This window comes from Chrysemys picta, chromosome 1 (assembly GCF_011386835.1).
Source record: "Chrysemys picta bellii isolate R12L10 chromosome 1, ASM1138683v2, whole genome shotgun sequence".
Taxonomy (NCBI): Eukaryota; Metazoa; Chordata; order Testudines; family Emydidae; genus Chrysemys; species Chrysemys picta.
In genome coordinates this window covers 85,133,830-85,278,008 of record NC_088791.1, presented here as the reverse complement: position 1 = coordinate 85,278,008, position 144,179 = coordinate 85,133,830, and the positions used below count along the sequence as shown (strand labels likewise).

The 144,179-nt window shown below is 41.6% G+C and overlaps 1 protein-coding gene and 1 long non-coding RNA gene across 2 annotated transcripts; one reads left to right on the top strand and one right to left on the bottom strand.

The window, feature by feature from the left end:
• Positions 1–27,371: 27,371 nt before the first annotated feature.
• Positions 27,372–29,647, top strand: LOC135974145 (uncharacterized). Its single transcript, XM_065560876.1, has 2 exons — positions 27,372–28,083; positions 29,078–29,647. Exons 1-2 carry the CDS (start codon positions 27,507–27,509, stop codon positions 29,551–29,553), a joined length of 1,053 nt encoding a protein of 350 aa, XP_065416948.1. The 5' UTR covers positions 27,372–27,506; the 3' UTR covers positions 29,554–29,647.
• Positions 29,648–35,729: 6,082 nt separating this feature from the next.
• On the bottom strand, positions 35,730–121,791 carry LOC135983810 (uncharacterized). The gene is made up of 3 exons (XR_010601628.1): positions 121,650–121,791; positions 85,682–85,778; positions 35,730–36,172 (listed from the first exon to the last, which is right to left on the bottom strand). It is a non-coding gene; the product is annotated as an uncharacterized LOC135983810 (long non-coding RNA).
• Between the last annotated feature and the right edge of the window lie 22,388 nt (positions 121,792–144,179).

Genomic DNA, 144,179 nt, shown 5'->3' with positions numbered 1-144,179 from the left:
TACAGGTCCAATCCTTCAGTGAACCTTGCTAAATTCTTGGCCTCCATGATATCTGGTGGTGCCGAGTTTCAGAGTCTAATTACACATTTTGAGAAAAAGTATTTCCTTTTATCCATTTTGAATTTGCCACCTTCCAATTTTAATGAAGGTCTCCTTGGTCTTGTGTTATGAGGCAGGGAGAACAGAAGCTCCTGGTCCACTTTTTCTACCATTTGTTATTTTATATGCATTTACCATTTCCTGTTTTTGTCTCTTTTCTAAAATAAACACTCCTAGTCCTTTAAATCTCTCTTTAAATGACTATTCCATGCCAATCCTTTTCTGAACCCCCTCTAATTCTGTCAGAGCCTCGTTGAGATAGGGTGACCAATATTGCCCACAGTACTGCAAATGAGGGCTTACCATTGATTTACTATGGCATTATAATATATTCTGTTTTATTCCCCATCCCATTCCTTATGCAGTCTCACATCTTGTTTGCTTTTTACACTGCAGCTGCATATTCAGGTGACCTCTTCATTGAGCTGTCCACAACGACACCCAGGTCATTTTCCTGAGGAAAAGAGATGGTGATACGTGAAAGCTGACCTCTCTCTCTCGCGCTCTCCATATGATACTGCACAGGTGCTGACAGTGGAGGTACCTGAGCTATCACTGCTTGTTTAGACACCAGGGATCTCTGGATACTGTAGGACAGGCATGCAAATACTCTCAACTGAAGAGTGATTGAAGAGACCAAGACTGGGACTGTTTAGTTTATAGAGGAGATGAATAAGAGGCGACAAAACAGGTATAAAAAATAATGCAAGATACAGAGAAGGGTAAACAGGAGTGCCTGATTTACCTTTCGTCATAGGAAAATGAGGGATCATATAATGAAATAGAAAGGCAACTCATTTAAAATTATTAAAAATAAATATTTTTGTTATACAATGCCACAGGGTATCACTGAAGCCAGAAGCTTAACAAGATTTGTTTAAAAAAATATTTTTATGGCTTATCAGAACATCCATAGTTACTTTCGATTGGATTTCAAAAAATTAGAAAGAATATCATGTCTCATGCTTCAAGATATAAGCCAACCACTAATTGCTTTAGGTTAGGAAGAACCTTCCCAGATGGGCAGATATTCTGTAATGGTTCAATAAAAAGTTACTTGTACGTTCCTATGCATAATCTAGTACTGGCCCATGTCAAAGACAGGATACTGACCAAGATGGACAAGTGGTCTGATGGAATATGGTAATTCCTATCTGCACTGTAAGGGCTCTTGATTTCGGAATACATTCTGTCCGAAAACCTTAAAATGAGTAAACTCACAAGGTCAGTGGCAAAGCCCATTCTTCTTGAACAGATGTTTGGAGAGGTCTAAGGTGGCTGTGTTGGGGAGTTTCTTTCACGGATGGAGGGATGTGACAATCTGGGCTGGTAATATTTTCTTTGGCAGCTGCTGTTTTATGTTGCACTGTTTTTGTTTTATATTCCTAGGGATTGTATTTTTAATTGAACACAGGGGCCTGAGATCCTGAAATAGGCATTTTTTTGTTGAGTTGTTTGGTTTTTGAAACTGAAATAAACAAATTAAAAGCCTCATATTTAGATCTTCTCAATTGTGCTGACCTTTTTAAAATCTTGAAACATATGAATGAGCTTCCTGTGATAAACAACAGATTTCTTCTCCTCTCAGGGAACAAAAATGACTAATAATTTAACAATATATTGATATCACACATTTTGATAAGAGGGTACATTTTGTAGCAGTAGAGAAAATCTAAACTCTGAAATGTTTAATATATCTGGTAAGTTTGTAGAAAATTAAATCCTTCAGAACCATCACTAACTCAAATTCCTTTAAGTTTCCAACTTATTTTACTGTAAAATAATCACATACATTTTTTTAAATTTCAGAGTAAGGTAAACCTTTATGAATGTACTCAGCTTTACATATGTGAACAGACTCAGTTGCAAAAAGCTAAGCAAAGTCTGCAAAGCTAAGCTGAGAAGTTTGCACAATTAGGGCCTAAGTTTGCTCTATCCCACGATGCATTATTCAAGATTGTATGTCTTTCTGAACACACACACAATAACTTCCTCCACTATTATTGGAATTCTGGTATCCATTTGAACCCATTTAAAAAAAATTAAGTTGATATAAAAAAATAAGTAAAGTCATTTGAGTTTACATCAACCAAAATTGAATTTCCAGACATACCAACACAACATGAGCGACTAACTGGAGAGGGCCAGCTAGAGTTTACTGTTTCTATCTCTTCTCTACTCCAATCCAGATTACAAATATAAATACAAGGGTCTCTGATGGCAGAGTTTCTATGCAGATTTTTCTTTTCAGGGGCCTTTTAGAAAGTTAAGCTTTTTCCTCTCTTTAAGGAAATTCCTTAAATTTCTTTAAATAAGAAAACCCACAGGAATTTTTTTTTAATAATATATTAGTTACTCCCTAATTCCTTTTAAAATACTTTGCTCCAAAGGGTGATCTATCATATGCATCTTCCTATACCCCCGATTTCCACCAGAATAAAAATAAACAAAGTTAGGCAGGAGAAGGCTCTGAACTCCAGAATCACAAGCTCTAGTATCTTCAATTGAATACAAAAGGGGCACAAAGGAAAGAGGTTCTCTTAACTGAATACTGGAAGCCACTGGAAGAAAATAATGAATCCAGCCAGCAATATTTCCCCAATCTCAGAATCCACCATCAGTATTAATGTAACCATAAAAAAAGTACAGAACCAGGTCAACAGTCCAAAATAAGGTATTTAGTTTTATCTGTTCATCATATCATTAATCTGATTTAAGCAAACAAAAATTGTATACAGCCACAGGTCTTTCCAAGGGCTTTCAATTGCCACTTGGGATGTGTGGGGATGCTCAAATGAGCCTGTAAGTACAGACAGCTTTTTTTCTATTATAATAGCCTTCATATTCCCTTCATCATCAGTTCATTTAATACATCTGCAATTAGCTTGCTGCCCAAATCTAACATGGAGAGTAATAAAACTGCTGATAGACTGTACATACAATTTGTAGAGAGAAACATGAAGAGGGCCAGGCCCCAAGTGCCCTCTGATTATGGTTATACAGCAATGTCACGGCCATAATTTATATTTTTGTCACGTTGCTGCATAAACCCGTTTGTGCTGCATAAATGCACAGAAATTCTGCTGTCTTTCACATCTGAGCTTCCCCACCTGCCATTTTGCTTTCCTGTTTTTTTGTCCCTGTCTGTTCCTTTGTTCTGTGGTTTCACCATCAGTGGGAGTTCTGTGGTTTTCAGTGCCTGCCAACAGAAAAAGGAGCTACAGTATTTGTGGACTATACAATATTTCTCAGCCATTTAGCAGAATTGCAACTGATTTCAAGATACAACCCTTAATACTATATGACCTTTACTCTCATTTCAAACATGAAACATGTTTTAAGTTATATTACTGCAGACATTCAAATAAAAAAACATGACTTACATTATGAAGTGACTGAACTTGTGATTTAAAACAACATCACTAATTCTGATACTGAGTATGTAACATGTAATCCGGTAAAGACCAGTGAAGTTAGTATTCAGGTCTATCCCTTTAAACTACACATGATCTCTAATCAGAGTTGAATATGGCAAAGCTATTCACACTATGCATTCTCAGTTTAAAATGACTTAATTTATATTCAGTTTTATATTCAAAACACTTTTCTTTATCTGACCTATACCAGCATAGTTCAAGTACTTATTCAAAGTTTTATTTGCATCACTATTCTGTAGAATTAATTTAAATATACTGTGTTAAGAAACAGTGGTTTTATTTAGTTAGTTACTATTTTAGATTGACAAATCTAAATTTTGTCATTCCAGCACTAAATATGTATGACATCCACTGTGCAAACAGGATTTTTAATGGAATGTTACTTACATAGCATTCAGTAGAATACATTTTCCATAGTGCCTATTGTACTATACATACCTAACCATTATCTTTTGACCAACAGCAATTGCTTATTTAAGACAAAGGAATGATTCCAACAAAGAACTACTGCAAAATGTTGATACTAGAAAAGCAAACAGTGCTATCCCGGTACTCTGCAAATACATGAAGACACGAGATCTCTTTAGTACTAATATTCACATCATTAGAATTGTTATCATTACCTATCTGAGGCTTTTCATCAAAACATTTGCTCTTTATGGCAGAATCACTGATATTCTTTCTATTGGATTTCTGAATCAGCACCATTTGCTGATTCCCTTTATGTTCTCACATTTTTAAAATACTTAAAGAGGTAGAACTTATCTTTAGAGCTGGTCGGGAATTGTTAGACAAAACATTTTTTTGTCAAAATGCCGATTTGTTGAAATTGAGTCTTTTCACAGGGAAGGGTCAATTTCAGCAAAACTTTCATTGGGAACATTTCTCTGGTCAAAAGGGAATGGGGGTGGAGAGAGAAAGCATGTGAGCAGGGCTGGCCCTAGACCAAATGGCACCCCTCCCCCCCATTTGTTAAAAACGTTTGTGTACCTTATTTTTTATTGCATTTGTTGCCTGTTTCATGACTCTAATGCACAATTTGCATGCATGATTTATTCCTGTCATATAAGATGATAAATTTGCATGCTAGGATGTGTAAATGGTATTTATTCATGCCATGTATAAGAAAATAAAAAACATAGTTTCCTCTTAGGTTATAGAAATTTTTTAATTTTAAGAATAACTGAAATGTACTAACATCAAGAAATTGAATTGTGCATGTACACTGCGTGGACCAATATTAAATGGTGTTACAGTAGTCAACAGCCTTAGAATGTTAACCCTAGTCCTTTAGTTCAAAAGGTCGATTTTCTCGCCTTTGCCCTTGCAAACTGAAGCACAACATCAGAGAGATCCAAAGACTGGCCAATGGCATTTTCAAGTGATAAAATAGCAAGCGAAGTCAGTCTCTAGTTGACCATCGTTAATCAAAGATACGTTTTAATGAGCCTGAACTTTGAAAAGCTGCACTCACCACTCGCGACTGTGACCGGCAGCATAAGCAGAATCCTCAAAGCTATCCAGGAATTAGGAAAAATGTCCTTCAGCTCTACATAATGAACGAATTGCAGGTTTTGGAGGGGAGTGTGCTTCTCGTGTGGCAAAATGTGACAGATGTTGTCCAACTCAACATAGAGGTCTTTAGCATTGATGTCCAAACATTCCCCATGTGTCAGCGTCCAGTGAAGGTCCATACAATTGTTCAAGAGTATTTTTCTGTTTGCAAGCAGCTTACCAAGGTCTTACCACCCTCCCCCACCCAGGTCTTTTCATGATGCTTCATTTGTCCAAACCTTTCTTCAATGGACACTCAAGCAGTGTCAACGAGTGAGGAAAAAACCTCCCTTTTGAATTTTTCTTCTGAGTCTCCCATCACCTCATCTCTACCCTGGTAACCAGACGGTCTCTTCTTCTGATGAATACAAGTTTCTTTGAAGGCAGGCTCAACTCCTAGGTTTTCCACCATTTCTTTGGCAGCAGTATGGCATCTTCAAATCCATTGTCTCTGTAGGCCACAACTAAATCAAGGCAGCTTCTCAAAGTAGTAGTGATCATGATGTTCATCGACTGAGTTTGTAATGCCTTGGTTATGTTTACTTGAAACAGGATATCATGCCAAACCACAATTGAGACCAGAAATTTTAAGTCAGTAATCTGGTTTGCCAGGCTTTGCGCTTCGTGTCAGATTCCAGCCTCGGCTTTACTCAACTGCGCCAGTTCCATCAGGGCTTCGCAAATTTCAGTCACTTAGGACCTCACTGGTCTTACACTGTCAATGTAGCTCTCCCAGCCAGTGTCACTTAATGGCCTCACAGTCAGATTTGTAACATTGTCCGTTATCCTTTGAATAACTCCAAAAAGGGATGCTGCATCTGACACAACCAGGTTGAGGGAATGGCAGCCACAAGGCATGAAGAAAACTCTTGGATTCAGTGCTAGGATCCTTGCCTGGATGCCACTGTTTCTTTCCTTCATGTTCACGCTGTTGTAGCCTTGGCCATGGCAGTTCTGAAGCTTTATTTTATTCTCATTCCAAACGTTCATAAATCGTTCTTTTAGGCCTTTTCCAGTAGAGTCATCCACAGACCAGAAACACAAAGTGTTCCTTTACTTGGATACAGCCATCCTCGTAGTCAACAAATCTTATGTAAATGACATATTTTCATTGTACTAATGTTGGGAGTGCAGCCCCTTATTATGACATAGTATTTTGCTTTGCCGAGCCGCATCAAGCGCCTTCCTTGCCCTAAGGTCAATCAATTTGTTTTGAACTGTTTTGCTGCAGTAATGGTCCATAGCTTCTTTATGAACTACTCAATGTAGGTGCTCACACATGACCTTGTCGTATTTTCCAAGGAGCTCTACCAAAACGAGGAAATTACCGTTATGTTCACTAAACAACTTATACGATGAGCCCTGGAAAGCCAAATTATTCTTTGCAAGCAAGAGGGTAACTGAGATCAAATGCTCGAGCATGTGCCTCCAGTATTGGATTTCTACATTAATAATGAGCTAGTTTCTTTTGTCTTTGCATTTATTCAGCTTGAACCTGGACTCAACCTCCCTCCATTTGGAGTAGGCCGTAAAATGTCTGAGTGACTTCATGTTGCTTCAGAGCATCGGCTACGTTATGCCACTAATTGTACCTGGAAAGTGTAAGCAACGATTTGGCATTCTTGTCAAATATTTTGTAACAAAAACAGAACACTGTGTCAGTTGATTTTGAGTAAACTAGCCAACGTCGATTCAGTTTCTCACCATTCTCGAGCACTCTTTTGCAGTGTGACTTTGAGAAGTGTTGCTTTCTGCTCATTTACTGGAAATGTCATATCTTCAATTTTGCCCAGCCCTTCAAAATTGTATGATCAATATTGGCAGAGTTTAGGATTGCCAGTCATAAAGCAGGATCTGATGTCCCGATTTGTGGTGTGCAATTTTTCTCACTGCTGTTTCTGTCACCATGAATGGCTGATTCTTCTTTATCATTTCTCTCCTTTTCATGTAAACCAGATTTTTCTTTGTCATTACTCTCCTTTTCATGCAAGCCACATTCTTCTTTATCATCACTCTCGTTTGTGTCACCAGGAAAACTGGACGATTCTCCATCACTTTCCTCAGATTTCTATTCCTTATCTTCAGGTAAATCTGCTAATTCCTTAGTCATAGGATTTCCATCGTTTACACTTCACTCCTCAATTTCTTCTGCACTGGGACGATCGCTACTGCCTAAAGTCTGGACAATGTTGTTCTGCTTCAAATATTTTCCCATCAAATTTGCCTTGCTGCAAACTAGATTGCAATTCAGCTTTTTGCTTCCTATACTGAGCTCCTGAAAGCTTCTTCAGGGGCATCTTTTATTTTCTATGGGGAAAAACAGACAGTACTGGGGAGAGCAAAAGTCAATGTTCCGCAGTCTTAGAAAGTCATCAAACATTATGTGTTAATCATGGCAAAAGTAGTAACAGTATTTCTTGTATATTGTTGTGTAGATAGGGGTTTGATAGATATCTCTGGCTTCTCATTAAATATGCCCTTTATTAATCACTACTTACACTGTTCATGTCTTAAAACACAAGTAAACTTTCATAATTACACAATAAAACAAGGTACACAATATTGCAGATGGGCTCTCACTTCAGTTCATTCTGATATCTCACTGACTGACTGGCGACATCCTGCCCCTTATGTACCCATGAGGGCATGGTTGACAACATTCTAGGAAGTTCAAGGAAAATGTAGTTCTCAAAAATTCTGGAAGGTTCCAGGAGATTCTACAAAGATCCAGAACATTCAAGGAGGTTGTTGAAAAATGAATCCATATACGGAATATCTGAAATTGACTAAGTCTGCACAGAGCTCTCTATTCTTCCACACACACGTGTGCACAGCATTCCATTCTTCCACACATGTGCACCGCAATCTATTCCTCTTCATGGGCACAGCACTGAAAGCTAAGTTAATACTTAAAAGATGGCAGTTTGGGGGCATTTCCACGCCTTCCCTCAAAATATGATTTGCACAGGGCCCTACACACAAGTCAATGACAACACTCCTATTGACTTCAAAATGCCCATTGTCAAAAAGAGAAGGCAGAATCTGCTTCGCATTTCCACTGTAAATTCAAGGTGGAATTCATTATGTCAAGCAGCCTTATTCCAAACAGAACGGCACTGACAAAATTTAAAGTATTTATGAATTTTAAACTGTTTTTTTTCAAAGCATGTTTATAAGTGTTATACATTGATAAAAGTTCAAAATATGAATTTTAGATGATATTTTTATAGTGTTGCTCTCTACCTTTTATTAATTTTGTAGTGGTTTTTTGATACTTTTTCCTAAGCTCTTTCTCCCTGTTCTGTGCGTCTCTCCCCGCATCTGTGTGCATCTGCTGTGTCTCTCTCACTTGCTCTCCCCTCCTGCTGTGTACATTCCCTATTTCCCCCTCACTCCCACATGCATGGTTATCTTTCTCTCTTCCTCCCCCCTTCGCCCCCGTGGTGTGTACCTACTGTTTCACTCTCTCCTGTGAGATGTGCATCCACTGTGTGCATCCACTGCTTCTCCATTCATGCTGTGCACATGCACCATTTATCTGCAGCCCCGACAGGCATCTACCACCACCCTCCTTGTCTGCCTCTGTTTTCCCTCATGTCCTTTTCTTCCCATCCTCTTCAGTCCCCCTGTCCTCTGGCCCTTAGCACTGCTTACCCTCACTTTCCCTTCTACCTTCCCCAGCTTTATGTCTCTTTCCTCGCTCATCTGTGTCATTCTCCTTTCCTCAATCCCTTTTCCATTGTCTCTTCCCCCACTCCAATCTGGCTTCGGGGCCAAAATAAAATATTTTGCTCGTATGCCAGAATCATCATATGGGTCAGTTTCACGGTTATCTCAGACCCATGCCACAGCCAGTGACAGCCTCCTTAATTTTCACAATACTCCCTGCAATATATGCAGAAAAAGGCTCCCCAGTACACTGTACTTTCCTTTATTTCCATCTCCCCATGCTGCCACTCCTCTCTGGGTATATCTGAGTAAACCACACTGGTCACCGTCTTGTATGCCCCATCTGGTCCTTATTCACAGCAAAGAAGGGTCTGTTACAGATCTCACCTGGCAAGCTAACGCTTGAACTCAAGCTGCAGAGACTCATGCTTTCTGCTCTGGATGTCCCCAGCTCAATCCCAAATGGCAGCCAACACGGTGGCCATCACTTCTGCAGCCCCCTGGGCCTCCAGCTGCCAAACTGCTGGTGCCAAGTAAACCTCAATCACCTGACTCAGCCGCTATTGCTGCTCCTAGCTAGGGTGACCAGATCACAGGGATGAAATATCGGGACGCAGGGGGGAAGACGGGGGGGGGGCGGGGGGGCGGAGCAAAAAAAAAGCAGTTTCGCGGGGGCGGGGGGCATTAGCAGGCCCCAGCCGCGCCGGCTGCACGTGCTGCCCACCCCAGGGCAAAAGCTGGCCCCGATGCAGAGGGGGCTGGGGATAAAGAGGGCGGGGGGGGGACACACCAATAAGAAGCGCTGGGAAGCAAAGAAGTCCGGGGCTGGCCGCGGGGGTGGCGGTGCATGTGAGCCGGGGACCCCGGGGGCAGCGCGGCACGGGCGTGCAGGGGGCCGGGGCTGGCACAGCCGAGCCACAGCAGCGGCTGGTCTCCTGAGGGGCTCCCCGGGGCTCCAGGCTGGGCAACGGGCAGGAGCCAGGGCTTTTCCCAGCCCCACAGAGCCTCCCGCCCCCCAGCCCGCCGTGGGCACATGCGGCGCGTCCCGCCGCCGGCAGGGAGCCCCGCGCCTCTCCTGCTCGGCTGTGCTCCAGCGGCTCCTTCCCGGTGGGGCGAGCCGCTGGAGCGCAGCCGAGCAGGAGAGGCGCGGGGCTCCCTGGCAGCGGCGGGGAAGTTTATGGGTTATGGGGACCCCAGCTGGCCCCTCGCCCCTGTCCACCGGCCTCCCCGCCTGGGACAAGTCTCATCCCTTCGCCGCGTGTCTCCGGTGGCCCACGCCCCCAGTCCGCGCTGCCCACCCGGGCCAGAGCCAGCCCCGGCTGCTGCCTGCATGCAGCCCGGGCCATGCCCAGCTGGCCCCCGGCAGCCGCGGCAACTTTCCCTTTCCCTCCCACGCTCCTGGCAGATGTCCGACCCTCCTCACTCCATTCCCCCTCCACACATCCCTCCTCCTAACCTCCTCCTTGCATGGAGGGATCCAATGGGAGAAGGAGGGGGCGGAGTCGGGGTGGGGGGGGCGTGAGCGCCGGAGGGGAGGGCAAAATTGCTTTTTTGTCCAGTGTCCCGACCGAACATCGGTCGGGGCGCGGGACAAAGAAGGAAATATCGGGACAGTCACGATAAAATCGGGACGTCTGGTCACCCTACTCCTAGCAAAGGACAGGTGGGAGGGTCCCTGCAGGCTCCAGACATCTCTGGAGATCCACAGTAGGAGGAAAGAGAGTTGAAGGGGCCACCAGCTCTCTGGGGAGGCAACAGTTCTGCCCACTCTGCTGGATCTCTTATTCCCCTCCTTCTCAAACGGGCTGATGATTCTGGTGACTGAGCCTAGTGTGTCATCCTCCCCCTGGGTGGTGCTTTACTCAGGCCAGAATGATGGACCTTCTGCTCCCCTTCTATTCCAGTATCACTATATTTGAAATGTTATGTGCATCGTTTGACAGGCAAAGGTGTCATCCCTAAGACTGTCTTTGGTTGCAGCACTCCTCCATACTTGAGTCAGCTCCCAGTTTACACAAACAGCAGAAGCAATACATTTACACCAGGAACAAGGGGAAAAATGCCACCAAAGATGGCCTTTAGAAGGCGCAGACATGTTATGGACACAGACAGTAATCCCTACCTCTTGAGTTTTCTGTTCTATTTTTCAGATTACCATCTATCTAAACAGATCAGAGATCTCACCATTCAGAATTGCTATAATATTCCAATTTGCCACTTCCTGCCTTAAACTCTTGTGTAGTGTGGCTGTGTACTGCTAAATAGTTGCTGCATTCCACACCAGATTTGGCTTCATTTCAGTCATAAATGAAGTGATTCCATATGCAGTGTCCCAAGTACTCTGTAGCAAGCCTGACCTAACATCTGCAGCCAGGCCCCTTGGTTTTGTGGCACTTTGGTGGAGCAGATTGGAAATTCTGCTGCAGTTTCAGCTAAAGTTTATTGAATAAAATGTAACCCTTCTGCCAGGTGGAGCCAGCAGCAACAAGGGCCGGGTTCAGTATCTAGGGGTTCCTTTTCAACAATACAACACAAAACCGGCTCAAGCCCCCACCCAGTGACCTGGGACAATTACACACGACCCCCTGGTCACCTCTAAGAGGCAATTCTTCCCCGCTCGCAAGCAAAGTATGAGTGTAGCAAAGAAACTTTTAATAAAAGGAGGGAAGTAACCCGGCATTAAATTGGGAAAACACCACAAACAGGGTTCAAAAACATAAACGGTGAGCAAAAGACCCACCCCTAAGTAAGTTGTGTAGTGTCCTTTTTCCTCAGGTTCTTAAGTCCAGCAAGCAAAAGTCCCTGTAACGTGCCTGGCCCTTCTCTGCACCCCACTCACAGTTGTTGTCCTTGATCAGGGCAGACCCAGAGTTCAGAGGTGCATCTGCAGAGTTCACCTCCCACATGGGTGGAGGTAAGGAGGGACCTTTCTCGCTCTGCTGCCCAGGCACTCGCTCGCCACTCATCTTTGCCGGCTGCCCTGTCTTCAGGTCTCCCCACTTAACACAGCTCTCAGTGATTTCAATTGTTAGTGGGGGAGTCTCACTGCTGGTGCACACTGGGCAGTCTCTTGTATCAGAGACACTGTCCCAAAGCAAGTCTAATGCTTAGACCTAGGCATCAGTGATTTCAGCTCTGTGTTGTGGAACAAGACTCTCAATTGAGCCTTAATCAGCCCTGTTTAAGCAGGGGAGAGAGGAAGGGTCAAATGGTCAGGGCCCACACCACCAGGTACAAGTATCTGTCCCCACCCTCTCTCAACTCACTGGGCTTTGGAACCCTTGTCCCCTGCCTAACGAGTGCCATTTAGCTGAGTGGTGAGTCCCTCAATCAAAGTATGCCAAGCACAGTTCTGCTGCCCTTGATTCACACAAGGATAACAACCCTCTATTACTCCTGCCCCAATAACAAAGGGACTGGGGATCCAACACCAGCTAAAAGTGATCATTTGGGCAAGCAGTCCCATCATGCTCAGCACCTAGGCAGGGTGGGTGTGCCCATGCAAATGAGATCAGCTCCTGAAGTCCTCTTCCACTGATCATCACTAGATGTCAGCAGAAAGCTCATTCAGACCCTGCTTACAAAAATATAAAAATTAATGATACAATTGTAGCGCATTCCTTGATATTACATTTAATGTATTTTCCTTCCCCCACACATAGCACTTTTTGTATTTAAAATGTATAATTGCACTTTACGTATATTTTCTATTCAATGTGAATTTTGTTTTAAAAATATAATCAACAATGTCATGGAGACAGTTGGAAATTTTGGCAGCTGGATAGGGGAAAGTTAAGGGATTTGGTTCCTGAAAATTAGGATTTAGGATTGTGGCATAAGCATTGTTACTACATGTTTCTGTTAAAATGATCAGCAGTAAAATGGATAACATTGCCACTTAAATTGTCATCATTAAGTTTAGGAGTTAGCACTCCACTGAGCTGATGGGGTGGTCAAACCCCTTCAAAGTTCTTCTTTTAGGCTGTCTACAATCTCAGGAAGATGTCACTGCATCAATTAACACTTGGTTCATGTTGGAAAATTTCCTTTGCAAATGTAAGGATTAGAAACATAAAAAAAAAAAAAATTCCATTACACAATTCTTTGCCACTGAGTGAATTCTGCAGCCATGAATCACAGACGACATAGATCCCTGCCTATGTATTTATAAGGGGCTTTGGGATCTTTCAAATGAAAGGTGTCATACAGACATAAGAGAACAGCTAGAAAAGATATAAGTAAATGTGTGATGTTCTTTAGCTTCGAAACATACCTCCAATATTTTTGTTACGTGAAATAGAAACCTCCATTTGTACTTGAAAGAAAAAGCCACCATGGTAACACAACTAAACTTAAGGAACATTATCTTGGGCATCTAAAATTAGGTCAAAGACATTTTTTGAATTTCCTATCTCCTTTGCCAAATAAGACCTTCATACAGGAATAAATTTCTAAGCCCCAGCTGAATAAGCTGCTCACAGGAGAGCATTCTAACAAAAATGACTGAGGCTCAGGATATGAATGTAAAATTGATTGCTTGACCTGCTCTGTAACACAGTTCATATCATGCATATGCACCTGAGAAGCTATTATGATCGGCACATCTTCTATCTGAATGACTGCTATCCTCGCTATAATAACTTTACCAGTTAAATCACCATCTGTGTCTTAGACTTTCTAATGTTTATGTCTCCCCTCTCTGCCCTACAAAAAGAATAAAACCATTTTCCTCTATTGTAGGAGAGGAAGTGTCCCTACACTTTGCAGGAGAGCGGAGCTAAATTATCCATCTTAACCATCTTTGGGAAATCAAGTTATACAGAGACAGATTGTAGAGTATGGGTGCAAAATGAAATCTGCAGGCCTGCTTCCTCTATAAAAGACTAGGGAACCTGGGGAAGGATTAACTGATTTTTCCCCATCTGGAGGAACTACTTAAATGATAATGCAACAGGCAATAATGAAGGGAAGAAAGACAGATCCCTGATATGTGGTAATGGAAATAGCATCACATCTCTAAGCTACTGGTTAGGTCCCTAGTCAATGAAGCCCACAGAAGTTAAATGGGGCTCTCTCCTTGTTGAGCCTCTGTGTTCAGTTCCTCTTCATTATAAAAAAAAATATGGAGGTAGATTGTGGCTTGCTTTCTGCAAGTACACAAAGGCAGAGAGGGCAGAGGGCACAAACATCCCTACACAAGGCCAATCACAATCTCATTCCTTACATTGTTGTTACACAATAACCACCGGTACACAATTACCAGTGGTGATTACCAGCAACAGCAATGAGAGATATCCCAAAAGTGGTGTTGCATGGTCAGAGTCAGGACAGTTAGCATTATCACGCCATCCATCAGGAAAGCAAGGAGGCAAAAGAATTGTATAATCACATCCCCAATCTGTATAAGTGCCCTGTCAGTCCCCATTTCCCTCTTGACAGTGAGCTTCCAAAGATGCATGCAGAGAGAAAGACAGAGCAAAGAAAGCTCACACTAGGAACAGCTCCTTACATCAGAGTTGAGGTGGGCAGAACGCAGGATGAACAGAGAGGAGACTACCACTAACAGAATTACTGGTGAGTAATGTTTCCCAAACAATGGCAGAGTATTCAGGTCAGTCAGTGGATGTCTTGAAGAAACAGGTTTGCCTCATGGAAAAGCCTAGTAATCACTGACCACGAAATCAAACTCCAACAATAGAGCAGCATTTCACCAGCTCAAGGTAGGCTCCTCCAGCCTGGTCACAAGCTGTGTGGATACAAGTGCATATCCATTTAACAATGGGACCCTTCACTGCTGTTTCACCTGTATTGCATCCACTTCTTCTTTCAAATGCCAACAGAAGAACAGTGAAAGCACAGGCATGACTACAGTTGGATCTTAAGGTCTCTGACCAGGCCAGAAAAGAGAGGGTAGCTATGTGAATGGCTGAGACTCATCCAGAATGAGCATAAATTTGGCAGTCATCCATGAGGTGTCTGACAGTTTGCACCATGCCACAGTTCCAGTTCTGTGATTCCCTCACTTTCTGTCTATGGAGTAAGTATGTGATTCTTCCATGTCAGGTGCGGATACCCCCATTTAGAGCTGTCCATATGCCCTGCCGGGAGCAAAGCTGGCAATTGCACAGTTGGGTCATCGATTAGATTTTTGTTTGGTGCATCGGCAGCCACCCAGGCTTCAGACCATCTTCTGTGAACATCCTTGTCTTCCACAAGGAGGGCTATGGCATGAGACCAGAAGGGTTTTCTTAATTTTAGTCAGTGGTGAGGGTCATGAAACAAGACAAATAATGGCTTTGCTTGCCTAAACTCTTGAGCATGACATAAATAAAGCTTCAAATACATTTTATGTTCAAAAGGTGAAACTTTTTATCCCAAAAGGATATTGGATTAAAGCAAATACTAGGCAGAATAAGGGCTGAAAGAAATGAAACTTGAATTACGATGGCAGGCAAAAAGTCAACTTCTCAGAGAAAAACTGAAGGTAGAAGGAAAATAAACCAAAAACTCAGTTTTTCAATCCTACCAGAGATAATTGCAAAGAGGAAGGCAATTATTTTAAGAAGAGCAGCTGTAAAGTGCTCTCACCAAGGGGCTCAAAGAGAGGTGCAAAATGGACCTGAAAAATCAAGGACAGACTCCACTGTGGGATCATCACATGGATAGCAGGCCTCTCCAATAGAAATTAATAAAGCGCCTATTGACATAAGGATGGGGGCCAATCCTGAATGGGTCTTTCACCTGCAGAACTGCCAGGGGAGAGTACATTGAGCATGCAGACTTTAAAAACCCTTATGAAATCCTGGAAAGAGAAAGCTCAAAACATTCTGGAGGGATTGTTCTAGGACAGCCAATGTTTCTGGTGACACATCATCTTCTCATCTTCTAAATGAAAGAACATGTGTGCAAAAAGCAATGGTTTCCTGCTGATAACCAGACAATAGGCCACCTCAGCTGAAAAACATTCTGTTATAGGAAGCAGTTCTATTTAGCTTTCAGGCAGTCAATTTCAAAAGTCAGAGCTGATTGTGTAACACAGGGCCCTGGGACTGAAGGTCCTCTGTCACTGGAAGTGCCCAGAGAGGGGTAACTTGCAGAGTAATCAACTCATAATAAACAAGGAAACAGGGCTACCAAAGAGCCAGCAAGGTAACCACTGCTCTGGCCTGCCTGACCTTCTCCAATAACTTGTGGTGGAAGGCAGTATCTCAGGTCCTTGTTACAGGTAAAGGAGAGCTTTAGTCTCGTGGGTTAGGAAACAAAATAAAGTGAGCTTTTCTAATGCAGCAATGACAATACGTGGTGCAAGTAAAATTATCTTGAGGATCTAGAGTTTGATGCTCCATCCCCCAGGAACAACTTTTTCTGGCATACCCGATATGTAAGCATATTACCCCTCCTTTCTAAATATAGAGCGGGGGTGGGGGGAGTATGGGGTGGGCTTCCACCAAAGGGCCCAGAAGCATCCCTTGTCAGAGGAAAATGAGCACTAGGAGCCACACTAGTGGTTCACATAAGCCACCAACATTTGACTGTTGCAATAGGAAGCTGTAGGAGGGTTAAGCAGCAAGGCAGGCAGACATACTGACCACGTAGTAGGTCTCCAGCCAGGTAGAAGAGCCCACTCGCTGGAGCAAAAAGGGCTGATGTACAGCCTTTTGGTATTGGACCTCCTGAGAGGCCTGGATTCTTGGTAGCTCCTGGGGGCTGAAGACTCTTGACTGAATGTTCTACTAGCATTCAGTTGCAGACAGATCTAGTTGTTCTGCCTTCTACACTTTTCTTCCATGTAGTCCCTTACTCTAGTTTCAGACTTCTTAGTCATCTTCTTTTCTTTCTCCTGTTGTTTGTCTGTTCTTTCTCCATTGCTATCTTCTGTCATTTCCCGAGGAAGAGGGGGAGAGCTAAAAGAAAAAAAGGGGAAAAAAAGAAGGGACACAGAGCAGGACTGTGGTGATAGCCCCAGGCTTGTAAGCAGGAGACAGCAAAAGAACTGGAGGAAAAAGGGAAACTGAGTGGGGCTTATATAGATGGGGCAGTATCTCACAATTCCTTTGCTTCCTTGTTTCTAAGCAGATGGTGCTATAGCTCTGTCCTGACTGCCAGTCATAGGATGAGAGAAAAGCAGTGCATGGCAATTCAAACTTCATGTTTTAAAGAGAGAGAGATCCAACACATGAGCACATGGAACCAACCCTGACAATTAAAAAAAAAAAATCAAACTACCAGTAAAAAAACAAAACAAAATGCAAAAAAACTTCACATTCAACTCCTGAACAAGCTTTCTACATATTTGTTGTTTTTGTATACATTGAATTTCAGTCATGGCTTATTATCTTGTGAACACAATCATAATATTGCGTAATCTATTACCAGATTCTATTTGATCAGAGCCACTGGTTGGCATGAGCTCAAAGCGAAAAACTGAATTTTGACTACTTAAAATTTCAAAAAGAAACAGGTGGTCACTGACTTATTGTTATGTTTTGCTTGTTTATATCAGTAAAGACAAAATTTGGTGTTTTACAGAAAGAAATGAACTAAAATGGAAGGTTACTACTACGTAAGGTACATATATTTTTTTCTATACAAAACCAGCTTTTCAAATCAGATACCTGATCATAAATACAAAAAACGAAATCTTTAAGCCTGCAAGTTAAACTTGAAAAAGCAGGAACAATCAGAGTTAAAGCTGCAATTGCATCTTCAATCAAATTCACTTTCTGGACATTCTGCAGCATATAAAGGTATCTGTTCTCAACTCCCTGACATACCTAAGCAACACAGAGTGAGGTAAGGTCACAGTGGGAGCATTCATACTAAACTGCTAAGTATTACCTATCTCATAGAACTGGAAGGGACCCTGAAAGGTCACTGAGTCCAGCCCACTGCCTTCACTAGCAGGACCAAGTACTGATTTTGCCCCAGATCCCTAAGTGGCCCCCTCAAGGATTGAACCCACAACCCTGGGTTTAGCAGGCCTTGTGCTTTCTTAACTGAGTTTCCTATTGACATTTTATCAAGTCTAAGCATGCTGTAGACCCAAACGTATGTATAAAACCATTAGGGAATAAGTTATGTCAATTAGTATTTACAATCTATTAGCTGGGGATCTATGAAGTGGGAACAAAAATAATAAATAATTACTTAAAACTAATGTGTGTCATGCTATTCAAAATTACGTGTTGAGACTGTTAACGTTGCACAATTTAGCAGATCCAGAAAAGCAAAAGTTAAAGTTACACATACTATCTTAACTCTGTTCCCTCTTGCATATGCATACTTTTAATCAATTTACTTCTTAAATATATTACACAATTTCTTCTACAAGTTAGATATGTGCATCTAGAATACTGTAATTTTTTTCTCTTTGTTGAATGCTTATAGCAATTTTGTTACCATAATAGCCCACTGTATCTTACTGACCTAGAGACAAAACCTCAGAGCCTATAGCACCTGCAGCTCCTATTACTGTAACTGAAACACAGTTTGGTTTGGTATGTGCCCATTTGTTTGTAGTTCCTTGTTACTATTATTGGCAATTTCTTAATTACCTATTTCTCCTTGTGTTTCTAAAATTTACTATGGAAGGGGTCACCCTCTCATTTCTGTATGAGCCAAGTCTGGCTACGACTATCACTTGGTAAATTGGGAAGCACCTATTTGGTAAGTCAGGCTCTACTGGTTTATTTTCTAAAAGACCAGTGCTTGTGAGTAAGGTATCTATGCGGTGATTTGAATCAAATTTCATTTTGGTGGGAAAGATCCCTCAAGGGTAATCAAAAGGCTATTATGACACCTGAAACCAGCCCATTTTACTCCCAAACAGTTGGCGGTGTGTGCATGTGATCTGCAGGCACACAATTTTCAAAGGAGTTGAAAGTGACTGGTAGAGGTATATAACATGACAAAGTTCCTCCTCTGCCTTGGTGGGTTCTGCGCTTTCTGGCAGATTTGCTCGCCTCAGAGGTTCATGGCAGTCATCATTTTGGCTCCTTTTGTTAGTGGCACAAACCTGCCATTCACTTAGCTACCCTCATCACTGGCCAGCATGGGGAAGAGGAGGAGAATAATCACCGCAGTCTCTGCTGGCTCACCTAATGGGTTGGGGGACAGGCCAGAGACCTTCCCCTCTGGTGAGACCCACAGTCCAGGTCAACTCTTCTTATATCAAATAGGGAGTTGGGAGGGATGGAGGGGATCTGGATCCGCCCTCTACTCCGGGTTCCAGTCCAGGGCCCTGTGGATTGCAGCTGTGTACAGTGTCTCCTGTAACATCTGCGTGACAGCTACAACTCCCTGGGCTACTTCCCCATGGCCTCCTCCCAATACCTTCTTTATCCTCACCACAGGACCTTCCTCCTGATGTCTGATAACGCTTGTACTTCTCAGTCTTCCAGCAGTATGCCTCTCACTCCCAGCTCCTCGCACGCACCTCACTAACTGAAGTGGGGTCCTTTTAAAACTAGGTGCCCTGATTAGCCTGCCTGTCCTAATTGATTCTAGTAGCTTCTTAATTGGCTCCAGGTGTCCTAATTAGCCTGTCTTAATTGGTTCCAACAACTTCCTGATTGTTCTGGAACAGACCATTATCCTACTCAGGGAAAAGGGACCTGCTTAATCTGGGGCTAATATCTACCTTCGATCACTCTCCTGTAGCCATCTGGCCTGACCCTGTCACAAACACCTCAAGTGGAAAGCAAAGAGCATTAACCACAAGCTGTCACTTTTTCAATCCAAATGACAAATGTTCACTTAATTTTTTTATTTTTTAAATCTAGGAAAAGACAAGGAACCCTTCCCATAAGCAATTCCATTTCTCCTTTTGGTCCATATTTCTTTTTCATCTCCTTCCAAAATTGTATTTCTATTTAAGAGCAGAGAGATCCTCAGTGTTTTCCTACTGAGCCATGGCAGATGGTGCCCTCAGACCTGATGTCCCCAAGATCCTTTTCCTTTAGTTGCCATGGCTCTTCAAAGTAGGCAACATGAATACCAGCACTTTGAGGACTGGATGCAGCCTTGAGTCTTCGCTATAGATACCGAAAGCATTTCAAGGGAAGGATGGTGAACGCTAGATTCCTTGATTGACCTTAATTGGCTATCAGGAGCCCTACAGTGTGATTCCCTTGATGACCAACAGCAGCCAGTGATATGGCTCCTGGAGTGAATCATATCTCAAAGGTACTAGCATATTGTGGCTTAGCAGGAAACTGCAAGTCCAACTGTATATGAGAAACAGGAAGAAGACAATGTACAAGACCTTAATATACAAGTTAAGGTCCTGCCATTTACATTAAGTAAACATTTGACTGGCTAGAATGGGGTCATCTAGAAAGCTATATACTATATACCCTATGCACGCACACACACTATTTTATATATACATATATATTTATTATAGATGCTGTGCATATATATATATAGTATTATATCTGTGTGTGCAATTTATATGACTATATATATGAAATACATGTACACCACATGCAGTCTGAATTTGTTTAACTGCAGATCCATGTACTAAATTGCATTTATTATGAACTTTTGTCCACCTGCACTATTCTTAATAAGCCATCTTCACTTGGACTACGTCTAACATACCAAACTAATGAGCAGCTTTAAACATATACCTTAAAGAAAAACAAACAGACAGAAAACTAAAAGAAAAACAAAAAACAAATCCTACTAGAAAATATTTTTCTTTCTTCTGTAGCCTTTTGATTAATTCGGGTGCAAATTGCACAAGTCACTCACCACAGGTTCTTTACTCATTATGTAAATTCATTATGTGTATAATGAGATTGGTGAGTCACATACACAGAGACATGGGGATTTTATTTAGTTCCATATAAACAAGTACAGGTATAATTGCAATCACAGAAAAATAAATAGAAATATAGATACAGAAATAAATATAGCAAAGCAACCAACAGCAAAGTAACCCCCACAGAATTGTGCATACTCACTATTCTATGGAGACATTAAAGTGAAGATAGAAAAAGAGTAAGTGGAGGGAGCACTATAAGACAGCGTGACGATCCAATTTTCACCATTCTGTCATCCCAATGTCTCCAACTAGGGGATAGTCTGACCATCTTTTATAACCTTATTGTTTATATATCCCTCCATATCTGGGACCATATTTGATTTGGTCTCAGCCCTTTGCTCATGTTTGTTATTCCATGTGGCCATAATTAGGGTTCTTGCTGTTATCATAAGCTATTTGTGTCACCACGTTTCCAAATGTTTTGATACATGAATAAAGTTTTGCTTCATGGTTAAAATATGAAAAAGCCTAAACCTCCATTATTTCAAGTATAAACTGTTCTTTTGCAGTTTACTTGTGTATCACAAAATACATATTGCTATTATAACATTTGGTCAAGCACTCCTGCTAACTACTTAGGCCTTACGCTAACTACCAAGTCCTACAGGCCTCAGAATTATTGGAAGGCCTATTCATATATTAATACATGTTTTATATTTGCCTACTTGTACTATAGTACTAAGAGCTCATTTCCCCTTCTTTAAGCATTCTAGGATATAAATTGTAGTTAATTTTAGATATAAACCTTCCAAGATCAGGCTGCAGTCAAAGGTCAACATTCCCAAATGTAAAAACCCACCCTAAAACTTCATGGCTTGGAAGCCAAGATCAGCAATGTTCATTCCAGGTTTAAATTTTGTTATCTCACAATATGAGCTAAATACAGTTAGAAGAAATTCTCACCACTAGGGTTGCCAACCTTCAAGGATTGGCCTGGATTCTCCAGGAATTAAAGTTTAATCTTTAAAGATGATGTCATGTGATGAAATCTCCAGGAATACATCCAACCAAAATTGGCAACCCTACTCACCATTGCTTTTCCCAGAAGGGAAAAAGCATTTAATTTAGCCTTGATAGAGCATGAAGGACCAGACCTGAAACTGGTTATATGATGTATAGAAAAGAACAAATATACATTCACATGTTCATATTGTTGTAAACAAGCCTATTACCTCTTTGGTGATGTGGGCATCCCCATGTTTATGCAACTAAGAACATGAGTAGTTTCCACTGAATTTAGACATGAGCTTCTGCGTATTAAGTGCTTTGCTGGACTAAGGCCTATTAAACATGGAAGTATTACATACTGCAAAGCAGAATAAGCCCATTCTTGACTCAGAATTTAAAGGGCAACTCTCAGTCTGTTCTGGATATCCTTAGACAAACTGTCTCAGCTCATTAGCTCAGGGTTATATGTCCTGACAGGTCTTTGGAGACTCTATTTCAAGGCCCAGGACATCACTGTGTGCCAGGTTGGGCTAATAGGCCTTTGTCCTAGGGTTACCATACGTCCTCTTTTTCCCGGACATGTCCGGCTTTTCGGCAGTCAAACCCCCGTCCGGGGGGAATTGCCAAAAAGCCGAACATGTCCGGGAAAATGGCGGCTCTGCTCCTCCCCGACTCTTTGGCTCTGTTTAAGAGCCGGGCTGCCTGAATGCTACCGGCTTCGGGCAGCCCCGTGTTTCCAGACCCTGCGCCGCCGGAGCCCGGGAGGGGAAGTGCCCGGCTGGGGGCGCAGGGTCTGGAGGCACCGGGGCTGCCCGAAGCCGGTAGCGCTCGGGCAGCCCGGCTCTTAAACAGAGCCAAAGAGTCGGGGAGGAGCAGAGCCGCGGGGGCTGGAGCCTCCAGCCGCCGCGGCTCTGTTTAAGAGCCGGGCTGCCCGAGCGCTACCGGCTTCGGGCAGCCCCGGTGCCTCCAGACCCTGCGCCCCCAGCCCGGCACTTCCCCTCCTGGGCTCCGGCGGCGCAGGTTCTCGAGGCACGGGGCTGCCCGAAGCCGGTAGCTCTTGGGCAGCCCGGCTCTTAAACAGAGCCTCCAGTGGCTGGGGCTGTGTGTAACTGACACTGTGTCAGTTACACAGAGCCCCGGGGGCTGGAGGCTTTTCTCCTCTTTGGCTCTGTGTAACTGACACTGTGTCAGTTACACACAGCCCCAGCCACTGGAGGCTCTGTTTACGAGCCGGGCTGCCCGAGAGCTACCGGCTTCGGGCAGCCCCCTTCCCTCCAGACCCTGCGCCGCCGGAGCCCGGGAGGGGAAGTGCCGGGCTGGGGGCGCAGGGTCTGGAGGCACCGGGGCTGCCCGAAGCCGGTAGCGCTCGGGCAGCCCCGCTCTTAAACAGAGCCTAAGAGGAGCAGAGCCTCCAGCTGCGGGAGCTCTGCTCCTCTTCGGCTCTGTGTAACTTATACAGTGTAAGTTACGCAGAGCCGCCAGAGCCCCGGAGGGGAAGTGCCCAGCTGGGGGCACAGGGTCCAGAGGCATAGGGGCTGCCCAAAGCCCGAGCGCTACCGGCTTCACGGTTTGCTGGGCAGCCTCCAGACCCTGCGCCCCCGGCTGGGCGCTTCCCCTCCCGGGCTCCAGCTGCGCTGGGGAAGCGCCGGCTGGGGGCGCAGGGTCTGGGGGCTGCCCGGGAAACCGTGAAGCTGGTAGCACTGGGGCAGCCCTTTCCCCCTGGCTGGGAGTGGGAGGGAGGAGGGGGCGGAGTTAGGGTGGGGAAGGGGCGGAGTTGGGGCGGGGTTAGGGGTGGGGAAATGGGCGGGGCCATGGCCCGTGGAGGGTCCTCTTTTTTTATTTATGAGATATGGTAACCCTACTTTGTCCTCTCTAATGACTCCCAATATTTCTTTAGTGATACATCTCTCAGGTTAACTAGCCAAACTTTTATGGACAGTGTATCCCCAAAACATCAGTATACATTTTTCATATATGCCCCAATTCAGCAAAGCATTTAAGTATTAAACTGAGGCAACAAAAATTACTTGAATGTGTAGAAGTTTAATACAAAATTATAGATCTGCTATCTAGCTCTAGCTGTCAATTGTAAATTCCACCCCCATCTCTGATGAATATTTATACCAGCTACTTTGGAACAACGAATACACTTCGTACCTAATTCACAATCAAATGAAAAATAATGTCTAAAGCTAAGAGTCACAATACATACCAGACAATAATAATTCACAAATTTTCTTTAACAAAAGGGCAGAAGTAATTCCAACCATAATTTAAACAAACGGAAAAACAAACAAACAAACAAAACAAACCTGTTTAGTTCGTACCCGACACTCTGAGGGAAAGAGGATTGAAAGAATTTGCATTTTAACCAATTTATTTTGCAATAAATATCTGAAATGTAGGTATGTCTCTCTATTAGTGATTAAATTCTATTAGGAGAAATTCTTCTCTACTGGCATTTTGGATAAAATTTTAGCACAGTCTCCAGTCTGTCTAATTGCTATGTACTGTAGGCAGCTTGCCTCAAAGCACACAACATATGGCATCCTCAAAGGATTAGATATCATTTTTTCTTTAAAATGTGCAAGTCAGTTGGTCATTGTTGCCCCTCTGTGGAATTATCCAAACAGCTGCTCCCATCCAACTTAGAGGTAAGGAAATCTTTTGTCTTTTTTTTTTTAATTTCACTGGCATACTTCTGTCATATAATGAGCACCAGTGTTAGGATTATGATGCATTTTAATGCTGAATATTTGATCTACAGTGTAAACAAATAACATTGTGTTGAAGTATGAGACCTTCTGCAAAAAGAACCCTTTTTATTACAGCACACATACTCATGTATTTTAAAGTACCAGAAAACATTATTTTATCTAACATCTACATTTAAATGAAAAGTGATTAATGTTCATGTTCACTGCTGTAATATCACAAACGTGTGATATCTCAACTCTTTTTGATATTGCACATAATGTTAATATAGCACTTCTATGACTTTTTACTCTTTCATAGTGAATAGAATTTTTTATCTTTTAAACTCATTTTTCTTTTACTTATCAAATAATGATTTTTCTAAAATGTACTTTTAGTTTATGACTGGAAAGCAGACATGTCTAATGATACTTTGTTCGTTCTATATAAAGCAAGGTCATGAATTTCATAGTTTTCCAAGTTCTTATCTTCCACGGTTCATAGATCCCATCTCTCTTTGATCATCAGGGTATCTCCCCAAATTGAACCTGTTTTCTTCTACCTTCTCTCTCAAACCACCAAATTTTTCATTCTGGATCAGAAGATTAATGAAATAATGACTAACGTGAAGAAAGAACACAGTGAACTACACAATGATAAATGAGTAAATAAACAAATCTCACCAAGTAATGAAGAAATGGAAATGTGAAAGAGATAATCAAAACATGATTATGCACCATGAGTGCCGTATGTGAACATCACATGCTTCTACAGATAATGAAAAAAGATTCTTTGCACCCAAAGGAATTTTTTTTGAATGTGGAAGTTTTTGCACAGATCATTCTGGCTTTAACAAGTCAGATGCCTGAGTTTTATGCATTTCCTCAACATGTTGCTACCTTTCCATTTTCAATCACACTAGTCCATATTTATTCATAAATAAAACACCAACTTTAATTAATTTGACTTAAAATCCATGATGGGAGAACATTTGCTGAAATAAGCTTCTAGTAAATGTGTCAAGAATTTCCAGATCCAAAAGATGACAAGTGTTTTTTTATAGCACAATGACTACCCTTTTATTACAATTTACTATTCAAAAATAATTTTCATATATAGAGTAAAAATCCCTGTTAAGAACCCAGCTGGTTCACAGAAGGCCACGGTTTCAAAATCTATCAGTTCCATGACACATTACTCTGATCACAGAAAAATCAGTTTTCTTCATATAAGATTAAGTGAAGCCTGATTCTCTTCTGTATAATATTTATTATCTGATAATACCAATAAAATGTGCTTGGTGCTATAGTAAACATAAATAAGGAGACAGTCCCTGCTTTTAGTAGTCTAAGGCTTGTCTACACAAGAAAATTATACCAGTATAATTAAAGTGGTACAACCCTCCATGTGGACACAGTAATATCAGTATACAGGTAATGGTACACCTATTCTTATATGGAAGAAGAAATAAACTATGCCAGTGTAAGGCACCTTTATACTGATATAACTGCATTTGCACAGGACTTTTACCAGTTCTATTATTATTATGGTTAAAAAAAAAAGCACCCCCTTAGCTGAGATATTTATAGCGGCAAAACTTTTAAGTGTAGACCAGGCCTGAAAAACACAGACTGACAAAACAAAGACGGAATGCCTGATCCAAAGGAGTCAGTTGGAGTCTTTCTGTTGACTTCAAAGGGCTTTGGATCAGGCTCTCTGAGAGACCGAGCAACGATGTTGATTTTGTTTGGTTTTTAATGACATTGCTTCCTTGCTGTCTCTCTCTCCTCAGATATAACGATAGGGACAGAAAGGACAACAAATGAAGGTATATGTAAATTCTCAGCTGCTGTAAATTGTCATTGCTTCAGGAGCTCCACTGACTTCAATAGAGCTATGACAATTTACACCAGCTAAAGACGTTCCCTGTCAGGTTCAGGTCCTGGCCAGAACTCAGGGGCACATAAGAACAAAACAAAAAAACAAAAACCATTGTGCTACAATACCCCATCCTCCTTGCCTATAATAATTGAGATCTTGTGCCCCCCATGAATGAGACAGGATTTTTTCCAAAGATATTCTATTTATCGTTTACCATGACACACACACTATGAAAAATATTTCTGTTTAATTTTCTCTTAAACATTTACGGTCACCTGGAATTGCTAGTTTCTAAGAGTACCAGCTTCTTGCAACTCTGATCTACTGTTTTCAGAGAATAGATATTAATCCCTACCAAGTCATGAAACAGACACTTCTCCATTATTTGAAATTTCAGTAGCTGCAAAAAGATAGTGGGCTGTGTGCAAGTATGTGCACAGATGTTCTGTGGTGGACAGATGAGGGGCTCTGTATCCTTTCCATCATGGCCAATCATATGGCCTGAGAAATCTGTTTTAGAATTACCAATGACATGACCTTCAGTATCACCCTCTTATGATACAGGCAGCTCAATCACCAAGGCTACAGAAAATTGCTGTCATTTCACACTTTCCCGCTGATGGAAGCTGAGAGCTGGTGAAGGGCCCCCAGCATATACAAGAAGGAAATTTCCTTTCTAAAAAAATCACACTTGAGACTCTTAGACAAGAAGTTTATCATTGTTTACACACCCACACATTATTTGCATTTAAGATATAATCCTGGGGAAAGACTGAACATGTTTGAAGAGCTTTTAAAATTTCAGTCACTTTAGCTATCTATTAGAGCATGCGCATGTTTAGTCACATGAAAAATGTGCAAGTCTCGGTGCATTATGAGGCAGAGCACTGAAGACCAAGTACTTCAAACACCTAAGAAGTGCAGAAGTATGAAGACAGGAAAGGGGAATGAGGAAGAGCAAGAAGTGCAGCTGATGGAATTACAAGATGTGCAGAGACCAAGGCCTGGTCTACACTAGGCGTTTATGTCGAAGTTAGCGCCGTTAAATCGAATTAACCCTGCACCCGTCCACACTGCGATGCTATTTAGTTCGACATAGAGGTCTCTTTAATTCGACTTCTGTACTCCTCCCCGACGAGGGGAGTAGCGCTAAATTCGACATGGCCATGTCGAATTAGGCTAGGTGTGGATGGAAATCGACGCTAATAGCTCCGGGAGCTATCCCACAGTGCACCACTCTGTTGACGCTCTGGACAGCAGTGCGAGCTCGGATGCTCTGACCAGCCACACAGGAAAAGCCCCGGGAAAATTTGAATTTGAATTCCTTTTCCTGTCTGGCCAGTTTGAATCTCATTTCCTGTCTGGACATCGTGGCGAGCACAGCAGCACTGGCAACGATGCAGAGCTCTCCAGCAGTGATGGCCGTGCAGTCTGGGAATAGAAAGAGAGCCCCAGCATGGACTGATCGTGAAGTCTTGGATCTCATCGCTGTGTGGGGCGATGAGTCCGTGCTTTCCGAGCTGCGATCCAAAAGAAGGAATGCAAAGATCTACGAGAAGATCTCTAAAGACATGGCAGAGAGAGGATACAGCCGGGATGCAACGCAGTGCCGCGTGAAAATCAAGGAGCTGAGACAAGGCTACCAGAAGACCAAAGAGGCAAACGGACGCTCCGGATCCCATCCCCAGACATCCCGTTTCTACGAGGCACTGCATTCCATCCTCGGTGCTGCCGCCACCACTACCCCACCAGTGACCGTGGACTCTGAGGATGGGATACTGTCCACGGCCGGTTCCTCAGACATGTTAGGGGACGGGGAAGATGAGGAAGGAGATGAGGAGGGCGAGGCAGTTGGCAGCTCTCACAACGCTGATTTCCCCGACAGCCAGGATCTCTTCATCACCCTTACAGAGATCCCCTACGAAGCGTCCCCAGCCATTACCCCGGACACAGAATCTGGTGAAGGATCAGCCAGTAAGTGTTGTAAACATCTAAACATTTATTTTTAACAAAACAGGAATATTAACAATTAAAAGAATGGGTTGTTCATGATTAGTGTGCCCTAGGCGCTTAACGGTTTAGTAAGGGGCAGTGCAAGTTTTGAAAAGAAATCTAGCAATGTCCGGTTTTCAGTGATTGTCCTGCACAAGCCGCTCTACTGTGTATTCCCTGCTACTGCAGCTACAGTAAAATGCGGTCTATATGTGCGGGGATAGAGCAGTAATCCTCCTGGGACATCTCGATGAAGCTCTCCTGGAGGTAACTTGAAAGCCGTTGCATGAGGTTCTTGGGGAGAGCGGCCTTATTGGGTCCTCCGAAGTACGACACGTTGCCGCGCCACGAGATTATCAGGTACTCGGGGATCATTGCTCTGCACAGCAGGGCGGCATACGGCCCTGGTCTTTGGAGGCTTTCCCGGAGCATTCTCTCTTTGTCGCTCTCGGAGATCCTCATCAGGGTGATGTCGGCCATGGTGACCTGCTTTTAATTAGGTAGGGGAATGTTAGTGTTGGGACTGCTTTCCCGTTCCTTTACAGAACTGTCACCGCTGGTTTGCAGCCACGCGGTGGAGGCGGGAGAGGGGCAGCCGAAAGGGATCATTCCCGGGGACAGCCGCGAGGGGGTGGGACAGGGGCAGAGTTCCCGCTTGCCGGATTGCTGGCAGCAGGGACTGACATTGATTTAAATGTGAAATGAGGCCAGTGGTAATATAAAAGTTTTAAACTGCCACAAGTGTACGGCTTACCATGTCTGCCTGCAACAGAAATTCCGTTGTGCTGCCTCGCTTCTCAAATGTGCTGTTCAAGACCCCAGGCACAGAATGCGAAGGCCGAGAATTCGACCTTGTGCTGAGTGCGCATGTGAAAGGTGCTGTGCATGGTCTTGTTCACAGAGAAAGACTATGTTCTTTGTTCACAACTACATTTATCTTTCAGAGGAATTCACTCCCTTTTTCCCATTTCCACAGCCCCGTCTGCGACTGTCTCACAACCTAGCCTGGAATCACACTCCCAGAGGCTAGCGCGGATTAGGCGTAGGAAGAAGAGGACACGGGAGGACATGTTCTCTGAGCTTATGGCCTCTTCCCAAGCCCAGGCAGCACAGCAGACCCAGTGGCGGGAGAACTTGACCCGAATGCACCAAGCCAACATGGATCGGGAGGAGAGGTGGCGGCAGGAAGACCAGCAGGCGACTCAAACGCTGCTTGGACTACTGAGGGAGCAAACGGACACGCTCCGGCGCCTTGTGGATGTTCTGCAGGAACGGAGGCAGGAGGACAGAGCCCCGCTGCAGTCCATCTCTAACCGCCCTCCCCCGCCACCAAGTCCCATACCCACCTCACCCAAAGTGCAAAGAAGGAGAGGCGGCAGAGTCCCTGCTAACTCTCACTCCACCCCTGCAGAGAGCTCTAGTAGCAGAAGGCTCTCATTTCCCAAAATTTGAAAAGTTCTTTCCTTCCCGCCTGACACAAGCCCACGTCCAAGTTTCACCTCCCAATGCCATGTGTAGTTGATAATAAAAAATTCGTTTCTGTTAACTACTGTTTCAATCATGTTCTTTTGGAGGAGGAGGGGAAAGGGGGTTGGAAATTGGACAGGACAGTCTCCTTTGGCAGGGTACATAGTCGGGGGCAGGCACAGCAGCAGGGCACATACACAGTGCAGTGATGCAGTGACTAGTTGCCCCGGTTAGTCTGGGAGGTTGTTTTGATGTAATGTTGGGGGGGGTGGGTTGCTCTGTGACTTTGTGGCGGGGGAGGGCAGTTACAGATCTTAAGCGCCGGTCCTTAGACAGGATCACAGAGCCACACAGCATGGGATCTGTAACCGTCCTCCCCCTGCCACAAAGTCAAATAGACCTCCCATACACACAGTCCCGATCAGGAGGGGTGACAGGCTCCGTTGAAACAAGCATCCCACCGCAGCGGAGCCTGTCAATCCTTGAGTTTAGAAGCTGCATTCGCATCACAACACTAGACCCGCCCCGCACCACAGTCTGCGTCCCAGTTTTAAAAAATTCCCGCTAAAACAGTATTAAAGAAAACGGTGTGCTTTAACAAAGTAGAACTATTTTTATTTCGACACGTGTGTTGGAGGGGGGGTGAAGGGGGTATGTAACTGGATAGGATAGTCAACATTACCTGGGTAAAGAAACGGGGGCAGGTTTAGCTTCTCAGTACACAAACTATAAAATCACAGGTTACCCTGCTCACTCAGGAACTTTGCTTTCAAAGCCTCCCGGATGCACAGCGCTTCCCGCTGGTCTCTTCTAATCGCCCGGCTGTCTGGCTGTGAGTAATCACCAGCCAGGCTATTTTCCTCAACCTCCCACCCCGCCATAAAGGTCTCCCCCTTGCTCTCACAGAGATTGTGGAGCACACAGCAAGCTGCTATAACAATGGGGATATTGGTTTCGCTGAGATCACAGCGAGTCAGTAAGCTTCTCCATCTCCCCTTGAGACGGCCAAAAGCACACTCCACCACCATTCTGCACTTGCTCAGCCGGTAGTTGAAGAGTTCTTTTTCAGTGTCCAGGGCGCCAGTATAGGGCTTCATGAGCCAGGGCATTAGCGGGTAGGCTGGGTCCCCGAGGATGACTATAGGCATCTCCACATCCCCAACAGTTATTTTGTGGTCCGGGAAGTAAATACCTTGTTGCAGCCGTCTAAACAGACCAGAGTTCCTGAAAACACGAGCGTCATGAACCTTGCCCGGCCATCCCACGTAGATGTTGGTAAAACGTCCCCTGTGGTCCACCAGTGCTTGCAGCACCATGGAAAAGTATCCCTTTCGGTTAATGTACTGGGTGGCCTGGTGGTCCGGTGCCAGGATAGGGATGTGAGTTCCATCTATGGCCCCACCGCAGTTTGGGAATCCCATCGCTGCGAAGCCATCTATGATCGCCTCCACGTTTCCCAGGGTCACTACCTTTGGCAGCAGTACATCAACGATTGCCTTCGCTACTTGCATCACAACAACCCCCACGGTAGATTTGCCCACCCCAAACTGGTTCGCGACTGACCGGTAGCTGTCTGGCGTTGCAAGCTTCCACAGGGCTATGGCCACTCGCTTCTGTACACTCAGTGCAGCTCGCAACCGGGTGTCACTGCGCTTCAGGGCAGGGGACAGCAACTCACAAAGTTCCAGGAAAGTTCCCTTCCGCATGCGAAAGTTTCGCAGCCACTGGGATTCATCCCAGACCTGCAGCACTATGCGGTCCCACCACTCAGTGCTTGTCTCCCGTGCCCAGAATCGCCGTTCCACGGCATCAACATGACCCATTGCCACTGTGATGTCCTCGGCGCTGGGTCGCCTGCTTTCTGACAGGTCTGTGCTACTCTCAGACTTCAGGACATCACCGCGGTGCCGTAGCCTCCTTGCCTGACTTTTCTGCATCTGCCTCAGGGAAACCTTTATGATAAGCTGCGAGACGTTGAGAGCGGCCACAACTGCAGCGATGGTCGCAGCGGGCTCCATGCTCGGAGTACAGTGGCGTCCGCGCTGTCAATGACTGGAAAAGCGCGCGAACTGTTTTCCCGCCGGCGCTTTCAGGGAGGGAGGGCGGGAGTGATGGACGGATGACGACAGTTTCCCAAAAGCACCCTCGACTCATTTTGTTACCCAGAAGGCATTGCCGGCTACACCCAGAATTCCAATGGGCAGAGGGGACTGCGGGAACTGTGGGATAGCTGACCACAGTGCACCGCTTCGAATGTCGACGCTATCACCGTTAGTGTGGACGCACAAAGTCGAATTACTGTCCTTAGTGTGGACACACACGTTCGACTTTGCAATATCGATTACAAAAATTCGATGCAAGTAAAATCGAACTACTCTCGTAGTGTAGACAAGGCCTAAGTGTGTTTGCTGTGACTAAGTCACAGATGTGTTTCCTGATGAGAACCTGAATGTGTTTCCTCTTATGAACATAAATGCTACAAACAATGACATCTTTACGATAGAAGTAACTGTTCTTTTTCCGGCATATCACTTCATAGCATGCAGCTTATCACTAATAATGAAAGAAATTTTGTATGAAATAAGTTTCTTGTGTATTTATCTCCCCTTAGTTTCACCATATGCCTACCCCCACAACATCTTTGTATGATATTTTGCAAGAGTGGTGCTTGCTGCTGCACCACCCTCAATGACTCTGTTACTGGCTGAGTCACCCATTGTGGAGGGTCACCAGGCTGCTGCATTGGAACCAAACCACGGGATTTCACGAGCTGCTACGTTCTCTTGATCTAGGAAGTGACTGATCCTTGCTCCTGATCACTCAGGTACACTCCCTAGGTGCAAACCCTGGTTCTGAAACCCCTGTTTGCAGCCGGGACCCATGGTCTGCCCACTTACACCCTGGAACCAATGCTTCAGACCTCTCAAGGCCCCAGTTGCATATGCACACTCTTTCAAGAGCTCCACCCCTCATGGGCACTCTGATTTACTGTTTAACCCTTCAGGCACCAGATGGCAGTTGAAGCAAATAACACACAGGCTTTGCAGAGAAACTTCTTAAAAACTTTACTCTCTTAGAGAGCACAAGAGAGGTACAGATCTATGGAAAATCAACAAAAATCTCAATGCAAATCCCTCCCTCCAGTGTCCTCACCACTCCTGGGAGCCTTTTGGGTTTTGGTCAATATCCTTCAGGGGCCAGGTCCCTCCTGCCCCAACTCCTCCTGTTCAGTCTTCTACTTCTGGCAGTGGAAAGGCCTCCTTACTCAGAAGGCTTGTCTCTTTTTAAAAGCACCTTGTCTGCAAGTCAGCCGGAGAAAAAGTACAGCTCTTCCAGCCATATGCTTGTGCCAAGGGAAAAGGATTCCAGCACACACACACACATCCTCTTCCTTCCTAAACAAGTTTTTGTGACGAGATAGCCCATTCAAAGGCAGAAACTCCAATTTTCAAGCAGGTGAGAGCCAGTCACTGCTAAATGACTCCCTAATAGCTTTGTCACACCTTTCCAGACATAGGCTGTTCACTACATGCCAAGACCCTGCTAGTAAATGGCCAATCAAACAATATTCCACAAAACACAAATGAATTCAAAAGTTGACACTGACAGATTCTCAAAACTGTCACAGACTTATCTGAAAGCCATTCACTCTATTCAGTGGCAAAAAATCATAGCTAAGGCTACATCTACACTACGGGGGGGGTCGATTTAAGATACGCAAATTCAGCTACGCGAATAGCGTAGCTGAATTCGACGTATCGCAGCCGACTTACCCTGCTGTAGGGATGGCGGCAAAATCGACCTCTGCGGCTTCTCGTCGATGGCACTTACTCCCACCTCCGCTGGTGGAGTAAGAGCGTAGATTCGGGAATCGATTGTCGCGTCCCATCCCGAGAGGTCGATTTCTACCCGCCGATTCAGGCGGGTAGTGTAGACCCAGCCTAAGACAGAGTTACACTTACGAACTGAGTGTACTTATCATAAGCAAGTTTACTTTTAAAACTCCTTAAACCACAAAGGAAATGTATGGATAAAATTCTGATACAATCCTTAATTCTGCCCCTATATCTCTGCTCTGTGAAACAGAGACCATTATCCATTGTCACCTGGAACTTAATTCTCCTCTGTTGAGACATGAATCACTTATGATGATATAACCCACATCTTTCAGTCTATATTAGTTAAGGGGTTATATTTGCTACTTATTGGGAGGGTATCAGGCAGATCCTTGTAACCATGGGATTCAAGCCATATGCTAGAAAGGGCTGCTGGTTGTGATGATCTGAAGGGACAAAAGACCTGGGGATGGCCTAGCTGCATCTCACCCCTCTGAGACTACAACACATGATATGGGAGCTTGACCTGAGGTGTGTGGAGAAGGGGGCAGTACATGACTTCTGTGTACTGTCTAAGAGGCACAAAAGCTGCTGGACAGGTCAATCCTCATGTTGGCTCCCCTTCTCTTCCATGGACTGCAGTGTAAAACTAGTACCCCTTGCTCCAATGTATGGGGTACTGTTATCAAAATATTTTGAATAGGTGGATCTGCAGACTAACTGAAGAGTAAGGTCTTTGGTCCCTAGTGAGAGGGTACATAAGGTAGATTCCATGGGCTTTTAAGACTGCTGGATTAGGCTGAACACAGTAAATTAGTACACTGGATGAAAAAGAGTTCTGTATCTGGACAATTACATGTGAAGGGTCTGATGTGCTACGTTATAGTCCCTGGTCATTAGGATAAAGAATAGAAGGGGAGGTGACTGAGTCTCTGGCCTGTATATTGTGATATGTATGATTCACTGTGTAACATGCCAGTGGTGGTCTGTGACCTATATTGGTAGACAGGGCCAGCTCCAGGCACCAGCTTGCCAAGCAGGTGATTGGGGCGGCCACTCCGGAGAGGGGCGGCACGTCCGGCAATTCGGCGGACGGTCCCTCACTCCCACTTGGAGCGAAGGACCTCCCGCCGAATTGCCGCCGCAGATCGCGATCGCGGCTTTTTTTTTTTTTTTTTTAAGTGGCAAAAACCCTGGAGCCGGCCCTGTTGGTAGAGCACAGTAGAGTATACTGCTAAGATTAAATAGAGTTGGCAGAGTAATAGGTCTTTGATCTATTGATAGAAGCAGGCAGGTATACAAGGACAGAGTGAAAGCTGGTATTTGTCAAATATAAGTTTGCCAAATTCCCAAGGCCAGATCATCATCCTGGAGTAAATAGGTATACCTCATTTGAAATCAATGGAGCTTTGCTGCTTTATATCAGCTGAGAAGCTAACCCCTAGAGTTAAGGAAGTGGTTTTAGACTATAAAATTCTATTAGCATTGTTTTAAAGGGCAATATATTTTTACCTTAACACTGTCTTAGCTAAGTTTTATGTCTGGACTTTTTTTTTAGTTTTTATTATAGCAGAAATAATGTACTTTCCCCACTGCTCAGATAACTGAATGGCTGAATGGATTTTCCTTGTAATCTTAGTAACTCCTGGATTTTATAGGAGAGCTGATGATACTTACAAATTTAATTGGTGGAGTTTGTAACTATTGCAAAACCTCAAAGAGAGGGGGTAACATGTTTGTATCCAATGTGAGCAGAAACAAACTTCCTGTAAACTTTGCTGAGATAACTTGCAAAGTTTGTGACTGCCATGAGTCTCATATTTCAGGAGTCACAATTATTAATACTTATACAGAGCCAGCGCTACTCATAGCAATTACCAGCTGTGTAATTACCTGTTCAGAACCTAAGCCCCACTAGTAAGAATAATTGAAGAGGCCCTACTGACCTTAAAGTGATCATACAGACAACCACTACTCACACAATGTCAAGAATTCTTGATGAGAAATGGTTCATTGCAGTTCCATTGCAAAATGTAACTGCAAAAATGGCACAGAGGGAATTCTACATTTATTGTCTCTTAAATGTTTCTACATTAACTATTCACTGAAAAGATGGTATTTAAAAAAAAAAAAAAGTGCCAGCACTTCAAACTCAACCCAGGATCTAAAAGGGAAGTGGAATTCTTTCCTCCTCAGACAGGATCGACAGTAATAAAGGATTCATAGGCCCTCAGTTATACATATCTAACCCCATTGTCTTCAAATTGTGCCCCACTATAGCTATGTAACCACAGAGTCCCCAATGGATTTACATGGGTGTAACTATTTGTAACTTTGTAAACAAGTCTGTTAAATGATGTACAAAAAACAAAATCCAACTCACTTCCTTTATTGTTGGTTCTGAAGGCCTAATAGGTATAAAATGTGGTGGGAAATAATTTTGGTAAATAAGGTCGGTATAATTCTGAATTCACAAAAGGAATACATTTTCTAGGCAAGAAAGTGCTTTTGTCCCCATCACATTTTAGAGCTGAATTGCACTTTAAACCTAAATAGATTATGAACATTTTCTGTAAATGAACAGATGATGACCTGTCATTCATGCTTCCACTCAAAGGAAATTTGAACCAAGTTGACTGCTGTGCTTTGATAATGCACTGATGCCAAAGGCTGCACATAAGAAAGCACAGTCGGAGCAGGGATGCAGAGACATCTTTGGTAGTGGGTGAAATGATTTAGCAGCTCTGTTGCCCTTTCAAGCCAAAAACCTAAAACAAAATAAATAATAATCATAATTAATAATAATTGAAAACAGGCAGAAAGAAAACCAAAGTCTCAAATAATACAGGAGTGATCCGAATTCATTTCTGATATCATTCCATCACCTTCAGTGGGGTTACACCAGGATAAATTTGGCCCAACAGACCTATGACAATGCAAACAAACACTGACAAGGATTAGAGTATAAACCAAGTCTGACGTTTTTATATGAAGTTGTTTTTGAGTTATGAGTGAATAAAAAACCTAGAATAGTTTTTCAAAAGTGATAAACCATCACAATTTTAAAGTCTCATTACTCCAACACATTGTCCCAGTATCTTTAAACTAAGAACTCTTTGCAGAAGGGAGCTTCCCAAGCCCTGAAAGCGATGAAAGTAGGAGACTATCAAAATCAGGGTATATTGAAAACAGTTGTACAGATTTAATTGTGGGTCACTATTTTGACTCTATAATATACAATAGCACTAATCCCACCTTTGGGCAGTACAGAATATAGAATAGCTATATTAGAAAAGGATTTGCCATTTATTAGTCACTTAATTGGGCAAAGTTAAACAAGTTACACTAGGACTATTAAGACACCCTCAACAGAAGCACTAACTTGACACAGTGGCCCATATACAAAATGTTTTTTTTTCTTTAGGATACCATTACATAGATTCGTTTAATATGCATATAAACTACATTAGAATTAGGCAACTAAGCACCTCTCACATGTTCAGCTGATCCTATTAACATTTATCTCCCAAAAGGAAATCACTTCATTATATAACATGGAAATCTGTGAAGGGTCTATTAAAAATGTATATTGTTTTGAGACTATGACAAATGGTAGGTCCAATAATATGCTACACAAGAAAAATGGAGCTCCAATTATGAAGAACTTCAAGCACTGTGATGTCATAAGTTAAAACTGTGGATTCTTTGAAAGTCTTTTGATAAAAGAGTGCTTTGTAGCAGTCTTCAAAAAAGGAGAGAACTATAGAATAAAAGCTAAACCAGCAACTCTGAGGCTTGGTCTACACTGCCACCCTGAGCAACATGGATATACTGACCTCACCCCTGGTGTAGACAGCACTATGTCAACAGGAGGGCTTCTCCGGTCGACATGGCTACCACCTCTTGAGTAGCAACTAGCGTCTTCACTAAGCACTGCAGTGCTGTAAGTGTAAACAGGCTCTGAAGACAGTAAGAGGAACTAACAGAACTGTGAAGTATGGCATTTTTATACCTCTGATCTGATTCTGTGAAAATGTTTATTCTAAATAAACTGAACTTATACAAAACAAACAAGGAGACAGGCTCCAACTTCCTTACGCTAAAAACATGAAAATAGCAATAGATATCAACCATTAGTATAGTCCAGCAGTTCTCAAACTGTGGGTCGGACCCCAAGTGGGTCGAGATTCCGTTTAAATGGGGTCGCCAGGGAAGGCATTAGACTTGCTGGGGCCCAGGGCCGAAGCCTGAGCCCCACCACCTTGGGCTTCAGCCCCCACACCAGTGTTCATGTAGTAATTTTTGTTGTCAGAAGAGGGTCGCGGTGCAATGAAGTTTGAAAATCCCTGGTGTAGCCATTCAAAGAAGAGAAAACGTAAGAGTGAAGAACTTTCTGTTGCTTGAGTACAGCACATACCTGCTCAGAATTTCACAGTCATTCCAAGTGCATATCTACATGGTAACCACTTGGTGTGATTGCAACTCAGGTAGACATACCCAAGCAAGCTTTGATCTAGCTAGCTTGGGTCCTGCAGCAGTGAAGCTGCAGTAGTGCGGGTTCAGCACAGGCTGTACAAGACCACTCTGAACCCTGGGTAGTTAGTCACATGGCTAGCACATGCTGAAACCTGAGCTGCCACAGCTTCATTGCTCTAATTAAACTAGTTTAATTAGCTAGCGCAGTAGGTTTCCCCAATCTGCAATCACACCCTCTATGATTGAAGTGTAGACATACCCGACATTGGGAGCCTGACATACCCCCATTGTGAAAGAGTATAGTGTAGAAGCACTAGGTGTTGTATTACCATTCAAGTAATTGAAAGAACCATTTTTTTGGGGGGGCGACAGTTTGAACAAGAGGAGATTCAAGGAACTTGGCTTATTTAGCCTAACAAAATGAAGGCTGAGAGAGATAGGATTGTCTCTATAAATACACCAGAGGGATAAATACCAGGGAGGAGGAGGAGGAGTTATTTAAGTTAAGGGCCACTGTTGGTACAAGAACAAATGATATAAACTGGCCATTAACAAGTTTAGGCTTGAAATGATATGAAAGTTTCAAACCATCAGAGGAGTGAAGTTCTGGAACAGCCTTCCAAGGGGAGCAGTGGGGGCAAAATAACTTAATTGGTTTCAAGGTTGAGGTTGACACATTTATGGAGGAGATGGTATGAAGAGATTGCCTACGATAGCATGTGGCCCATCTGCAACTGCTAGTAGCAAATATCCCCAGAGGCTGGAGATTGACACTAGATGGGAAGGGTTGTGAGTTACTGGTGAATTATTTCCCAGGTATCTGGCTGGTGGGTTTTGCCATCATGATCAGGGTCTAACTGATCACCAGATTTGGGTCAGGAAGGAATTTTCCCCCAGATCAGAGTGGGAGAAACCCTGTTTTTTTTTTTTGTTTTTTTTTGCCATGCTCTGCAGCATGAGGCACGGCTCACTTAATGGTTTAAACCAGAGTAAATGGTGGAGTCACTGTAACTCGAAGTCTTTAAATAATGATTTGGAGACGTCAGTAACACAGCCAGAGGTTATGAGTCTATGGCAAGAGTGGCTGGGGGAAGTTCTGCAGCCTGCAATGTGCAGGAGGTCAGAGCAGATGATCACACTGGTCCCTTCTGGTCTTAAAGTCTATGACTCTAGGAGTCCAGATTGTATAGACATTGAGGCCAGAAAACACTGGCACAAAGGCAGAAGGAATATCCTTGGTCAAGATGAATTCACAGCGAATACTGCAATGGCCTTCTGAATACATATATCAAAAACTATAAAATGAGAACAAACTATGTTATACAAATATGAACTAAGTGTGAGGGCAATTGCAGCATAATATTACTCAAGATTAGTTTCAGTTCCTACAATGGCACATTGTGCTATTTTTACTCTTCCTCCAAAAACATTTTATAACTGCTATTGCCCCTGTGGCCATTCTGTATTTGATTAGTTGGGGAGGGATTTTTATTTACAGCACCAAAAATAAATTATTACCTCTACTTTCTCTAACATCCCAGTCCTCCCTTCCTGGCTATTTTCTCCACACTGACTCCTATCGTGAGCTGGCATTGTTAGAGGAAGTGTTAATTCTCACTCAGTAAGGTGTATGGAGTCCCACTGTTTAATTTCAGAAACAACGCTGACTCTCTCCTCTCACCTGGGTGCCAGTTCCTTTGATGAAAGAAGAACAGGAGTACTTGTGGCACCTTAGAGACTAACAAATTTATTTGAGCATAAGCTTTCGTGCTCAAATAAGTTTGTTAGTCTCTAAGGTGCCACAAGTACTCCTGTTCTTTTTGCAAATACAGACTAACACGGCTGCTACTCTGAAACCTTCCTTTGATGACTGACCAAACTGGTTGATCAGTTTGCGGAAGGCAGTAGTTTACATTGCACATCAGTGCTGATGTCAACTATACACTACAGCTGGCTTGAAATTTTTAGCTGAAACATTTTTTCAGCAAAAAAAAATGCTATTTTCATTTAACTGGAAATACTTCAGATAATGTGTCTATTTTGACAAATATTCCCATGGAAAAAATATTCTGACGCAAAATTTTTGAATTTCAAAAAGAATTTTTTTCTCAATAAAACTTTTTAGGAAATTTCTATTTGTGGGAAATTTTGAAAATAGTTGGTTTTGGTCCAAACTGGACTGAAAACAAATTTTAAAATGTCAAAATTTTCCTGGCACTGGAAATTCCAAGTTTTGGCCAGCTTTATACACTATTGCTGTCTGCATAATTCATTTTCCACATCTGAGGAATAATATCTAAAATACCTTTATTTAAATGCATATCAGAGGGTCCTAAAATCCTTCACAAATATTTAAATCTCACAACATCACTGTGAAATAGTCACATATTATATCACTTTAAAGAGCTTAAACAGGCAGGCAGAGGTTGAGTAACTTGTTCAGGGTCACACGATAAGCCAGCGAGAGAGCTGTAAATAAAACTCCTCCCAGTCACCTGCTATAACTACTTGACCACACGACTCTTCTTTAAAAAATGAAGGGTAAAGATTGTTGTTCAAGGTAGCAGATGGCCGTTCCCTATGTCAACAATAAGGTTCTTAGCTCATGATAGACTGAAGTTCCATATTTGTAATATCTCCTTTTGAGCAGCCTGCTTAGACCAACTAAAAATATTTATCAAGGTCAGGATCTGTCAATATGATGTGGTTTTGGAAGCCTTGACCTGATCCCATTTAATTAATATAGCAGCTTGCAGTCAAGAAACATCCAATTAAGGCACTGGACAAGCATAACTCTGCCCCCTCACTGGCTCCCCGCATGATGCCATGAGGGGAAAAATCTGACATGTTTAAAAATCAGTTTTTATCTGTTCAAGGACCACAAATACAAAAGTGCCTTCATCTTAATCATATGGTTATTTTACAGCATCACAACAGGGCAAGAACAACAAGGAGTCTGGTAGCACCTTAAAGATTAACAGATTTATTTGGGCATAAGCTTTCGTGGTTAAAAACCTCACTTCTTCGGATGTGAGGTTTTTACCAACGAAAGCTTATGCCCAAATAAATCTGTTAGTCTTTAAGGTGCCACCAGACTCCTTGTTGTTTTTGTAGATAAAGACTAACACGGCTACCCCCTGATACTTAACAGGGCAAGGTTAACATTGTTTGGGTTTAACTGTGTCTCCACACTTTAACCTTTGTGGATTCCTTTTAACTGTAGCCTTTATTGAATTTCCTGGGTTTAAAACACTTGGGTCCAGGATCACTACAACATCCCTATAATGTCTTTTACCCTCAAATCACTAATACATATTCCCAATCTTAACTCCATTTTACCAGTTTTTGTCTCTCAGAATACAAAAGTATGTGAGATTACCATAATGCATTCTAAACTACTGAACTATTGTAAGTAAGGTGAACATTTCTCTGAAGTTTTTACTGATCCAGGTATTGTGTTCCCAGCCCTCCACAAAGTCATCAGTTGTTAGAAATATCACTTGATAAAAGGATACAATGTAGACAGATTAAACATTGATATACACCACTGTCAACATACTGTGAGGCATTATAAACCCTTTAATTCTCAATCACAGAAGGAAACATTTGGGAATGAAAACAGACCAATAGTGCGTCACACACAATTTGGCATTGGGGACTTTATGTATTATGGCTTCCATATGTCTCAGCCTACTAAATACATTCTTAATGACAAGCTCCTGTTGAGAGAAATCTGCACAGTAGCTTGGGAATTCTATCTAAAGGAAAGTTATTTTGTTCAGATTTGTCCTGAACCTTGCCTCAGTGCTACTTCTGGATGTTCTGGGAGCCTCCTAGGTGTCACAAAAGGGAATAAAATAATCAGGGGAAATAATAATGTCAGGGGAAATAAATCACTGACTTTATGACTCAGGATCTGAGCCCCCCAAAAATTGAGGACCTACCCTAGTCTGAGTGGTTCATCAGGCCCTGAGGCACATCAGGATCAATTACCTCTTTTGTATGTTGGCACAAGAAATTTCATGCACCTGGCCTTTAAATGAGTGCATTTGGTGCAGTTCTTCCTCAGACCTCTCTAATAAGGAATGCTTTTTATTCTTCAAGACTAAACTTAACGGCATCAAAGATTCTTAAGTATCATCATTCTTGGCACTGAGACCTGTGGAGCAGAATTATCATCAATGCTGAATCAGACTGCTCAGAGAGAATTCATCTGCAACCTCCTCTCCTGCTCTGAGAGAACTCCGCAGATGAACGTGGCAGAAATTGAACAGGCCTGAGTAGAATGGCCTTTGCCGAATCAGGTGGAGCAAGTAGGTGTGTTGGCTGGAATATAAGGACGTACCATATGGCACATCCTTGTATCAAGATCTCTTCTCCAGGTTAGCCATCTTAAATGACCCACTGACCCAACAAGAAATTACTAATCTACCCTCCGCACTAAATTCTGTAAGAACATATTTCAAGAGATTATTCAGAAATATCATATAAAATGAAAAAATACATGTTTCTGCAAACTACAGCTGATAGAAGGAAAGAGAGGAAACGGGGCGTATGGATTTTTTTATAACCCGTGAGGGGGATGGATCTTTTATAACCTGTCAGAACATTCAGATCCTTCAACTGAGATGTTCATTCCCCCTAAGAGTTATTTGTATGCAATTGTTCTGGGACTCCCAAGGCACAGCCTGAGATTCCTACAGTGGGGGATGTACAGAAACAGTTCCCCATAAAGGAGAAATGGCTTCACCTTCTGTTGTATGACTTAGAAAAGAAATTAAATACAGTTGTAAGCTAAAAGCAAAATTTCCTTACTTCTGGAATGTCAATGACATGATTTTCCTACACAACATCTGTGATAAAATTCAGTTTGAAACCCCATTATAAAGAGTCAAGTTATAAACATTACTTTTCTGCTTACAGAGTCCTGTGAAAAGCAATCATGGTATTACTGTCAACCGTGGTAAAAGTAATCTAACAAATATCCTCTGTGCTTTCCTTTTTATTACGGTGTTGCAGCAGTGATGCTATATACTGTAGTTAAGGTCGAGATGGCCATTCCACTCTAAGCCCCTATTTTCAGAGGCTTTCAATTTTCTTTAAAAAAATTACCTTTTGGGATGAAATTTGTTGTGCTTGTTCAGCCCATAGGTGATATTTTTTGTGCGTGTGTGGGGAAGTTGGTAGTATATCTTTTCAACTATTTGAGTTATCAGACCAAGAAAATGTTTTTGGTTTTAAATATATTGTTAAGATATTTTTGCACTCAGATAATTCCAAAATATTTTCATTTTTAAAATTTCACTCCATGTGCGTATTGTGCATTCATGAATACATGCTTCACTCTTTTGGGGGGTGGGAGACAGACTGTCAAGATCTGCCTGCGTGGATCAGACTGCTGGACTGGAGTCTCAGTTAGCCACCTGTGAGCTAACAAGATTTTTACTTTAAAAATTAGGGCTGGGCCAAAATCAGAACTATTTATCTAATGACCTTCAACTTAGGGGGAGTGAGGGATGGAGAAAGGGAAAGTTTGTTGTTGTAATATGGGACTTGGATACGAATCGCCTTTCGTTTCATATTAGTTTAAAAAAATAAAACCCGTACTGATGAACTGTATTTTGCACAGAAAAGAAAGAGGGGGGAGCAAAAAATACAATTAGCCCAAATAATTGTACATCACCACAAATATCCAACTTTGTGGGCTGGCTATTGTGGTGTTATATTTCTATACACTCCATATGCTGACCCCTTCAAAGGCAAGTGGCAAAAATCTCACAATCATGGTTAAAAATCTATAGTTACTTCTATTTCTTGAGGCTCCATCCTGCCAAGTGATGCATTTCCCATGCTCTTTCCAGCATGACTCATCCAAGGATCCTCAGTACACTAAAGCTGTACCACATCAGAACCTGCTGCTGTAGTCCATAGGCAGATGTGGATTTTGGCTGCCTATGGAAAGTCGGGCAAGGCCCAGTTCCATAATAAACATGCTGCGCTAAGGATTTTACTTTACATTAGCATCATTTCCATACACTACTCTAGATTTCATTTCCTGTTCACCTTATGTTCACTTTTATTCCCATGTATCTGCTTATTGTACATTAGAAAAGTAAAACTGACAAAAATATAGATATTTCATATGTCAAGGTATATGTTGAAATCCTATACTATTAAATGCCTGACAGATATAATACTATAGAGTACTCTGTCAAGACACTACCCCATGTTGGATAATCTGACCCCGAAGACTGGTAGATAGTCAAGATATAAATTGTCTCCTAAAACCACACATCTTTCTTTACTCTTATTTAAATTGCAAACTCACATTACTTTGACTGTCTGCATCACTGCTTTAATTTCCTTCTGCTTTACCTCTTGTTCTAGATTTTGCCCAATCTTCTTGCCTTGTTTGTACTTAGTCTCTTTCTCCTCTGCATCATGATCAGTAGAACTGGAGTCACAGGCCCAAGTTCCTTGGAGGGACTGTTAATGAGGGGATACTAGAAAAACAGCGAGCATGGGGAATTAGGCTGGAAGCAAATCACTCACAAGGACAGAGAATGCACAGGCTTTAATAAAGTTCCACGTGTTCAATTTAACATGCATTGAGTTTCATTATTTGTTAATGAAATATCCCCCACCCTGCACCTGAAATTACCTCCCTCTTGCAGTATATCAAACTACCCTCAAAACTCACTCCTGTTCAGTGTTCAACAGCTGATATCCACTCCATTACTGATTACTCCTTCTCTTTCCCTATCTTTACTAAAACAAAAAACACCAACAACCCCTTGCAAGCTGTACAGACAAATTAATACAAATGGATTGTATTTGTTGAATCACTTGTCCCATTTTTAACTCATCCTGTCTCTGCCAGTTCCATTCAAAGTGGTTCCCATTACTGTAGTATCTGAACACCTCCCAATTTTTTAATCAACACACTGTGAGGAAGGTCAGACTATTATTCCAATTTTATAGATGGGGAACTGAGGTATAGATAGAATAAGTAACTTGCCCAAGGTCACATATGAAGTCTGTGGCAGAATAACAAATTGAAGCTGGGTCTCTGGAGTCTCAGACTAGCACACTAGACTATTTAGAACAGGGGTTCTCAAACTGGGGCCAGGGCCGGCTCCAGCATTTCTGCCGCCCCAAGCAAAAAAAACCTGCCATCGGCGGCAGCAATTGAAAGAAAGAAAAAAAGCTGCGATCGGCAGCGGCAGTTCAGCGGCAGGTCCTTCACTCCTAGAGGGAGCCCTGAATTGCCACAGGTGCCGCCCCTCTCCCTTGGCTGCCCCAAGCACCTGCTTGTTAAGATGGTGCCTGGAGCCGGCCCTGACTGGGGGTTAGGACCCTGTGGGGTCGCGAGGTTATTACATGGGGGGTCATGAGCTGTCAGCCTCCACCCCAAACCCCACTTTGCCTCCAGCATTATAATGGTGTTAAATATATTAAAAAGTAACAGAAGGTCCTGTGGCACCTTTGAGACTAACAGAAGTACTGGGAGCATAAGCTTTCGTGGGTAAGAACCTCACTTCTTCAGATGCAAGTAATGGAAATCTCCAGAGGCAGGTATATATCAGTGTGGAGATAACGAGGTTAGTTCAATCAGGGAGGGTGAGGTGCTCTGCTAGCAGTTGAGGTGTGAACACCAAGGGAGGAGAAACTGTTTCTGTAGTTGGATAGCCATTCACAGTCTTTGTTTAATCCTGATCTGATGGTGTCAAATTTGCAAATGAACTGGAGCTCAGCAGTTTCTCTTTGGAGTCTGGTCCTGAAGTTTTTTTGCTGTAAGATGTGCTTTTTACATCTGCTATTGTGTGGCCAGGGAGGTTGAAGTGTTCTCCTACAGGTTTTTGTATATTGCCATTCCTGATATCTGACTTGTGTCCATTTATCCTCTTGCGTAGTGACTGTCCAGTTTGGCCAATGTACATAGCAGAGGGGCATTGCTGGCATATGATGGCATATATAACATTGGTGGACGTGCAGGTGAATGAGCCGGTGATGTTGTAGCTGATCTGGTTAGGTCCAGTGATGGTGTTGCTGGTGTAGATATGTGGGCAGAGTTGGCATCGAGGTTTGTTGCATGGGTTGGTTCCTGAGTTAGAGTTGTTATGGTGCGGTGCGTGGTTGCTGGTGAGAATATGCTTAAGGTTGGCAGGTTGTCTGTGGGCGAGGACTGGCCTGCCTCCCAAGGTCTGTGAAAGTGAGGGATCATTGTCCAGGATGGGTTGTAGATCACTGATGATGCATTGGAGAGGTTTAAGCTGAGGACTGTAGGTGATGGCCAGTGGAGTTCTGTTGGTTTCTCTTCTGGGCCTGTCTTGTAGCAGGAGGCTTCTGGGTACACGTCTGGCTCTGTTGATTTGTTTCTTTATTTCCTTGTGTGGGTATCGTAGTTTTGAGAATGCTTGGTGAAGATCTTGTAGGTGTTGGTCTCTGTCTGAGGGGTTGGAGCAGATGCGATTGTACCTCAGTGCTTGGCTGTAGACGATGGATCGTGTGGTGTGACCGGGGTGGAAGCTGGAGGCATGAAGGTAGGCGTAGTGGTCGGTGGGTTTTCGGTATAGGGTGGTGTTAATGTGGCCATCGCTTATTTGTACGGTGGTGTCCAGGAAGTGGACCTCCCGTGTAGATTGGTCCAGGCTGAGGTTGATGGTGGGGTGGAAGCTGTTGAAAGCATGGTGGAATTCTTCCAGGGTCTCCTTCCCATGGGTCCAGATGATGAAGATGTCATCAATATAGCGGAGGTAGAGAAGGGGCATGAGTGGACGAGAGCTGAGGAAGCGTTGTTCCAGGTCAGCCATAAAAATGTTGGCATATTGTGGGGCCATGCGGGTGCCCATAGCGGTGCCACTGGTCTGGAGGTATATATTGTCACCAAATTTGAAATAATTGTGCGTGAGGATAAAGTCACAGAGCTCAGCAATAAGTTGTGCTGTGTCATCATCAGGGATACTGTTCCTGACAGCTTGTATTCCATCTGTATGTGGGATGTTTGTGTAGAGAGCCTCAACATCCATGGTGGCTAGGATGGTGTTTTCTGGGAGGTCACCAATGCATTGTAGTTTTCTCAGGAAAACTACAGGACCCTCTGTTGCTTTTTACAGATTCAGACTAACACATTTATGGGGGGGGGGTCGCACTCAGAGGCTTGGTATGTGAAAGGGGTCACCAGTAGAACCACTGATTTAGAAGATTTAGCTGGCAGAAAAATTAAGTTTGGGGGTCTGAAATCCTTCCCAAAGCACCAGTTACACTGTACAAAAAAAAATCTGTAGACAAATACCTTTTCAACATAACAATCAGCAGAATTTGTTTAATGGTGTGGAAGATTTTGTGAAGTCATACGGATACAAAGATGAATTACATTGGATTTCCTTTCCATTATCTGCAAGAGGTGTTGCAAGTTTTGTGGGTTTAAAAAACACATTACTGTAAAGAGAACTGAATATTGTATGTAATTATTTTAAATATATATTATATGTTCTTTGTGTTTGAATATTTCTGCCCCTTCTCTTTCTGCCTCAGAACATATGAAAACGAAATGTGAAAGTGAAACATTTTACTGTAATTAAATAAAACTAAGATTGCTATTATTAAGAAAAACAGGAATTAGAATGAAAAACTTAGAAAACAGGTTTCTTGTCAGTAACCCTTTCAAAAATTCACACAAAAATATCAGAAGTAACTTTTTGAGACACTGGATTGGTTTTGTTAAGATGACTCTCACTTGAACATGTTGGGCATATTTCTAGCTGTTTTATACCAAATGTATTGAAAATACCTTAGAACTTACACATTGTTAGTTTAAGGGCTTGTCTAGGAGTCTATGAGACACAGGAAAATTAATTAACAATGGAAATTTAACTAAACAAATTCAGACCACTGTTATCCTAAATGGGAGTTCTCACACACGGGTTTAATGTAATTTAACTAATCTACTTTAAAATCTCATCTTTAGTTAATTTTGATTAACTTTTCCTGAGTGTCCCCAGGTACACAAGCCTTAATAGGTATTTTACTAACAAATAAAACCAAGAATGCAAACAGGCCACATAATATACACTGCATTCAGGGTCCTACAACCCTAAACTCGGACTTCAGTGCTTGCTAGCCCACTCCCTGATGGAGAGGACAAAGTGTAATACAAAATCAGCTTTTGTAGAGCTTAGCCCTTCTGAGCTGCTCCATATCTCCTCTCCTCCAAAATAATGTTTCAGAAGCTTGATGGCTCCTCCAGCCCTGGCAATGAAGGTGTAGGCAGGATTAGAGTAGTCAAAGGATTGACAGGACAACCCAGGGGACATAACTGGCATCCATTTAGCTGGGGTTGTACTGTACTATAAATGCACTGTTGCATCTTTGTTGAGAGAGAAACAGATTCCCAAAGTGTTTGGGGTGGGGGAGGCTAAAATTTGATTTAGAGTTCAACAACATTTGTAATAAAATATATATACTTATTTTCTTTTCCATATTATGTAAAACTTTCATACACATATATATGTTTAACTGTTTTAATCCAATGACGGGGAAAAACACATACAAATTGTTGGGACAAATTCTGATCTACGTTAAACACATTGATTTCAGTTTTCAGAGTAGCAGCCGTGTTAGTCTGTATCCGCAAAAAGAACAGGAGTACTTGTTAGTCTCTAAGGTGCCACAAGTACTCCTGTTCTTTTTATTGATTTCAGTGAGGTTGAACAGATGTGAGAGCAGAATTTGGCCATCACATTTTGGGTAGGTAATCTACAACTCTGTGATGTATGTATTTTAGTGATGATAAACTCTTCAGAGTAGGGACCTTGTTATATTCTAGATTTGGATGTCACCATGTATATTTATAGTTCTATATATTATATTTATATATATATTTATATATATGAGGAGAATATTTAATGACACTGGTTTCTGAATCAAAGAAATGGCCTCAACCTCCTTCTAAATCTGAAACTGAATCAGACCCTTTTCTGATGTTCAAAAGGATTTAGGCAATTTACAGCAAAACAGCAAAAAATCCATAGGACTGTTTCTGGCTTAGGAAAACTCGCATCTAAAGACCTTTTGTGAATGTAGCTAATGAAAACAATGGACCTTCATTTCCGAGTCATCCTTAAAGATTCCCTTACAAAAACTTGCAAAGAGCTCAGTCTCATTTGCAATCCTCTCAGAGTTTAAATCCTCAGGGTAGAGGCTTGTTAAGTTCCAGGTGCGTCTCTTTAGGTCTTCACTGCTGAGACTTTTCAGTTTCTCACCCCTCAAAACAGCAAACCATTTTCCAACTCCTTTGTACTTATGCATCTTATTGTCCAATTGTGTTAATATGATGTCTGAGACGGGGTTGAAAACCTCATCTTCAAAAACTTTTTGGGGATCTGGGGGCTTCTCATCATTTCCAAGTTCAGGTGGCATTACTTTCCTCCTTCAAGACAGTTTCTCTCTGAACTGCATGGATATTCCTAACATTTCAGTCTGTGAAGCAGCAGCTTCCTTACATGCAACAAAACAAGACCATAATTCTGATAAAGTATCTTAAAGGCCACCAGATAAACTGTGATCTATCTGAATGTCAAGATCAGGACTCTGCAATTTGTTTGCTCGCAATGTTAATTTTTGATAACATACCACATCCCGGCCAAAACAAGAAACAAAATCTTTGAAATGTTTTGTTTGCAAGTTACCAGCTTCCAACTTAAGTTCTGGCATAAGACTCCATGAAGCCTTGATCTCATATAAAGGAACAAGAACATCCTCAACCTGATTTCATAGCGGACAGATTGACTCTATCCCTTGCTGACCATCCTGTCATGCTTTGGCATTTTAATGTAATGCTAATGTGCTTTTTTAACACATCCCAACCACTAGTAGAAGTGGAAAACAGGGTATATTTTTTTTAAACAATTCCAAACAATGGACCAAATTGTGAAACAACCATTACAGCAGCTTCTCCAACAAGACTGAGTGAGTGGGCAGCACATGGGATGAAAGATGCATACTGATTTACCTGCTGCATTTGATTTTGAACACCTTTGTTTGCTGCAGCCATGTTAGCTCTGTTGTCACAGATTTGTCCCCTGCAATCAATATCTAAACCATATTTTTTCAGCTTCTCTAAAATAACCTCCATAATAGCCGCACCAACACAGGGGAGGGTATCAATGAAATCTACAAAGCATTAATTTGTGTTCCAAACACACTATTTGAGGTCTGGAAAGGGTCCCCTGACCATTCCATTTGGGGCAGTAAACAGACAAGGAGAAGGCCTCAGGACAGAAGAAAATAACAAGAAGTTAAAAAAGGGGGGGGGGCTTTTATGGACCTAGGCTAAATTCCACTGGACTCATTTGAACTTCTCTTCACATGTCCCTGTGCCAATGTCATCATTCCAGCGACTCTGACTGCTGTGCTAACCCACCAATGAGGAGACCATGAGGTCACACAATATCAGTAGAAAAGAGAAACACAGTCACTTACTTACTTTTTATAGAACTTCTCTTCCTCATAGGATGCTGTTTGTGTCCATACGTCATGCTGCAATATATTTGATTTTTCACTATATGTAGATTACAAAATATAAATTCAATACAAAATGAAATTCAGTCAATAGACTGATATCATTTTTATGCCAGGCAGGCCAAAAACTTGTCATTATTTTGCATCTGTCATGGGAAATTATCAAGGTATTGTGGTGTTTCTTAGCACCAGTGCACCTTATAAAATATTAATAATATAGCACAATTGGGAGCAACCATTATAGTTAAAGTTGCATGTGTTGCCTTTCTAACTCCTCTTAAATGACTTTAACTTAGGGTACGTCTATACCCAGCCGCTAGCTTGGCGGCTGGCAATCGAACTTCTGGGTTCGACTTATCGCGTCTTGTCTGGACGCGATAAGTCGAACCCGGAAGTGCTCGCCGTCGACTGCGGTACTCCAGCTCAGCGAGAGGAGTACCGCGGAGTCGACGGGGGAGCCTGCCTGCCGCGTGTGGACCGAGGTAAGATCGAACTAAGGTACTTCGAACTTCAGCTACGTTATTCACGTAGCTGAAGTTGCATACCTTAGTTCGATTTGGGGGGTTAGTTAGACCAAGCCTTACCTTTCATGCTGAAATTTTCCTTGCCAAAAGTAAACACTTTTGTAAAATCTGAGCAAAATTCAAATGTTTCAGCCATTTCTGAGTAGGAGCCGAGTGAGAGAAAGTACATTTTCCCCATAGCAAAAAAAAATAATAATAATCTTTGGCTTTGGTGGTTTTGTTTTGTTTTTTTAAACACAGCTCTGCAGCCCAAATGGCAAATGATAGAAAGTTGAAATTCGACAGGAATATACTCCTCACATAGGAGAAGTACTTTACTCAATAGCTTCTTCTTCCAATTGGCTGCTGGCTTCACCTCCCTCCCTCACAGTCTCTTAACTTCAGTCACATTCGATTGCCTTACATTCCCCCTTTTTCTCCCCATTCTTACATCCCCTCACTCATGCTTGCCCTGTACTTTGTTTTACTGTATTTTTGTTTAGCTAAAGTGAAAAGCCTCCCAAAATTATTTCAAACAAACAAATATCCAATCAATCAAAAGGAAAAAATGTAGGACCAACATGTTGGCAAATCATTACTCCACTTTTATTTTATTATTATTTATATCCTTTACCCAGACTCTCTGTCTTGTCTATTTCAATTGTAAGATCTTCAGGGCTCTGTAGTATTATTTATAAAGGCTTTATTACATATAATGTTTAACCATGCCCCACGGTGCAAGAAAATGAAACCAATGACTTTCTCTGCTTCATTTTTCAATTGCACAATGTCTTTTGCAACCCAAATATTAATCTATGAGAATAACAAGCGCTATATCTGACAAAAATTCACAATTTAGTTATTAACGGGTCAAAGTACTGTATAATACACCACTATATTTTTTTCTGTCTTTTATTTCACTACCTTATAAACTATATCCCCATCCCAAGGAGGGCCAGTCCTATATCATCCACCCCATCTACACTATATTTTGCCCATGCTAGGAAACAATTGTCAATTTTTTTAAGTGATTTCTGTTAACCAACTGTCACAACCTGATTAGGTCAAGAGGAGCAATTCTGTTAGCATTATCCTAAGTTAGTGACAAGGAGAGAATCTTGAAAGCAGCTAAAGACATAGGAGAAATTAGTTACTGAAGGCATACAATATTGTTTTCCCCAGATCCTTTTTTTCAGCTTGGAAAAAAGACGACTAAGGAGGGGATATGACAGAGGTCTATAAAATCATGACTGGTGTGGAGAAAGTAAATAAGGAATAAGGAAGTCTTATTTACTCCTTCTCATAACACAAGAACTAGGGGTCACCAAATGAAATTAATAGGCAGCAGGTTTAAAAACAAAGAAAAGGAAGTATTTTTTCACACAACACACAGTCAACCCGTGGAACTCCTTGCCAGAGGATGTTGTGAAGTCCAAGACTATAACAGGGTTCAAAAAAGAACTAGGTAAGTTCATGGAGGATAGGTCCATCAATGGCTATTAGCCGTGATGGGCAGGGATGGTGTCCCTAGCCTCTGTTTGCCAGAAGCTGAGAATGGGCGACAAGGAATGGATCACTTGATGATTACCTGTTCTGTTCATTCCCCCTCTGGGGCATTTGGCATTGGCCACCCTCGGAAGACAGGATACTTGGCTAGATGGACCTTTGGTCTGACCCAGTATGACCGTTCTTATGTCTCGAGCACAATTACAAAAGCCTGGCAAAATTAATTCATGCCAATTAAATGGGTATTTGATGAGATAGTAGTAGTGATGGCCATATTATTCCAGCAAAACTCCATGTCATCTATTAGGAAAACATCTACCTTCTGGGACATTATTTTTGCTATGTCTCTGATAGGCAAGAGGTAAAAGTCAATAGGATTTAGGCTCATAAGTCTCCTAGGCACTTTTAAAAATATTACCCAAGATCCGTAAAGCCAACCAATTCAGTTCTCTTGTATTCTAAGACGATGATGCAACTGAAATGCATATATCTTAACTGTTACCCTAATCAGGATCTGTACTGGATTTCAATTCCCCTAACTATCAGATTCCTCATCTTGCAGCCTATCCTACAGTGTTGTGACCTCTTTTCTTTCTAATCAAACTAGTCTATCATTATAGTTGGAATGCAATGCACAGAGAGAATATCTTTAGAAGTTCCCTTGTTGGTCAGTGTAAGAGAGTAAGTTTTAATGGTTAATTCAGTATCTGACATTTATACTGAAGACAACCAGAGTTTTTCTGTATTTTGAATGAAATTATTTTTAAGCCATCTGTGGTAATTAATTATACATGTGCCAGAGGGATCCGATCGATGTTCAACTTCTGAATTATTACCACTATCCCAGCTGTTCCGCGGTTTCTGCTTTTTTATTAATAATCAATAAAAAGTATTTAGGAAAAGATTTTGATACTCTTCTAGAGATCTGGAGGGTAGCCCATCCTGTGCCTATCTTTAAACAAAATCTGATAGGGAATATCATAAGAATTATAGACCAGAGAGCCTGGTAATACTGGATAAATTAGGTGAAACGATAACTAAAAAGACAGAATGAAACACTCAATGAACATTATATAATAGTAGGCTTGCAAGGATTCGATTTTAGCAGTAAATATTCATTTCACCATACATGGACAAACCAACAAAAATATTTCCATAGATGATAATAGAAATTTTTAAAGGGCAACGTAAGAAAAATGCTTCTGGAAATCTTCTTAGAGTTTAATTTAAGGATATTTACTTTGTATATTTTGATATGTGATGTTAACAATTTGTTTTAGCAGTTATTAAAATTTGACTTTTTGAAACTCAATGTCTATTCTCATTAAATAATTAGACTGATCCCCACATTGCCAGTCCCCGTTCTAATTTCCCAGAAAAATTTAAATCAATCAAAACTGAAAAAAATGCTTAAAATAAAATTTGGTATTATCTGTTGAAAGAATAAAGGAGTAAAAATTGACTTCTGCAAAGCCTTTGTAATAGGGACAAACCAGTATGACTTGTGTAAACAAAAATTGTATCATTCCGATCTTTCAGAATTCTTTGTACGATTCACAAAATTTATAAAATAACAAAATTATTCAAACTAGAAGAGACACTGAGAAACTCTAGAAGGACCTAAAAAAGCTAGTGGACTTGGTAACATAATGGCAGAAGAAATGATTGCACACAACTGAAAAGTTGTGCATGCTAGGAGGAACAATTGGATTTTAAATAAGTTATAAAGCTCAAGAAAAATATTTAGGCATCGCTGTGAACAGTTTAATCAAAGTATCTGTTCAATGAGCTCCAATAGTCAAGAACAAACAAGATGAATAATTGTATTAAGAAAGCAATAAAGAAAAAACTGAAAAAATTATAATGGAGTTCTCTAAATCAATATTCACCCTCACTTTCAATATGGGGCATTGGTCAGCCCTTCCCAAAAATAACATACAACAGCAGAAATGGGAAAAGTCCAAAGATGAACAAGTAAAGTATCTAGAGACATGGAAAGACTTCCTTTGAAGACATCTTAAAAACATGAGGACTATTTATTTAAGAAAGCAGATGAACAAGGGGTAACAACAACCATATACAAAACAGAGTATGATACAAAGGTGGTGAATAAGGTGACTGTACTTAAACTCAAATAATACAAGAACAAGAGGAGTTGTAGCCGTGTCGGTCCCAAGAGATTAGAGAGACAAGACGGGTGAGGTAATATCCTTTATTGGACCAACTTGCTTGTCTCTCTCACCAACAAAAGTTGGTCAAGTATAAGATATTACATAACTCTCACCCTGTCCCTCTACGAGAACAAGGGGTCACTCAAAGAAATTGAAAAGGCGATAAATATAACAAAAGGATTAAAGAAAAAAATTGCTGTTTTTTAAATACAAAACTGTTAACCCGTGCACTCACTGCAACAAGATGTTATTGAGGCAGAATTTAAAAAAATTAGAAATTTATATTGATAAAAATACCTGCAGTCTCATTAGATAGTATGAACACTTATAAAGGATATAGCCCTCATGCTTCAGTTGAGAAGCCAACCACTAAAAGCCTTCAGCTGGGAAGAAATTCTTCCCACGAGCATGCTATTGCCTAATTGTCCATTACCAAGGTTTTACTCCTTCCTCTGAAGACACAGTTTTGTGCAGAATACTAGACTAGACAGCTTACTGGTCTGATCTACTATGGTAATTCCTACATTCAAAATACAAAAAGGAGGGCTCAACTCCTTTTTTCATTAAAATCATACACTGTAAGACAAAGTGATTGATATCTTTGAAAACTAGTCACGATGTGCCACTGGCTGGCTGGGGTGTGCTAAATGAAGGGAAAAGGACAAGGCAAGGGAGCAATCTGACAACAGGGAAGAAGATTGTAACAAATTAAAGAATTACTTAAAGCGTTATATTTGTAAATGCTTTGCTGTAAGCAAAGCTAATTGCAAGTGGTTAATGGTCCTGTGTTTCTGGGGCAAGATAGAAAAAACCTAAATTGATATTACTTTACTAGATGTTTACAGGATAAAGTTTCTTACATATAAAACTCTACAATTAAATAAAAATGCTAACTCTTAAAAGTTGATAAAAATCAGTAAGTTGATAAAGAAAATGAGTTTTCCTTTTAAGAGCACTGCTCAGTAGAACATACTTTTAGTGACATGCATCAAGCAGAAACAAGGAAGATCATGAATCCTTGCTCTTCAGCCGGCCTTCTTATTTAGGTCAAACTGTATCGAACAAATGCATTTTAAAAGATGGTTCATATGGGCAAGCAGCAAAAAGTCAATGAGAAGCTGGAGCAATCCTCAAATGAGCTCTCCTTTTCCTGCTACTTAGAACACAGATTTGCCCATAATTTAGTATTTATCAGTAACTGTCTAGTATATTTTAAAAACTTGATATAAATATCATCCCATTCCATTTGGGTTACTATGGGTATGATGTAGGGTGTTCAGTGACCTGCCTTCTGATGTCCTCCTGTTTTAGACTCCAATGATTTTTCAGAATTCCAGATTCCTACAGTCTTGTATGAAAAACGGCAGATTTTGTTGATGATCCAATGGATTTTTTTAAAATAATTAATTTTAATTAAAATTTTAATAGGAAAAGCACACTTTATTGGACTTTTAGGTCATTTCATATGGATATTTAAACATTTTTGTTGGTAAACTGTTTTGTTGGTATTGATTTTATACATACACTACCTGGGATTTTTATAAAAGCTAAACATAAACTGGAATTCAGGTGTTTTGATTAAGTATTCCCCCTTTAAATGTGCCCCTGATCTTCGCACAGCCAACTCCAAAGAGTGAGGTCTGCATATACGGTGAGGAGAGAAGGAAAAAAGAAAACAGGAGAGAGGTTTCCAGGCCTACTCTCCCCGCCACCCGAACTTAATAATGTCATTGAAGATAAAAAGTTTCTCAAAGTGCCCAACCAAACTTGGAACCTTTTACAGCCTTCCCCAGTGAATCAGTATCATCCCCTCTTGTTAAACAGCAAGAGAGGTTGGTGGAGTTTGTAAAAACTCAAAGCAGCAGGGGTTAGTTATTACTGAACTGATCCCCAAATGGTTGAATTTCACTAAATACAGTATAAACACTGTATAGTTCTTAACAACAGCTCATAAAAATTGAGCTTTAAAAATGTTACGAAACATAAATGGGCATGGAAGTGCTTCAAGAGGATTATGTTTTCTAACATGTCCCTGAATGAAGCCTCTCCATAGTGATCAATTTCAGAAATTAACAGCAAGGCAGGCATGGAAATGTAAAAATATAAAAACTTGAATTGCAGTTTTAAAGTTAACCAAATGATCTGCCTGGATTACAATGCAACTTAACAGAGTATTTGGAGCTCTCACACTGTCCCCATGGTTTGCTCATGCTGAATAATAACAACTTGCTGAAAAGTAGCAAGAGTGTAGCAGCTTGATAATATTTCAAAATTATCGCCGTGACAAGGGTTCTACATTGCATTTTGTTTAGCTATTTACTCATTCAGGTAGGGTGCTTAAATAAACCACTGACATGTAAAATGCTGCTTATGTGAAAGCTTTAAGCAAAGCATTCAGCCTGTAAATGCCATTGTTATTTTTGATCCTGATGTGCCGTTCATAAAATGGTAAAGAGCTAATGTAGATCGCAAGTGACCAGAATATAACACAAAACAAATGCAAATATGGTCACTGTAGGATTAATCAGACTTCTCCAGCATTATAATATAAAACTGCACTACATCATAGTACCCAGTGCCTTATTGAAACCTTTTATTGAGGAAAGAATACCACCACTGAAAAAATGGATTAATCTAACTTTTCCTTCAGTTTCACTCAGCATGTAATATATGTCTCTCAGAATGCAAAATGTCATCTCTCCACATAAATGTTTATAAAATTATATCCCCACTCAAAGAAAATATCAATTTGAAAAAACATTTCCCCAAAGACATGCCAATATGAAAAATTTCCAATGAAAGTAAGTCTGCTTTACAATATATGGTTTTATTCTAAATAATTTTTTCATTTACACACACACACACACACACACACACACACACACACACACACACACACACAAACACAGCTATATTTTTGTTCTTTGTACAGCGCCTAGCACAAAAGGATCCTGGTCCATGACTGGGGATCACAGGCACTATTCTAACACAAATATACAAATAATAAATAAATAATTAATAATGAAGCTGCTTGATAAATGCACTTTATTGAGTACCTCGCCTGTACTTTGTCCACTAATTCATCTTACTTAGGACTTCTTAAACATTTATGGGAAAGTCCACACTGCCACCATTGAAAAAACAACAACTAACAAAACCTAGGAAATTTCTGTGAAGAAATACTTCCTTTTGTTTGTTTTAAACCTGCTGCCTATTAATTTAAGTTGGTGATCCCTAGCTCTTGTGTTATAAGGAGTAAACACTTCCTTATTTACTTTCTCCACACCAGTCATGATTTTATAATGTCTAAGTGATCTTCTCAGAGATCTTTCCTGTCCCACAACAAAGGAAGGCAGAAGACAATGGCTAGGTAAGTGGTATAAGTTAGAGGGTTTTGGTGTTATGGAACATTGATCCATTTTCTATGGGGAGAAAGGGATATGTCACTCAGATGGAAGTAACCCAGTTTGGATGCATCCATCTCAATAGAAAGGGAACTAGTCTTCTCTGGGACAAGCTGGTTACAGTGGTCAGGAGGGCATTAAACTATTAGCAAAAGACAAGGGTAAAGAGAGGGAACAAATGAGCACTCATTTAGAACAAAATCATAAGGCAGAGAACAAAATTAATCAAGACACCAAAGAACATGAACAGAAGAAATTCTTGAATTGCCTAGGTAACAAATAAAAAGAATTGGAATTGATCATTTATTAGCACAAATTCAATCTAGTTAATATTACTGAAACCTGGTGGGAAGATTCACACAATTGGAATGTAAAAATCAATGGTTATAACCTATTTAGGAATGATTGAGTGGACAAAAGGGGAGAAGCAGTGGTATTCTGTATCAAAAATTACATTACCTGTTCCCAAGTCACTGACAGCTCAGAAGAAAATGATCCTGAATACATATGGATCAATGTCCTAACAGATAAAGCACAAGATGGGGTACTAATTGGTGTCTGCTAGAAACCACCAAATCACACTAGGAAATAGAATGACTTGTTCCTTAAGCATCTATCTCTAAAGTGTAGGGGTAAAAAGCTGCATGATCATGGGTTACTTCCATCTGAGTGACATATTCTGGAGGTCTCATGGTGTCAGTACTAAACGTCCTAAGAATTTCTAAATATTATAGATGATAATGTCCTAACTCAAAAAAGTGTTGCATCCAGCATAGGGGAATTCTATATTAGACCTCATCCTGACAAATAATGAGGAAATTATAACAACATTGACAAATAATGAGGAAATTATAACAACATTTTACTAGATGCCAAAAAGCCACAATCATACAATCAGGAAAGAAGATCACACTGGCTAAAACATTAAGCTGGTGTATAGGGGAAGTGAAGGCAGCTAAATATATATATCAAAACTGTGAGCAAGGGGACATTGATAATAAAGAATATAAATTAGAAACTGGGAACTGTAGAAGATTGATAAAGGAAGCAACACGACATAAGGAAAAATCTATGGCCAGCAGAGTTAAGGACAAGAAGGAAGAAAAAGAATCCTAGCAGTGGCATTGTCCATTACTGAACAGAAATGGTACAATCATCAATAACAATGCAGAAAAAAGTATCAGGGGGTAGCTGTGTTAGTCTGTATCTACAAAAACAACAGGGAGTCTGAAGAAGTGAAGTTTTTACCCACGAAAGCTTATACCCAAATAAATCTGTTAGTCTTTAAGGTACCACCAGACTCCTTGTTGTTAATGGAGAAAAAGGCAGAAGTGTTCCATAAATATTTCTGTTTTATATTTAGGGAAAAAGGGAGAATGTAGTCATGTCATCATCTAATGATGGTGATGAAACTCTTTTCATTCCAGCAGTAATCCAGGAGAATGTTAAACAGAAGTTACTAAAAATAGACTTTTTAAAATCAGTAGGTCTGGAAAACTTGCAACCAAAAATTTTAAAATAGTTATCCACGGAGCTCGATTGACCATTAATATTGAAAATCAACAAGTACTGGAACAACTAGGAAAGACTGGAAGAAAGCTAATGTTGTACCAATATTTAAAAAGGTTAAATGAGACAACCTGGGTAATTATAGGACTGTCAGTCTGACATCAATCCCAGACAAAATAACGGAATGGCTGATATGGGACTTGATTAATAAAGAATTAAAAGGAAATTAATATAATTAATGCCAATCAACATGTGTTTATGGAAAATAGATTTGTCAAACTCACTTTTTTATGAGTTTACACGTTTGATTGATAAAGGTGATAGTGTTGATGTAATAGACTTCTATGAGGAATTTTTTTTAAAAGGGTAAACGCGGTGACCTGGGTAATTATAGGCCTGTCACTGTGACATCAATCCCAGGCAAAATAATGGAGTAGCTGACACAGGACTCAATTAATCAAGAATTAAAGGAGGGTAGTGTAATTAATGGAAATAAACATGGGTTTATGGAAAACAGATCCAATTAAAATAACTTAATACCTAATACCTGAATAGCTACCTGGGAAACAAAATTTTAGTATTGGATTCATCAATCTAACAGATAAAGGTATAACATGATCCAATGGCTGTAAATTAATGACAGAAAAATTCAGATTGGAAATAAAGGTGTGACATTTTAATAGTGAGGGTAATTAGCCACTGGAACAATTTACCAAGGCTTGTGGTAGATTGTCCATCACAGGCAATTTTTAAAATCAAGAATGGATGTTTTTCTTGAAGACATGCTCTAGTTCAAACAGGAATTAATTCGGGGAAGCCCTATGACCTGTATTATGCAGGAAGTCAGACAAGATGATCACTGTGGTCCCTTCTGTCCTTATAGTCTGTTAATGGTATAGATAGTAGATCTGGTTGACAAAATGGGTTCTTTTGGCAATAAATTGAGAGTTTCCAGCAAAAAACAATCAACATCTGAAATATTTCAGTTCTCAAATGCTGCCATGGTTCCTCATGGAGTTGTAATTTGAGTACCTCATGCTGCCATTATCCTCTATAGGCCATGCTCTCTGGTTAGACTACATCACCCATGGTACACTCTTGGCGAGGGGAGCCCATGCATCATGGCAGACACTGGCAATTTTGGCGGGGAAGTTCTATGGCCTATATTGTACAGGATGATCACAGTGGTCTCTTCTGGCCTTAGAATCTATGAATTACCACAGTGCATCCTGGGAAATGTAGTCTGGTTGGGGATCCCAGAACATAAAGGAAAATGGGAGCATGAAGCATACAATTTCCCTGAGGTGCCACCACAACATTTCAGATGATTTTTTTTTTCATTTTTTGGATGTTGAATTTTTCAACAAATAATCTAAATTATCATCAGTCGAAAATCATGTTGACCAGTTAGCAAATTATCCAGCATCTGATAAAGATTGAGGTTCAGATGAGGATTGGCTGCAGAATCAACACACATAACAAAGTTTACAATTTTATGTTGGTAAAGCAACCAGAAGAAAACATAACGGTTATTTTTGTCTGCCTTTACTGAGGAACTATGCTTGAGATCCATCACTCATGTTTGCAATCTGGAAGTCTCATTGAATCACTGGCTGCTTTTGGATCTTCATGTAGCAGCAATGGCTGGGATACATGCCTCTGCCCCCTCACCCATTAGTTTCCTCGTGAGAAGGTTGCTAACTTTTTTTTTTCAGATGTGGCTCTTGTTAAAGTAATGCATGTTTTTATCATCTCAGGACTGGATTACTGTAACATATCGTAAACTGAGTTACACCTAAAAATTATACAGAAACTTCGCTTATTACAGAACACAGTTCCCTATTTGCTTAGTAGCGCTCCCTTAGGGGAGAATATTACTAGGGTGCAGTACTTCCTATTTGTTTCTGGGTGTGATTCAAGGTAGTAGTTTTAACCAATGAGGCCCTAAATGGTTTGGATCTTGGCTTCCTTAAAGACTGCCCCTCTTTAAATCTGTTTGGCTTTACCACTAATTGAAATCAGTCAAACAGTTCCAATGAGGAGGTTACTTACCTGTAACAGGAGGTTCTTTGAGATGGGTGGTGCCTATCTGTATTCCACAGAGGAATGCATCCATGTGCCATGCAACCGGAACCGGAGAATTTGTAGTCCGTTGGTCTGCACATGCACCCTTGATCCACCTCATGGTTTTGTCCGATGTGATAAAGGGTGGGGCAGACTGACCGCGCTCTCAGTTCCTTCTCCACCACAAATCGAATAGATCCACAGCAGAGGAGAAGCAGGCTAGGAAGTGGAATACAGGTAGGGACCATACATCTGTAGGCACCAACTCAGTGAGGAGCCCATAGTCAGGTACTTCCTTCCCTCTGGGAGTGTCCAAGTTTGTTGACCTATGAGGCATGCTGCAAGGTATACGCTCTCAGACTTTTGAAAAAGTGGTGGGTTGAATAAAAGTATGCTACCAAAATAAAAGTAGTCCTCTGTCAACTAGAAGTATGCAGCAACACTGCAGGCGGAAGGGGTAGGGAGGGGACCCTACTTGCTCTGGCCCAGGGTTCCACAAAACCCTAATCCGCCTCTAATTAATATTAAAACTGGAAAAATAAAAGGCCTGAAATCCCTTAAAGAGAAGATACATCTCCTTTTCAAAATATACACTAAAAATTTTTGTGGTAAGAGAAAGTTTCTGGTGTAGAAGGACTACATTTCTGTGATTCCCATTTCTATTTTCAATTTGCACTCATTTTAGAGACTATAAAGAATAATTTACCTCATCTTTACAGTCACTGGGTCTTAGCATAACACAAGTCACACCTTTCATGGCGTAACTGGTAGAAAAATTGTAGATACGTTTCATTAAACATTTCTAAAATTTTCAGGAAAAAAAAAACCAATCACTAAGAAATAAAAATTCAGTTTTCAGTTCAGTCATTCCCTTACTCTGTCACTTTTAAGAGACAAAATGGAAAAGGGAATCCAGGTGGGAAAAAGTCCAAATTTGACTGCAAAGAGTTACAAATAAATCTCACTAAATCTGGTGACTGGGTAACAAAATGGCAGATGAAATTCAGTGTTGATAAATAAAAAAGTAATGCACATTGGAAAACATAATCCCAACTAAACATACAAAATGATGGGATCCAAATTAGCTGTTATCACACAAGAAAAATGCAGGTTGGAATCATCTTGGATAGTTGTCTGAAAACATCTGCTCAATGTGCAGTGGCAGTCAAAAAGGGCTAACAGAACGTTAGGAACCATTAGGAAAGGAATAGACAGAAAATATTATAAGGTCACTATACAAAATCCATGATACACCCATATCTTGAATACTCCATGCAATTCTGGTTGCCCCATCTCAAAAAAAGATATATTAGAATTGGAAAAGAAACAGAGAAGGATAACAAAAATGATTAGGGGCATGGAACAGCTTCCATACGAGGAGAGATTAAAAAGCCTGGGACCATTCAGCTTGGAAAAAGAGATGACTAAGGGGGGTTATGATAGAAGTTTATAAAATCATGACTGGTGTGGAGAAAATGAACAGGGAAGTGTTATTTACCCCTTCACATAACACAAAAACCAAAGAAATTAATAGGCAGCAGGTTAAACTATAAGGAAGTACTTCTTCACACAACAAACAGTCAACCTGTGGAACTTGTTGCCAGGGGATGTTGTGAAAGCAAAAAGTATAACTGGATTCAAAAAAGAATTAGCGAAGTTTATGGAGGATAGGCCCCTCAACGGCTATTAGCCAAGATGGTCAGGGAAGCAACCCCATGTCTGGCTGTCCCTAAACTTCAGACTGCCAGAAACTGGGACTGGACACCAGGGGATGAATCGCTCAATAATTGCCCTGTTTTGGCACTGGCTGATGTTCAGTGGAAGACAGGATACTGAGCTAGATGGACCATTAATATGACCTAGTATCATTCTTATGTCATTCTTATGACTAAAGAGAAAGGGTGACAAACAAAAACATAAATTTAGTTTTCTCTGTTTGTTTTTGTTTAGAAAATTTCAAAGTCAAATATTTTCCTGAAAATATTTTATTTTGAAAAAGGCTATTTTTTCATTTTAAAAAGCTTTAAATTTATAATTTTAACCAGCTCTACTGATCATATAAACTCTAACTCTTTGTTCATCCTATCTATGTGAGCCTATTGCTACTTCTTAATAATAGTAATGGTAAGCATAATAAATATTTTCTACATTCTGTGAATTATAGTTGCTGTGGTAACACCTGTTATAGTAGTTAGCAAAATAAGTTCCACTATACCCCCATTTTCAGGTTTCTAGGAGATTTAACACTTGTGGGCTGTAATTTCTCCTTGATTCTTTTTCTGAGCAAAAATAGATTAGTTATCAAAAAAAAAAAACCTAAACTACCTTCATTTTTCCCCACTGTAAACAAAATTTTAACCTGATTCTTTCAGGGTTTCCTTGAACAGGGCTACAGAAAAAATGGCTCAATTAACTATTTTCCCATTGTGGCCTACTACATTTTCTTTGTGTGGAAGTAGAATATATTTAAAAGCAAAAACTTATTAGCAAATTGGAAATATTTTCTGAGCTGTAAGATCTCAGGCAGGGGTCAGCAACCTTTCAGAAGTGGTGTGCTGAGTCTTCATTTATTCACTCTAATTTAAGGTTTTGTGTGCCAGTAATACATTTTAACGTTTTTAGAAGGTCTCCTTCTATAATATATAACTAAACTATTGTTGCATATAAAGTAAATAATGTTTTAAAAATGTTTAAGAAGCTTCATTTAAAATTAAATTAAAATGCAGAGCCCCCCGGACCGGTGGCCAGGACCTGGGCAGTGTGAGTGCCACTGAAAATCAGCTTGTGTACCATAGGTTGCCTACCCCGATCTAAGGTTTTCCCTTATTTTTTTTCTGATTTTAATTGTTCAGCATTAATGTTGAATTATTTTGTTTGTTTTTGGATTTTTTGCATTTAATATGGAAATAGGTTCAAACAGCTGAGCTTTGATTTTGTCAAATAAAATTAAACTCAGGCCCTCATCCTGCAACTTTCAGCATGCAGGTGAATCACTGCACCTGCATGGGACTCTACTCTTGGCATAGGGCTCCACTTGGGTGTAGCAATCATTCCGTGTGCAAGAAGCTGCAGCTTTGGAGCCTTCATTTTTTGCCTTTCCACTACTACAAACAGACTCTCACGTGGGTTTGGTTTTTGATCTGCATCTGAGAAAAATGTGGATTATTTTACACTTCCCAGTTTATGGTGCTCATTTATCATTATCATGCTAAAAAATCCCCTGAGTTGGTCCTGCCCTGCATGCAGAGTGCTATAAGGAAAATAGTACTAAAAAACATGAAAACCTCAGGCTCTTCATTACATTTCTGCATGCTGTTTAAGACCAAGTAATAAACCAGCCTGCCACACTGCCAAAATATACACTACATTACGCAGTTAGCTTTGAGACCTACTGAAGAAAAGCACTATATAAAAGCTAGGTATTATAATTAAAAAAAAAACATATTCTTCCCTTTGCAGATTTTAATTTTCTATTACAGTTTGGTTCTTCCAGATCACAAACCATCTAACCTTTGAATTCTTAGTCCAGAGTTGTCATAATATACAGATTTCCCCCCCAGGCTTTAGTATAACAAAATCTGCTGTCTCAGAGACAATTTTCTCTCTACATTACTAATATCCAGAGGCCTTCAGGTTCCATGTTACCAAGAATTTCTCACATTTCTAGAACTATAACTAACTATATCATTATTTGTCAGAAATACCGTCTCATATATTCAGGAAACATCTGCCTAGAAGATAAATGCATCTATGAATATATAGCGGTTAAAAGTGGTGATTGCTCCAATTCTGTTTCTCGTTCTGTTTCAAGTAATAATGACTTTCTGTCTGCACCTTTAAATTAGGATTTCTAGATACCTTGAAGATTTAAAAAACAGGTGGGACAAATTTATTAGTCTGGGTTCCCATCACTGTCCTGGATTAATAAGAGACTTCTCTTACAATAAACTCTCTCATTATTTTTCACTTTTCTTCTGTCCTTCCCTGTCTATTCTATAACACTGTACCTTCTTTTTCAGCCTCATTCTTTATTCACTTTCTATTTTAGTCCACTTTCTATTTGCCAGTAAGTATCACTCCATTATTTCAGAATGTGGGTTTTTGCCCTCTGATCCCTCTGTCTCCTTGACTGAGAATATTGGCTAACTGTAATTCTCAAACCTATTTGCTCTTTTTTCTTTAGATATTGCTCTTCAGTTTCTGTTATTAATATCATATTGTTCATCTACGGTACTATCTCGGCAACATTCAGCTAATTAGAAATAATTAGTTAAAAATAAACATATATTTATAAAGTATATCAATTTAAATCCATAATGCATCTACATAAAATATATACAGTAAGTCAGTCTATTAAATGTTTGACTTAATGAAGACTAGTAATTCAATTAAAATAACTACATAATAAGGAAACAGTAAGACTATATAGTATACAATTACTGAATTTAGTCTCCTTTGCACTACATTATTTCTGTCACCTGGAAACTAATTAGCACAACATAATCACATACTTCCTGTCTAGTAAACATACAAGTCTCATAGGAACAAATGATTTGTATCATGAATCACTAGCCACTGCTTATTTGTAATTATCATATAAATGAGGTGCTTTAGGTTGACCTCCGATTCCCCCGTCCTTGTCTGAGGCAGAGAAGATACACTAGTTATGCGAAAACTTGACGCAATTTAAATTACTTATTTAGCCCCATGTAATAGTTTTTGTTTTGTTGAAACTGCTCTAAAAGTAAAATTAATAAATGTATGGGTAATTTTGAAGATAAGCACAACAGGGTCCAGATGTTTGACTAGGTTTTCTAAGCACTATGGTAATACAAATGTAATAAATAATAATAATATATATTCAAGAAAAATGAAAAAGTGAAGTTATAGAAATGAAGTCTCATAGGTATCTTCTGTGTTATTACATAAAATCCTAGTAAGTTAATGCAACCACTAGATGAATGAAGACTGAATACTTAATCAGTAGCTACCTAACGTCAGACAAGTTAACACCTCATACATAATTTTTCATGGTAAACATTTTGCTTGCAATTTTATGAGCAAGTAAGGTTTACCGGCAACATCAGTTCGGGCAGGTCATCAAGTGTGGTCTACTGCCTCCAGCACAGCCCCTTACCTGAAGCAAGGACCAATTAATAAGATTTTAGATAGGATAATAGGATTTTAAGAATCTCAGCCATCTCTGTAAAGTTGATACCACAGCTGACAATAAGCTAGCCAGGGAGCAAAGTAGAAGACAGCAATACCAGGCATCTCACTCACAACTGATTGCTGCTGTGACCACCAGTCTTAGACCCCAGAGGGAAGGAATAGGTCATCCCCTAGACCCCTGCCTCGGACCTCAAGCCTTACCCCTAATGCAGGTTGTACTTTGACAAGGAAAGGAGAGAGGAGAGCAACAACCTAAAATGCCTCAATTGGCCACCCACTGGCTGGAGCAGAGCAATAAGGAGGAGAAGCCACAAAAAGATGTTCAGCTGGGGTGCTCATGACCTGGGAGCAGAGATGAAAGCAAGCCCGTCTGGTCTGGTGTACCGGTAAGAAAGTGGCCGCTGGTACACAGCTGACCATACCAGCAGGGCTGCTGATGGGGATGGAGGGGAAAGCAAAAGGGGCGGCTGCCTTGGGGCCTGGCAATTTAAAAGGGCCAGGGGCTCCCAGCAGCAGCCGGAGCCCCGGGCCCTTTAAATCATTGCTGGAGCCCCGGGGCTCCAGCAGCGATTTAAAGGGTCCAGAGGTCCCAGCCACTGCTACTGCTACCCCGGGGCTCAGGCAGCGATTTAAAGGGCCCGGGGCTCCGGCCACTGCCACAGTAGCTCCCAGTCGCCGCTGCTGCTACCACGTCAGCAGCCAGAACCCCGGGCCCTTAAATTGTCACCGGAACACCCAGTGGTGTGGGCTGGGCAGCACGGATGGGCTGGCTGGGGAAGTCTGGCCTCAGCCCCGTCCCTTCCGCCTGAGGCCCCGCCCCTTCCAGGGGCCAGAGCTGCCCCCCCCCACCTTGCCCAGGACCCCGGCCGCCCTGTGTACGAGTAAGTCTGTTAAGTTACTTTCACCCCTGCCTGGAAGTGACCCAAGTCCAAAGGATAGACAGGCAAGTGGCCAATTTTCATGCATACAGCAATTTAGCCATGTGACTGCCCATGCCAGACTGCCTGGACGACCCCGCTAGAAGCGCTTGGAGAACACAGCGCTCAGGAGCAGGACTAGATACACCGTATTATCCAGCTCCAGACAGGGAGAGCCTATACAGAAAGGATGGGCTCCACCTAAACTAAAATGGAACCAGATTGCTGGCATTTAAAATTAAAACGGTTGTAGAGCAGTTTTAAAACTAAGGGCTGGGGGAAAGCCGACAGGTGCAGAGGATCACATGGGTCGGACAGAGACATCCCTTAGGGGAGGATTTATTAATGGAGATTCTCTCTGACTTAGTAAGGAGGAAAGGATGGAAGATGATAAAATACAGGTAGGCTCTGATGAGAAACAGTTAAATGAAAAAGAGTCCCATTCAATTACATCATGTAATGGCAGACAACTAAAATGTGACAAATTTTTACAGTGCTATATACAAATGCTAGAAGTCTAAATAATAAGATGGGTGAACTAAAGTGCCTCGTATTAAATGAGGATATTGATATAATAGGCATCACAGAAACTTGGTGGAATGAGGATAATCAATGGGACACAGTAATACCTGCGTACAAAATATATCAGGAGGACAGAACAGGACATGCTGGTGGGGGGTGGCACTATACGTTAAAGAAAGTGTAGACTCAAAAGAAGCAAAAATCTTAAATGAAACAAACTGTACCATAGAATCTCTATGGTTAGTAATTCCATGCTCAGATAACAAGAATATAGCATAAGGGATATACTACCGAATACATGACCAGGATGGTGACGGTGACAGTGAAATGCTCAAGGAGATTAGAGAAGCTATAAAAATAAAAAACTCAATAATAATGGGGGATTTCAACTATCTCATATTGACTAGGTACATATCACCTTAGGACGGGATGCAGAGAAAGTTTCTTGAAATCATGCCTCACAAATCTACAAGAATTCTTAGAGGGGGTCAACAAGCATGTGGACAAGGGGGATCCAGTGGATATAAAAAGAACAGGAGTACTTTTGGCACCTTAGAGACTAACAAATTTATTAGAGCATAAGCTTTCGTGGACTACAGCCCACTTCACTGGCTGTCTCTAAGGTGCCACAAGTACTCCTGTTCTTTTTGCGGATACAGACTAACACGGCTGCTACTCTGAAACCAGTGGATATAGTGTACTTAGATTTTCAGAAAGCCTTTGACAAGATCCCTCACCAAAGGCTATTAAGCAAAGTAAGCTGTCATGGTATAAGAGGGGAGGTTCTCTCATGGATTGGTAACTGGTTAAAAGATAGGAAACAGGGTAGGAATAAATGGTCAGTTTTCAGAAAGGAGAGAGGTAAATAGTGGTGTCCCCCAGTCTTATTCAACATATTCATAAATGATCTGGAAAAAAGGGTAAACAGTGAGGTGGCAAAATTTGCAGATGTTTGAAAATTACTCAAAATAATTAAGTCCCAAGCATACTGTGAAGAGCTACAAAAGGATTTCTCAAAACTGGGTGACTGAACAACAAAATGGCAGATGAAATTCAATGTTGATAAATGCACATTGTACTGCACATTGGAAAACTTAATCCCAACTATACATATAAAATGATGGGATCTAAATTAGCTGATACCACTCAAGAAAGAGATCTTGGAGTCGTTGTGGGTAGTTCTCTAGAAACATCCTCTCAATGTGCAGCAGCAGTCAAAAAAGCGAACAGAATGTTGTGAATCATTAAGAAAGGGATAGATAATAAGAGGATATTTTCAGTATTGCCTCTATATAAATCCATGGTACACCCACATCTTGAATACTGAGTGCAGATGTGATCACCCCATCTCAAAAAAGATATATTAGAATTAGAAAAAGGTTCAGAAAAGAGCAACAAAAATTATTAGGGGTGTGGAACAGCTTCCGTATGAGGAGAGATTAATAAGACTGGGACTTTTCAGCTTGGAAAAGAGACAACTAAGGAGGGATATGACAGAGGTCTATAAAATCATGACTGGTGTGGAGAAAGTAAATAAGAAAGTGTTATTTACTCCTTCTCATAACACAAGAACCAGAGGTCACCAAATGAAATTGTTTTAAACCTGCTGCCTATTAAACAAAAGGAAGTATTTTTTCACACAACACAGAGTCAACCTGTGGAACTCTTTGCCAGAGGATGTTGTGAAGGCCAAGACTACAGGGCTAAAAAAAGAACTAGATAAATCCATGGAGGATAGGTCAAATCAATGGCTATTAGCCAGAAGGGGCAGGTATGGTGTCCATAGCCTCTGTTTGCCAGAAGCTGGGAATGGGTAACAGGGGGTGTATAACTTGATGATTACTTGTCTTGTTCATTCCCTCTGGGGCACTTGGCATTGGCCACTGTCGGAACGATGAGGCAGGACCAGGCAGTGGCATAGTATTATGTTGGAGGAAATACTGTTAATGAGAGGAAAAGTCTGGATAGAAGAATCTATGTAGAACTTGTTTTGGGGTATAGACCTGAATTTCTGAATTCACAGGAACACAATTAATTTTAGTCCACCTTTTTTGATGTTTCAAGGAAAGGTGATAACTACAGCCCCGTGTTTTTTGCTAAAGTGAAATAACGTGAAATAAAATAACACATAAAATGAAAAACTCACCCTGCATCTCCTGTCCCCCCACTCCCGGCATTGCAACTTGGTGCATTGGGTTACAGCACCACTCAGCTTCACCTGGCTGCCCCTCCATCATCACATGGGCAGTTGGGCCAAATTTGCATGAGTGGCAATGTGACCTGGAGAAGAAGGACTTCCACCACTCCAGCTCACATGGGGGTCAGGAATGGAGCCTCAGACCCTCCCAAAAGGGCAAGCCTCCACCACAGAACCAGGTTTATATAAGGGGGGGAAGAATCCAACTCCTGTATATGGGCATGCGCGCTCGCGCGCGCACACACACACACACACACACACACACACACACACACAGTGAAAAGGGCTCAGACACCAAAAAAAGCAAGGTTCCCCCATATACCAGCTCATCTGGGGGTTAGAGAGGGAGTTGAGACTTGTCCTAGAGGGGCAAAATCCCCACAGATCTGGACACGCACACAAAAGGGGAGAATGTGGGGCTAACAGGAGTCCCAGCCCTGCCCTGCCCCTTTTCTCACCAAGTCCCTTGGCCACTCACCCCCATGTCTTCCTTGCCAGTGTCCCACTTCTTCACTTCCTCTAACCCCCATGTGTCCCTCACCTGAACTACTCCCCCTCCTGCCACACATCCCCGTGTATCCCCCTCCTCATGGCCCCTCCCCTCACTGCCATCCCAAATCTCTGTATTCCCCGACTCCTCTGGCCCCTAATAGCCCCCCCTCCTAGGAAGCATTCTCATGTCTAATTTCCCCCCAAAGATCTTGGGGTGCACTAACAGAGTGCAAGGGATTGGGGTTCAGTGGCAGAGCTAAGGATGCAGTGGGTTGAGGTGCACTGGCAGGGCTGGGGGTGTTGGGAGGCTACATTGCACTAACAGAGCTGCCAGGAGCAACACCTCCATCACTTGAGCCCCAACCTTTCTCCCCTCACCATAATCCTCCTTCCTTCACTGCAGTCCCAAACCCCTCTCCCCCTATTCCCTCAGGCCCCTAATAGTCCTCCCCTCCCAGGAAGCATTCACATGTCTATTTTTCCCCAAAAATACTTTGATTACATTCCCCACAAAATAAAATTGCCACTCATGACTCACAAATGGTAGCAGCCTTCATCCACTCAGTTCAAAACTCCTTTTATCATATGTGTGGGGGCTTCTGATTAAACTTCTCCTTAATTATACTAATTGAAGGGTGAGTTCACAGCCATCCAGGGGTCTGTGATTATTCATCTAGTACCTCTCAGCTTAACAGTAAAGTCAACACAAGAAAACCATTTGGGGGGATGGACTAACCAGGAACCCCTAGATCAAATGACTCCAAACTTGGCACACTAATGCTATCCTGTGCCCCCATGAGGCACACCAAATTACAAAGCAATCTGATTAACCATTCAGATTTTAGAGCACTCACAACAGTCTAATTTAAAGTAAATAAAATGGTGTGAATGGAAATCCTCTAGCCATTTTTCTGTATTTGTGCATGTGCACTGTAAAAATACAGTATTTTTAAACAATACTGATCTCAGCTTGGATACCCCAAAGATTTAGTGGGTGTCATACACTACCTAGTCAAATTCAACAGATTGAAACCATTTTGACTTGCATCTCCATCAATAGTTTGATCTCTAGATCTGTAGAAAAAAAAAACATAAAACAAAAACCACACCTAGCAACTTTTTTTAAAATGGCTATTATGGGGGGAGGGGTGTTTATATCTCCAGAATCCCTGATTCAAGTGACTCCATATTTGGATCACTAACCCTATCCTGCAGCCTCCTGAAGCACAGCCAATTTCAAAGAAATCCAACTAAGCAATTCAATTTTAGAAGACTTAGAAAGGTCAGGCTTTAAACAGATGTGATGCAGCCTTACCTCCAGGGGCAATGCCATGCCAATCTCAGCTGGATATAATACCGAGGCCTTCTGCAGTCGGGGCCAAAATGGCATCGCTCACTAAATGTTTGTGAGAGCTGGTGGCACTGTAATTGTCTCATGCACACTAGTGATCGGCAGGGTGAGTTCAAATGTGAGAAGACAGACCAAAAATATCTTTTTAAAAAAGATCACGTGATTTGGGGGCCAGCTGCATGATTTTGGGAGGACTGATTTTTGAACTTTTGGGGTTGGCAATACTGTTTCCTTATTACAGCACAATGTGCAAAAGAACAGACTGTCCATGCTATAGTTTACTTGCCCTGTAATAATCAATTCCATTTAATTTCCCACTAATCTTTCCCTTTCCAGACTGAATAAACCTAATACTGTGTTATTCTTGGTATTTTTTGGTTGCTTACTTGTTTGGGGGTTTATTGCCAAATCTCTCAAAGCATATTTCTTGCCACTCTCTAGGCAGCTCATGTATTTTATTTTATCAATAACATTCCACTTTTATTTATCATGAAAGAAATTATCCACCTACCCCCATATCACCAACTCCAACGTTCAAAACTCATGAAGCAGATCCCCCAAATCATGAGATTATACCAAAAAAAAAAAACCTCATTAAATTTGGGCCAAACATTATATTGTGGTTTGGTCTGTGATTTTTAAGTCCTCCTGCCCACCCCCTTTCTCCCCCAGACAGTGTGAGTATGTTGCAATGCCCCCAGATATATTAAAGTGACTTTGACACCTGCTTCTGTAGCTTCATCCGTATATCTGCTCATCCCCCTGCCACCCATTAATTCTGTGACTCCAATTCTCTTTCAATTCTGCCCCCACATCAATTCTCCTCCCCACCTCACCTTGACTCCTCCAGAAGCTCTTCACCCCCCCACTCCCAGACCTGTCGGGGGCTGCAAGGAGGTCCCCCTATCCCCTTTCCAGGTGAGGGACAGCAGTTCCAGCAGCTGTTCACCACCTTTCCTCATCACCCCCTATTTCTTCCCAGGCCAAGTGTTACAGTGAGTGGGAGGGGAAGGAGAAGCAGCAGAGAGGAACTGCCCCATTATTCCCAGGAGCTGAGGGGTGATGAGGGAGCAGAGCCACCCTCAACTGCTAGGCTTTTCCTGCTCCCGTCTCCCCTCCTGTGAAGATGGTGTCTATTCCTGAGGGAAGCAGAAGAGAGCACTGCCTGCTTCCTGCAGCAACTCTGATTGGCTGCTCTCCCTCAGAAGGCGGGGCAGTTGGAAAGACAGCCTATAAGGGGGGGGCTTCCCCCAGGCAGAGCTGAAATTCACAAGGGGACTGGAGCTTCTCATGTCATCGTGAGGCTGGCCTCGGCCCTAGCCAAACTCACGTGACTTGTGAAGAAATCGTGAGAGCTGGCAACACTGATACCACATTTTAATAGCGGCTGTTGATTTTAAATGTATCTTTCCCCCATTTTAAAAGAAATTTAATGCTTGGGAAAGGTGCCAGATTGGCCTCATTGTATAATGAAGCCTCTACTTAGCCATAAAGGCCTAGCTGAAACAGCTGCTCTGGTTTCCCCATTCCACCTTAAATCCTTAGCCTCTTTGAGGAGACTGATATCTACCACTCTTAGTTGTCTTTCATTCTACAGGACATCCTACATTTCAGCCATTTTCTTGTCTGAATTCTGACATTCTGAATTGTCACCAGCAAGTCCAGCCCAAAGATGCCAAGACAGCCTCTAAAGTCTTTCCTAGCCCTCTTAGAGACTGTTTTCAGCAGTTTGTGTGGTCTTCCCCTGCAGATGCACTAAGTGTTGTTCCTGTGGCACTATATGTGTCACTTTCTGAGCCAGAGACAAAGCATCTGGTGTCTAACCCTCCACTGCTCTCTCCCCCTGCCTGGAACAGCAGCAACAATCACTACCACCTCTGGCCAGTAAGGGAGGCAGATAGTTGGAATGGAGTAAGGTTGGGAGAAGAAGGGGAAGGACTGGAGACAATGGGTTTTATCCCATATTGCAGAGCTGGGAGACAGGCAAGCTGCTAATAAGGGCACCCTCAGAGATGAAGAATTGTGGCAATGTAGGCAGCTGTCATTAGAAACAAGACAGAGCCCACCAAAATTCACTATACCTAGACCACCTAGGGTTGCCAACTTTCTAGTTGCACAAATCCGAACACCCTTGCCCTGCCCTGTCTCTTCTCCAAGACACCACCCCTACCCTGCCCCTTCTCTGAGGCCCCGCCCCCACTCACTCCAGCCCTACCCAGCCCCCTTCCCTCCATCGCTCACTCTCCTACACCCTCGCTTACTTTCACTGGACTGGGGCAGAGGATTGGGGTTCAGAAGGGCTCCATCTGGGGGTGCAGGGCCAGAAATGAGGGGTTCAGGATGCAGGAGAGGGCTCAGGGCTGAGGCAGGGGGTTGGGGTGCAGGATGGGCTGTGGGGTGCTGGTGCCGGGAGGGAGTTTGGGTGTGGGAGGGGTTCCACCCTGGGGTTGGGGTGCAGGTGGGTATGCAGGGTCTGGGAGGGAGTTAGAGTGTGGTTCTGACCTGGGGCAGAGGGTTGGGGTGTGAGTGGGGGTGCAAGTTATGGGGTCTGGGAGGGAGTTAGGGTTGGGGAGAGGGTTCTGACCTGGAGCGGGGGTTTTGGGTGCAGGCTCCAGCCAGGCAGCACTTACCTCAAGCATCTCCCAGTTGGCGGTGCAGCAGGGCTAAGACAGGCTCTGGCCTGCCCTGGCTACATGCTGTTCCTGGAAGCAGCTGGCATGTCTGGCCCCTAGGCAAATGCACGGTCAGGAGGCTCTGCGCAGTACGTGCTGCCTGCACCTGCAGGCACTGCCCCCGCAGCTCCCATGACCACAGTTCCCAGCCAATGGGAGCTGCAAAGCTGGCGTTCAAGGCGGGAGCAGCGTGTGGAGCTTCCCTGGCTACCCCTGCACCTAAGGGCTGCAGCGATATGCCGGCCGCTTCCAGGCGCTGCCCGGAGCCAGGGCAGGCAGGGAGCCTGCCTTAGTCCCGCTGCGCTGCCGACTGAACTTTTAATGGCCTGGAGCCACCAGGGTTCCTTTTTGACTGGGTGTTCCGGTCAAAAACCGGACACCTGGCAACCCTAAGACCACCATATTTCTCTGGATGTTGACTGCTCACCAGGGTCAGACTTATTTTCTTTAATCAGATTTAAACAATAGTAAATTAATGCCCAGGCAAAAAGCTGTAGGGGGAGGGAATGAGGTTTAGTGGATGAGGCATTGGACTGGAAGCACAGAGACCTGGGTGCTATTCTTTGCTTTGCCATCACCCTACTGTCTCTCCTTGGGCAAGTCACTTTACTTCTCTGTGCCTCTTTTTCTACTTCCAACTTTTGTCTGTCTTGTCTATTTAGACAGCAAGTTCTTTGATTGCAAGGATTGTCTTCTACTATATGATTGGACTGTGCCAAGCACAATGAGGCTCTGATCTTGGTTGGGACCTCTTGTCACTACTGTAATACAAAAAATAATAAAAATAATAGATGCCCAGAAAATTACACAGTATAATATATTTGAACAATTGACTCACACCTGAAAAGCTCTGTATCCCAAAACTAATTCACTGGGGGGGAGGAAGGGGGAAAATCCAGTGCCCCATAATGTACTCTTCCATACAGGTGAAAGCAATTGCATTATTTTCTGACCCAAAGCTAGCAAAAATAGTGATTTTCATATAGGCCAGTATACAAGCTTTCAAAGTCCAGGAGCTAAAGCAGAGACCACCTTGAGTGCGTATCTTATGAGATCTGCAATGAGCAAGCACAGAATTTACAAGAACTACATTTTATAAGATGTGGCGTCTGTTCTTACAAGATTTACACGTCTATCTCTTATAAGATGCACACTCTAAGCAGTGTCTTCTAGAACTCCCAAGCTAGGCAGTGTCCTGGGGATAAGCTTCCCAACCTATAGTAGAATCAGCAGTTTCTCTCCTCCCAGGCCATACAAAAGACCTAACTAAACAGTCTGATTTTTCAGAGGTGCTGAGCACTAACCTCTCCCAGTGAGAAGGGTGTGCGGGGTAGGCTCCATTAAGACACACAGATAACTAAGTGACAATCACTACAGAAATATTCAAGATAAACAGACAACTAAACAAACATATATGTAAGCCAGCTCCTCAAAGGTACGTGACATTTTTGCATTTCTTAGCTAAGAAGTGAGTAAATAAGTATTAACGTTTTTATTTTTTTAAGTGAAGTCAGATTAATATGACTAAATTCCTGTTTACTAGGTATTAAGATACAGAAAATCAGAAAACTTTGTGTTCTGAGGAATTTACCAAATGAACAGTAAATATTCACCTGCTGCTAAGATCAGCTGATTGTTTTGAATTTAATCTAAATATAATTAAACAAAGAAATAAAGAGGAGATCAGGATTCCACTTACCAATTTGGAACCAAATAATTCAAACAATCTTTCACTCTAAAGTTGCAGCAGCATAAGAAAAAGTCAGTGCAAATCCTCTCTTTTATTTCTACACCAGTATTAATTTCTAGTTAACTAATCCAATCAACAACTTGAAGGAGAGTCACAATAGTTTCATAAATCATTATAGAACAATATATACAGGGGGAGTGGCTGTGCTTCCAGAAATTTCCACAAGTACATTATTGTAACATACACAAAGCAGTTGGCAAAGTAAACATGCTTCCAGTGGAACCAGCTGCTGAGTAAGTTCTAGCAGTCACTTTGTGTAATGGAATGTCTTAGCAATCAGTTAAATTTCTTAAAGGTGACTTGGACAGATTTTTTTTTTTTTTTTTGGTAATTGGATTTATGCCTGTTATTGTTTCTTGATGGTGTATAAAGAAGCCATAAAAGTTTTTGTCTGCTTGTCTTTTTATCTTAAATACATCAGGGTTGAATCTGGTCTTCCCTAGTTTTAACGCAGAATTTTTTGAGGGTAACAGAGATGTGTATTATGAATTCTCATACCTTAATTGAATGGGCAAGCGTGTTGAGACTTTAACAAAGCCTCTTTCATAAATGTTCATTAGGCACTGAAGCTAAAAAAAAATTAGTAAAAACAAAATGTTAACACATGGTTTTCTCCCAGGCTCCCCCTGTGGTCTCAGGGCAGCCCTGCAAGTGGCCCCCCATCTCAGTTTTCCTTTTGAGTCCCCAGTAACTGTAAAAGAGCTTATTGTCTAGTCTATAGTCATAGTTTATTAACAAAACATAGTGCAAAAAGCCATAACCCAAAGTCCCAGGACATATTTCATGTGACACAGCCCCAGTGCAAGTAGTCTTTAAAACCCAGCTTCATTCTTACCATAGCTGGACTCTGCCAGGACAGCCACCCCAGCCTTTTCTTCAAGGGTGCTGTATACCTGCTCTTCCCATTGGAAACTCCCACAGCCACTCTACTGAGAGCATCCTTGACAAAGGAGCATCCCTCACTACTGCTGGTCCTCTCATGGTTTCTCTGGAGCCCAGCTCTGCAGCAAGAAGACGTCAGTGGGTAAGCTCCTCTTGCTGTTCCCCCTTCCTTAAGCCCACTCTGGCCCTTAGCTCCAGCTGTCTGGCTTAGAGCGAGCACGCATCTCCCTCTGCTGTTCCTCCTGCTTTCAGTCCCCCTCTAGCCTTGGCCCTCTGGCTTGGAGATACCAGTCAGCAATCCTTCTTGCTGTCCTCCGCCTTAAGCCCTTTCCCAGGAACCACCTTCTCTCTCACTCGCTTGGGCAGCTCTCATCTTCCTCTTTTCCTGACCGAACCGCTCTGCTCTGCCTCTTCTTTTCCCTCACCAGGCCTCTCAGGATAGGTCTACACCGCAATGAAAAACCCGCAGGTGGCCCATGCCAGCTGACTCAGGTTCACAGGTTCGGGCAAAGGGGCTGTTTAATTGCAATGTAGACTTTCATGGTTGGGGCCAAAACTCTAGGACCTTGAGAGGTGGGAGGGACCCAGAGCTCAGGCTGAAGCCCAAGTGTGAATGTCTACACCACAATTAAACAGCCCCTTAGCCTCAGCCCTGTGAGCCAGAGTACCCTTATAGCTCCCAGGTACTGCCTCATCCTCTTAACTGGCCCAAAAAAGGAGCACCTGGACTAGATCAGGAGAGCTGAGCTCAGTTTCATTTAATGGGCTAGCGAGATGGGAGGGTCCCAGAGCCTGGGCTCCAGCCCAAGTCCAGAAGTCTACACAGCAATGAAACCCCAGCAGCCCGAACCCTGCGAGCCCAAGTCGGCTGGCACAGACCAGCTGAGGATGCCTAGTTGCCGTGTAGACATACCCATAAATATGTTCTAGACTCAGGAAGTGTAGTCCTAGGAAACAGAACAATTCAAATGTTTCTGAGTGGCTACATTAAATGCAGAAGAAATGCCTTACTGGACATATCAGGAGTTGGTATCATCAGCATTAAGAAACAGATAATCTCTATATACAGAATTAACCAGAACTGTTTTTTATATTACAGCATGATCAAGAGCCATACTTAACACACTTAGAGGCATATCACTCAGTCAAGTGGTGATGAGACACTCAGATGTTAGGGTGCTAAGCACAGTATACAAATCTATATAGAATAGAATATAGACAATTGTTTGGATACAAGACTTTCAAGCACTTTAGCCAGAAATAGTATATTAGCTATTGGAAGGCACGTACTCCAAAATCCAATGCAGCTTTTAATTGAGCACACATCTAGTCTAATTTAATGAAATTGGAACTATACCAAAATTTAAAGACAAATCAATAGTTTGTGTAACAAATGAAGAATGCTAACTGGCACCTTGGTTCAGAAGGTCAGCAGGCCAGTGATCAGAAGTCAACATTTTTTCCCCATTGTGTTTGCTGAAATCTTTTGAGAGAGATACAAGGCATTACATGTATCCACAAATCCAGTAAAAATTCATGGTAGGTGATAGTATGAAATAAGGATAATACAATTCAAAAAGACATATTACAAGACCTACAATATAATAAGTTCTGAATAATGCATGGAGGACAGGAGCATGGTAGATTTATCTGTGGTAATACTACACAGAATGCAAAATAATAATAGATTCTATATGTAAATAATGCTTTTTATCCTGAAGGATTCTAAAGCGCTTCAGAAATTATAAAACACTACAACAAAAATACAAAGTAGACACTTTCTATTTGGGGGTAGAGAGTAGGGTGCAGTAAATCAGCAGACAACACGATCAGTAATGAAGGGAAAGAAAAACTGGTTAAAAGCATATGAGCAAACTCGTATCCTAACTAAAAGTTCCCTGGGACCTTTCATGCCCATTAATAGTAGAAAATATATATATATTTTTTTAAATCTCATCCACAAGTTCCTCCAGAATAAACTGCATAGTGCTTAATGTAATTACCTCAGTAGGAAAATATGCTGAATTTGCCTTGCTGGAATTTGGGAAGGAAAAAAAATCAGACAGGTTCCCACACACTCACAAAAATTTCATAAAGAAAATAATCTTCTCCACCTTTATTGTCTTGATAAGCGCTTAAATTCAAGCACCAACAATGAAAGGTATGGTATTAACAAGATATTCGTCAGGCTTATTTTTTGCACTGTCAATCAGACAGCTGGCATTAAAGAAACACACAGGACAAGGTACCTTGAGAGATACTGCATGTCCAGTGTAAGATCCCCAGTTACACAGACTCCTAGAAAGTATCTGCAATCAGGGGCGGCTCTAGCTTTTTTGCCATCCCAAGCACGGCAGGCAGGCTGCCTTCGGGAGTTTCATCAGTCCCGCGGCTTCGGCGTACCCGCCACCAAATTGCCGCCAAATCCGCGGGACCAGTGGACCTCCCGCAGGCATGCCGCCGAAGGCTGCCTGACTGCCCCCCTCGCAGGGACCAGCAGGGCGCCCCCCGTGGCTTGCCACCCCAGGCACGCGCTTGGAGTGCTGGTGCCTGGTGCCGCTGCTGTCTGCAATATAACAGCAACTTTTAGAATGAATATCCAAAGAAGGGTAATGTGACTCAGATCTAAATAAATTCCTCTTATCTCTTCCATATGTAAGTAGCCATATAAGTACCAAGGCCCAGAATTTCAGACTTGAGTGACTAAAGTCAGGAACCTAAATCCAAATTAAGGTACCTACATGAAAGATTTTCAGAGATGCTGAGCACCCATGGCTCCTATTGACTCTTATTTAAATGTCTCACTTTAGGCACCCAAGTTTGAACTGTATGGTGCCATTCTCCTCTGCTCACAGCCAGTGGGAGCAGCTAAATGGCTGTGACATGCCAAAGTAGATTACAGGGAATCTATACTGTTCGCGATTGTACCAAAAAAGCGATGGTGGGTGAGAATGGTTTTAGGTAGGTTAGTATCTCTAAACTACTTTGCCCTGAATTTGTGTGACAACATTAAAGTTTTAAAACCTTGGTGTAGTGCTCCATCTGATAACCCCACACATGCTTACAAGGGCAGCAACTGGCTAATATAAATGAAAATACCTAGTTACACAGGAAGTCATGAGCTTAGGAGTAGAGGAGAAGATGGAAACCCACAATACTGAGGTATCAACAGGAACAGATTGGGAGGATGCTAAGAATTCAAATAATAAATGTTTTTATTCTATTTCTAGAGACTGAATTCTCACCCAGTCTCTTTAATGAAAGGTAGAGGTAGACATTTTTCTAATAATAAATAGGATTTTTTTTTCAAATAATATATATATTATATAAAAAAACAAAAAGTGTGCTTTTTCTTATTTTATTTAAAACGGATCAGAAATGTTACTGAAAATGGTTATCAAAATGTTTCATTTACCAATTACTGGGTAATCATTTTGGTAATGCTTTTGATTATTTTTTCCTCCCAAAACAGGCTTTTTTTTAATTTACAAAAAAAAAAAAATCAAAAATGAAAATGAATCTATTTGAAATACTTTAAAATGAAAACAACTTCCAAATTTTGAAAATTTTCAAATAAATATATTTGAATTATTTAGCCAGCTCTATTCAGAGATTATTTCAAATCAGTTCAAACACCATTTCTAGTTAAATATCCCAAAAGAGGCTCAGGGGTCTTAACTTATCAAATATAGTAGTAATTTTGACATTTTCCACAGTCTGAGGAACGAATATAATTTTGACTGTTCTATAGAGTGGGCATATAGGAGACCAAATCTGGAGGGGAACATAAATTGGAATTATCTCTCTTCAGGAACACAAGGTCTCCAAACACTGTAACCTACAGTAGCAACAACCACCCATCACCATTACTACCACAATTACTTATGCAGACTCATCCCCCCTATTCTAGCGTCATTAGTCACTACAGGTTTGTCCCCTCCCTCTCTATCAAAGGTACACTAGCTGGTAAAAACATCTCTATGAGAAGAGCTAGCCATCTCAACCTCCACAGAACTGACCCTAGAGCCAAATGTAGCACACATCACCTTTCCTGACTGGGAGATGTTTGTTAAAGGATTGAATTCTATTGTCTAAATCCAATATGGCTCAGCTATTCTGGCCCTTAGGAATCTTCATTAGCTCTAAAACACAAATGGTTGCTTAAAGGACTTCATATTTAATTTTGTGATAAGCCTGTGACTACAGACATTTCTTTATTAAAAATATTGTATAAGCTAACACAGTCACCAATATTTCTTCCCCATTCTGTTACTTTATGAAAATAAAAGGATTAAGAATGATTGCGTTGTCTGTCAATATTCTTCAGGGGACATGTCTAATAGCTTCTCAGATATGAAGTGTGTAGGTCTATTATCATCTCTAGAGTATAAATTTCATATTGTTTCATGATAAATTCCAGTAAATAAAAGAAGAGAAGGAGATGATGCCAAAAGCACAATATAACTTGGAAACACAATTCCCACCCACCTACTTTATAGAAAAACTCCACAGGAGCATAAAAGAAAGAAAATTCAACCACTTAGAGCCAGACACCCTGATATTGGGAAAACCACTTGCGGGGCAGAAAAAAACTCACAAACTGCAACTTACAAACTTTCCTCCTAATCTTCCCATTACAAGTAGATAAAGAAAAGGGATAAACAGTTTTACCCGCACTACACAGAATGGGCAGGAGGGCTTGTCCACTTAAACCCATGGATGTTCCCACATTACAAACAATCCTGGGACCCTCACATGTAGACGCTCAATGCCTCTGAACAGCTGATCTTCAGAGGCTGTTGGCCCCACCAATTGCCGCCTTCAAACTCTTCCCGCAGAATGGTTTCTCACAGGGAAAGCCCCACACACCATTCATCCAACTTCTCTGTACCCAAACTTCTCCATACCCAAAGAGCCCAAAACCTATGTACCTAAGAAGGGTTTTTGTGAGTCAAGACAAATCATGAGACCATGACACAGAGCTCATCATCCTCCAATTCAGTTACCCCCAACCACTCCTCTATAGGCCAGTCTCCTGGTGAGACTACATCTTCAAAGGTGCACCATGGCCAAAGGCTCCCCTCTTGGCAAAGGGAGAAGATGGGCAATGGAAGACATGGTGCCTCATGGTAAATGTAGTCCAACCAGGGAGACAGGCCTACAAAGGAGAATGAGAGCATGAGGCACACAAACAGCAAATCCCAGAAGGCACTACAGCAATATATCCGAATCAAAATAGTTAGGGTTTTTAGCTGAAATTTTTCTGAATTTTAATTTTCTATAAAAAAAAATGCCTGTTTTCTGAACAGGTCTACTTTTTTTTTGTTTTGATAAGCTTTCTTCCTTCTCTCCCTTGCATATGGAAAGGTCCCCATCTAAATTATCCCACATAGGAAGGCTCAAATTGGGAAATAAAACAATGGTAGTCTGCCTATCTTTGCTCACAAACCAAGTTTCACCTACTTCGGATGCCAAAATGAGATGTTATTCACAAAAGCTTGTGCAGATGTTCAAAACGTGATCATGTATTCTCTGCTGGCTTCTCAAGCTTCAGCCCCTCTCAGTAATATTCAGGGTTGGGTTAAAAAAGAGAGACACAACCAGCATATGCCTAGGGTCCTAGCACTCAGAGTCATGTGATATCCGAATGTAAGCTTTGCTCTCATGGTTGCAGCTGCAGCGGAGATATCTGTCTGAGTCTTCAAACAGTCTATCACAAAGGAAGAAGTAGCAGCCACTAGAGACAGGAAGGTAGTTGCCAGGCCTTACATCCCCCCATCACAGCAGATCCATGACTCTAGCCATTTTGAAATGGAGACAGCTTGGATGCCCTATCCAGCTCTGAAGTATTGGCTCGCCCCTGCTAGGGCTCAGATGCCCCTCTGGGCTCCATTCCTCTCATCTGGGTGTTTTGGCTTGACAGGTCAATTTAGAAATTATGGTGTTCTCCCAAGTGCCATCTACTTCTGGCCCCCTTATGAGATGCCACTCTCCATAGATTGTACAGATCTTTATAGCAGCCTCCCTTTCTTTTTATAAATGATTTGATCAACTTTTAAATAGATAAAAGTGTTGACATCTACATTATTGCCAACAGGCCCCACACACCATTCATTTCTCAATGGTATTGTTTCAGGCTGCGGGCAGACATAGGAAGACATCACTCAGCAGTTATACTTGGTTCAGATTTTCAAGCTTTCATCTACATGTATAACAGTTAGAGACTACTCTTTAAAAAAAAAGAAAGTAAGGTGCGACTCTGGAGAAAAGGAGGGCAGCCTTAACCTGCATAACTCCACCATGGAGTCACCACTGGTGAACCATGCAGCCATCCAAAACTCATGTCAGTAAAATCTTTATACTACACTATGCTCTCATGCATTCCATATTATATGCATTTGACAGACGCACACATACACACTCACTCTAGAAAGCATTCATTCATTCAGGATTTGATTCCATTTATGGCAAAAGGGGATTAAATATAACTCTTAGTTTTTAAAGAAACAGCTAATAACTGCAGATTATAAGGTTCTACGGTGGCACAAGCCTACTAAAAGCCGTCATCACAAAGTAAAAAAATAAAATATAAATAAAAGGCACGGGAGGACTGAACAATCCAAAACTCCAAAGATGTTACCTGTAATACAGACACTAAACAAAAGAATTAATAATGGCAAGAATCTGAATAGATTAATTCAGAAGCAAGCTTTCTTTTACTAATACTGAATATCTTTTTTCATTCACTTATCTGAACACATTCTTGTAACTGGGCATTTATACATACATACTGTAGAATACTTAAGTGCTTGAAATCAGAGTGTATCCATTATAACAATGGAAACCAAGCCTGAAATATTTCAACTACAACTGGAGGATGCCTCCGCTATGATTGCTTTACAAAATTCTTAGGAACTCTCCACTTCATTGAAAGATTTCACATAGCTACCATGAGGTCTCTTGGAGAAGATGTGGAAAAATAAGGATATATACTTTATGTCCATCTTTTGGTGAGACAGAATTCCTGCAGTCGCTATTAAAGTGGCTAAAAGAAGATACCCGTTCAAAAGATTTTTTTTTCAGTTGGGTTACCAGGGAAACCTGAGTTGCCTACAACCAGTGAAGTTTTAAATTACACAATGAGTGCATGGATCCAGACATGATGTTGCTAGGTTCTAGAAAGGAAAACCCATGCTGGATTAAAGGTTTTGGTGGTTAAAAGACATTACTGTACTAGCAGAGATGACAGCTGAAACACAATAAAGGGTGATGGGTTTCATAACGTACAAGGTATTTTTTATAGAAAGTCATGGAATTTCCACATGGTTTGAAAAAGCTTCTTGGGTTTAGAAATGTATGTTTTATATCTAATTATATATGAGATATTTAATTTGGGTTTTATATTTCCTTTTAAATAATTATTGCATAGTATTGGAACCATATATGTATGTACGTGTGTATCTGTCTGTTTTCTGGTGGAAGTGTCCTCATGAGCGAAGTTTTGGAAAGTAAAGTAAGCTATTAAATAATTGTCATAGGCCAAGTCAAATGAGCATTTGATCTGTCATATCAAGTGCTATAGACAACTCAGCATTTTTGCCATTTTGTAGCCAAAAGTCGCTAGCAGCAGTTACCAGCACAGTACACATATGTGCATGTGATTTATGAACACTGGAAAGTAAAGGAAGATATTTTCATAATGGACAAGTTATTCAACAAAACATACCTGCTACAGTGCTTTGCCTTTTAGCTATTCATATAGCACCAAAAATGTAGTGGATACTTTACAGACACATACCCATATATAGACAATGTCTCTTCCCTAAGGAGCTTACAGTGTGTAAACAAAAGTTAGGGAAGAGATTAGAAGCAGGTGATTAAGCAGTGATGTTTAGCTCGCATCTTGTTAACTCCAGGGTTTGATTTATTTTTTTCCTCTTCCCTTGAAAAGAAAACTAGGATTAAGAGGCCTAAGGAAAACATGGGTTTTTTTAATTGGGAGAATTTAATAGAGAATGTATAGATTTGTGATGACATCAAAGGATATATCTATGCGAAATCTGCAGAGTGCTTAAAGTAAAAAAAATAATCAGTAGAAATATACCTCAGATAGCTAACTATGCTATTCTCACATACATAGACTAATATTATTGAAAAGAAAATTTACCTTAGGAAGCTTCGGAAGAGGAAGATGTGAAAATATATTTGATTCTTGGCCTACTCCAGAATTTGCATTGTCTATAACAAGACCCTGGAAGGGATGCCTATTAGAAAAATAAAGCAATAAGCTATTCAGTACTCCTTTTACTTCAAAGTCCCATTTACTGTTTATAAATACTTAAGGATTGAAAGAATGATATTAAATAAGAGATTAAATGTTTAAACCTTATTTTTAAAACCCTAAATATATACATTCTACTGTTTTCCACAACACCATCATTCCCTGTATGAAAATGTTCTCTCTCTGGGAATATTTCCTGAATTCATTAAGATTGTCTTAAGAAAGTTTTTTCAAAGCTGCCATCACATCCTATCATGTCAATTTTCTCAGCTTTATATAAAATTTATTTGGCACCAATTTAAATCTGCCTCTTTAAAAATGGTCTAAAGTTTGAATACATGATTTACAAAATACAAACATCACACATTTCTTTACAAACATGTTTTAAAATACTCAGAAATTTCTTCACACACATAAAAAAATACAAATTAACAGGAACAACGAATTCAAAAGGTTAAAATTTAATTTAGTAGCAACCACTTTGCTGCAGTGTGACTTTCACATAATTACTGCTGCTTTTAGACTATGAACTAAAGTAACATTTTTACCCTCATTTGTCAATATAAATTAAATGTTATATTAATATATATATATATATATATCTTAAGAATGAATATGATATAAGAAGAAAAATAAAGATAACATATACGAAAGGCTTCTTGCCTGGAAACTGACCTTTTCAAGTTTATTCCAGTAGCAATTTACTGGCTCCTAATTACTGTTCAATATTCCTCTCCTACTAGCACATTAATAACAATAAAAGAGGCTAGCAGCTATCACAGCTGATTTAGAGGTTCAAATTCTTTACTGTAGCAATGGAGATGGTTTTTAAAAAGGCAAAATGCCAGTCATGAGATCCTATCAGACTATTGGTAAACTACTGACAGCAGCACTACAGCAAATCGATCAACAATGCAAAAAGCTGACAAGGAAAGACAAAAATAAAGACTTGCACTACTTTGCAGTTTACAGGCTTTTGTTATGAAATTGTGCTGTCTAACTAAATTTCAACTCGTATTGTTGCAGGAAAATTCTAGTTTTTGTTTATAGGACAAGCCATCAATATGCAAGTAAATTTTCAAATATGAAAATTTTAAATAACCTTACCTATTACTCTTTTTAGAGACACCAGAAAAAGGAATAACTATGCCTATAGGCACATATTGTAAACCTCTGAAGACAATAAGGATTAAAAGTGACTTTTTAAAATGAAGATTTCTGGTCATATGAGTTGTTATTCTACACAAAGCTCATTACCAGTTATTCCAGGTTGCTATTTTTAACTAAATTATTTCTGTTACATTCAAAATCTAGTTGGGAAATAAAAACCTCTCAGGTAGTGCTAATTGTCTTTCCCTCACATGCATAAAAACCTGTGTAACTCACTGGATTAGATTACAAGCAATCAGTGGTGTTTTTCATTTTAAACAACCCCCAGTAAAGCTCATTTATAAACAGGCAAGATGCACTGTTAATTTATTAATGGGTTTAGTGTAGTATATAATGGTATCATCAATACCAAAAGCACTTCTGTTAATCTAACTAATCAGAGTTCTGGGAGCATAAAAATAACCTGACTGTAATCCATGGCAATAAAAATATGGAAAAAAGAAAACAGGCATGCAACATTAAAAAAGCCTATCAAGATAGGAGGTTGACAAGCTTTGGAAAATAGAGTGTTATACACAATAGTTTTATAAAGCGAAACTGGCATTTAGTACTTTTGTCTGTTTTAACTAAAATGAGAACAGACAACTATGTTAAAGTGGAGGACAGATGTTAGGTTGTCAAAAGGTAGTATACAGTATTTCCCTTCCCACATGCATATGCACAGAGTTTAAAGCCAAGTTTAGGTAAAGACTACATCTATAGTTACAATCAATTAAACAAACTAAAAATCATTTTTAAAAGATCCTACATGAACTTTAACATAGATTATTATATATCTTCAAAACCCATGATAAGCAGTGGCTTTAACACTTCATTTTAATACATGAATTTTCCTGTATGCATGCTGACTATATAAGTAATAATTAGTTATTAGTTACTACTTTACATGTTGCCTCTTTTTGTCTAGTCAAGGGTTTGGGGTGGGTATGCCTTTCTGCGGTCCTACCCCCAATCTCCTGCTAGACCCATTGCTCTCATACCCTGCAGAGGGCAGACAGCAGAGCAGGGAATGTTCAGCCTCTTTAGCAGCTAAAGTTCACCTCTTCTCACACATGAGCCGTAGGAGAATTGTCAAGGGTTTTTTCTCCCTGCAAGAGCTAGGATGTTTGTTGGGGCCTCCCACCCTTTGGCAAGCCTTAGTTGGCGCCTTGGGGGCCAAAGATCCGATGCACACACCTAGAAAATCTATTAGGCTTGGCAACAGGCCTAAAGGGCTCGCTGAACTGGCTGGGAATCCCTATGAGCCTCCAACAGTCTATTCATTATTTGTATTATGAAAGCAACCAGAGGCCCCCATCAGGCTCAGGGTCCCATTCTGCTGGGGACTGTACAGGTATGAAGTACAAATACAGTCCCCTGCTCCAAAAACATTACAATCTTTTTTTATGCCAAGATAGAACGGATGACTACAACAAACAGAAGGGTGGAAAGGGACGGATGAGGTAACAATGTAATAAGAAAGTTCCCTACTCTGAGCAGTAGTGACAGCTTGCCACCTGGCTAACCACGGTCAGGTGGCAGGGCATTGTAGGCAGAATTATGTGAATAATGGAGTTCTTGGTTTACTGGCAATTGCAAAATAATCGGGGGGGGGGGAACATTTAGCCTCAAACAACATGTTTTCAGTCAACTTCAAGAGCTTAATGTTTTTAATATATTAAAAATAAATGTGAAGGAAACTTCAAAATGAAAAGTAATTTCGAACTGAAAAACCAAAACATTTTTATTTTTTCAGATTTTTTTTTTTTTTGGAGTGGGATGAGAGGGTTCTTTGATATGATCAATCTGGCAAAGCCGACACAAATTCATGAAACTTTTCAGGGTCACCAAATCTACTTTGGCTGAAAATTTTCACCCAGCTCTCATTGCTTTCAGTCCCAAGAAACCAGTCACTTACCCCAGATCAATTAGTACCCTAGATCTTACACCACAGACAATGCCTGTAGCCAATCCTGTAATAAACAGGTTAAAAGATGCAAACATATACACATAAATGAGTTGTAATATAAATCATACGAGTGATAGTGTTGCAGTGATCTAACAATTCAAAGTGTCTTTCAGGGCAAACCCAGAGATAACCCTGGGGGAATCTCTCACTTCAGTTTAGAGCAGGGGCCGGCAACCTACGGCACGCCTGCCAAACACGGCATGCAAGACGATTTTTAGTGGCACTCTGCCTGCCCGGTAAGAGGAGGAGGAGGGGCAGGAAAGCACCATGCTGGGGGAAGAAGCGGGGGAGGAGGGAAGCTTGGCTGCCGCAGGACCAAGCTTCTGGCTCCTGCCCCTGCAGGGGAGCGTGGTGGGGGGGGGGGGTCCCGGCCCCCAGGCCCACTCAGCCGCCAAACCCACCGCTCTCCCCTGCAGGGGCAGGAGGCAGAAGCTTGGTCCTGTGGCAGCCAAGCCTCCCTCCACCCCCGCTTCTTCCCCCAGTGTGGTTCTTTCCTGCCCCTCCTCCCCTTCTCCCCGTCCCTCTCCCTGCGCCGATCAGCTGATGGCCCTTGCGAGGGAGAGGGGGAGGGGGAGCGGAGCAGAGTCGAGCGGCAGCGTGCTCGCTGCTCCGTAGAGCAGGCAGAGAAGAGGTAGGGATGGGGCCTTGGGGAAGGGGGTGGAACAGGGCACATCCCTTCCAGCCCCCTGCCATGAGCCGCTCAGGGCAGGGGGCTGGGAGCACCCCCACGAGCCAAGCACCCCAGCCCTCTGCCCTGCACCTCCACACACACCCCAGCCCTCTGCCCTGACCCCTGAACTCCCCCCCACACCCAGTCTTCTGCCCTGCACCCCCACACACCCCCAGCCCTCTGCCCTGACCCCTGAACCCCCCACCTTCTAAAAAACGTTAAAATGTATTACAGGTACACGAAACCTTAAATAAAAGTGAATAAATGAAGACTCAGCACACCACTCTGAAAGGTTGCCTACCCTGGTTTAGAGTCTCTGCCCCTGTGAGAGTTTAAACAGCAAAGAGATGAAAAATCTTCATGTCAACTATTTTTATTTCCCTCTTCCTGCATTCAAACCAATGGGGTGAGGCCTTCTGCATGTACTTCTCCATGGGTGGGTGGGACAATTAACAAAGCTTTTGTCCTGTGTTGGCCCCCTGAATAACCACATAGCATGGGATACAAACATTACAAGTGAGATTAATGCCTGCAGCAATTTACAAGCATTTCATAGAGTCTAAGCACTAAATACATTCTTATAAAACTAATACCTATTTTGAACTAAACTAACCTAGTGGCGAGTTGGTTTGGTTTCCAGCTATGAGTTTGCCAGTTCTTAGTGAATGCCTGTGGCCTTGGCTTGAGCTGGCACTTGATTTACCAGCATCACATGGAGAAGATCATAGCAAAATTCCATTGCCCGGAGAAATTCATTGCAGTGGTTAGCAATTCCATGATGGCATGCTCACTCATGTTGTGGACAACAGTGAGTCATCTGAACCATTCCCAGGCACCTATGGAGTCAAGCAGGGCTGTGCGTTGGACACAACCCTCTTCAGTATGATGTTCTCTGCCATGCTTACAGATGCCTTTCATGACTGTTACACCGGAATTGACATCAGATACTGGTCTGATGGCCAGCTCTTCAATTTGAGGAGACGACAGGCAAAAATGAAGATACAAGAAGTGATTGTTTGTGATCGTCTCTTTGTTGATGACTGTTCCCTGAATGTCAAATCTGAGTCTGACATGCAGCCGAGTATGAACTATTTCTCTTCAGCTTGTGACAACTTTGGTCTCACAATTATCATTGAGAAGACAGAAGTGATGTACAAGCCTGCACCAAGAAACCCTTATGTACAGCCTACTATCCAGTGAATGACCAAACCCTCCAGGCAGGGACAAGTTCACCTACCTCGGCAGTACACAGTCATGTGCAGTTCATATGAATGATGAAAACAATGTCAGAATTGCAAAACAAGTGTGGTCTTTGGCAGACTACATGCAAATGTGTGGGAGTGTAGAGGCAATAGTCAACAAACAAAACTGAAGGTCTACAAAACCATCATGTTGCCAACTCTGATGTGCTCATATGAAACCTGGATGGTGTACAGATGCCATACTATGAAGCTGAATCACTTTCACATGAGCTGTCTGAGGAAACTGATGAGGATAAGATGGCAAGACAAGGTTTTAGATACTGATTTTCTCACACGGGCAGGCATTCCAAGCATCCATACTTTGTTGATGAAATCACAGATGAAATAGACAAACCATGTCACCAGAATGTTAGATGAGCAATTGCCAAAGAAGATCTTTTACAGCAAGCTAAAGGACGGAAAGTACCCTCAGGGAGGCCAGAAGAAACGTTTCAAGGACTCATTCAAATGATCCTTGGAGCGTTTCAACATTGACCCAGAGTTTTGGGAAGATCTCGCTCATGATTTTAACATTGAGAGGGAAGAAAACGAAGTAAGAAAGGATACAGCCGTGGGTAGGAGAATGGACATAAGGAGGAAGGGTAGTGTAGATACCAATCGAATAGGTGATACTGGCGGTAGAATGTCTGTGCTTAATAGGGTAAAGAATGTGAGAGAAGCCAAACAGCGAAAATTAAGATGTTTGTACACTAATGCGAGTAGCCTAGGTAACAAAATGGAGGAACTAGAGCTATTGGTGCAGGAAGTGAAACCAGATATTATAGGGATAAGTGAAACATGGTGGAATAATAGTCATGACTGGAGTACAGGTATTGAAGGGTATGTGCTGTTTAGGAAAGATAGAAATAAAGGCAAAGGTGGTGGAGTAGCACTGTATATCAGTGATGTGGTAGACTGTAAAGAAATAAGAAGTGATGGATGGATAAGACAGAGTCTGTCTGGGCAAAAATCACATTGGGGAAGAAAGCTACTAGAGCCTCCCCTGGGATAGTGCTTAGGGTGTGGTATAGACCTCCAGGATCCGATGTGGATATGGATAGAGACCTCTTTAATGTTTTTAATGAAGTAAATACTAATGGGAACTGGGCTGGGCCTGTTTGTTTACCTGCCGCGTCCCCAGGTTCGGCTGATCGCAGCTCCCACTGGCCGCAGTTCGCCACTCCAATGGGGGCTGCAGGAAGGGGCGCGGGCCGAGGAACGTGCTGGCTGCCATTCCTGCAGCCCCCATTGGCCTGGAGCGGCGAACCGCGGCCAGTGGGAGCCGTGATCGGCCAAACCTGCGGACGCGGCAGGTAAACAAAGCGGCCCGGCCTGCCGAGGCTTTCCCAGAACAAACGGCAGCCCTAGTTTGAGAACCACTGATCTAGTCCCGCCCCCAATGCTGAGGCATGACAGATGTTTGTCCAACCTGTTCTTAAACTCCACATGACGGGGATTCCACCACCTCCCTTGGTAACTTATTGCATATTCTTAAAGTTAAAAAGTTTTTCCCAATATCTAACCTAAATCTCCCTTGCTGCAGAATTAAGGGCATTACTTCCTGTCCTATCTGAAGTGGACTTGGAGAATTGATCACCATCCTCTTTATAACAATCCTTAATATATTTGAAGACTTAATAGGTTCCCCCCTCAGCCTTCTTTTCTCAAGACTAAACATATCCAGTTTTTTTTCCTCATAGGTCAGGTTTTCTAAAACTTTTATAATTTTTTGATGTCCTCTAGACTCTCTAAACCTTTTCCATATCCTTCATTAGAGGAAATGTGCTAAATAATTGCAAAGTATTTATTGAGAGGCTTGGAAGCCTCTAATCAGCTAGATATACTTTCATTGTGGTCTAAATGCAGGCTTTAAAACACTGTGTGAAATCCTGGCCCTGTTGAAGTAAATGAGAGCTTTGCCCATTGACTTCCAATGAGCCAGGGTTTCATCCACAACCTAAATAAGGAGGTAGAACTTTACGAAACAAGAAACTTAAACCCTGTCAACATGAGCGGGCGATGTAACTAAATGAATAGTTTTTTTGTTTGTTTGTTAAGTTCTGTTAGACAGTATTTTAAATGGAAAAATAACCGTGCCCTGGAATAATCTTGAAATATGTAAATTGTACTCTGTGGCAGGAAATATATTGTGTAAAAGGGATGGTTAGAAGACTCTTTACCTTTAAGAGGACTTTTGAGCTTAAAAAAAAATAAATAAAATTAATATTTTACTTCCCCCCAAAAAGTGATTGCAAATTTAATGAGCTAATCTGCTTATTAGCATGTAGTTTGCATACAACCAAACACTTTGGATTCTAAAAAAGTGTAGGAGTTTACTGCTGGCGAAAGGGTCTGGTCAATGAAACCCACTATTTGTTTACAGGAAAGCAGCAGGGCAAACCACACACACACAAACAAACACACACACACACACACCCCTTTACTAGCATTCCTCAAGCCTGATCAAGTTGGAACAGACTTCCTCAATAAATAATGGGGTAGTTCAGTCTGGCTATTCATGCAAAAGAAGGTATTGAATCAGATGTGGGAGCTGTAATAGAGAGCCACTAAACCTCTTATTAAACTGAAATTAAATAGCAACAACTTGGTATCCATTGTACCTCATTAGCAATGTCCAAAGGCAACCTACCCTCAAGTATCAGAGGGGTAGCCGTGTTAGTCTGAATCTGTAAAAAGCAACAGAGGAGCAAATGAACTGGAGCTCAGCAGTTTCTCTTTGGAGTCTGGTCCTGAAGTTTTTTTGCTGTAAGATGGCTACCTTTACATCTGCTATTGTGTGGCCAGGGAGGTTGAAGTGTTCTCCTACAGGTTTTTGTGTATTGCCATTCCTGCTATCTGACTTGTGTCCATTTATCCTCTTGCGTAGTGACTGTCCAGTTTGGCCAATGTACATAGCAGAGGGGCATTGCTGGCACATGATGGCATATATAACATTGGTAGACATGCAGGTGAATGAGCCAGTGATGTTGTAGCTGATCTGGTTAGGTCCTGTGGTCTCTGTTTGAGGGGTTGGAGCAGATGCGGTTGTACCTCAGCGCTTGGCTGTAGACGATGGATCGTGTGGTGTGTCCAGGGTGGAAGCTGTCTGGATATGTGGACTCCCTACTCAGACCCTACGCCACCAGCACTCCCAGCTATCTCTGTGACACTACTGATTTCCTGAGAAAACTACAATGCATTGGTGACCTCCCAGAAAACACCATCCTAGCCACCATGGATGTAGAGGCTCTCTACACAAACATCCCACACACAGATGAAATACAAGCTGTCAGGAACAGTATCCCTGATGATGACACAGCACAACTTGTTGCTGAGCTCTGTGACTTTATCCTCACGCACAATTATTTCAAATTTGGTGACAATATTTACCTCCAGATCAGTGGCACCGCTATGGGCACCCGCATGGCCCCACAATATGCCAACATTTTTATGGCTGACCTGGAACAAAGCTTCCTTAGCTCTCGACCACTCACGCCCCTTCTCTACCTACGCTACATTGATGACATCTTCATCATCTGGACCCATGGGAAGGAGACCCTGGAAGAATTCCACCATGATTTCAACAGCTTCCACCCCACCATCAACCTCAGCCTGGACCAATCTACACGGGAGGTCCACTTCCTAGACATCACAGTACAAATAAGCGATGGCCACGTTAACATCACCCTATATCGAAAACCCACCGACCGCTACGCCTACCTTCATGCCTCCAGCTTCCACCCCGGACACACCACACGATCCATCGTCTACAGCCAAGCGCTGAGGTACAACCGCATCTGCTCCAACCCCTCAGACAGAGACCAACACCTACAAGATCTTCACCAAGCATTCTCAAAACTATGATACCCACACAAGGAAATAAAGAAACAAATCAACAGAGCCAGACGTGTACCCAGAAGCCTCCTGCTACAAGACAGGCCCAGAAGAGAAACCATCAGAACTCCACTGGCCATCACCTACAGTCCTCAGCTTAAACCTCTCCAACGCATCATCAGTGATCTACAACACATCCTGGACATCGATCCCTCACTTTCACAGACCTTGGGAGGCAGGCCAGTCCTCGCCCACAGACAACCCGCCAACCTCAAGCATATTCTCACCAGCAACCACACACCGCACCATAACAACTCTAACTCAGGAACCAACCCATGCAACAAACCTCGATGCCAATTCTGCCCACATATCTACACCACCAACACCATCACAGGACCTAACCAGATCAGCTACAACATCACTGGCTCATTCACCTGCATGTCCACCAATGTTATATATGCCATCATGTGCCAGCAATGCCCCTCTGCTATGTACATTGGCCAAACTGGACAGTCACTACGCAAGAGGATAAATGGACACAAGTCAGATATCAAGAATGGCAATACACAAAAACCTGTAGGAGAACACTTCAACCTCCCTGGCCACACAATAGCAGATGTAAAGGTAGCCATCTTACAGCAAAAAAACTTCAGGACCAGACTCCAAAGAGAAACTGCTGAGCTCCAGTTCATTTGCAAATTTGACACCATCAGATCAGGATTGAACAAAGACTGTGAATGGCTATCCAACTACAGAAGCAGTTTCTCCTCCCTTGGTGTTCACATCCCACTTGCTAGCAGAGCACCTCACCCTCCCTGATTGAACTAACCTCGTTATCTCCATATTGATTTATACCTGCCTCTGGAAATTTCCATTACTTGCATCTGAAGAAGTGAGGTTCTTACCCTCGAAAGCTTATGCTCCCAATACTTCTGTTAGTCTTAAAGGTGCCACAGGACCCTCTGTTGCAACCTACCCTCAGTAAGTGTTAATATTACACCCTCAAGAATGAGTCTTGCTTGCTCAAAAGGTAACTTTACTAAATCAAGCCCTGACTTTTTGGAGCTTACACAGAATCTTTCATTTTGTGGAGACACAGTCAAAATCAACCACACATTGCTCTCAGTCTCTTGCAAACATATTCTATAATCAAGTATCACACTTTATTCTGATAGGGACAGCTCCCATTAACCAAAATGCAAAACAATAAACATGATGTTAAAATTAACTTCTGCATACAATACTTTGTACTATAAATTAATTTAAAAGTTAGCATGTGTGAATTGGAATTATTGTATTTTGAGAAGTGGTCCTGTGGATAAATACATATTAAAAAAAAACCCAACCTATATTACAAGAACAATGAAGTTGCAAAGTCAAGTACACCCAATAGTTAGTCAATGTAAGATTAAGGTTACTTGTGCAGCCTTAATTCTGCCCCTTTTTGCAGATGTATGATGCAGACTTGATCACATGATCACAAATTATTTTTTCCTGTTGGGTAGTCAACACGGTTTGAACTCATCCACTGCACAGACCCCTTGAGCTAAAAGATTAACTGGCAGCAGAAGTAGGCGGTTATCCTCTATAAGGAATGGACCCTAGTGGAGGACATGACACACACTTTGCCAACCACTTACATAACTACCTGTGAGCCAGAAGTGGTGTGTCAGTTATCACGATTCCTGTGTTCTATTCCTGGCTCTGAGAGCACAATATGTAGTGGTTAGAGCAGTGGTTACAGCCAGGATTAGCCCAGCACATAGATCTGACATTCATTCTGAAAAGCAGCACGGCTGAGTAAGACTTGGCTCTTTCATATTAGAGACCAGGGTTCTATTCCCAACTCTAATTGAAGTGACCTTGTGCAACCTCTCTTGCCTTTATGAAGTAAGGGCATGATAGTTCCCATCCTCCTGGGTTACAGGTTAGGCCTTGGTCAGCAATAATGTGAACTGCACAGAAAGATTAACAGCATCCAGAAGATGATCAACCAGAAAGCATGGTCTCCAGGCTCCTAGACCAATGAAGCTTCCCTTATGCCAAAGAGTATTCTGTACATGATGTCTCCTTTTCTCATGACTGACATACTTTTGTGGGCAGGCGTGACAGGGCTACCAGATGTGTAATATTATGCAGGTCTGACAGTACAGTCAACCAGATAAAAATCTACTACACTGAGTCCCCCTCCTGGCAGTCTAGGGCTCTTTTAAATGGAGGTACAGACACAAACTGATGCATCTTATAACTGAGGGGAATGAGAGAGTATAAACTTTGCACTTCAGGTCTTTTGGGAACTGTAATTTAGAAACTCACTGGCCATTTTCTTGTAGGCATTATGGTTCATGACGAATTAAATAAAAGAATGTGTTATATTAAAAAGCAGTGATGGTGAGCTAGCTTGGGCAGATTACCTGTGGGTTATTTTTCATTTCGTTATTGGGTTTTTTATTTTTGGTTTTTAATGTTTTGGGAATGGAATTAGGTGTAACCTCTTCCTGTGGTGCACCAGCCAAAAGATCCCTCATCTAATACAGTTCAGACATGGTAACTAGGGAGCAGACAGAAGGCTGATTCTAGCAGCAGGCACTAGGCCAGGAAGTTTTAACGCTTGTTTGTGCTCTAAATTAGCAAATAACTCCCCAAAGTGTGTGAGCACAGGGGTAGGGGGAGGGAAGAGAGAAATAGTCGGCTTTTTTCTTTTGCCCCTTTTCCCCTTTTTGGTCAGTATTTTTTATATATAATCTTGCCTCTTCAATGAAATATTCTGATCTGTCATTTCTATTATTTTTATTGTGTTAACTTCACAATCGAAGCTCCTATGTGCTGCAGGCACACAAAGAAAGTACAGCAAACTGCTTTTACCGCTACGTATTGGCCCGGCCAAATGATGATGTCATAACAACACCTTATCTAACCCCTTCAGCATATAATGTAAGAAATATATTTGGGCTGAGAGCAGTAGCAGATTAGCCACTGGGACAACAGGGCCCGTGCCCAGGGACCTTGGCCAATTGTGGGTCCCTGGAAAAATGGGTGCCCCTGAGCCCCGCTCGGTGCTCCTGCCAGGGAGTGAAGCCCCTGCACTCCGACCCTACTCCCTGGCAGGAGCCAGCACCCAAAGGAAAATAATGAGTTATTACTGCTAACACTTTTAATTGCTAGAATAGAATTAACATTTTAAGGACCCACACAGAGCAAAGGGGACGCTGAGTTCCAGGGCCAGAAGAGAATGATTAATTACTTTTTCATGGACCCTGCTGGATAATGCAGGAGCATAGCCTCAGTAGGGGCATTGTAAGATTCAGCCTGAGAGCCTAAAAGTCCATCTTCAGAACTAGACAGACATTTTTGCAGTGATTTTGGAGTATTATGGAAGTATACAATACAAAAGAGAGAGGAAGTAGTTTCTGCCACTCATATTATTATTGCCCCCTTTTTCTCACACTAGTGTCCTGTTTCAGACAACAGTCTTTGTCAAGCAGTAGTAGAATTCTGGGGCTTTGCAAATCATCTTCCTAGTGGAGGAGAAATCAGTACACAGAGTCTAGGTGGATTCTAAGTGTAATTTGCTTTATTTACATACATACACCAGTCTTGAAACAGAGACAATCATAGAGAGCATGCAGGTAATCCCTTTCTTCCAGAAATTTCAACTCACAAACCAGTAGACTGTTTGCAGGGAGTTTCTCTGTTCCACTAATTGTCTTAAAATATAGTGAATAAAGCAGAGAGCAAACTGCTAACAGTCACAGCTGTTCTCCAATGAATACTGAATAAAACAAACAACAATTCCGCATTCTTCAAATACTAGAGACTTACTCACATACTAAGAAAAATAACTTAAGACAATGTGTAACAACACCTTCTGGTGCCTCCTGCCATAACATTATGGCGTAACTCCTCACTTAAAGTCGTCCCAGTTAACGTTTCATTGTTATGTTGCTGATCAATTAGAGAACATGCTCGTTTAAAGTTGTGCAATGCTCCCTTATAATGTTGTTTGGCAGCTGCCTACTTTGTCCACTGCTTGCAGAAAGAGCAGCCCGTTGGAGCTAGCTGGTGGGGGCTTGGAACCAGGGTGAACCAGCAGCCTCCCCCCCACATCAGCTCCCCCCTCCCCTAAGTTCCCTGTGTGGCAGCCGCCCAGCAGGCTATCAATTGCTGGCAATTCAGCTGTCCCTCCCCCCACTGCCATGTGCTGCTCCTGCCCTCTGCCTTAGAGCTGCTCCCGGGAGCCTCCTGCTTGCTGTGGGGGGGGGAGAGGTAGAGGGTTAATGTCAGGGTGTCTCCCCCCTCTGCTCCTGCCCCCCAGTTACCCCATACCCCATCTCCATAGAGTGGAGGGGACACGACAGGGCTCAGGACAGAGGGTGATTGCTGGCAGCAGCTGCTATCTCAACTTGCTGATCTACTTAAAAAGGCAATGTACTTAGAGTGCAGTCAGCATACTTAAAGGGGCAATGCACATCTCTCTCTCACACAGGGTGTGTGTCTCTGTCTGCCATGCTGTCTCCCCTCCCTCCATTTGTGCTGCCTTCTAGAGTGTGAGGCTACATTAACAACAATGTGTTAACCCTTGAGGGCTCAGCCGAGTACTAGTTCATCACTTAGCATTTAGGCATTCCCTGGGAAATATCCCATCCTCTGACTTCACCACCTCAACCAAGCTTCACAATCATCATTGCTGTGTACAGTATTAAATTGTTTGTTTAAAATTAAACGGTGTGTATTTTATATATATATATATATATAACTATAGTCTTTTGTCTGGTGAAAAAATTTCCCTGGAACCTAACCCCCCCACACATTTACGTTAATTCTTATGGGGACATTGAATCTGCTTAACATCATTTCGCTTAAATTCGCATTTTTCAGGAACATAACTACAACATTAAGGGAGGAGTTACTGTATATTTAACATTTTTACAAAGTGTTGTAAGAAAAGAGAAAGAGAGAGGAAGAAGTTAGTGAATGAGGGATAACATAGGATATCCAGAGGAAAGGAAAACATTTAACCTAAGAGCAGATTACACATTTTTTGAAAGCAGTAGAGGCTCTAGAAGTACTTCAAAAAACACAAACTTGTTTGACAGGAGTTCTTTACTGAGGTAGGATAATGGAAACTTGATCCTATGATATAGGATACGCAAGGAATTCTTGCTCTCTTCCTTACCAATGCTTGTGGGCAAACTATTAAGCAGAAGCAGATAAACACAAAGAAAGAGGCCTGTGTCAACTGCATCATGTGCCAACAGAATTTTATCAATAAGAAGAATATTATTTGCTCATTTGTAAAATAACTTGCATTTGTATTAAGAACTCTACTGCACATACATATAACAGTAACAGAAATAATATTAAAAAGAAACATTTTCCAAACCAATTTTTCAAAAATAGAAAGCATCATTCATGCATCAAATATGCATGCACATTTTGTATGCGTGTTCCATCAAGTAATTTGTCCGGCTATACCAAAAGAAGGACAGGAGACATTACATATGGTTTTAATCAGGCCACAACTTTATTATTAGATGTCTTGGACTACTCGGCAAATAAAAGTGTACAGTGCAAATAACCCCATGTTCATTCAATAACTTCTCAGGGGGCTTCCACAAGCCCTCACCCCCCTCTTTTTCTACCCAGGTTTCCCAGCCAACCCATTTCTGGGACTTTACCATCCCATGAAAGTGGGCTATAAGAAAGGGGGGTTGGATCCCTGCCGTACCAATCATAGGAGTCCCCGAAGCTCCCCTCCCCACCCCCATTCTGTTTCTTTAATCAACATCTCCTTTTAAGTCCTTTACCAGACCATTTTTATCCAATCACTGTATATCTTCCCTATGGAGAACCTGCACTGGACACCCCCCCACACACTTATATAATGAGTTGCAACACATAGCCTACCTCCCTTCATGTCACACATGAACAAAGCTCTCCCTGAACCCACTGCGGGAAAGCCAAAAAAGACCCAACTCCACCTAGGTCAATCTGGTGGTAAGGGAAAAATTCCTTCACAGCCACCCTAAAGAAAGGTATACCTAACGCAATGCCCAGAGCAGGTCTTGACCAAACCTGGTATTTCATCACCTTAAGGGAAGGGAGGGTGGGTGCTGCCTCAGTCTGCTCCTGTAAAAGGGGGCTTCACCACACGGGCTGCCCCTTTTAAACCCTTCCACCCATCCACATTCCAATGGGTCAGTGTCATCCCTTGTGAAATTATTGTAAAATGGAACCTCCCTCTCTCCCCTCCCCAGCCACAAGCACAGTTTCCTTCATTCGGCCAGCTAGTCAAATTCCCCCCTCGCCACCACCCACCCCCTTCTTCAAGGTGCAGTGTGATCATACTAGCAATGAGAATTTCAAAATCTAAGCACGCCAATAAAGACTTTACATCGGGCATCATCAAGAATTTGCTCAATAATGATTAAGAGAGGAACAGAGGGAATTGTTATAATGAAAACATGAAAAGCAGAATATTTCTGGGGAGGGAGTGTTAAGTTTCATTTAGTATGTAATTATTGATTGTTTGTGTTTTTAGGTGAGGTAAACAGTGTTGTGTGTGTATGTGACAGAACTATAAAGTGCTCATTTACTTAATTTCAAACTTTTCAATAACTTTTTGCCAGAATACCTTTTCTCACAGTATGAAATATTCAAACTTTATACAGTAAATTCAACAGAGAATTCAATATAAATTTCAAGTCATTTTTATTTTCATTTATTTCTGTGTCCACCCAATGACTTTTCATTTTGGCATTTTCACTGTAAAAATATTATGTAATTTAGTGAGAATTTAACTGTTAATTCTTGTGTACTGTGCTTTGCTTTTCTCTAATTCCCTAGATAGGATATAGAAAGATTGAAAAATATCTATGTCCTTTACAAATTCCAACTCCTCTTTGCCTTTCACGGATTCATGCAGAGGCCTATAATCCCTACATTATTTCTTATTGACCTGTTCAAGGTTCTTGAATTTATCTCCTTGATATTTTATATTCCTAAGTAGTCCAGAGTGTTGCTCTCTAGTTTCTTATTACAATTCTTCAAGTCACTAATTCTCTCTCATCTTCAGCCTCTTGCATTGACATATTTTTAAGTTGTTTTAAACTGGATATTGAAGTTAACAGGTCATCAGTCTTTATTCGTAACTGTTTCCTGCCATTATCAGCTTCAGCACATTGTATTATGGACAAGTGGCATTTAAGGTTGTATATTTAAGGTTAAAACTAGGGTATATTATAAACCTTATTTTAGCTCACATCCCCAATAACTTTGGCTAGTAAAGTTAGTACAACCTAAGATTTGCTAGGTTTACTCTGAAGTCAAAGAAGAGTCCATTATTATTAGCTAAATTGGGGGGGGAAACGTACATTTTTGAGCTACAGGATGTTAAAAATTACAGATTGAAATTAGCATCTTTTCTCTGTGTCCTTCATGCTTAATAAGCACTTGTTACCCTTTAAGACTGCTCAAATAGTTAACTCTCTAAACTTGTGCATTAGCTATACTTGAAGAAAATGTGTTGTAATTAAATCAAAGTCATTAACTATTTATCTAATTACATTGTCTAAGGCTTATATTATAGTAGCACAGAGACCTCACACAGAATTAGGGCCCCACTTGCTATGTGTTGTAAAAACACATACAAAGATGCAGTCCCTGCCTCAAACCTTATAGTCTAAGTGAAATATGAAGAGTGTGGAGAAAGAATATAACCAGACACTTTTTGATATGTTTGCCTTTTTAAATATTATAAAATAGTTTAAGTTAATGACAACTATCCCTTATCTTGTCCCTAAACGAGTGTTCAAAGTATATCAAATTAGGATGGAGAAGCTCACCAATTTTGTTGACTGCCATCACAGGTATTCACTTAATGTGGTGACGAGGTATTCCATCATGTCTGATGACAGTGTGCAGCCAGGAGAAAATAATGGGGACAAAGTATCAGTATTAAAGCTGGTCAATACTTTTTGTGGAAATATTTTTTCCACAAAGTGTGGACTTTTTTTGAAAATGAAAAGTTTTGTGAAAAATTCTTAGAAAATAAAACTTTGAAAATGTTTGGTTTTTGAAATCCACCAAAACCTATTTTTTTGTTTATTCATTCAAAATCCAGAAAAATTTCAAAAAATATTAGAAGAAAATGAAATTGTTCATTTCTTTTCATTTTTTTAAAAATTAACTTTTTTCATGCCCATAACCATAAAATCTGAGTACCTATGTATTCAAAAAATGTATCTGAATGGAATTAATGTCCTTAAGCACGATCCACAATAAAGTGGGTGTGTGCACACAGCACGCACATGTATGTGTGTGTTCTAGTCACCCTCATTTCTATAAGTGCACCATTTAGACCTGACCAAGAAGGAGAATCTGTATTGATGTAAAAATAGGCAAAAATAGGGGATTTTTGCCCTGTAACATTTTGAAATATTCTATGCATTTCCCTGAAGTTTACAAGATTATAGGGCATGTATTTCTGCATCTTTTCCTTTGAAGGGGTTGGGCAGCTAGTGGAGAATCATCTTTCTTTAGAAGACGGGGACATGGGACTCCTGGGCTAAGGCATCTTTTCATCTGATAGGTTAGTTACCGATTCACCTACTCATAGAAAGGGTTGGAGCCAAAGAAACTCTTCATCTAACAAGGAGAGGAGCTCCCACAAGATCGGAAGAGGGAGAAGAGTGGGAGCTCTCCTACTACATTTAGAAGAAGGGGAGCTGCACCACTCATATCACCGTACTTAAATTTTAGCTAGCCATCATTAGTAGGCTGATTTCTTCAGATGGGTCCTGAAGAGAGATTTGAAGTAGAGAGCAGTGGTTATAATATAAAACAGTTTGCTCACTGTTGGCTCCACTTCAGAGAGAACTTTCTACACTTCAACTCTGAAAAAATTTCCCTGAGCTCAGTCATTAAGGGTCAATGTTTTTTGGAGTTAAAACACTAGGCTTTCCTTATTTGCTGTGCAGGTGTGTTCAAAGTATATTACCTAGTAATTATGTGTTTCTAGTAATGGATTCATTTTAGAATGGCACCCAACTGTTCTTTTCTGTAAAGTAAAAAGAAAACTGTTCAGACTGCTTATGAGTTAAAGATAATTTAAAATGCCCCTGAACACAGCCATCCAGTAGCTGCTATATAAGTTATGTTTCCAACCAGGGTTCCAAGGAAAACTCTAGAATCACTCCCATTAATTTCGCACAAGAAAAATATTTTTTATTATTTCAGGTTACTCTACAAAGTTTTGGGATAGCCTCATTTGTTCAAAGCATTTTGAAAGTTACTGATGCTTAAAAATGATATTTTAAAACATTTTACTGAAGTGTCACACATTTTTGCATCCCTCTCAGTGAAAAATTCTTTGACTAACACTGAAATGTTCCATCCAGTTAATGTATCTAGGACAGGATAAAACTGAAATATTTTCTAAGACTTATTTGGCATAGCAATGGATATTTTATAAAATCTGCACAGCCTGACAGGTCCTTTATGAAGTCCCTGAAGAGCAAGGAAAAAGGGAAGCCCTGGAGACCACGCCTGAACTCCACAGGCAAGGCACAGGGAGCTGGGGAATTTGTGGGAATCCAAAGTTCTGATGCATCAGGTGAGGCAGAGGGAGCAGGGCAATCTGCTGAGCTCATGAGCTCTGCAGAGTAGTGGTACATGTGGGAGACAGGAGACTACAGAGAGAGAAAAGAACTATCCCATTTCGGTGATATATCTGTAACGTGTCAAACAGAGTCGGAGCTCCAAACTATTCTGGGCATGACTAGTGGCAGTAGCTCCAAAGAGAATGAGTAGAGAAACATCAAGCCAATCAAGGCTCTGATTGGATACCAATCTTCCAATCAATAGGGTCTATCTTCCCAGACATTTGCAAAAAATAAATGTGAACAGCTCAACAGGTTAATAGCTCAAGAGGTGATCCATATGCCCCTAGGGCCTGCCAATGTACGAGCTCCGTGTTAGAAGGAATGTATACTTTCATTCCAAAGAGCAATCTGACTGATTTTCAGATTTGCATTATTGAAGAGTGACCTATTACTGTAATCAATTATTTCCATAACCTTAGAAGTTCCTACATGACCATCCTGAGAATCAAGAAATTACTTAGCTTTTGTTATTGGCTAAGTCAGGTTTGAACCTCAGTCTTTAGAAGTATTCCAGTATGCCACTTACCTTCCCCAAATCAGCTTTATATTTATACACTACACATTTCACTCAGTTTAAACTGAAAATAAACTAGAGGGTTGCACGCTTTGTTGCTCCTCCATTCCTCCTGACAAGCATTCTGTGTGTCACCTCCACCCAGCCCTCTCTATTTCAAGGACTCCCTACACCCACCCTCATGCCAGGGATGTGTGTCCTCCATGTCCCTCTCCCCAGTGTCATTGTCCTCCATTCTCCCTTTCCAGACAAGGAGCTGTGTGCTTTCCATTCTCTTCTTTCCCCCATACCAGGGTCCTCCATTCTCATCACCACCAATGGTTCTGTGTGCCCCCTATTCCCCCCTACACCCGGGAATCTTTGTGTCCCCATTCCCCACACCCGCTTTGAGAGATGAGTCATTTAGGGGGTCAACATGTTGAACTGTATTGGGAGGATAGGCAGAGCTGAGATGGGGAGGTACTATTATGCTGGAAGGTATAAATGGCTGCCATCAACTGGCTCTTTGCTCCATAGACAATTTCAGGGGTGCTTTAAACTGCTAGCTCTGCTAACCTGATGCAAGGGGCTCTGTGTTTCCCCTCCCCCATTTCCCTGGTTGTTTTTCTGATTTTCACCAAAATCCATAGAGTTCTGCCCATTGATGCCTAGAACATACCTGAAATCTTGGACTTTATTGAATGCAATATTGAAAAGTTATCATGTTACAGATGGAGAAATGCTGTTGAATTGAGTATAAAACCTCACTTCACTCAGCCCGAAAACAACATGTCAAAATATTTCCAGGTTTAGATTACAGTAGATTTTCTATTCAAGCAAAAACTAAAAAGAACGATACATTGTGAGAGTTCTATGCTGTTTCCAAATGACATTGTTCTGTAATTCGGTATGATTTAAAATTACACATTTGATAATTGCATATGAAAATAGCTAATGTCATACAAAAGAAAGCAAAAGAAATGCAAGTTAAGGTTACAAAACTTGCATAATCACTAACAACATAATCACTTTTTAAATTTAAATAGGTTGTTCTAAAAACTGAAACAAATCTAAAGTGAATTGAAAATTCAGCAAATGAAAACCAGTGCCAAAACTTTAAAAAGAGTACAATTTTCAGATCTGATCTCTATTATTTAATGTTATATGCTTCCAACTTGCTTGGGATTATACAAAAGAGATATATGAAAATAGACCGTGCCTCAAAGAAGTGACAGTCTAAAAGACCTATATATGAATAGTCACATGGGGAGGCTTAGAGAAAGATGTTAATTTGTATTTTTTGTTAAAATTTAATTTCTTTCACTTATATAAGCTTGCTTGACTGCCGGTCATTTTTGTTTCGGGGTGTAGTGTTTCGGTATCATTTAAGTTGTAGTCAAAGGCAGACAATTATGCTGGCTCCGCTATGACAGTAATGTTCTCCTTGGATACAAAACTGCCACAGATTGATCACCTTTACGCAGAGCACCCTGGAGTGTGCTCCCCTTGTTTGTTCACATAGTATATTGTGGTGATATTGTTGAGAAGTATGTGAACCGCTGAGCGTCTGACCTGCTCCCGGAAAACGTGACATGAATTGTGGATGGCCTGAAGCTCCAGCATGTTGATGTGGAGTGAGGCCTCCTGCTCCAACCATAGTCCCTGTACCTTCAGCGACTCCAGGTGAGTCCCCCAACCCAGCAGGGAGGCGTTGGTAACCACTGACTTGGTTGCTGAGGGTCGGGTGAAGGGAATAGTCTAGCAAATGCTCTCTGGACACATCCACCACTGCAAGGAATCCAGGACTAGTGGAGATAGACAAACCAGTCTGTACAGAGAATGTAGGCTGCCCCTGAGCCACATTTGAAAGGGGGAAAGGCACAAACGTTCAAACTGGACCAACTGTGTGCAAATGGACATGTGGTCCAACAGTCTCAGACACATTCAAACTGTCATGGAAGACTGAGGTTGCAGACTGAGGCAAAGACATCAAATTATCTGAAAACGGTTGGTCAGTAGGAACGCTCTCAATGTAATGGAATCTAACAGGGCCTAAATGAACTCGATTTTTTGAGTGAGAGTCAAGGTTGACTTTTCGGTGTTGAGGAGACCAAGACGGTTGAGCAAGTGCAATATAGCGCTGATGTGAGCGAGAACTTCCTCTTTGGATGTGTCCCTCAGTACCAATTGTTGATGTATGGGAAGATTTGGATTCCCTTTTTTTCTGAGATATGTCATAACCATGACCATCCATTTGGTGAAAGCTCAGGGGTAGAAAAGAGGTTGAATGGGAGGACCATGTATTGAAAGTGGCATTCTCCCATGATTAAGAGAAGGAACTTTCTGCAGCTAGGTAAAATTGCCACATGAAAGTAGGCATCTTGAAAGTCCAGAGCGGCAAACCAGTCATTCTGAGACAATGCAGAGAGGATAGTTGATAGAGTGACCATTCGGAACCTCGTATACCTGATATATTTATTGAGGCCGCAAAAGTCGAGGATGGGTCTCATCCTTCCCTTGGATTTGGGTAGTACCGGGAGAAGAAGCTATCATCCTGGTGTTTCAGCAGAACCTTCTCCACTGCTCCCAAAAGCCAACAGAGAGCTGACCTGCTCAAGGAGCAGTATCTTATGAGATGGGTACCTGAAGAGGGACAGGGAGGGAGGATGGGGAGGAGGTGTGGAGAAGAACTGCATGGCATAACCCCCATCTGACAGTGTCTAGGATCCAGCTGTTGGACTTGATTGAGCCCCATGCATTGTGAAAGCAGGCCAGCCTGTCCCCAAAGGGGTGGGGTGATGAGGAGGGAGAAGCAACAACTGGAACAGTGCTCTGGACCAAGGAGTCAAAATGGGCATTAAACAGCACAGGGGGGAAGGCGCGTGGACTGGCTGACCTCCAAGCCTGACTGCTTTCTCCTGTGGAATCTATCCCTCTTTCTGGGGTAGTCCCATTGCTTTGGAAGAGGGAAAGCCTGAGAAAATGGGTGCTGCAGGAGATGCTGCTGCTGCTGCGGCGTGCCATAGTGGCGCTTCTGCGCTGCCGGTGTGTCCATCCCCAAGGACTTCAGGTAGCATTAGGACATACCCAGGATACAATCCAGACTCGTATGTAGCTGTGTCACTCCTGTCCTCTAACCTGGTGTACCCATTACACTGTTTTACTGCTGTAGCCTCTAGTCTGTGCTTCTCACAAACAGCCTCCAGCATGGCAAGTCACTCCCAGCTATGTTTGTGTGTGCTGCAGCTAGCCAGCCACACCTTGGCTCTCACCAGCCTTGGTTCTATATCAGGGTGACCTCAACATATCCCGACTCCTAGATTTTCCCCCAGAAATGTATGTCCTATGCTGTCTAGCCCTCTCCTGAACAATGCAAACTTATATAAAGTCCGTCCTTTTATTAATTGAAATGATATGCACACATCGTTACCCTACGTGGAGTTTCCCAGACACTTGATTTAAACACACTGGATTAGATAAAACAACAAGTTTATTAACTACAAAGAGACTTTGGGATAGGCCACTTTTGGTTAGCCTCCTCTTTGGCCTGTAGGAGGTTTATAGTTCCTTGAACCACCTGGTGTCCAAGGTAAGTCACTCTGTTTAGGCCTATTTGACACTTTTTAGCCTTAACAGTTAGTCCTGCCTGCCTGAGGCGCTCGAAGACTTTTTCCAGGTGCTCCAGGTGTTCTGCCCATGAATCAGAAAAAATGGCCACATCATCGAGGTAGGTAACTGCAGATTCTCCCAATCCCACTAGGAGACCATCTACAAGTCTTTGGGAGGTGGCGGGTGCATTTCGCAGCCCGAAAGGGAGCACATTAAATTCATACACCCCTGCATGGGTGACAAAGGCCGACCTTTCCTTGGCGGGTTCCTCTAGCAGTACTTGCCAGTACCCCTGGGTTAAGTCTAAGGTAGAGAAGAATTGGGCATATCCCAGTTTCTCCAACAGCTCATCTGTGCGGGGCATTGGATAGTTGTCGGGACGAGTTACAGCATTTAGCTTACGGTAGTCCACGCAAAAGCGTATTTCCCCATCTGGTTTGGGAACTAGAACCACTGGAGATGCCCATGCACTGTTAGGGGGTGGATTATACCCATCTGTAGCATGTCCTGGATCTCCTGTTCTATAGAAGTTTTGGCGTAAAGGAGACACCCGGTAGGGTGGGGTTCTAACTGGGTGAGCATTACCTGTGTCAATGGAGTGGTACGCCTGTTCGGTCCGTCCTGGGGTAGCTGAGAACATTGGTGCGAAGCTAGTGCACAGCTCCTTGATCTGCTGCTGCTGCAGACGTCCAAGGGTCGTGGAGAGGTTCACCTCTTCCACGCCACCATCACTTTTTCCTTCGTAGTAAACACCTTCAGGCCACTCCACATCATCTGTTCCCTGGGCTGTAAACTGGAAAACCTTTAATTCTCTGTAATAAAAGGGCTTTAGAGAATTAACATGGTATACCTTAGGCTTTATATTTGAGGTGGGGTATGCTATGAGATAGTTAACAGCTTCCAGGCGCTCTTGGACCATGAATAGCCCTTCCCACAACGCTTCCATTTTATGGGCCTGGAACACCTTTAAGACCATGACTTGGTCTCCTACTCTGAAGGACCGTTCTCTGGAATGTTCATCATACCAGGCCTCTTGCTCTTCCTGAGCATCCTTTAGGTTTTCTTTAGCAAGGGCTAAGGTGTTTCGGAGGGTGCTTTGTAGGTTGCTTACTAAGTCTAGAATGTTAGTTCCTGGAGAAGACGTAAACCCATCCCACTGTTGCCGCCATGTCAAGGTGTCACCCCCACTCTGAACTTTAGGGTACAGATGTGGGGACCTGCATGAGATAACCCCTAAGCTTATTTACCAGCTTAGATCTAGTAGCTGCCACCACCAAATAGTTTAAACAAACGTTTATGGGAGAGTCATTTGGAAACTCTGTCTTCCCCCCAAATATTTCCCCAGTCTTTATCCCCCTTTTCCTGGCAGGATTGAGACTGATTCACCTCCCACCAATTCCTGGTGAGCCCAGATCCAAAAATCCCTTGGATCTTAAAACAAGGAAAAATCAATCAGGTTCTTAAAAGAAGACTTTTAATTAAAGAAAAAGGTGAAAGGAATACCTTTGTGAGATTAGCATGCAAGTTACTCTCACAGACAACAGATTCAAAACACAGAGGATGTCCCTCTGGGCAACCCTTAGTTACACAAAGAAACCCAATTTGATTCTCCCTCTATGCAAAAAGAAGTCACAAAAGAAAATAAACATAATCTAATACATTCCTTCTCTAAACACTTACTACTTTTAAGAAATGTTAGATGGCTGATTCCTGGATCCTTCACTCCAGCACAAACTTTTCTGAACAGAACAAAGACTGATTTCCCTCCTCCCTCTTTGAAAACTTCTTGTCCCCCCATTTGGTTCCTCTGGTCAGGTGTCAGCTAGGCTATGTGAACTTCTTAACCCTTTACAGGTAAAAGAGGAATTAATCCTTAACTGTCTGTTTATGACAGAGGGGCTATAGATGGTGCAGCCCTAAGAAAGTCCTGGACCAATAGTGAGGTCAGGACCGAAAGGCAGAGGAGGTCTGCGGCTGCCTGGTACATTGACCTGGAAATACTTGGGACTGGTGTCTCCCTCATTAGTACCAGACTTGAGAGATGCCCAGAAGCCAGAGCCAGAACCAAACAGTACAGGATTTCTAACCTCCCTACTCAGTTCAGGGAAGCGTCACATGTACCCGCACCAAACTCCACACCAGCACTGGCTCCATGCCTGTACTTTTACTTGGGGAGGCAGAAGAGTTGCCCTAAGACTGAGTGAGATCTTGATTGGTCTTCTGCAACCTTTTCCTCAGCGCAGTTGACGGGGAACAGCTCCTCCATTTCTTCGGAGAGGTGCCTGCTCCAGAACATGAAGCAGCAGCATTCTTGGAGCCAGAGGGTGATCTTCAGCCCAACGAGGCCTCAGTACTGGATCAGGCCCCATAGCCTGTTCGAGCAGTTGCTGCTTGACGCAAAGGTCCCAAGCCACCTCAGTTCTTTTCTTGAATGATCTTCGGATCACGCAATGCTCCTTGAGGTGGGCCTCACCGAGACAGAGCAAGCACCGCATGTGGGGACCACTGCTGGGGATCACTCTTCCACCCAAAGGACAATGTTTAAACCCCAATGAGGGCATCACTGGGGAAACAAACTACTAACTATATACAATAAGAAACCAGACTATTTGTGAGGTTGTGAAGCTACAACCACACAGAGCTCCAACTCCAGCCATGGGCAGTAAGAAGGAACTGAGTGGGATCAGGGCAATGCTACCTCATATAGCCAGGGGAGTGGCCATAGCCACAAGCACTGCCCTTCTCAGGTACTGTTAGGCAAAATTTCCAGCTCTGACACTGCAGGTGTGCACACACTAAGTGGAATAGACGTCTCCATCTATTTGAAGAAGAAACAATAGAATTAATTTAACAAAAGCTTTTAATGATACTCATTGGTGATAACTTGCTCATATTCTGCACCTTGCTTCAAGGACACATTATTAAAACAACCATTTGTGGAAGAGCTGGCTGGCCATTTCAAGCACCCCTCTTCTGCTGTCTCCAAGCTGCACAGCAAACAAAAAGGAATTACTCTGGACTGTTGTACAGTTTATTCAAGATGTTGTGACCTGGTGAAACTCTACTTAGGCATCTGCTGGAAAATAAACAGGATTTCACTATCTTTTGTTAGAAGGTTCTTGACTCCATCATAATAGCATAACAGAGATTATAATTTAAGTCCTGGAACTGTTCAAGGAAATAATGTAGAAATCAGTTTTTAATAAAGCCAACACTTTTGTGATCATCCCTGAAGTTCATACAACATCCATCTGCCATACACAAAATGCCACAGGAGTTCTTCCACACTGAGACAGAGAAAATATACAGTTGCCTGTATGTTTGACTCAGGTTTAAGAACTACAGACAGATGCTCTATTGTTCCTTAGCTCCTCAAGGCAAAATTATAGTCCCATATTCTGTAGGCTGCACCAGATTAGCCTTGGCCCTGACTATAAATTAGGGAAGCCTAGAAACTGCTCTTACACCCATAGTATATGCTCCCTAACAGACCAGATGCCAGCTGAGAACTGTCAGAGCCAGAGGTTTCATAGGCGCTAGTACAAGACAATAGAATGAACTCCTGTAGCATCAAAGAACTACTACAAACCTCATCATTTTCCATTCTAAGTGCAAGGCACACTTCTTTGACCTGATCATCATATATATTTACATTTTAAAAGGTCACTATACATTTTTTCCCCCTGGGGTGAGGGAAGTGAGAAAGGGAAGTATGTAGAGAGAAAAAAATCTCAGAATAGATGCTAGTCACATTACTCAGTGCACTTCTGGAAGGTGCTCACATAGCACCATGATGGGTGTAGCGTAAGAATCTGAATAGAATGTAATGTAATATAGTGGCTACAGCCAGAAACCAGCTCCTTTGCACTGCCTGAGTGGCACAAAAGATCCAAATTATACCTGAGTATGTGGCCCTCTCTAAATTCAGAAACCACACTGCTACCACAGCTGCCATCTTGAAAAAAATGCCATAATAGATATAACAAATGCAAGGAGCTGCTGAGGGAAAATAATGACCAACTGTCTGCCTCCAGTGATAATGTATTGGAGGAGCTTGCAATATCTGACAGAGCCCAATATACCATGGCGAGATGGTAGGAACAACATTATATACTTTTACATAAGACTTCCAAATGTTTCTCTAGCACCAAAGAAAGACTAGAGAATTCTTCATCTGAAGCGGTCATGTCAATTTTGTAGAGCTTCATAAGAGAGTGTACACCAACCTCCCTGTTCAGGTTTTGTTTAGGCAGATGGGCTGAAGTACTGTGGTTGTGTTATTGCTCACCACACGAACGGCTGGATTTCCCCTTGGAAGGAGGTTGACTATTGCATTCCCCACTGTCTGCAACTCCAGGAAGTTGATGCTGAGCTGAAATTCTTGGAGAACCCATTTGTCCTGATCTCCCCATCCAAAGAGTTTGTGATAAGTCACCATGCATGTTACTGGCAGATCTGCCAGTTCGACCTTGGATTGCCAACACTGAAGAGACTGAATGTCCAGAGGAATCATCAATAGGGGTCTATATTCTGAGGCTTGTAGTTCCAGATACCCACAATACAGAAATCCATTTCTAAGTAAATGGTAAGATGCCAGCAGGGAGGAGAGCAGTTTAGAGAAAGCACCGAGATAAAGTGCTCAACCTACATGGCTGCGGCCACAAATCACACATTTGAAAATTGAGTTTATATATAAATATCATCATTTATAGACTACACCCACTTATGTTACCATACATACATGATAGAGAGATAGACAGAATGAACATGCTTTAAGATATATTTGTCCTTTATTTATATGATAATGGAATTATTGCCTTGATCACTTGTATCATTTGGTGGACTTTCTGATGTGTATTCTGGGATATGGTGGGCTATCTCCAAGTTTGGTTTCTGCCTATGGGACACACTTTCGATAAGTGTACCCATTACTTTGTATTGCTATCAAGATGTTTAGCCAAACTCAGAGTTCAGTTACACCAGTGTCATCCATTATAATTCCACTGATTTTACTGGTAAAAATCTAACATAACTCCTTTGAAGATGATTTACGCCAGTGTAGATGAGATCAGGAACTGGCCTATACCACCCACCACATTTGATCTAAAATGGGATTTTCACAAGTGCTTAAGTGAGTCAGATACCTACCTCACTTAAGCACTTGTGAAAATCCTATCCCTACACTAATGTACTTAGCTAAAATATTTTGTCAAACATCTTCAAAAATAACCTGAAACATCTACATTGCATCACAAATGGAGTTTAATTTTTAAAATTTCTACTGATTATATGTAGGATACATTTTATATATAAACACACACACACACACACACACACATCTGTGAGAGCAAGACAACATTAATGTATAAATAATGTTGTCATATAAAGGTTTTATTAGCATGATTTTGAGACTGCTAGCTACTCACAAGTGAAGAAGCCACAAGTGAGTTATGCAGATCATCCCAAATACGTTTCCAGTAAATCTTTATGTCAGAATACCACTCCATACTATTAAGTATCTTCACATGCCATATATTTCAAAGAAAAAGTATTTTAGAAGTATTTTGATGATTAAAGCAATTTTATTAACAATATTTGTGTATCTGTCCACTTATAACGCCAAGTGCCTTGGTACCATCACTACAGCTGTCTATTGCTTAGGAGAATTGTAACTAATATATATTTTTAAAACCTCAAAAAATGTATATAAAAAGTTTTCTAGCACTTTCAAGAACTAGAAGCAAGTACTGGGTGTGCCATCAGGAAGGTGGGGATCCTCCCTTTCCAATAGTAAAAACCTCCCATTTCAAACCTTGATGGATCATGAGATATTGAATCTTATCTGTCACTGGTCCTGGACTGAATATTTCCCAACCTGGGTAATAAGTAATGACATTTTTGGTGTGTGGGGTGTGTTCACATGTATGTTCATGCACATGCGTGCTGGGTCTCTGCTTTCCTGGGGGAGGGGGGGCAAGTCTCCAATCCTTAAAATATACACTAGGCACAAGGGACATTTTGATTGTTTTTATGCTAATGCTAAGAAGAAAAGAATGAAAGGATAATTTATGCCCCCTGCTGACACTGATTTTGTCCCAGTTTCTTAAGCTTTCACAGTTAAAGTTTAATTAATATTTTTTCAGACTTTCAGTTGCTGGAAATGGGGGGTGCGAATTGGCAGCACTAATCACCAGTTGCTGGCTATTAATGACAGCACTGCACAGCACTTCTTTAGTATTGTTTTAACCTCACTTAAACAAGATGTCTGGTAGACAATATTCAAGTGGAGCAGCTGTAGACCTTGCATGAACAATGAAAGAAAACAGAAGGAAACAGAGGTTAACAATGGACAAAGCATAAACTCACAATCAGTCTTGTAAATAACATGCAGTTAGTAGATAAAGAAATAGTAAACAGAGTAAAGTGATAAGCTTGCAGCTGCAGCTTTGCTTACTTGCATATTTTGTAGCTCATGGGTCATTCATGATCTGTACAGGGATTGGTTACAAAAATTAACAGACCAATCAGAAATGTATGATTTGTTCTGGATGAGCTGAGTGGAAAAGGTTTCAGAGGGAATCCCAACAACAATAAAAATGAAAACTAAATTAGGAAGACAGAATATTGTAAACAAGTTACCAAAACTTACTATTTCTCTGCTAGTACTGCTTTCAGAATCATCTTCCAAAGATTCTGGACCGTCTTTCTCAGAAAGTGATAATCAAAGTAAAGATATGGATATGAACTTGTTCCCTCAGGAGAGAGAAGAATTAAATACAACTGTTCCTGAAATCTAGGACAAAAGTAATGATAAAAGAGATGACCCATATTTCCTACCTCTTGTCTGTACAGAAGGCAGAGAGAATAATAGTAATAAGGATGATGTTGCTGTTAAAGTTGAACAAAATCTGGCTAACTGGTCTTCTTTGATAATTGAGGAGTTATGGCATTGTTTGAAAGAAACAATGGACAATGCCGAGTAAAATGATGACAATCAAATGGAAGCACAAACATTGTACCAGAAAATGTGCCAACTGAAAACTACATTTATGAGTATCTTATGAGATGTAATACTAGAGAGGTTTGACAAAACAAGTGTAAAGCTTTAAAAGCCCGTGCCGCTTCCAGCAGCTCCCATTGGCCCGGAGCAGCAAACCATGGCCACTGGGAGTGCAATCGGCCGAACCTGCGGACGGGCCCGCCAAGGGCTTTCCCTGCACAAGCGGCGGAACAAGTTTGCGAACCACTGATCTAGACCATTCCTGATAGGTGTTTGTCTTAAAAATCTCCAATGATGGAGATTCCACAACCTCCCTAGGCAATTTATTCTAGTGCTTAACCACTCTGAAAGTTAGGATGTTTTTCCTAATGTCCAACCTAAACTGCCCTTGCTACAATTTAAGCCCATTGCTTCTTGTCCTATTATCAGAGGTTAAGAAAAAGAATTTTTTCTCCCTCCTCCTTGTAACAATCTTTTATGTACTTGAAAACCGTTATCATGTCCCCTCTCAGTCTTCTCTTCTCCAGACTAAACAAACCCAATTTTTTCAATCTTCCCTCATAGATCATGTTTTCTAGACCTTTAATCATTTTTGTTGCTCTTCTCTGGACTTTCTCCAATTTGTCCACATCTTTCCTGAAATGTGGCAACCAGAATCGGACACAATATTCCAGTTGAGGCCTAATCAGTGCAGATTAGAGCGGAATAATTATGTCTCGTGTTTTGCTTACAATCGTCCTGCTAATACATCCCAAAATGATGTTTGCTTTTTTGCAACAGCGTTACACTGTTGACTCATATTTAGCTTGTGATCCACTATGATCCCCAGATCCCTTTCCGCAGTACTCCTTCCTAGGCAGTCATTTCCCATTTTGTATGTGTGCAACTGACTGTTCCTTCCTAAGTGGAGTACTTTGCACTTGTCTTTACTGAATTTCATCCTATTTACTTCAGACCATTCTCCAGTTTGTCCAGATCATTTTGAATTTTAATCCTATCCTCCAAAGCACTTGCAACCCCTCCCAGCATGGTATCATCCACAAACTTTATAAGTGTACTCTCTATGCCATTATCTAAATCGTTGATGAAGATATTGAACAGAACCCAGACCCAGAACCAATCTCTGTGGGACCCCACTCATTATGCCCTTCCAGCATGACTGTGAACCACTGATAACTACTCTCTGGGAACGATTTTCCAACGAGTTATGCACCAGCCTTATTGTAGCTCCATCTAGATTGTATTTCCCTAGTTTGTTTATGAGAAGGTCATGAGAGACAGTATCAAAAGCCTTATATATGAACACATTCTTCACAAAGCTCCAGTACTTGAATCAAATTAAACCATTTTCTAACTTTTAAATTGGCCAACTATAAGATGCTACACTGCCTGATCTACATTAAAGAAATACTTGTTAAAAAGAAGCTTCCACTTTTTTTTCCTATCAAGACAGTATAAGCTACAGTAGTGAGCTGAAAATAATCTGTAGGTTCTTCTTCAAGTGATGTCCCTACGGGTGCCCCACTGTAGGTGTGGCAGCTTCCCCTATGCCTGGGATCAGAGCTCTTCAGTAGCAGTGCCTGTTGGACTGCACATGCGCTCTTCCCTGTCTTGCGCCATGAGCGGCATCTATATATAGCACTGTGTTGCCCAAACCTTTCCCCCCCACCCCGTTTCTTTTAACTGCCTTTCATCTGGGATGGAATCCGGAGCAGAGCTCTTCTATCCTCTGAGTCATTAGATAATGCCTTACCTGTTCACTTAGTTTAGTTTAGTAGTTACTTTTTTCCTTTACCATCCTCTTCCTTAAAAAAAAAAATTCCCCTTTCTTACCCTTCCAGTTAATTCTTAGCTTAGATTCCGTTTTCCCATTTCCCACCCTTCCTGACCGGGAAGCATTCTCCCTCATCGTTATGCACAGATTGCCTGGGTTTAAGAGGTGTGTTTCCTGCTGTGGGGCCTGGTACATCTACACTACAGGGGGGAGTCGATTTAAGATACGCAAATTCAGCTACGTGAATAGCGTAGCTGAATTCGGCGTATCGCAGCCGACTTACCCTGTTGTGAGGACGGCGGCAAAATCGACTTCTGCGGCTTCCCGCCGGCGGCTCTTACTACCACCTCCCCTGGTGGAGTAAGAGCGCCGATTCGGGGATCGATTGTCGCGTCCCGACGGGACGCGATAAATCGATCCCCGAGAGGTCGATTTCTACCCGCCGATTCAGGCGGGTAGTATAGACCAGTAAGCTACAGCCACTCACAGTGCATCCATTGCCTGGGAGAGGGACATGTCGCACAGAGGTGATCCATTGTCACAATCTGACTGCCAGGGCTGGAAAGGTCTGAGACATTTGCCTGAGACCTCTCCCAATGGAGAGATCCCAGTGACCAGTGATTCCCAGTGATTCCCTCACACGGCTGTCACGCTCCACTAGGTCGTCCACCGACCCTCATGCACCATGTCCTTCCAAGAAGAAATCCTCTCTTTCTGGAGCTGATGGGAAGAAATGGGCTACCTCATTGCTTTCTGAGAAACTACCCGCCAGAACATCATCCCCTATGAGGTCAGTAGCCTCAACATCTTTGGCTCCCACGACCCTCCAGTACATCCAGTACCAGAGCTAAAGAGAGGCCTAGAGACTGTAAACAAGCAGACCTACAGGTAACCGCACTGTCTCTCAGCATCAGGGAATGTGGTGCGAGACCTTAGAAAACAGTGCCGACCACCCCAAACAAATTGGCTTTGAGCCCCATGGCACTAACTAAACTGCCGGGCACCAGCAGCTCTATTGGCACCGACATCTCTATCAGCACTGAGCAAGCTCTTGGCACCAATACGCCCTCTGGCACAGACTATACCCTTGGCACCAAGCAAGCCTTCAGCACCTAATAAGTCCTTGATGCCATCTGCTGACTGTTCCAGAGAATGCACTTTTCCCTTTGCAACGATCCAACTGGTGAAGATGATGCTCCTCCCTCCTCCCCAGGAGTTCAGATCCTTGGGTATCTGATGATATCTTACATGCCTGAGTCGCCACTACACAGACACGAGCCTCCTCCATCTTCATCCTCTTCTCCACAGTCACAGTACTGCTCCCTTTCTCTTACAAGGATGACACCACCCTTACCCAGTAAGGAAGAGGAGGATAAATACCCCGTCCCACCCTCATATTCCAGACAGGCACTAAAGGAGTCATCTACATATGTCCTCACTATCTGCACCCTGCAACCCCAAACCAGGGCCCCGATATTGACTGCCATGGATACAACCCCACATGCCACTCCCTCCACATTGGCCATACTGGGATCCATGGGCCATGCACAGATCACAGTTTCCAAAGCCTCCCATAGAACAAAGCCAGAAACACCCACTCTCACCATCCTCATCCATCACTTGACCACTAGGGACCGACCAACTCTCGATAGCAGACCAGGAAGAACTCCACTTCTCTTCTTCCTATGATGAGGCTATCATGCCTTCACCCTCTATGCCAGCAGATGATTTTAAACACTTCCAGGAGCTGTTTCATAGGATTGCAGACTCCTTCCAGATTCCTCTGGAACAAGTGAAAGAACAACATCACAAGCTGCTCAATATCCTGCACACCTCTTTGTCTGCAAAGATAGCCCTCCCTATCAATGAGGCCCTTCTTGAACCAGCTAAGGTGCTCTGACAGACCTCAGCATCCATCCCACCTACCTGCAAGCAGGAGGACAAGATATATTATGTCCCCGCTAAAGACATGGAATTTCTTTTTTCTCATCCCACTCCAAACTCCCTGGTTGTCAATGCCATGCACGAAAAGAGGCACAACTATCAAGCAAGAAACACCCCTTATGACAGAAACTGGAAGCAACTAGACCTATTCGGCTGCAAGCCTTACTCATCAGCCATTCTCCAATTCCGCATGTCCAATTACAAGGCTCTCTTGGCCAAATACAACTAAGTCAACTACTCTAAGATACAGGAATTCTGCCAGAAGAAGAAGGAGCAAGTCCAGTCACTCATATCTGGAACCTCTTGGCCCATACAGCTTTACAAGTCTCCTTGGATTCCGCTGATACAACTGCCCATTCCATTGCGAGAGCCGCAGTCATGAGACGAGTGTCATGGTTACACCACTCTGGACTCCCTAAGGAGGTGCAAACCACTGTTGAGGACCTACCCTTTGAGGTTCCCAAATTATTCTCAGAACACACAGATGAGTCCCTACACTCCCTAAAGAACTCTCGAGCAACTCTCCACTCTCTTGGCATTTATACGCCAGCGCCAAAGAGGCAACCGGGGAAATACCTAACTCCCCCGAGATCCCGACCACTACTTTTCACCCCGCACCGACAGCATGACACACGACGCTGATGACAGAAACCCCCTACGAAGCGCAAACGCTCGACTCCTCTAGGGGCTCTCACACTCCTTCATCCAAACAACTATTTTGATGGTTTGGTCGAGGCCCCAAGAAGCCTCCCCCCATTCCAGTCACTATAACCATCTCCATCATCCCACCAGTTTGATGACCATTTAGCTCCTTTCTATGCATCATGGTGGCTAATTACTTCAGACAAGTGGGTCCTAGAGATCAATGAAGGATATTCCATGCCATTCCTATCTATACCACCCAGTCAGCCTCCCTCTCTGTTCCTCTTCAGGGACCCTTCTCACGAACACACTCTAGGAGAAGAAATAAACCACCTTCCGCAACTGGGAGCTATAGAACTGGTCCCATCCCAACACAGAGGAAAGAATTTTTACTCCCATTTTCTTTCTGATCCAAATGAAATCTGGCAGGTGGACAACAATCCTAGACCTATGAAACCTCAGTAAGTTAGTCAAACTGCAATGCTTCAAGATGGTTACCCAATTTGACCATTATCCCAGCATTGAAACAGGGGGTCTGGTTCTCAGCCTTCCACCTCCAAGACACGTATTTTCACATCACAATACACAGACAGTTCCTCTGATTCATCATGGGGACCAATCACTACCCTTCAGACTCTCTACAGCTCCCTGAGTATTCTCCAAAGCCCTCACAGTAGTTACACTACTTACCTACTTACACAAACAGGGCATCATTATATTTCGATACAACTGTCTCCTCAAGGACTCATCCAAACCCGACGCCCTTCACACTGTACAACCCACAATGGACCTCTTTTTGAGCCTCGGCCTTTGCATAAGCCTAGAAAAATCAACACTATCACCAGTGCAACACCTGGAGTTTATTGGGGTACAACTGGATGCCATAAGAGCCAGAGCCTTCCTCCCAGCTTACTGATTTTTGGTGATAGTCGATCTCATATCCACGGTGAGAACCCGTCCCCAGATCTCAGCCAGGACGTGTCTCCAGCTCCTCGGCCACATGGCAGCAGCCACTTTTATGGTAAAGTATGCAAGATTGCATATGTGCTGTTTCCAGGTGTGATTATGTAAGGACTACATACCTCACAGACGCAGCCTTCACAAACTCCTATCCATGCCTATCAAGGGCAAGGACTCTCTACATTGGTGGACACAACTCAAAAACGTCTGTGTTGGGGTCCCTTTCCTTCAACCAGCACTGTCCAGGATACTAACCACCAATGACTGCTTAATCATTTGGGGAGCGTACCTTCAGACCTATACCATGCAGGGCAGATGGTCCTTAACCAAATCCACCCTACAGATCAACTTCCTAGAGTTCAGTGTGGTCCACAATGCCTGCCGACATTTTCTACCATTGATCAGACATCGCACTATAAGAGTTATGACAGACAATAGTGCCTGCATTTTCTCCCTAGACAGGCAAGGCAGAGCATGATCCCACTCTCTATGCTTGGAAGCACTGAAATTATGGAACTGATGTATGGAACCACAACATGACCATCTCAGCCGCATAACTCCCAGGACACCAGAATGCCACAGCAGACTCACTGAACAGGAGATTCACCCAAGACCGTAAGTGGGAGCTGGATACACCATCCCTACACCACATATTCAGCTGCTGGGGATTCCCAACCATAGCTCTCTTTGCCAAACTGGAGAACGGCCAGTGTCCTCAATTCTGCTCAAGAGCAGGCCTAGGCCGCGGATTCCTGGGAGATGCATTGCCCCTCACATGGGATGCCTGCTACTCTATGTCTTTCCTCCCATCCCCCTTCTGTTCAAAGTACTCAACAAGGTTCAAGGGCACTGAGCCAGAGTCATTCTTATAGCTCCAACATGGTCATGACAGATCTGGTATACTTACCTTATTCTCATGCAGAATGTCCTTCAATCACTCTGTGATTGACTCCACAACTCCCCTCGCAGGATGCAGGTCAAATCCTCCATCCCGATGCACAGTTACTTCATCTGAAGGCATGGATCCTCCATGGTTTCGGGATTCGGAGCTGACCTGTTCAGAGGTAGTAAAAGAGGTACTCTTGAATAGCAGATGTGACACAACTCAACGCACTTGCCTCCAAACTGGACAAGATTCTGATTTGGGTGCACCACCAATCACGCCACAGCAATGAGCACTTCATTACCACTCATCTTAGATTATATTTTACTTCTTAAAAGATTAGGGTTTATATCAGCTCCATTTATGTACACTTAGCCGCCATCATGACCTTTCACCCCAATATAGACGGCCATGCCGTTTTCACCCACCCACTCATGAAGAGCTTCCTGAAAGGCCTCCAAAATGTTTACCCTCATATACGGGATCCCACCTCAGCTTGGAACCACATCCTTGTCCTACACGGTCTTAGTAAACGACTATTCAAAACAATGGCAATATGCTCTTATGTTCATCTATCCATGAAAACAGCATTTCTTGTTGCTATTACCTTTGCCAGATGGGTAGGGGAAAGTGGAGAGCTCATGGCATACTCCCCATACAACATTTTTCCACGTACAAAGTTCTTACCCAAGGTACCATCCTCCTTCCATCTACATCAACCTATCCACCTACCCTGCTTTTTTTCAAAACCACAGCAACCAAGACGGGGCGGCATTAAACACCTTGGACATCAGGCGAGCATTAGCCTTTTATCCGGACAGAACTAAATCTTTCAGACGATTGCCATGCTTATTTCTATCAATGGCCAAAAGATCAAAAGGCACAGCCATTTCTAAACAACACCTTTCCAAGTGGACCTTGCAATGTATAAACCTGACCTATCAACTACACAAATCGACAACCTTCTCCTGGAACTCTAGCACATTCCACCCGCTCTCTATCCACCTCAATTGCCTTTCTCAACAACATCCATTTGCTGACATTTCCAAAGCAGCCACTTGGGCATCCACAGACACTTTTAGCCATCACTACACAATTACTCATGATGCAACTTCAGAAGACCTATTAGGACACACTGTTCTCTCATCCGCATTAAATGCCACTCCAAAGCCCCAGTCTTCCAACTCACAGCACTGCTTTACAGTCACCGACAATGGAGCATCAATAGTGACATCACTCAAAATAGAGAGGGTTAGTCACCCTGTGCAGTAACTGAGGTTCTTCGAGATGTGTGTCCCTGTGGGTGCTCCACTACCTGCCCTCCTCCCCTCTGCTTCTCAGCCTAAAGATAGAGAGAGAGAGAGCTGCAGTAGAGAAGGAACTGGGAGGGGGTGGTTGGACCACACAGTGCTATATATAGATGATGCTCACGGGACAAGATGGGGAGGAGCACATGTGCAGTCCAACAGGCACTGCTACCAAAAATCTCTGATCCCAGGTGCAGGGGGCACTGACACACCTACTGTGCAGCACCAATGGGGGCACATACTCGAAGAACCTCAGTTACTGCACAGGGTGGGTAACTCTCTCTTGTAGTTAGTTTGGATTGTTAAACTGGTTTATTTCTATTTACAAGGGATTTCAATGTCATGTAGATACAAAAAATTGTAATGGGATTTATGCCAAAGGAAGGTTACAATTTTACTCAGTGGGGAAGAACCTAAATAATTTTAACTGATAACCATTAAGATGGACATAATCTGTTGAAACAGCTTGTAGGGTTTATATATTTGGGGGGGGGGGGGAATACAAGGCACAGCCTCCTAGAGTAAATACTTGATGAGATACTGCCTGATCCAGTCTAAAAATTAGGTGCATCAAAAAAGACTCAGAAGAAAAAAAGTTAGAGAGAACATTAGACTTTTGAGTCTGAGAGAAAGAATTCCTTGTTCTCTAAGAGAATATGTAATGGCATCTTGGGAGGGTAGGACTGTTTCACTGAGCCTCTGAAATACCTCATCGTCATCATGGCAAATCCCAAAAGGACACAGCCTCCTGGCAGATCAAGTGCTATCTATATCAAACTCAGGCAAGGTTTAAGGTGGTCTGAGTACCACCAAAGTTTTTGCACCCACATGATTGCTGGCCACATAGTGGAATTTCTTGGTACACATGCTTCAGAATTCATTGATCTTTCATTCTAATAATATTTCCATACCAAGAAAGCTGCTGAAACTAAACCATTGTTGTTGGAGGCAGTTGTTGGGTTGGGTTTCAAATATCCTTATTTCTGATCTTGTCCTGCCACTTGATATGGAATAGCTGATGAAGATGACAAGAATAAAAAATGTCTGAAATACATATTTATTGTCAAATTTGTCAATAGTATAGTATTCTGTATGTGATCATTTATTATTACACAATATTAAATGACAAAAAACTATTTGGTTTGTCATCTAGTGATCTCAGTAATGGTTGGACATAGGTGGCTGAAAGCAGATTTTGTTTTTGGTAATTACAGAGTGCATGTTCCATCATACCTATCCAGGATAAAAGGACTGATGAAATTAAAGTGAGTTAATCTGAGACAGCAGCAAAGGTTGAGATTGGGCACTTAGTAGGTTATATGCCTTAGGAGTACAGTAACTCCTCACTTAAAGTCGTCCCGGTTAACGTTGTTACGTTGCTGATCAATTAGGGAACATGCTCATTTAAAGTTGTGCAATGCTCCCTTCTAATGTCATTTGGCAGCCACCTGCTTTGTCCACTGCTTGCAGGAAGAGCAGCCCGGTGGAGCTACCTGGTGGGTGGGTGGAACCAGGGTGGACCGACATCCCCCCGCATCAGCTCTCCCTAACAGCTCCCCACTCCCCTAAGTTCCCTGTGCAGCAGCTGCCCAGCAGGCTATCAATTTCAGCTGTCCCTCCCCCCACTGCCATGTGCTGCTCCTGCCCTCTGCCTTGGAGCTACTCCCCAAGACTCCTGCTTCCTGGGGGGGGGGGGAAGGAAGAGGGGGCTAATGTCAGGGTGTCCCCCTCCCCCCTGCTCCTGCATCCCACTTACCCCATCTTCCATAGAGCAGGGGGGACAGACAACAGAGGGAGCTTCCAGGCAGCAGCAGCTGCAGTCTGGTCTCAGCTTGCTGATCTAATTAACAAGGCAGTGTACTTCTGACCCCACTCTTCATACTTAAAAGGGAAATGCACATCTCTCTCTCTCTCTCTCTCTCACACACACACACACACACACACACACACAGTGTCACAGTGTGTCTCTCTGTCTCTGTCTGCCCTCCCTCCTTTCCTGCTGCCTTGTACTGTAGAATGTGAGAGTTAATCCTTGAGGGCTCAGCCAATTGCTAGTTCATCATTTAGCAGTAAGGCATTCCCTGGAAATATCCCACCCTCTGACTCCTCCACCTCAACCAAGCTTCACAATCATCATCTCTCTGTACCAGTATTAAATTGTTTGTTTAAAACTTATACTGTGTGTGTGTGTGTGTGTGTGTGTGTGTGTGTGTGTGTACACACACACACACACACACACACACACACAGTATAAGTTTATATATAGTGTTTTGTCTGGTGAAAAAAATTTCCCTGGAACCTAACCCCCTCATTTACATTAATTCTTTTGGGGAAATTGGATTTGCTTAACATCGTTTCGCTTAAAGTCACATTTTTCAGGAACATAACATAACCTCAACGTTAAGTGAGGAGTTACTGTACTTATTAGTAAGGTAAGAACTAAAACTTTTATTAAAGCTAATGTTAAAAAAATTATATAACACATAGGTTGGGAAAAGAGTGTCTGTACATCTGGATATACTGCTTAGATTATCCACAAATACAAAGTTAATTTTTAAAAGTCATGTGATACATAGGAGTACATAATCAGCAATAACCCAAATTTAGATGAATAGATTTAACAATACAGTTTAGATATTAGAATCCGAATACTCAGGTACATCACTCATGAAAAGTTGTACAGAGATTTGGTTGTGGAAAGCAAAATATATCAATGAATGGAGATTGTCCCTCAGTAATTGAGAATTAGGTTCGTTGTCCATTTAGAAAATACAATCCATGAGGAAAGTATTTCAGTTACCTTCCTGAGTATGCTTCTCATTGGCACTCCAGCTCACCCCTCTTGGTATTGCTGATGTCCAGTGATGTGTTCTATGTAGCTGTCCCTTGACCAGCTGATGGCATCTCACACCATAAGTTGCCACATCAGCCGAACGTAGCGTTGACTGATTCCGCATTCTCTCAGCACTCGCTCATTACTGGGGTCCCATGAGCCTAAGTCTCCGACAATCAGTGCGTATGTCTGGACCTGGTAATCCTGAGCTCTCAAGGTTTCAGCCTGTTCTCCAACGGCACTGTGACGTCCACCATGATGATCTTCTTCCGGTCCTCGTTGGTGATGACGATGACGATGTCGGGTGGCGGGATGGCTCTGGCTCTGGCCAGGCAATCTTGGATGGCGTTGTGTCACAGCTGCCAAGCTCTCGAATGGGGCTTGCAGCTACACAGGACATGAGGTAGCATCTCGTTGGAATAACTGTACTTCCTGCATCGCTTGTCCCGATTCCCGTGGTATACGGCTCCGTTCAGCGGAACACAGTTGAGCCAGGCCCCGTGGATGAACCTCCAGTTGGCAAATTGGGTGAAGCTGCCCAATTGGGAAAAAGTGGTTGCTGGCGTCCCACTTGCACATCACCTCGAACACCGTGCCCTGGTCCAGCTTCCGTTTCAAGTTTTCCACGTATTGGCAGCAGATGGCATCCTTCAGGGTCCTCTCCAGCATGGTTCTAGCTCTCGGAGTGATGATAGTGTGATCTGTATTCTTCATCTGTGGCACCAAGACTCCAAGCTCCTGGCATTCCTCGCACCATGTCCAGTGGCAGCCAATACACTTCTCCAGTTGTCATGTAGCGTTGTGGGCATGAGTCCAGAGCGAAGCAAAGTCTCCTCCGTCTCTTCCAAATTCACCTTCCAGCGAGCTGCTCAGGTAGGTGGTGACATCTTGGTTGGAGGGGGTCCTGGTGACTTGCTTCTTGACGGCATCCTGCAGCACACACAAAGTTCGGCTCATAAAAGAGATCTAAGAACAAACAAAGAGAAATGGAAATATCCCACCCCTGCAACAGACTTCTTACAATGATACGTCTGGGGAAATTCTAAGCATTTTATCTGAGAATGTGGTAGCATCAAACATGGTTGTTTATAGTTACACAAGCTATTTCTCTAAGACTAGAGATTTACTACCTTACATCTCCTGTGGCTACCTCTCAAATAACATACTTCTGTCAGATAATCTTTATCATAGCTCAAAGAATGCTAAAACAAACAAACCCCCACACCCTCCCCCCAAAAAGAAAAAAACATTGAAACTACTTTCAAACTTCACAATCTGATAGTTAACTAACCATATCTCTCTACTGTTTTGGATACCTAATTTGCCTCATTGAGCCTTCATAATATTGCTCAATTTATTTAACATGGCACTACAGCTGATGGCCAATCAGGTCAGACACCAAGTAGTGCACATTGGTCTGGTTATTAATTAATCTGGAAAAAACTAAGTCCCTGCCATTACATTTAAGCAGTTTACAGCCAGATTACAACCAAGTATTAACTTGTCCAGATGGGACATCAAGCAGGTGGCAATTCAAATATTTAGGCAGCATCACAGATTGTGATGAATGATGCCTTAAAGATGTGGATACTTGTATACAAGCAGCTGCTGCCATGTTTCAGGCCCTTCAGAAGCCTCTGTGGGGATGTTGTGGCATGAAGCTTACTACTATAGAGCCAACTCTGTTATACCAACTCTGTTTTACAGAAGTGGAACGTGGGTACTGAGGAAGGCTGAAGAACACCAGATTGACATTTTCAATTCTCTTTGTCTTAGTCAGCTGCTTCATATCAAGTGGCAGGACAAGATCAGAAATGATGATATTTGAAGCCACACCTAGGAACTGTTTTATCAACAGGTTCAATTTCTGTGACTTTCTTGGCATTGATATATTATTAGAATAGAAGACAAATCAATTCTAAATCATATGTACCAAGGAATGTCACTACAAAACTAGCGATTGCGTGGGGACCAAAACTTTTGGTGGTGAGATAAGATTGCTCTTCTAGGTTCCAGTGGGAAATTCCTAATTCTTATTTTTTTTCCCCATTCCTCAATCTGCATGATGACCCATAAGCAACACACTCAGTCACCAGTGTGTACGCTGCCATCTGCATTTTGGTGATATCATAACATGTAGGGTGACATCCTAGATCCATTGACAGCATTTTTTTTTTGCTAATTAGTATTGCAGTCTCTCTTTTGTTCTTTTTATATGAGACATTCACCAAGCTTCTCTTAGCAAATATCAAAAACTAAAAAAAGATCTAGGTTATGTGAAATGTGGCTCTTCTACACAGCCCTGTCTTCTTCAGAATGAGAGAATCATAGAACAAACTTTTGAGAGAACCGTTGATTCCCCTAATATTAAGAGATAAGATTCGCAGCTTTTGTAAAGGCGCCTGGATGGTACACCTCAGGCCAGGTCTACACTAACCCCCTAATTCGAACTAAGGTACGCAACTTCAGCTACGTGAATAACGTAGCTAAAGTTCGAAGTACCTTAGTTCGAACTTACCTCGGTCCACACGCGGCAGGCAGGCTCCCCCGTCGACTCCGCGGTACTCCTCTCGCCGAGCTGGAGTACCGCAGTCGACGGCGAGCACTTCCGGGTTCGACTTATCGCGTCCAGACAAGACGCGATAAGTCGAACCCAGAAGTTCGATCGCTCGCCGCCGAACTACCGTGTAAGTGTAGCCAAGGCCTCAGTCTTCTTAGCCTCTGCTTGCCTGCTCTTCTTCAGACCAGACATTCCTCTTGTAGGATGCTGCTAACCTATCATGACAAAAAACTTTTTCAACAGAAAAAGACGGGTTACTCACCTTTGTAACTGTTGTTCTTCGAGATGTGTTGCTCATATCCATTCCAATTAGGTGTGTGCGCGCCGCATGCACGATCATTGGAAGATATTTACCCTAGCAACACTCGGTGGGTCGGCTGAGGCGCCCCCTGGAGTGGCGCCCTTATGGCGCCAGATATACACCTGCCGACCCAGCGCCCCCTCAGTTCCTTCTTGCCGGCTACTCCGACAGAGGGGAAGGAGGGCAGGTTTGGAATGGATATGAGCAACACATCTTGAAGAGCAACAGTTAAAAGGTGAGTAACCGTCTTTTCTTCTTCGAGTGTTTGCTCATATTGATCCAATTAGATGACTCCCAAGCCTTACCTAGGCAGTGGGGTCGGAGTGAGATGTCGCAGAGTGAAGGACCGCTGACCCAAATGCCGCATCATCCCTGGACTGCTGCACTATGGCATAGTGGGAAGTGAAGCTATGTACCAATGACCAAGTTGCTGCCCTACCCATCTCCTGTATGGGCACATGAGCCAGGAAGGTGGAGGACGAAGCTTGAGCCCGAGTGGAGTGGGCGGTCAGGTGTGTAGCTGGGACACCAGCTAAGTCATAGCACGCATGGATACATGATGTAATCCAGGACGAGATGCGCTGGGTGGAGACCGGGAGGCCCTTCATCCGGTCTGCCACAGCTATGAACAGCTGGGTCGCGAAAAACAATTGCCAGGGAGAGTGGAGAACAGCTAGCTGCGCTCCAAGTTCCAACGACTGTCACGGGCAGTAAGAAGGAACTGAGGGGGCACTGGGTCGGCAGGGGTATATATCCAGCGCCATAAGGGCGCCACTCCAGGGGGCGCCTCAGCCAACCCACCGAGTGTTGCTAGGGTAATAATCTTCCAACGATCGTGCATGCGGCGTGCGCACACCTAATTGGAATCTATGGCTAGGTCTACACTACGGGGGTGGGAGGGTCGACCTAAGATACGCAACTTCAGCTACATGAATAGCATAACTGAAGTTGCGTATTTTAGGTCGACTTACCTGGCTGTGAGGACGGCGGCGAGTCGACCGCTGCCACTCCGCCATCGACTCCGCTTCCGCCTCTTGCCGCGGTGGATTTCCTGAGTCGACGGCAGAGCAATCAGGGATCAATTTTATCGTGTCTTCACTAGACGTGATAAGTCGATCCCCAATAGGTCAATTGCTACCCGCTGATCCGGCGGGTAGTGAAGACATGTCCTATATGAGCAAACACTCGAAGAAGAATGTTAAGTATCTTAACATTTTGGAGCATCATATCTGCATCCTGTAACAAACTCCAATTCAAATTAAACTCCTGGCTCTACTATTATCTCACCTCCCTTCTCTGTAATAAAATAGGATTTACTTGATTTACAAAAAAGCAAAGAAACAGTGTTTTGGTAGTTTATATGATAAATTGGATTGAGTACAGTTCGAGGATGTATCCTCACATTTGTCTAATCTATCAGTTATCCAGAGTTTTACTATTTCAGTTTTGTACTTTAAGTAGCTTCTAAAGTGCTTCTTCAGAAAGATGGAGAAGTTGCATTATCTAGGGATAATTTACACAGGGTGAAGTCCTGGCATTTTGCAACACACAAGACAACTCTGTGGCATCATGAACAAGAATGAGTCTGGCAGGACACCAAATACTTGATAGGAGTCTGTTTCATTGGTGAGGCTCAACAGGAATTCATTCTCTTCTTTGGCCACGGTCTTTGCTCTGATTTCTCCATAAATGGTGATCTGGCATCATGATTCATGTGGTAAAGTTTTCTGCCTCTCTTTTTCTAGTCTTTTTTTCCCTTCTTCTACAAACTGTTAAAAATGAAACTACTATTACCTATTTCTTATTATCTTGGTTAGGTCTGGGTCCAAGAACTCTATGTGTGCCCTCTTTCTCCAGATTCAGGGAGGGTGCTGTCGAACTAAACCTTCAACATTTCAGTAATGCTGCCATCATCTGTCACTTAATTCCAAGATCATCACTTCATTGGTCTCAGCTTTTTCCAACTGCTTGTCTAAATTATAATAATAAAAAAAATAGATTGTTGAAAGAAATAATGTTAATAATACTAAACCTTGAATGGCCTGGATGGCCAGCATCCATCCACTTGCCCTGCTGTGCTGGGCTCTCACTGAAGATTATTGTGAGCTGAGAGTCAGACTACATATCTGTAATGAGCAGAAATTCTTTACAGAATTCCCTGTGCATACCAGAGGTTTTCTTCTATACCTCTCCCCCTGCCAGTGAGCCCTCCTTTGGAGGCATTTTTATTTCTTTCTTCCCCTTTATCTGAAAAGTGTGAGGGAGCAACTATCATGTGTCAGATTGCTGAAGAACCAGAAACAAAGGGAGAGGACACTGGTGGCACAACTAGGGTGAGCAGACGTCCAGGTTTTATAGGGACAGTTCCGATATTTGGGGCTTTTTCTTATATAGGCTCCTATTAACCCCCACCCTCTGTCCTGATTTTTCACACTTGCTGTCTGGTCACCCTAGGCACAACTGTCATCTAAGGCTTCCTGCTACCTTAGGCTTTGAGCTTGTCTATATGAGAAAGCTGCACCCATTTCACTTACGGTGTCATAACTGTCTTAAGCTACAGTGAAATAGATCTGATATAAACTGAAATAAATGTGTCCACACAGCCTTTTGCACTCTTAACTAAATCAGTTTAAAAAAAAGTTAATTTAAAGTTAATTTAGTGCAACTTCTCTGTGCATAAGGCCTGGAAAACTGAGTCGATAGGAACATTAATTATCACATTTTAATTAATATGTAAATCTGCACTTAGCATCGGCATAGACAAACTCAATTGTGTTTAAAAACAAATTAGCTGGTCTTTGTTTACACCTTTTCTAACACAATCCACTGTACCAATGTAAACAAAGCCTAAGTGAGCAAGGACCTTGGGGGAGCTGATGTGGCAACTCCAGCTATGGAAGAAAGAAGGCTGGTGTGGTGATGGAATCAAAGTGTGCCTTGGTCTTACTGATACTTATTTCCTTCCAGCTGTTATTTAAAATGGTAGGGGAGGAAGTGAAGCAGCACCAGCAGTGCCAGCTCTGGCAGCAACAAAGAGGTCCTAGCATCGGGGGATCAGAATTGCCTGAGCCCCACTACTGTTTATTACCTCTCTCCTACTGCCACCTCACAAAGTCATTTAAGAAACAATTTGGTTTCAACATGGTATTATAAATAAAATAGCTTTGTTCACTTGAGTTTAAAGGCTATTAGGTAAACAGGATCATTCTATCACAGAAAAAGCAACTGGGACATATTCCAAGGGAAAATAACACTGAAGAAAAATATGAAGACAGATGGTAACATTCAGAATGGGTAGGTTTCTAGCACTATGTTTTAATTACATAGTTACTTTGGTCCCTCCTATTCTCTGCCTGGGACACACATTTAATTTCCTGTGGACTGTAATACTTTGGAAAGGTACTAGCTAGTGTTAGTGGCCTGTGACATACTGGAGATCACACTAGATGATCTGGTGGTTCCTTCTAGCCTTAAACTCCATTACATTAATGTCTTTTTATTTATTTCTTCTTTAAGGGTGTTTCAGGGAGACTGAAATGCTCCAGAAATGGATGATGGGATAAAGAACCTTTTTCACCTGTGCCTGTAGGGTGATTTTAATGCACCCTAGGTCAGAAAAAGACCCAAAGACATTACAATCTGATGGCTCTTTCCTGGCCAATGTGAAAGTGGTTTGGTGGTTTTAGTCCTAATGGACACATTTCCACATAACTACAAGTAACACAACAAGTTTGCATTGTCTAAAACCCACTATGTCCTATTCCAGACTCCCATCTACACCAACTGGTACGTTTTATTACCACTGTTTTTTGGGTGGGGAGAGATTTTAGAGGGAGCTAACGAAATAACAAATGGAGGTTTACTGTTAAGAGGTTGGGGCAAAGACGAAAAACTTCCCAGGCAAACAGTTAAGATGGAGTCACCTTTACTCAAATTACTTGGATCGCTGAGCTCTCTCAGTCCACAAGATGTAGCTTGTATTCCACATCATACAACACGGAAGCACATGCAGTAAGCTTTCACACTAGCCCCCTAGCAGCTGCACGTTTTGACCCACACTATTTGGACCAGCCCTATGTATAAATACGTCATATATATTTTACACCACATATAAAGAATCAGACCATCTTACTATGCTACACTTAAAAAAAATAAATATCTTGGAATAGGCTTCTGTGACCAAATGTACGTCAGTATTCACACTCTACACACCGCTGTAAAAATCTTTATACAAAATATGCCTTGTGAGGTATCATTTGAAAATGAACTCATTGGTCAATAATAACATGGTGAAATGTATGTAGCAACATTATATGTAAAGTTATGAATTCCCTCTATATGATGCTGGTAGCACATGTTCAAACCCATGTAGCCCCGAATGGGCAGGGGTGGTTAAGCAGGTCTATCTTAAACAAAGGAATGGGTGTTCACCTCAATTTACATCTAAGTACTAAACAAGGTCCTTGAGACAGCAAGAGGGAGACAAGACAAATCTTCATTTCAGCATACGCAGGGGACTAAGAGCATGGCGGCACCTTCACCCACTGTCTTCACTATTTGAATAAACTTTGCTGCAAAGGGTAATACTCAGAAGAATCCACTTCAAAGGCAATGGCGGACTAGACCATAAAAGTAAAGGGCAAGAACACCTCAGCAGGTCTACCTCTCTCTCTTTTTCACCTAAGAATTCAAAGGAACCAGCCCTTTGGACTTTGGGGGCAGATTCTGACTTGAGAATTTGGTCAGCTGTGTTGCTGGGAGCACGTGGTAAGGATTTCACCTTGAATCAAATCAAGTTTTTTAAGATATAGTTACTAGAAAGCGTTGTCTTTATTTCTCATAACCATTTCTAATTTTAATGCCTTAGACTTGCACTCACTTAAAATCTCTTTGTAATTAAATAAACTTGTTTTATTCTTTAATCAAAACTAATCCAGTATTGTGTTTAAATTGAAGTGTTTGGTAATTCCAATTAAAGTAGCAAACTGTTGCACATTGATCCCTCATAGGGGCAACAGACCTCTAATATCTGAGCTGTCCAGGAGAGGGCTAGACAGTGCAGAACCAACATTTCTGGGGAAAATCCAGGACTGGGAGAGTGTTGGGGGTCACTCTGCAAGTGGTAACTAAGGCTGGAGGAAGCCTGAATGTTGACTGAAATGTTAGCAGGCTGAAAATATACGCAGATGCTCAGGGTGTAACTTGCATGCTGTTTGGCTGTTTGTGAGGGGCCCAGGTTGGGAGCTACAGCAACAAAGCATTATGTTGCAGTCAAGGTTGCAGGGCAGGTAGTGACACAAGCCCTCACTAGTCTGGATTGCACATCAGGCTCTGATAGCTTTCAAGGGAGGTTCTGGAATCCCCATCATTGGAGGCTGTTAAGAATAGGTTGGACAACACATCCCTCAGGGATGGTCTACATTTACTTGGTCCTGCCTCAGAACAAGGGCCTGGACTTGATGACTTCTCGAGGTCCATTCCAGCCCTATATTTATATGATTCTATAACTGAAAAGTAGAAAGAAGAAAACCAGAGCCACGGATTTAACTTTCCCATTCTCATTAATAAGACTCAATATGACAGTGAAGTACATAAAAAGAAATAAAATGTACATGTATTTATACCTGCCTAATGTATTTTCCACTCCATGCATCTGATGAAGTGGATTTTAGCCCATGAAAGCTTATGCCCAAATAAATTTGTTAGTCTCTAAGGTGCCACAAGGACACCTCGTTGTTTTTGATGAAAAATAAAGTATCTCAATTGTCTTAACAAGGCCCCTTCCATACCTCCGACACTATGAAAAGCTGGTTTATTTCTATGGTGTATTTAGTAGTAGTCCTGCATTCCTTTACATTTTGATAATTCACTGTGTAGTTTGTTTGCAGCTACTTCTGATGTAGGTTGACAAGACAGTCAACCTGTTTGCCCTCTCTATTTTCTCAGCAATAAACAATTCCGGCTAGACATACTGATAACCATTTAATATAGCACTGCTACCTCGATAGAATGCGACCCAATATAACATGAATTCGGATATAACGTGGTAAAGTAGCGCTCCGAGGGGGCAGGGCTACACACTCCAGTGGATCAAAGCAAGTTCAATATAACACGGTTTCACCTATAACGCGGTAAGATTTTTTGGCTTCTGAGGACAGCGTTACATCGAGGTAGAGGTGTATTTCATTTTTCCTGCTACAAGGAACTCATTATGTGAAAGTAATAAATGAGGCCAATGGGACAACCTATTCTCACTCTCATATCATAGAAATAGTCTTTATTCTGTCCTAGTACTGCCAAATCTGAGGGAGTGTTCAAAAAGAGTTTCTAACTTTGTACTCTCGATCATCCCTATTTTAAGGCAGTATAATAATCATGCAGTACACATCTCTTAAGACTTGCTAGTGTCCATTCCTAAATTCTTCTTAATGAACTTTTCCAGAATAAGTTTGAACCATGGTTTATCTATACATGTAATCTTAGCATAAATGTTTAAACAAAATGTGTAAATTAGTTTTGACCCATCAAAGTTCCTAAGTAAAGAACAGTAAAAAGGAACATAATGAAAATAGAAAAGCCTGACGTACAAAGCCTGACGTACAAAGGGAAAAGCTGAGGACTTTAGGCCTTTAGGTTGGAGCCAGGTATAGCAAATGCTAGCCAACACTTGGATGTCTACAGATTAGGGGGGAGGGGAAGAGAGGAGGACTCCTACAAAAATATTTTAGTAAGTTCTCTCTCTAACTTTTTCATGCATTTTACACAATAAATGGCTGGTACAGCAAAATTATAGCTTTCTTTGCAAATACTGTACACCAAAAAGTTTTAAAGCAACTTTTTGCTGTAATTAAGTGAAGATGAAAAAAACCTACATGCTGGAGTTGTTGAAATTCTTGTGGAATTTATTAACTTCAGTGCAAATGCTAAGACCAAATGAGCTTCTTTAATTTCCATAATGAAATTGTTTTTGTAAAGTTAAAAATACTGTAATGAGGCCAAAACGGTGTGCTTTCAGAGGCTCCCATGGTGAAACAAATGAGATTTTAGCTTCTCTAATTGGGCATACTGCAAGCTGGGCTTGATGCTGTCTTCAGCACAGGATGTTTGTTATCCCTAACGAAAAAAAGGTCTACAGCTGTCAGCATAATACTATATAGCTTTTCAGAAGCCAAACCATCAGGAAGAAGACTGCTGCTCTCTGACTGGGACCACCCAAAGGGAGAGATCAAGTAGAGAACAGCTCTACTTTTCCCTGATTAAGAAGTTATTCGTAAGGTAATTTGTTTACCGCTATCAAAGAGAAGCTTTTGAAGGAACTGTTGAGAATTCTCAGAATCCTCTAGAAGAATTTTATTTGATTAAGCAATGAATATGGATATTCTCTCCCCCCACCCCGAATTAAATCTTATTACCCGTCAATACAAGCCTTTGGAGTCTGACTGGTCCTGCAGGGAAAAAAAAGTTAGAGGCATTGTGTTTTGTCTGCATTGCCAAACTCTGCTCCTTTGCTGTCATGTACAATACCATGGTAACAGCCTGTAAATCTTTAAGAGCTTTAGAATCGTTTGGATGGAATATTGTTTTCATTTCCCCTCCCCCCCAACATTGCTTTCACATTTAAGATACAGAAAAAGATAGGCCATTCTAAAATGATTTTCAGCACCTGAAGATTTATTAAATTTATTCATTTATTATAGTAAATGTATTCTTTTCTAATTAATCATGATTTAATGTTTGATGCAAGTGCAGTACTTCTACATATGAAATAAAGTACTACTAGTACAGTATCAGAGGAATGTAATCAAACTCACTTTCTGAAGTTAAACATTTACCACATGACATTTAATTCTGATGTAAAATTAGGAACAGAATGTATCCTATAATAGGCAGAACAATAATAATGGTTCTTTACTCAAAGCCGAAACCACCACTAAAAGACTAACTGATTTAATGTTTCAGGAAATTTTCCTGATACTTGCAATGCACAACATAAGCCACTAATACACTTACCTAACCATTAGCAGCCAGTTTTACTATTCAAAACAGTTTTCAAGTAATGATTTCTTTGTTAATAGCTGAAGGAACTTATTTGTAAGCTTATTTGTAAACTCTATTCCTTGTTTTAGACTCACATACAGAATGTTCATGGTTGATACTTTTCTCTATAGGTTACTCTCCCTCCCCTGCTTTTCTGCTTTGTTTTTACTCCACCGACCATTCCATTGTCAATGTGCTGTACAGGTGAAGTAATATTGCTCTTGGGAGGATAAAAATAAATTATTTAAAAAAAAATAAATAAAAATTGGATTTTTATTTAAACTGAATTTTTTAAATTTAAATTAAATGCAAATTTATTTTTTTTAATAAATATTTAAATTAAATTTATAATTGACAACTTATGTTAAGAGCTAAGCTTATTATAATCTAGTAAAATCATTTAAATTATATTAAAAAACCATTGAAACTTGACAGCAAACATGTACTGCTTAAAGAAAATCACACCACTGAACTGGTGGAAGTTGCTGGCTAAGCAAATGGAACCTGAGGTTATTGACGTGCTAAACCAGTTTGTGATAGCAGTAGCCTCTTCTGCAGGTGCACGAAGAATATTTTCCTCATTCCAGTTTATTCAACTACTGGATAAACTGGAATTCAACTACATAGTCATTCAACTACAGTTCAATGACTAGTTCTTTCAAAGTTAAGAAATCAATTGGGAGTTGAAAAAGTAGTTGTGTTCCTCTTCCAATATATGTATTAAAATTAGGTGTGAGAGGATAGACTCTACTAGTTCTAAAATTTTCAAGGATATGGTGAACAGAAACAATCAGATCAGTATACTGATTTCAGATAATATTTCTTGTTTAAAAAATGAATTAGTTTTAAATGCAAAAAAATTTTCTATTGTGTCCAGCACATTTTAGATAGTTTTATTTTTAAAAAATTAACATGCTGATTTTGTGCATTTTAATTGAATTTGAATTACAATCCAAATATAGCTTGGCACAAATCACAAATAAAATATTAATATCCATCTAGAAAATTCACCAGCTTCTACCATAATCAAAATGTAAAAATTAAAAATTTGAATACATGTAAATTAAGTTAAGCTATATAATTGCTTAAATGTGCATAGATATAGTATATCCTCCTGGTCAGCAAAAAGAAGCACCAAATTTAGTGTAAAGGCTTTATTTAGTTGCAAAGCAACAAGTTTTAATGGTTACCAACTGATAAAACTCAACCTTTCTTTAGGAAAATAAATAAAGACAACAAATGCAAAACACAATTAGAATCAATTATTAAAATCAAGGTTTCTTGCTTTCTAATTTAAATCACAATTAAAATCACAGTGATTTAAATCAATCAACCCTGGTTACCACATGTTCTACAATTTCCTTCTCTTTACTGATTTAGAAAGCATAAGAATCAAGTACAGAGATACTACCCTCATGGAGGACACAGGAAAGAATTACAATGAAGAGTATTAAAAAGAAAATTGGAAGAGAAATGGTAATACAAGAATTAAGGGGTGGAAGAAAAATGGAGGGTATAGGTGAAATCCTAGGCCATTGAAGTCAATGAGCATTTTGTCACTGACTACAAGGATTTCACCCTTTGTTTAGATTAGTATATATATATAAAAAACAAACACAAAGAATGAATGAGGAATACATGAGATAAGACTGAATCTCTCTAAATATCAGTATGCAGAATTTTATGGGGTTAAGTATCTTATTTGATAAGCATCTGAAGATTAAGCAAACATAATTTTTGGAAACTCTTCAGTTAAGTTTCTCTTCAGCTGGTTTCCAATACCATTATGTGCTGAATTTATATTTTTAAAATGGGAGGGGAATCAAAGGGGTAGAACAGAATAATTAAATATTTCTACAAAATGCCAGCTCTTATTGATTATAGTCTCAGAAGCAACATTTTCGGTCAGGGATCAGCTTTAGGCAATTAGATATTTTAACTAACCTAAATCAAACTTATCTTCGGACTTTAGAGAGTTTCTTAAAGGGTAGCAAGTTAATCAGAAAACTTTCAGCAGTAGATACAAGCAAAACAGCCTCACACCACTAGAAAGTTCAAAGGAAGCAGAGCGTGAGAGTCTTCTCTGAACACCGGTATGATTTTAAGGGAAAATAAAGAACAGGGTACCTATGCTATGGTTTTGACTTGCTGATGAAAGAATATCAAAGAAATTATAAGCCTTGTCACAATGTCTGCCAATAGCAATTCCATAATAGGCTTCTTTGCGCTACTAGACACTAAACAATGATTCATAGCAATAATTACATAATTTATATTTTGTTTTTACGAATTATTCATAATATATCCCAAGAATGTTTCTAGGTTATGAAAGAACATATGCATTAGAAATTCACTGTGCGTGTACCTAACTAACACTATAGGAGATGCTATTAAGCTATATATCCACATTACAGTTCTATATAACCTGTCAAAATACTGACAGAATTTTGATCTTTAAACTAGAGGAGAAATGTAAACACCCATATTTAAGTTGCCGCCAAAGCTAGTCACAGAATAGACTATAATTGGCGACCCATTACCGGTTTTCAGAAATAATTATACTGTAATTACTGACGGTTCAGTTATAAAAACCAGATTTACAACAATATTTTAAGAGTGTAAGATCCAAATAGACCTGCTGAAATCTTTACATCGAGCTTCATCACTTAAAATGATAAAACAGTTTTATTTTTATTAATTCATTTATCATATTATATTATTTTTCTAGAATCTAAAAATTATTGAAATAGTGAATTAACTAATCAACAATAAATTTGTTCTTTAAAAAAGCAATTTTCACTATCTTTGTATTAAAAAATAAAAAATATTTTAAATAGTAAGATATCTTTTGTAACACCATTCTCCTCTGCTGATTACCACTGCGACGGGCACGTATATTGTCCCACTGATGGCATATTGAGCAACATTTATCATGACAAGAAGCAAACAATGGATCTGTGTCTGTGTTACCAGTTCCATTTCCTAACAATTTCGTTCTCATTATTTTAGTCCGGTAGATTGTTTCATATATATACACATACACACAAACACACACACACACTCTCTACTTTGGGGTTAAACTGCACTTTGGAATTCACATTATTTTGTAGATGTGTCACTATTAATTTAAGTTGCCAGGGTTAGCAATTCTTTTCTATCAGCTGAAGCAGTTAATTTACTTTCATTGACCATCCAGGAGTGTAATCTAACACCTGCTTATTTTCTTTCTCTCCGGCTCCACACAAGTCTAAAAAAAGGAAACTTTTTTTTTTATTCTGTAGTTTAAATTCATATGAATGTAATCTTGAATTCTTACATTCTCTGAGGCAATTTGTGTGTGGAAATATTAGGATTTTTACAGCATCACATCTGTGCATGCATGTTGCGTTTAATATAAGACAAATCCTTCAGGCCATATTGCAATTGATGCAGCAATGCTGAACTTATTTGAAACATAGTGAAATGTAAGTGTATTACATATTTTTCAACTGCTAGCTAAATTATTTTTTCCACAGTCAGGTTAGATTATAGAAGATTAAACATTTTTTTTCATTACTATATAAAAGCCTCCTTTGTGTGTGAGAGAGATTGAGAATGGGGGACCTACATTATGTAAATATTGAAACAAATGTTTTCTAAAATATTAACATTCCAACAGTTAAATATTTAAATCATACCAAAAGATAAGCTAAATATGAGGGGGAAACTTATCTAGTCTCATTCTCTGCTATTTTTGTCCCACTGTTAATAATAAGACTATTTTTACTTCTCTCTAGACATTTATAACCCCACCAAATGCTAATTCACACTTATCGTTCAGAGTTAGAACTAGGAGCCAGAAACATGTTCTGTTCAGTCTGCTGCTTCATTTTGCGTTAAGAGACTGCGGTTTTGACAGTAGGGCCATTTGCTGTTAACTTTCCTTCTCATCATCCTTCTTATTTTGCCAGGTCAGTCAAAAGCAATTAAAAATGTTTTGCCATTATAATATGTAGATAATTATGATAAATTACAGTTTTAAAATGAGTCTAAAATTATGCATATGCTAGGTATTTGCCTCACAGTTACGAATATAAAAATATTCCTGCACTTGAGAAATATTACTATTTTATTAGTGATGTTAGCTCTGTAATGATATACCTACAAGGAAATTTCCTAGGCACAGAGTCTGACAGTCATTAGAAATCTATTTATATCTCAGCAAGATATTTCACCAAGTGGATAGCAGAGCTCTAACATTCTGTGCTGCTGTTGTACAAAAAATATAGCACATAAGGCTCTATGTTGTTATATTTTGTTATGTCACAAAAATCAACAACACACTTTTTATTGTGGTTTTTGTGTAACAGGAAAAAAATTCTACTTTTGGACACAGCTTGGTGTTATAAAAAAGATTTAAGACTAAGCTTAATGGTTCTGAGAAAAACTAACAATTTCTAAAGCAAGTTATACATTACACCCAATTTCAAACTACCTTGGACTTTGTTAAAATACTCCTTAAAATGAGGCAGACATAAATAATCAACATTCAGAACTGCTAAATAAAAATATCAGATCTTTTAAAAGAAAAGTCCCCCTATAGTGGTACACTGGAAAATTTCAACATTAATTTATGTTATTTGTGGCTTCTGTGTAATATTTTTGTCTGAAGATTTGCTTAAAAAAATCAGTACCCTTTAAATTTTATTGTAAAATGAAAATTAGAAATATTAGTTTATTATTTAAATTTTCCTCTATCTTTCTTCTCTTATTAGTGGACCAGGTTCTTTAAAAACAACCACAAGTCCCTATAATGCAAGCACCAGCCTACCTGCAATGACTGTGGCAGGACTGATTGATAGTCCAGGGTCTGACACTAAACATATATAATTCTTGCAAGAAGTGTTCTGTCCACTAAGAAAACCTGTTTACTTATTGCAAGTATAGCAATGACTGACCGTGCTTGAATCATGGCAGCCTATAAAGAGGAACAGCTAGAGGGATAGAGAGAAAATGTCAGACAACAATTTTGGCAGTGGTAAGACCAAATCTTAGCACTGTAAAGTCAGTGGAGATGGTTTCTGCCTGGTGATGGCCTTATTACTCTCACCTCATTACAACCACACAGTATTCACAAGTAAGGGCTGGTCCACACTAACCCCCCACTTCGAACTAAGATACGCAACTTCAGCTACATTATTCACGTAGCTGAAGTCCAACTATCTTAGTTCGAACTTACCGTGGGTCCACACACGGCAGGCAGGCTCCCCCGTCGACTCCGCATACTCCTCTCGCGGAGCAGCAGTACCGGTGTCGACGGCGAGCACTTCCAGGATCGATCCGGGATCAATTTATCGCGTCTAGACAAGACGCGATAAATCGATCCCAGAAGATCGATTGCCTACCCCTGGACCCGGAGGTAAGTATAGATGTACCTTAAGTCAAAAAAATAAAAGTTGCTTAGAAGAAAAAAAGTTAAAGCCTATTGGCTTAATTCCTTAGAGCTCAAGACAGGAGCATTTTGTATTGACATTTAAATCATTCACTTCAGATAGGGCAATGATGCGATCTTTCAGCAGAGTGGTGATATGCAGAGCAAACTAGTGGTCAATGTATGCGCCATTTAAATGCCAGTGACAGATCTTCAGTTGTGCTTGAGATTACCACTTTCTGATCAGGAACCAGACAATACCAACTAAGCCACAACAAATAACCCTATACACAGAGGTACACAAAATTCTTACAATTCGAAGTACTTTAACATTTTAAAGTATCTAAAATTAAGTTTATATTGTTCTCTATCCAAAAGGGTTTTTACATGTGCTAAAATGATATATAATGCATTCACTACCTTCCCTCACCTCTTTATTGGCCTCATCATTCTAGTTAGCACTGCCAGTGTGTTACCATACTTTCTTTTTCCCTTGGCAGGTAGGATTGCCAACCTTCCAGCATTGTACTGAAGTCTCCAGGAAATAAAAATTTATCTTTGATTAAAAATTATGTCATGTGATTAAATCTCCAGGAATACATGCAACCAAAATTGGCAACCCTATTGGCAGGACAGGCAAATTGCTCCCTGTAGACCAGATGCCAATCAACAGAATAGCAAAAGGTGTTGTTTGGGCAATGAGCATCAATTGTCTTCCCATAAAACTGAATAAATTATTTCCAAAATACTAATTTTCCAATAGACTAGGGCCTGGGGTTACTTGTGAAATCCCCTGTTTGGTTTTTTAAAATGTGACATCAGGTTGTCCTAAACTTCCATAATTAATTTTTAAAAATACAATGAATATTTTAATTTTTAGAATACTGCTATATAGTTATTTGATTAGGCATTCATCTGAAAAGGCCCTTAATCAAATACTATTGAAGCAAATCAGTGTTCAGCTAATGTATTCATTTGCAAGGTTAATTTTTCAAACTAGTCTGAATATTACAGTTTACTTTTTGGTATAGTACATGCTGTCTATACTTGTTCTATATATTTCATTAAGAATTTTCAATGGGACACTTGTGATTTCAGGATTCAAATATGACATACCATAAATGTATAAATTGACAAGAATAGTTTTTGAGGCTATAAATAGTTTTTTAAAAAATATTGTTTCATCACTAACTGCTTCATCTTTGAAAAATTGCAACCAACTACTGTTTTGTGAGTCTCATGAAAATAATGGTTTGCACTCTCTTCCCAGTTAATTAACCTATACTAATCAATTAGCTAATCTGACATCAGTCAGTCACGTGGGTGCCTAATAAAAATGCTCAGAATGACAAAATGCTACTTAAAATTGAAACTGTTTTAGAAATAACCTTGCTAATTTCTACTCCTTCTAAAACACATGCATGTTTGCCAAGTAGAAAAGAAAATAAGATTCATTGAGAAAATTCTTACCTAGAAAGTGGGCTTTTGAATCTCATTACTGTACACCTTCTTCACTTAGTAAAAGGCAGCAAGTAGCATTTTTCTAGACACAAGCTTTTGGGACTGCCACAGCAGTGCATGGTTAAAGTCCATTCCCAGAAGATATTTCCACAGTAGTTAAACTACAAAATGTGCTAACACCATAACTAAAATTAATAACTAATTAGAGCCAACTAGATGTAACCAATCCCATGAAATGTCAAACACAACCACTGAAGCTACCCTAATGTGGGGTGAGATGTTTCAAATTGGTACTGGGATGCCAATTATTGTTATTTATGCAGTGTCAAACATGCAAAGCACTTTACAGACAAATAAAAGAAAGTCCTTGAACCAGAGCTTACAACGTGTGTTACAATCCAGTTTACAGGTATATACACAGTCTTCTAACTCAGAGCCAAAGGACTCTCAGTAGTAGGAAACTAACATACAATGTTCAGGCACATAAAAAAAAATCAGAGGGAATGAATTCTAAAGAGCCATGAAGGCTTGAAAAAACTTGTATCTAAAATCTTGGCCAACATAAATACTAGTATCCAACATGTAAAAACGTATGGAAAAAAACAAAACACCCAGAGATGACTAAGAGGCACACTTCTATATCAT

Excerpts from the sequence above, each read along its gene's own strand:
- LOC135974145 (XM_065560876.1), top strand. The coding sequence starts at position 27,507 with ATGCAGAGCTCTCCAGCAGTGATGGCCGTGCAGTCTGGGAATAGAAAG. Across the intron at positions 28,084-29,077 it reads ATCTGGTGAAGGATCAGCCA|CCCCGTCTGCGACTGTCTCA; the intron begins GTAAGTGTTGTA and ends CCATTTCCACAG.